We start from the raw sequence: 127,753 nt of genomic DNA on the forward strand, positions 1-127,753 counted from the left end.
CATCGCAAAAACAAACCGCAGTTACTTTCTTCAATTAAAATTTTGAAAAAGACAAAATTTCCCTCAACCTTCTATCTCTCTCACACGACCATTACACACACTATCTTCACTCTTTTAACGTAAAGACCTAGTGGGGTCAACAACTGAATGGTTTTTAGGAGAAGTGTTATATTCGACTTCAACATAAATGTCACCAATCAGCCGCTTCAGCCAAACACACTCTTGGGTAGCCATTGTCGCTGCAACATACTCTGCCTCAGTGCTGGAAAGAGCAACAGTCTGTTGCTTTTTACTACACCATTGATTGAAGGTCCCTCTCAGTAAAAGTTGAATAGGGTTGGTTCAAATAATCCTTTTCTTGTGTAGAAAACGTAGGAGCTTTAAGAAATATTTTTTCCTTTTCAATCTTTTCCTAAATATTCCTGCAATCCAAACATGCCCTTAGAGTTTGGAAATTATATTTTCTCTTTTGGTAACAGGTTATGAAAGCTTGATATAATGGTAACTTGGATTCACAAGCTTTCATGCATTCTTTTTTCATTTCTCTGATATTTGAACATTAGTCATTTTTAAAATCATGCAGGGTGATTTTTTCCACTCTTTGCCTGTTCCACACAGTGATTGCACGAGGCAGATTCTCTTTACTTGCTCCACTAGTACCCCATGATCACCATGCATGATTGCATTACCTTGTAACGTTATGAAGATTATTTCCATTTCTAACAGATTTTGATGTTTATTTAGGCCCTGTTCGTTTCAGATTGTGACAACCGATTATGGGTCCCCAACTGATTATTGGCTGAAAATTAAGGCCCTGTTCATTTAAGATTATGCTAACCAATTGTGAGTCCAAAACTAATTATTGGACTCAAATTTACGTTTAATATTGAGTCCAATAATTGGTTTTGGACTTACAATCGGTTGGCGTAATCTTAAACGAACATGGCCTAAATGTAATTTTGGGCCAATAATCAGTTGGAGGGATCACAATAGGTGGTCACAATCTATAGATGAACTGAATATTATGGAAACCTCTATAGATCAGAGGGCTAGAGTCATCCTATGAAAATGATTTTTTAGGCACAACCTATTTACGTTATGGCCCACACATGGACGGTTTGGATCATCCTATAGAGTTGTCCGAACAGTACTATTTGAAAAATAAGGGACTATTAAGGGCTTACCCCGTATAAAATTTCCCTTTTGTAACTGGTAATTTTGAATCTCTTTACTATGCGCGGTGCGCAAAATGCATCCCTTTTTATACCGAACGTGAACGTAAGAGCAGGTTCGTTTTCCTTTTCTTTCCAGGGGCTATCTATTAAAAAAAAAGGGAAAATTACCAATGGGGGACAAACATTAGGCAGAATTATCAACTGGACGCAGGCTTTTCAGAAATTACCAATGGGGGACAAAATCGGTCTTTTCAGTAAAAGCTGGACGAAAATACCCTTTGGCATATAAAACACGTTTTGACTTTGGAAGGGGGTTTTCAAGTCCCTACGATTGGGGTTATTAGGTATCAAAATGGGGTTACCAATTTCAGAACAGGGTTTTCAAGTCCCTGAAAATTGACCGAGAGTTCTGGAGTTTTGGAAGAGGGTTTTCAAGTCTTTAGGAATGGGGTTATCTAGTATAAAAAATGGGGTTACCAATTTCTGAATGGGCTTATCAAGTCCTTGAAAATTGGCCGAGGGTATTGGAGTTTTGGAATGGGGTTTTCAAATCTCTAGGATTGGGGTTATCAAGTATCAAAATGGGGTTACCAATAACCCCAATCGTAGAGACTTGAAAACCCCATTCTGAAATTGGTAACCCCATTTTGATACCTAATAACCCCAATCGTAGAGACTTGAAAACCCCCTTCTAAAGTCAAAACGTGTTTTATATGCCAAAGGGTATTTTCGTCCAGCTTTTACTGAAAAGACAGATTTTGTCCCCCATTGGTAATTTCTGAAAAGCCTGGGTCCAGCTGATAATTCTGCCTAATGTTTGTCCCCTATTGGTAATTGGTCCAAAAAAAAAAATGCTAAAATAGAAAGGACGGTTAGGTTCCTTCTAAAAGACACTTAGTGGGTCCCACTTCTACCTCATGTACGTATTAACTAATAAGATCCATTGATATGAACCGCAGCCATTGGGCCATCAAAATGCTATTGAGAACACCTTGATCGGATGATCTACGCCCTTGATCCATCACGTCTCTTTTAGAAAGGGTTATAGTCTATTAGTCTGCCACATATCCTCCTTTTAAAGCGGTGCGAATTTATCATTGCCCAAAAAAACTGTGTAACAATTCCACTTTCCTGTTTGTTTTCAAAACCTTAACAGTGGTTTGAAAAAGAAAAGATAAGTTGTGTTTGTGCAATGATAAAAAAATGGGTGACCCGCGGGTGTACCCGGCCCATACGGGTGGGGTCCGGGTCAATCAAATTGTGACTCGTAAGATTCCGGGTCATTTTTGAGGCCCGTAAGACCCGGACCTGTACGGGTTGGGTGAAACCCGGCCCGGCCCACCCGTTTGTGAGGACTAATGAGGATTGTGGTGAAGAATAGACTCCGGAACTTGAGGAATCAAATGAGGAAGTTCACAAGAAAAATTGGCGAACCGCTCACAAAGAGTCCAACCCCTTCCAAATTTGCTAATTATGTAATTCAGAAGTATTGAGCATTTTGATCTCTTAGGCTTAGTGTTTGTCGCTCATATGTGTTAGCTTTGGTTCTCCCTCTCTCGCATGTTCCGAGTGAGGTTTGGTCTTGTGCTTTTATTGTATCATCTTTCTCTTTATGTAACAAATCGGTAGGGGTCCCCGCTAAACCACTTGGAGAAGCTAAATTTGTCATGAAAAAAGATTCATTGGGGCCAAACATGCCCTTTATATTCAAAGAAAAAAAAGAGAGACAAGAGTGATTTCTTCACACAACAACAATCCATGATAAAAAGAATCTATCCCAAAGAAACAGAAAAAAGAGGATAAGAGTAATTCTTTCCTCCCAAAAAGTGGAATTACACACTTAAAAAAAGAGGATGAGAGTAATTCCTTCCTCCCAAAAAGTGGAATTACACACTTATCCTTGCTCTAGGATTAGAGTGTTTTTCAGAGATCAAAATGATATACATATAACTTGTCCAGAACAACCTATGCTGGAATATAAAAGCAAAACTCAAAGTCTTATCAATGAAAAGAAACTTCCAATATGACAACCATAAATGTGTTTAATAGAGAAGTGCCATTCACAAAATAAGGGACTGAGGATATCACTTTCCTTTAAATAAATCATAACAGCATCTTTAATATTGGTCAATGCAAATGATCAGTGGGTTTCCAAATTCAACTGGCTGTCTTACTATCCATCCGTAGAAACTCTCACTATCCTAACATATTAGTGACATAAGGAAAGAAATTCCGGCGACGATTCATACACTTCAATAGCTTGATCTTCTCCGTTTTGATATGGATGCTATAAACATCGAATTCACGGTCGTCTTCTAATGTCCAAGACAAAGTACCCCAGACAATCCATTTGCCGTCGTAGAAAAGCGGGAACCCCGCGATCAGTTCACCAATCGGCACCGTTAGTTTCATCCCCCATACGTTATTGTTGTAATCCTCAAGCACCCAGATTGATGTTATGTTCTGTGATACTTCAACAAGATTTATAAAACCTTCAGTTGATCCTAACCATAAGTTCATTGACTGGGGGTATGGCAAGTTGATCATTACTTTTTCCGGCAATTCGATTCTCCGAGCGCACTCCTTATCTACATGCAATGCAATAATGTCGCCCCGGAATGGTTAAAGTCGCTCCGGATGCAAGACAAGGTCTCACCGGAAAATTTCCAGGAATTGGTCTCTGATGAAAAGATCTTAAATTTAAATAAATCTTGACCAGGGATGGGAAATGCGGGAAATGCATTCCGAACGATACAAACCACCTTATAGTGACACATTCTAGATGGATGAAGATCAATGGCTAATCCAAACCGAGTGTCCAAGAACCACTCTAGCCTTGGTAGTGGCTGGCGGGTTCTTTTAGTGGGGTTGCACACGAAGTATCGGTGATGAGAATCAGAGTTCCTTTGTAGTGGGGAATTTCTATTGGGTTTTCGTCTCCCAAAATGTGGAGAAAAGGGAAAGGACGGCTCCTTTGTAGTGGGGAATTTCTGTTGGGTTTTTTTCGGGAGGCTCGATGAGGCTGGGGGGAGATTTTGTGATTTTTTCGGGAGACGAAAACCATCTTAGTCATCTAGTGATGTTCTACAATTTCAATGGTCACGATTACCGACGAGGGGAAGGGGAGCCAAAATTGCATGTCAGCATTGATCATGAGTCATTTTGCTTTTACTCTTTCTAATTAAGTGATATAGGGGTGTTTTCTTCAAAACCCAATTTTCTATTTTTCTTCAAGCAACCCATTTCAAGAACAGCTGCTCTTCTCTCTTCAGTTCTACCCTTTAATCTCATAGCCCTATCCCCAACTTTTTTGTAACATTTATTCCCAAATTGCCACCAATTATCCATTAAATTATCAATTCCCACTTCAATGCTATAAGTATTACCATTAATACAAATCTGAATCACAGTAAATGATAAATTTAGGAATTTCACTAATTCTTAGATGCATTTACAAGAGGTTCAATGTGTGCTTATATAGAGCACTTATATGATAAACATAGAAGGAAAATCAAGATAATTATGGAAGGGAAGGAATCCTAATCAAATCTACCTAATTAAATATACTTTCCTAATCTTTCTTGCTTGCCTCTTCTTATCCACTCGCCTAATTTATCTAGTCTCCTCATTTAGCCAACTTACCCAATCTACCTCCAAGATGATCCAACGGTGAGATCTTAACCCAATCCAACCGTTGGATCCCACATATTCTAACATGCACCCTCAAACATATATGGATTGAAAATCGATATACGTTTGATTACAATAAAATTGCCAAATATGAAAAATAGAATTCCCAAATTACAAATGTAATCAAAATCCACCAATTTGATGCACACTTCCGAAAGTTGATGGTGAAGACTGATATTGCTGCCAATGATCACCAACGATGGTTGCCGAATAAGACGCAGCTTGTTGATGTGTCGCAAAGAAGGTTTAAAAAAAAAAAAAACCAATGGATCAATAGATCACAACCTCAATGGGCTAGACAAGACTCAAGCCTCGATGGGAGAGTAAGATTGGGTCACTATGGACCGATGCCGGAATGGGCAAGAATGGGCCTCGATGGGCATGACAACATGGGTTGGTTTTAGAATACCAATCTTCATGGGAATTTCAAATTGCTCTCTCAGGCACGAACCTCGAGGAGAGAGGCCCCTCAACTGAGTAGAGCTCCTATTTCAAGCATGCACCTCGAAGAGGCACCTCAACTGAAATGGATCAAGGAATTAAAGAGAGAAAAAAATGAAAGTATAGAGATGGGCGACAAATAATAGCGGAAAAGCTAACGGCACATAAAAAAAAGGCAATGACTTTACGGATTTAAATGGTGTATGAATAGGAGGGTGCAAATATCAAAATTTAGGAGATAGATTGAAGAGATGGGGTGCATTGAAAAAAAAGAAAAAGTTAGTCGTGTCTACACTATAGGCTTCTGTGTTCCGTGGGCATCCCTCATCTTCTCTTCATAATGTTGGAATTCAAGGCTTGATATCTGGACAAAACATTGAGGACTTCATTCTCTTTCCATGAGGCAGGTCAAATGAACCTAAAGGGAGATGGCAGTGAGTGCAGTGAAGGCATGGATGAAAACCCATGGATGGAACATGGGAAAGTAGAGATGAAAATGAGGCAAACACAAAAGAAGCGAATTCTAAGAGTTGGGATTTAGATTTGCAGGGGCTGTTTTTGCGACGGATAAATTGGAGAGCTATGTTGGCCAGGCGGACGGCCGAGTTAGCCACCCGCCAGAAAACGGAACTGCAAAAGCTGTGGTCAAGGACGGGTCGGATCGTCCCGCTTTGATACCATGATAAATTTAGGAATTTCACTAATTCTTAGATGCATTTACAAGAGGATCAATGTGTGCTTATATAGAGCACTTACATGATAAACATAGAAGGGAAATCAAGATAATTATGGAAGGGAAGGAATCCTGATCAAATCTACCTAATTAAATCTACTTTCCTAATATGGAGAATCTTCTCCATATAATATGGAGAAGACTTCCCTTAAGTTGGCTTTTGTTCATGTTATGGCATCTGGTTTGCCTTTCTCGACCACACGTGGAAAAGGATGCGACTTTTTTACACCGTGCCCCTCTTGTTCTGTTGGATGCGAAAGCAAGTGCCTTGAGAATGTTTGCATATGTGTGTGTCACCCTTCGTCGACCGCAGTAGAGGAGTCCGTGATGTGGATGCATAAATTTTTGTGTTTATGGTAATTGCATGTGTAGGTGTGATTGCTAAATAAAGACTCGTTTAGTTTAAGAATAAATTACCTCTTTTAATTGAAAAAAAAAAAAAAATGTATCAGAGCCCAAGGTCTCGAGTTCAAAACCTCCCGGATAGCAAAAATCCACATGCGATGGTCGGCCCAAAGTGGGACCACATGTGCCACGTGTTTGCCAACTGGGCCACACGTGCGGAGAGTGCTAAAGTATAAAAGATAAATAACGCCTTTCTCCAATAGCTTAAGCTTTTGGAGAAGTTGGTTAGTTAACAGTAAAAAAAACCAACATTAATTGCACAACAAAACAAAAAAATTAGAACCACATAGAAAAAATCAGGATGGTTCAATAAGCAAAAACAAATGGACACAAGTGAGTACAAAGCTCCATTAGGAGAGCAATTCACCATCTAGTGACCTCTATCGTCTCGGGGAAAGCTGAGAAGCACGAGCTCCGGCCCCATTTGGATGAATGGGAGAACGGTGGTGCGAATGGCGTGGGGTTGCGTGATGATGGTGTTGGCCGGAAGTATGTGAGGAGCTGTTCTTTGAATCCTTTGGCTTTTTCTTAATGACATTGATCTTCTCTAGAGTCTCCACCACTTCTTTCATGGAGGGTCGGCTTCTTGGATTGGAGTGTAGGCATCTGAGAGTGAGCTGAGCTGCCTGTAATGCACCTTTGGACGGATACTGGTCCTCGAGCCGTGGGTCCATCACGCGAGTTAGCTTCCTCCTATCGTTTAGATACGGCATCGCCCACTCTACCAGATTGTGTTGGTCGCTCGGGCGGTTATAGTCTAGTGCTCGGAGTCCCGAGAGCATCTCTAACAATACAACACCAAATCCATACACGTCGCTCTTTACGTACAGATGACCTGCTCAGGACGACATAATTGTGAGTCTAAACTAGATTATTGGACTCAAATTTACATTTATTTTTTTGTTTTTTGGCAGGTAAGTTGGAATCAAACCTATGACCTCAAGGTTGAGATACGAAGCTTCAACCATTGAGCTACAGGCCCACTCTAGAATGGGCCCCCGAAAATGAATGCTCTCGACAGTCGAGTCGTACCCATGACCTTTAATATAGAAAATCAAATTACTCACCAATATATACCCAAATGCCTCTTCAAATTTAAACATCGCCTCAGAGATTTTACCTTTGATTTTGGTCTTGTTTTTGGATTTTGAGAATCAATTTCGAGATAAAAACTGATTATTGGAATAAAAAATGAATTAATTATTATCATTGTTGACAAAATAAAATGAAAACTAGGATGCTTTATTTGTTGACTTTCTAGAGTATGACTATTACTAAATGGAAACCCAACTGGGATTTTCAGTAAAAGTAGGACAATGTTTATAACTAGTAGGTTCAAAGGGAACCAGCCTGGTTCCCTTTTGCACGCATCTAAAATGGTTTGGGAGTAGAAACCAAACCCCAAAGAAAAAGAAGAGCAACGAAAATAAAATAACCAAAGGGACGACTAAAAAGAGTAGTTTTAATCATTTAGAGTTTAGACTTTCAACGTAAAGCAAAAAGGGTTGTGAGAATTTACTGGGTAGAAAGAACCGTATACGGGGAAATTTTCAGGCATAATACTTAATGCTTTGTTTTATGTCATTTTAACTCAAAACAAATTAGGCTTAATCAGAAACCCCACATGAGTTCTTGATGAAAAGAAAAGTTAGACCCAAAAAGGAACCAAAAGGATTAGAATAGAAAGCATATATACCAAAAGGAAGAAAAAAATAACTTAGGCCGTGGTTGGCAGCCACGAATTTTTTTTAATGGACTATTAGTTTATCTAGTGGTGGGAGAGGGTGGGAGTGTTAAAGTAAAAAAGATTAAATAACGCATTCTCCAACAACTTAAGCTTTCAGAGTAATTGGTTGTTTACAAATGGTACCAGAGCAATTGGCCCGTGTTCAAAACTCCTTGATATTAAAAATCCACATTTACTAACCAACCCAAAAGAGGGGCCACATGTGCCACGTGTAGGCCAATCTTAAAAAGAGGGGCCACATGTGAGGGGGAGTGTTAAGTATAAAAGATAAAATAATGCTATCTAGATGGTGGTGACAGGTTCATGACTTGCCTCATCCCAGCCTGCATGGAAGGATTCGGGACCTCAAGAAATAAAGCCCTGGTGAGGTTCCAAAAGCTTTTGGAGGAGATAGTAGCCGAAGATTCCTACAAAGAATAGAAATAGCTACTTGGATCGGTGGAAATGCATGGGAGAGTGGACTTTGTTGTAATGGTTTGATCTAGAAGACCGCTTCTTTTGGTTTTTATTGGCCTAGGAGCATCTTCTTGGCAACCCTTAATTGATTCTATGTAATGCGCAAGTTGGGACCTCTGGTCCCCAATGTAACTTTCATAGTATCAATGAAATTGTCAATTTTCAAAAAAAAAAAAAAAAACAAAACGCTAACTCGAACTGCTTAAGCTTCTGGAGTAGTTGGTTGTTTACACATGGAGATGGCGAGAAATGCCTGAAAAACATGGAAAAAAAAACTCTACTCAAACTAGAGTTTCATTTTTCCTAATTTGCAGCCACTTAGCACCATCTCCTCACTCCTGCTCTCTCAAATTCTCTCCTCCTCACTCTTTCCCCCCTCTCTCGCCACTTGGCAAACTAATACTCCCTGAAAAAAATATGGCCTTAGAAGCTAATAAGATGAAAATGCAGTACCTGTTGCAACATATTCTGGAGCTGCATAACCATATGTGCCGATTACTTGTGTGGAGACATGAGAATCGCCTCCCACGGGGCCATTTTTTGCTAGGCCGAAATCCGAAATTTTTGCATTATAGTGCTACACAAAACAGAAATGGAGTTGCATTAAGAAATTGAATTATGTATAAGAACTTTTTTTCTTTTGATTTACTCTAGAATAAAATTTCAGATCGTTGGTTTTTACTGAATCCAGCAGGATATTCGAGGCCTTAAAATCGCGATATATGACTTTCTTCTCCGAACTGTGTAGAAAAGCAAGCCCTCGAGCAGCACCTATAGCAATCTTAAGCCTTATGCTCCATGAAAGTGGCTGGAAAGCTGAACCTCCTACAGAAAAAAAACAAATCAACATAATTTTTAGAGAGATAATAGCTTTAATTGTAGAACAGCTTTTACTAGAGAGCGATGATCTGATCGGGAATCGATCAAAAGATAAAACTCCAAGAAAAAATAAGTTGGGGTGCCCTTATCATCGACATAATTTATGTGTAGGCATTAACATATAATAAATACCATTTTCTTATGAGTTTGTAAAAAAGGGGCCTCTTTGGAATTATAGCATTTCTAAGACTATTGTAACCATCATTTATGACTTTAAAACCACTTGCATATAAGATTGTGTCATAAATTTTAGAAGAATCCAAAGAAGTCCAAAAGTTTTATTGGCAATTTGGTGGAGCTTTTCCATATACTATTTTATAAATTTTTATTAAAATAAGATTAACTCAATAACATAATCAAACCGCATGAAGCATTGTAAAAAGAAGCTGCTCAAGTGGTCAATTTTCGGTTGGTGGTTTCCTATGTGGAAACCACCATCTCGCCCCTAAAAGCGACATGTGTTTGGACTCAGATGAGAACTCGGTCAAGGTGAAAAGGAGTTGGAGTTGTAAAAGTCAATAATTGAGGCGGTCAATTTTTTATTAACTCGGGTGAGTACAAAAGTTTACTGATTAACTCAGTAGGACAAACCTCTAGGATGAGAACTTGGCCAAGGTAAAAAATGGGTTGACTCGGATGAGAGTCGATCGACTCGGGGAGTTTTATGGGACCCATACAACTTTCATAGGGTCCCATTATTTCTACCAATGGAATGGGGGGATGGCGCACTCATGCAGAGTATTAAAACACTTGTTACCTCAACAACTTACTTCTGAAAAGGTGGTTTTCCAAGCTCCCTTTGGACATGAATTCGTAAACTAGAAGGAGCTCTTTGTTATCCAAACAGTAGCCCAACAACCTCACAAGATTGGGATGAGAAAGCCTCCCCAAGAAATTCACCTCGCTCTGCAAAACAAAACAATTACTAAGATTGTAAGATACACCTTTCTTTTGATAGATACGCCCCCATTTATTTTACAAATATTTGTTCTATAACAAGAAACAACCAATGTCAGAAGTTCAAAAAACAGAGGAATGTACCCATCAGAACAACTGAACAAGTGGAGGTGGATTTCACTTCATTTTTCTTCTTCTTCTTCTTCTTCTTCTAAGAGAGAGAGAGAGAGAGAGAGAGAGAGAGAGAGAGACCTTTCTCTATTTATGCATTCTAGTTCCAGTTCCAGTTCCAGTTCCATACAGAGAGGTACAATGAAAAGGAAGAAACCTTTCCCCATATAAGCATTCTAGCTCCATACTTCACCCCTTAAGATTGCTATTTCCACCCCAGCAAGATAATGATACCCTTGTGGGGTGCCATTACCATATTGGGAAGCAGAGAATAGTATGACAAGCAACTGTTTTAGGAATGAAAAGCCTAATATTAGCAAGTGGTGTCATGAAAATTTTGATCTCCATGCATTGACTTAAATTATCCATGATAATAATCTGAGTTCATGATACGTTGTTAAATTTTGCGTAGTGATATTCCCTTCCCCCCCCAACTGATATCGTTAGGATATATGAAGGGGCGGAGGAGCCACCGTTAACTCCAAAAGCAATAAAAGTTAACGATTTCTGTTAAAGGGGGGGAGGGGGAATCCGAATATCCATAGAGGGAGGGGAAAACATCAGTGCCCTAAATTTTCTCTCTGTTCTATCTAGGGGAATAACAGAGTACACAGATTTCTGGTGTTAATCTGAATAAGGGGAATATCTCCACCGAAACAAAATCACAATAATTCAAAGAAAATAGCAGAAATTCAACAACTGAAAATTAACAAAGCTAGTGTATCAAGAAGTACAAATAATGAAAACTATTTTTCAAAAAACCAAAAAGGGATAAAAAAAATTAAGATTTCACTTCTATCTCCCAACCCTGTTAACTAACATAAACAATTCCCAGAAAACCAGTCTCATTATTAGGAGAAAAACCCATAAAAAATCAAATACAAGTAAAAAAGATAAAATAAAATAAACCCATAATTAAAGTGGAAAAAGTGAAACAACCAATTACTCCAAAAGCTTAACCTGTTAGAGATGGTATTTTTAATCATTTTATACTTTTGCAAGGCGGATGCTCTGATAACATGTGAAACAACAAATTACTCCAAAAGCTTAAGTTGTTAAAGATAGTGCAATTCAATCATTTATACTTCAAAAGAAAAAGCAATGACAAAAAAAGACATGCCAAAAAGGGAAAAACTGTTGTTGAATTGAATTACCTGCCATTCTTTCAATCCTTGCAAGCTCTCAGGATTCAGTTTCTTCACCGCAATAACCATCCCGCTACCGCTCTTTGTGGGGTTGTGAGTTTTCTCATCAATCAACCCCTTGAACACTGTCCCAAAACCTCCTTCCCCAAGAACAAATTCGGATCGGAAACTCTTCGTCGCGTTTTTCAATTCAGCAAAGCTGAAAATTCTCAAGTTGGGTGTAGGCAGAATCTGCCCCTCAGGGTAACTCTCATCCACACCTCCTGATGATCTGCATCCGCTTCCAGATATATTACCTTCATTGCTGTTGCTCTTTGAAGTCCCTGTAATTACAAAAAAAAAAAAAATGACAATCAAAATGAAAAGAAACCATACGAGATTACGTAAATAGGAGGAGTTTTGTAAATTAAGAAGAGGAAACAAGAAAAACCCATGTGAGATTTTAAAAAAATAAAACAAAAATATTGAAAAGGAAGAACAAAAATAGTCCATTTCAGCACTCATCCATTGAGTGTTGAGTAACATCCACAACAAGCCTGAATTCTTCAAGGCCAAAATTGAAGAATTTGAATGATTTGGAATCCATTGTTTCCCCATCTATTAGTTATTGTTTCTAGGGTTAAAAGAATTTGGATCACTTGGGATCCTTTGTACTGCCCTATTAGAAATTGTACCAAAGGATAGGGTTGATTCTTTGAATTTGGCTTGTAATACCTTTTTATTTTAATACACCGGGGTCCTGCCTATCTTAGAATATGTGACATCTACCAAAAAAAAAAGTCCTTACGAGATTACACTAGAGAGACATGAGAGACAACGAAAATTAAAGAATCCCATATGAGATTATGTAAAGAAAAAGAGTTTTGGGAACCAAAAGAGGCCTAAAATAAAAAAAAAAAACCCATGTGAGATTTGAAAGGAGAGAAGATAATCATTGTTCAGGAAAAAAGAGGATATTGAAAAAGAAGAACAAGAATAACTAATACGAAATTAAAGTACAGAGAAATAAAAGAGACAACAAAATCAGATATTTCTCTAGAGTCTAGAGCAAATGGGAATTTCGTGAATCAAAAAGGGAGAAAATTCAAACAAAAAGAAGAAGAGTACTGTCAAGACAAAAGGAAGAAAAACCCATGTGGGAAATATGAAAAAATATCTGAATTTATGCAACAGAGAAAGGCTTTTTTTTCTCTTTTTTCTTTTACCTGGGCTTGAAGGTCTGATCGTGCTTGTGCTCTGAGACTCTTTAATTGAAGTTCCAAAGCAATTCCCCATTTCTCTTCTTTGCTTTTCTTTTTTCTCTCTAAGTAGTTGTTATAGCAATTTAATTACATGGTCATGCTTTTTTATAGGGAAGAAAAAAACGAGTTTTCACGAGGCAGAGAGAAGGAGGGAGCGAGAGATAACAGAGTGAAATAAGAAAAAGGAGATGGAGAAGAAAGAAAGAAATTTCTTGGATTTCTTACTTTTATGCTTATAGTTTTTGTAGTCGGCAGAGAGAGATTGGGACAGAGTCTATATGAGAAGAGAAACAAAGAACAGAAATTTCTTGAATTTCTCCCTTGACTTATCTCGTATAGTTTTGTAGTTTAGGATGCCGGAGGGGTCAGCGCGAAATTTCCCTTTCGTGGTGGACAATCTTAAGAAGATATGCTTGTCTTGGTATTAATTTGTTTTAGAGGGTTGTGAGACTGAAGGGTGCCCTTGCACGAACTAGGGGTTCAACTTGGGTCGGGCTCAACTCGAACCTGACGGGTTCAACCCGATTTTGGGTCGGGTTGGGTTAGCTTGAGGCCGTGGAAACCCGACCTCTATCCTCTAATTTTATTTGATTTACTTTGGGTTATGCTTTTTTTCTTGTTTTTTCTATTTGGCCCTAAGTGAACCTGACCTGATATCGTGTTAGATGGGTTGGATTGGGTTGAGCCAACTCACGTTCCAATTTAAGCGCCTTACCAACAAGCAAAGAAAACTTCATTCCTCTGACTCATATACCCTACTCTGCTCACAACCGGAGTAGAAGCTTCTTTGTTGGTTACATTTGTTCGTTAAAAGCGATCGGCGAAGCCTCCCTTTTACGATTCGTGCACTCTAGCACGCTATCACGCACCAGGAAGGGAGATGTTTCATACGGCCATCCTCTCGGTCGGAAGCCTCCCTTGCACTTGTGCGATGTTCTATGTGAATCCACGTTGGAAGGACATCATACCAAAGGCATACAATTAGGACCTTGATACACCTTTACATACATTCTTGGCTGGGTTACCAAAAAATTCCACTTTGATTTTTGATTTTATAAGATCTATAAGAGAAAAGTCAATCACCCACGCAATCCAATATTGATTGGTTGAGCACTCAGAGACTCTCGTGAGTCTGGATCCAAAGTCTCTTCAGTCCTTTTCCCAACCCCTAATTGGGTTGGGGTGGGGTTGAGAGATTAGAGGCCGGTTGGGTTAGGACTGACCATCCTCGACCCGACGTCCAGGTTAGGGTTGAGGGAATACTATCTTGGGTTGGGCTAGGGTTGGCCTCAACCCAATCCAACCCGACCAAGTTGCACCCCTAGCAAAAACCAATTACAAGAGCGTCCTCATTGGCCCATATAGCAAGAAAGTGCATTTATTGTTGTGGAATTGGGGCTCCAAATAGCCCTCCAGGTGACCGTTAACAATCCGAACACGAAAGTGTGTTTCCGAAGTAAATTTGCAAGAACAAATAAATAAAGTGCAAGCCAAACCACAAATAAAGCACAGAATAACATTAAGATTTTACATGGTTTACCATATGATCGATGTGTGTGACTACGTCCATAGGAGAAGACTTCAAAAAGATTTCACTATGTGGAAAATAAGAGGAGTACAAGAAGCACTCACCGGATTATAAAAGCCCAAAGCTTTCTCCGGATTAAGAATTAAACTCTACACCATCTAGGATCCAAACGCCATCGCTCCCTAGATGCCGTGCTTCTTCTTTGATAGCTTGAGGATCTCAGATTTTAGGGTTTTCAGAAGATGAGGAGGAGAAGAAGAAGAAGGAGAAAAAGAAGAAGATCAGAGAAGAAATATTTCATTCATCATTTCTTTTTCTGATGGCACTCGTATTTATAAAAGCATATCATGACGGCCTGTGATATCTGTCAGACCTTACAACCAACTTAGTATTCGACTTTTCCTTATACTTACTAAGCCATACGGTCAATTACATTGAGTATAATTCTACCCCGTATATACTAAAATTGCTGAGTGGACTGAAATGCAACAATTATCAGTTAAGACCTTCTTGTTAACAGACTAATCCTGGTTGTAATCTGCCATCCACGCTGGCTTACGCCTTACTCTGTTTTTCTTGTCTTGAATGTTTGAATTTCTATCATTGCCTACGCCTTCAAAATTTACCTTGTCCTCAAGGTTCAATTGTGGGTACTCTTTTTGAAGGTCATTTAGATCTTCCCAAGAAGTGTCTTCAGGAAGGAGTCCTGTCCACTGAATCAGCACCTGTTGGAGAAGTTCTTCTCCTCGTAGAACAGTTCGTGTTCCCAGAATGGCTAAAGGAGAGATGATAGGATGATTACTGAAACTTTTTTCAGGCAAGTCACAAACAAAATTAGGAAGAGGACCGTGAAATGGTTTCAAAAGTGATATATGGAAAACAGGGTGAATTTTGCTACCCTCTGGAAGTTTCAATTTGTATGCTACTTTCCCAACTCTTTCCTCTATCTCGTATGGACCATAAAATCGTTTGCTCAACTTCTGCGAGGATCTGGTAGCTACTGAGTGTTGGCGATAAGGTTGTAACTTCAGTAAAACCCAACTGCCTACTTCGAAATCCTTGTCAATTCTTTTCTTGTCTGCTAAAGATTTCATCCTCGACTGTGCTCGGCTCAGATTAAGTTTGAGGTTGGCTAAGATCACATCTCTCTGTTTGAGCTCAGAGTCCACTGCCTCGATTGGGGAAGATCCCGGAATATATGTTGGAATAGATGGTGGTGGACGGCCATATACAGCTTCAAAAGGAGTTAATTTAATCGCTGTGTGGAAGGATGTATTATAAGAATACTCCGCCCAAGGAAGATAGGAATGCCAAAGTTTTGGATTATCTTGGGAGAAGGCTCTGAGATATTGTTCCACACATCTATTCAGGACTTCAGATTGGCCGTCCGTTTGTGGGTGATATGCCGAGGAAAGATTCAAGGAAGTTCCACTCAATTTAAACAATGCTCCCCAGAATTTGCTGATAAAGATGGGATCCCTATCAGACACGATTGATTTTGGAAATCCATGTAATTTGACTACCATGTCTGAGAATAATTTGGCAACCTTCACTGCATTGTAAACTGTTGGTAAGGCGCCAAGGTGAGCAGACTTCGACAATCTATCAATGACAACGAAGATAGTAGTGAACCCATTTGAAGATGGTAAGCCAGTTATGAAGTCCATGGTGACATCTTCCCAAATGAACTGAGGGATAGGCAAGGGTTGCAATAATCCCATTGGAGGACTAGTGGAATATTTGGTTTGTTGACAGACAAGGCAGTTCTTTACAAATTCTTTAACATCCTTCCTGATAGTATTCCAGAAGAAACTTGCAGAAATGCGTAAGAGAGTACGAAGATTCCCGCCATGTCCGGATTGTGGAGTGTTATGAAATTCATGCATAACTCTGAATCGAAGTGGGGAGGTTGAACTGATAAATATCCTTTGCTTATGAAAAACGAGCCCATTTGTAACTGTAAATTCTGGAGTAGCGATGCCCTTTTGGATTTGGTCCTGTAGTTGAAGCAATTCAGGATCAGTAGTATTGTCCAACTGAATCTGGGAGAAGATGTCAAAAACTGGTTGTGAAATAGCCATCTGGAGTGAAGTGGAACAGGCATTTGCTGGACAGTGGGAATTCTCTTCAACTCTGGATAACGCATCTGCGACCTTGTTCTCCTTCCCGGATTTGTAAACAATTGAGTAATTATAACCCAGTAATTTACTCAAATATTGTTGTTGTGCTGGGGTTTGAATAACTTGGTTCATCAGATTTTTGAGACTTCTATGATCAGTGTATATAGTGAACGTCCGGCCAAGCAAATATTGTCTCCATTTTTTAACGGCTTCAGTGATTGCAAACAGCTCCTTCACATATGCAGATGCAACTGAAATAGTAGGGGTCATTTTCTTGCTGAAATAAGCAATGGGGTGTCTTTGCTGCATTAACACGGCACCAATTGCTATACTGGAAGCATCAGTCTCAACTACAAACTCCTGTGAGAAATCAGGTAAGGCGAGGACTGGAACCTGAGTCAGGAGAATTTTTAGTTTTTCAAAAGCTTCTTGAGCCTCTGAGGACCAGTGGAATGAATCCTTTCTTAAGAGGTTTGTGAGGGGAAATGCTACAGTGGCGTAATGCTGAACAAATCTGCGATAATACCCCGTCAAGCCAAGAAATCCCCTTAACTGTTTCAGATTGACTGGTTGTGGCCATTGTTGCATAGCTCTGATTTTTTCTGGATCAGGTTGAACTCCCTCACCCGATACGATATGTCCCAAATAATCAATTTTGAATTGACAAAACAGACATTTAGACATTTTTGCATACAGTTTGTTGGTGGATAAGCACTGAAGAACAGAAGCTAAGTGGTTGATGTGATCCTGCATACTTCGACTATAAACAAGGATATCATCAAAGAAGATGATAACAAATTGACGAAGAAATGGTTTAAAGAGCATGTTCATGGTATTTTGAAAAGTCGATGGAGCATTGGTAAGGCCAAAAGGCATTACCAAAAACTCGTAGTGCCCTTCATGAGTCCTGAATGCAGTTTTGGGACAATCCTCTGTTTTCATCCGAATTTGATGATAGCCTGATCGTAGATCCAGTTTGGAAAACACTTTGGCACCATGGAGTTCGTCCATTAACTCATCAATTGTTGGAATTGGGAACCTGTCTTTAATAGTGATTGCATTAAGGGCTCTGTAATCAACACAGAAGCGCCATGTTTGATCCTTTTTCTTGACTAAAAGAACAGGTGATGAATATGGACTATGGCTGGGAACTATAATTTCGGAATGTAACATCTCCTGGACTAATTTTTCAATTTCATTTTTTTGGAAGTGGGGATATCGGTATGGTTTAACATTGATTGGTTGGGAACCTGGGAAAAGGTGGATCTGATGATCCCATTCGCGGTGAGGAGGGAGTTCAGTTGGTGGTTCAAAGATCTCATGAAACTGAAGTAAAAGATTGGAAATGGGAACTGGTATATTGTTTTGCCTTTCCAAAGACTGAAACTCAGTAATATGGGAACTGGAAGGGTGATGAGGAAGACAAATTAGTGTGAAACAGGAAGCAATTGAATTTGTTTTGGTTAAACCTTTGAGATGGATAGCTCTGAGTGGAGAGGGATTTAACTCTGTTTCGCCTATCAACTTGACTTGTTTACCCTTCCATTGAAACTCCATTGTTGAGAGTTTATAGTTTGTAAGGATTGAACCTAATTCAGCGAGCCACTGAATACCCAAGATGATATCGGCACCTTTTATTGGTAAAAGGAAAATATCGATTGGAAACTCATGGTTTTGTAATGACAGTGTGACATTAACACATTTTTTGTTGCAAATCAGGGACTCTCCATTTCCAATGAGGACGTTGAATGATGGTGTAGGTAACACAGACCAGTTCAATTTCTGGGCGATTGTCTCCTTGACAAAATTATGGGTGGAGCCGCTATCAATCAAAACATGAACAGAGTGTTGAGCACTTACCCCGGTTAGTCGAATTGAATTTGGATTTTGGTGACCCACCAACGCATAGAAACTGATTTCATCTGAATGTACCTCCTGTGCCGCCTCAGGACTGTGAGGTTGCGCAACAGAGAAATCCTCCTCTAATATACCCTCTGTGTCATCATCCATGGCGGAGAGATGATATAATCGTCGTCGGCAATCGTGGCCTGGAATGTACTTTTCATCACAGAAGTAGCAAAGCCCTTTTTCCCTTTTGATTTTCATCTCTTCTTTAGATAATGGCCTGGTGCGAATTGGAAATTGACGAACTGGGTTTGTTGTAATTGCTTTAACAGGGGAAAGAGAAGGTGTTGGTAACAATCCTGGACCATGCGTGGGCTTAGGCCATGCTGGTTTCCAATATTTCCTCAATTCTTCATATTTTTGTTCATACAATTTTGCTAAAGAGAATGTTTGCAACAGAGAGGTAGGTTGTGCAAGGAGCAAGTCTCTTTTCAACTCCGGTTTAAGACCAGAAATAAAAAAACTAATGAGAAAAGCTTCGGAAAGGCCGCTGACCTTGTTGGATGTTGTTTCAAATCTAGTTTGGTAATCTTCAACAGAGGATATTTGATGGAGTTTGGATAACTCACCTTTGGGATCCTCATAGAGAGATGGGCCAAAACGCAATTGAACGGAATCAAGGAATCCATTCCATGAGTTTAGCAGATTATTCGCCTTAGCCCATTGGAACCAGGACAGAGCTGGACCATCCAGATGAAACGAGGTTATTGTTAAACGCTGATCTGCTGGGATGCTATAGAAATTGAAGAACTGCTCAACTTTGAACGCCCACCCAATCGGATCGGTGCCATCAAAACGCGGAACGTCCATTCTAATGAATTTACTGTAATTTTGTTGAAAAGGAATTATCCCTTCCTCAGCGGCATGTGATGAATGATCATCACTATTTGTTCTTGTTGACGATGTTGTTGGCTTGTTTTGTTGCAACTGTTTTATCATCGCCACAAGCTCCTCATGTTGCTGAGATTGGGTGAGACGGAGTTCATTGAGCTGCTGCTGATGGAGTTTGAGTTGTTCGTCTATTTTGGATTGTGCTCGCGTGTTGTCCGCCATTTGTGGAGGTGGAGAGTAATCAACGAAAGCACCAATGATAGCTTGAGGATCTCAGATTTTAGGGTTTTCAGAAGATGAGGAGGAGAAGAAGAAGAAGGAGAAAAAGAAGAAGATCAGAGAAGAAATATTTCATTCATCATTTCTTTTTCTGATGGCACTCGTATTTATAAAAGCATATCATGACGGCCTGTGATATCTGTCAGACCTTACAACCAACTTAGTATTCGACTTTTCCTTATACTTACTAAGCCATACGGTCAATTACATTGAGTATAATTCTACCCCGTATATACTAAAATTGCTGAGTGGACTGAAATGCAACAATTATCAGTTAAGACCTTCTTGTTAACAGACTAATCCTGGTTGTAATCTGCCATCCACGCTGGCTTACGCCTTACTCTGTTTTTCTTGTCTTGAATGTTTGAATTTCTATCATTCTTCCTCTTCACTAAGAGAGATGCCAAACTGCACTCTTCACAAAAGTGCCGAAAAACCAACGTTATTCTCTTGTTTTTCTCCGAGCCATAAAGACCCTACTCAACTAGCCTTTTTTTTTTATTTTTTATTGAAGTCATGCACTGCAACCTTTTTTTCCTTGCCGTTTTCCGGATTTCCTATTGAAGATGGGATAGTCGTGTGAGGCTCAACCTCTTGTGAAATTCAAGGCAATTTCAAACATTTATAAGGACACAAAAAAAAAAAATGAAAATGACATTAACAACTATAATCATATAAATGCACTTTACTTATAAGGGCTAATAGGAGCGCGCTTGTAACTGATTTTTTGCAAGGGCGCCCATTCGTCTATCATTCCTCATTTTTTAAATTGAATTTTTATACGGTGCAACCTCATATAGTCCAGTATTTTCACAAAGTAATGTACGGCTTACACCGTATGATGATCCAAGCTGTCTAATTGATGGCCATATCATAAATAGATTATGCCTCAAAAATAATTTCCTTATGGAAACCTCTATAGATAAGACTTTCACCATCAACCCATAAAAAAAAAAAAAGACTTACACCATACAAAATGGCTTTTAAATAAGAGTTTTTATATGATGGCTGACCGGGTAATTTACAAGGGCTAGGTGGTTTGCCGCGGTTTGCCACCTAGCCCTTGCTATTTTGATGGTTGGGCATCATATAAATTCTCTTTAAATAAAAAGGGATTTGTTAGGTAATTTCGCTGCTGACTTTTGCATGTGGAGGCAGCCCCACAGGTTCAATCCCAGCTTACCTACGCCAAAGAAACAGAAGAAACAGAGGACAAATTGAAGTGTCCTTCCATGTAGAAATTGAATAAGGTTGATTCACGTTTTCTTCTCTAGTGTGTGTAACAAAAGTAGGAATTTTTAGAAATGTTTTTTCTTTCCAAACTTTTCAAGAAAATTCCTACAATCCAAACCGGGCATAGGGTGTTTCCATGTGAACAGCTACAGAGGCTCACTTTTAAGCCAATCCTGTCTTATTCATTTAGTTCATATGAGGTGGATGTTCTCTCCTGCAAAAGCGAGCCGCAAAATTTCCTAGCAAATCCCTTTTTACAATGATGGGTTAAAGGAAATGAGATATTCACTCCTTTTTTTTACTCGGATGTGCCCCCTTTAGTGTAAAAGAGTAGTCATAAATACACTAGATGGGTGTGGGTGGCTGTCCAGGTTATAAAAGTGACACGGCCCCGCTTTTAATCACCTTTATTTTTCTTCGTAAAATAGGGCATTCCTAAAACTATAGGGGATGAAATGGCACCAATGTGAAGTCACTTTTTAGGGCAGTGATAAATTCACTCCCTTTAAAGGCGTAGGGATACTTTTCATTTTAGATAAACCCAAAATCACTTTGACACTGTCCTTAACAAGCGTGTAAGTGTTTTTATACCCATCATAGATAGTTTTTTCGATCGTATACTCACGGTTGACCCAACAACAAGTGACAAGCATCCATTGATACCACATCACACCATTTTCAATAAAAAGAGAAACTAGACAACGTTGGTTAGTAAGTACCTCATTCTCTTTCTTGAACCGTGCAAGGTTGCATGTAGTCCTCCTCTTGGTCTTGAGGTTGAGTTTATCGACTATCTCTTGTGCCACCACATTCTAGCAACTTCCACTATCAATGATGAGATTGCAAATCTATGCATTCGACGTACATCTTGCATGAAAAATATTATGCCGCAACCAATATTGATTTTCTTCAGTTTTGGTTGTATTTATAGCACGCCGAATAACCAATACCTCGCCAAGATCGCTCCACTTGACTTCGTCATCCTCATCAACATTGTAGCTGTCAAAGTGTGAGGTTGTTCATTTAGAACACTCGCTCGAGTCAACTCGTTAAGTTCTTAGACCAAGTTCAAGTACCTTTAATTTGGGTATCTTGTTGTTATGTCGCTGAAACCCAAGCACTTGAAGCACTTAGGTGCCCCATCGGTCTCTGGCTTGTTGGAGGGGTTAGAACTCTGACCATAATCTCTTCGGCTATCATCATGTTTGATAAAATGGGTTAACATCCTCCGAGACAAGACTATCAGCATCGTGACTCAGAGTATCAAAATGTGTTAAACATTTCGTAACTTGCTAGAGTTGCTTCCTAAAAATTCTTCTGACTTCATTAACTTGGTATTCTTATTGATGAGCCTCCATACGATCACCTCGACCACGCCCATGATTTTTAATCATGGTAGTCGGGATTCATATTCTATAAGTCTATATTTATGTTTTGGTTTAGAGAGAAGTTAGAAGCTATGCTATGCTATATAGGGAGATGATGTTTATCTATTCTATATTGTAGGAGATTGATTTTATCTTGAGTGTGTAACTAGTTTACAAAAGAAGTTAGAAAATAGTTGTTTCCCAAACACCATTTAGACAGGAGAGAATTTATTAACATAGTTTTTCATAGTCGAAACATAATTTCTTTATTGCATAACCAACCAAGCTTCCTACTTGGTTCCTACATGATAGGGGTAAGAAAACATGGGGTGACAACATATACTAAAATTGAGCGAAAAAACAGAGAGGACTACATAACACCACCACTACCACCAACAAACTCCGAAGCAGAAGATAGCAAAACCCAAAAGCCAAAGTACCAACAAACTCCAAATTAGCGGAACTGAAGAAGGAAGATAGCAAAACCCAAAACCCAAAACCCAAAACTCAAAGCACCTTCAACCAACTAGTTTACGGTTTTGCATGACTGTAATGCAAGAAGAGAAGAAAACTTGAGTCAAAACTCAAACTTGAGAATTCGAATTCATTTATAAAAATGTACGTCCCAAAATGTTCCATACATCTTTTATAATAGGAATTCTTATCCTAGAAATATTCTAAAACCAATCCACTAACATATAGGAAGATACCTGCTTTAGACTTCTATTAAAAGTAAGTTTTCCAATAAAGACCTAAACATAAGGGCTTTATTTGTTAAAAACATGAGCAATGATAGATACAAGGGAGCCCTTGCATAAAGAGCTGCAAAAGGGCCTTTCATTGGATCCACATCATTTTCAATTACATTTTAAAATCAATTGAAAAAGTAAAATCAGTTACATTTGATGACGTGGATCCTATCAAGAGCCCTTTTGCCGCTCTTTATATAAGAGCTCCCTTGTATCTATCATTCCTCTAAAAACATAAGTTGATTATAAAAGGTAATCTTTCAAATAGTAAGGTTCCCTAAGAGTTTTTTCCTGCTTTATTTTTTGGAGAAATCCTTTCTACGTCAAGAGATGGGGCTGCATCATGATTAGGGCTGCAACTCGGGTCGGGCGGGTCGGGTTTTGGAGAACCCAACCCTACCCGAGAAATATCTCGGGTCGGGTTTTTTTTTCGGAAAACCCACGATTCCCAAACCCGGCCCTACCCATGATAAATCTCGGGTCGGGTCGGGTTTTTTCACGCTGACGCAATTTTTTAAGGAAAACTCTTGTTTGGCAAGGCAACTCAACTCATAGAAGCAGAAATTACACTCACATTACACTTGAATCAAACAATGATGTAATTACACTCACATCACACTTGAATCAAACAATGTTGTAATCAAACAATGCTGTAATTACAATCAAACAATGCTGTAATTACAATCAAACAATGCTGAATCAAATACTTGAATCAACTCAACTCATAGAAGCAGAAATTACACTCACATACTATAACCGTGGGTGCGTGGATTTTCACTTTTAACTTTTAACTAACAATAGAAAAAAAAAACATACTATAACTTATGTAACTCGGGTCGGGTCGGGTTGGGCCCCTTCAAACCCAGCTCGACCCGAGTTTCATGCGGGCTTTTGGATGCTCAACCCGGCTCGACCCGAAACCCATGAAACCTGAACCCAACCCAGGCTATTTTCGGGTCGGGTCGATGCGGGTCGGGTAAAACCCGGCTCGAGTTGCAGCCCTAATCATGATATGATTTCTTGTACCTTTTTGTCTCAAATTTCACTACTTTTCTTTGCTCACCTATGAAAATCGAAGTGAGCTTCATTCCAACTATGATTTAAATTAAAATTCTCTCATAAAAAGCTACAGACAAGTGGGAACATGTGGGGAAACAGAAGTGAGTGGAATCCACATTCCCACTTTCCTAGGGGCTCCGTTTAGTTGCGCTACTTCAGTAAAAGGAAAACGCTCTTTTCTACGAAACAACAACTTTGAGTACTTTAACAGCCGATACGACATTGTAAAATAAAGGAAAGAGTGTCAATATTAAAACATGGAAGCAACTTATATAATCTCTCATCTAATTAATTATCCTTTTGGATACAGACATTTTATAGCTAAAACCTACATTTTTAAACTAAAACTTGGATCGTACATTTTCACGATTGTAAAATCCAGAATTTAGCTTATAAAAGCTAGGTTTTAGCTTGTAAAATTTAGGATTTAATCCTGGATTATAAAATCCATGTATCCAAACCTTGTATTCCCTGAAATTGCCGATGAAATTCTTCATTTTCTCTATATCCAACATATCATTATATGAGAGAGAGAGAGAGAGAGAGAGTAGGGCTGCAACTCGAGCCGGGTTTTACCCGACCCGAAAAGAGCCTGGGTTGGGTTCAGGTTTCATGGGTTTCGGATTGAGCCGGGTTGAGCATTCAAAAGCCCGCATGAATCACGGGTCGAGCCGGGTTTGAAGGGGCCCGACCCGACCCGAGTTACATAAGTTATAGTATGTACCTTTTTTTCCATCGTTAATTAAAAGTTAAAAGTGAAAACCCACGCATCCACTGTTATTGTATGTGAGTGTAATTTATGCTTCTATGAGTTGAGTTGATTCAAGTGTTTGATTCAGCATTGTTTGATTGTAATTACAACATTGTTTGATTACAGCATTGTTTGATTCAAGTGTAATGTGAGTGTAATTACATCATTGTTTGATTCAAGTGTAATGTGAGTGTAATTTCAACTTCTATGAGTTGAGTTGCCTTGCCAAACAAGAATTTTCCTTAAAAAATTGCGTCAACGTGAAAATACCCGAGCCGAGCCGAGATATTTCTCGGGTAGAGTTGGGTTCTCCAAAACCCGACCCGCCCGACCCTAGTTGCAGTCCTAAGAGAGAGAGAGAGAGAGAGAGAGAGAGAGAGAGAGAGAGAGAGAGAGAGAGAGAGAGAGAGAGTTTTGGTCATTAGAAAGGACATTTTTGTTATTTTAATCACTAATAGGTTATTTATTGGCAGAAGAATACCTTTATTGAAGCTGAATTCTATTTTGTTAGACTGTGTTCATCCATCTAAGGCTTCAATAAAGTGAGAATTTATATGATGGGTGGCCGTGAAAACACATGAAGTCGGAAAAAAGTAGGTGCCTCCCACTTTTTTCGATGATCTAAACCGTTCATCTGTTTGGGCACAACGTAAATAGGTTGTGCCCCAAAAATCATTTCCATAGGATCGGAGGGTTAGGATCATCCTATGGAAATGATTTTTGGGAAAAAACCCTATCTACGTTGTGCCCAAACAGATGAACGGTTTGGATCATTAAAAAAAAGTGGGCCGTACCTACTTTTTTCAGACTCCACGTGTTTTCACGGCCACCCATCATATAAATTCTCCAATAAAGTAGTAAATATATAGAAGACTTATAAAGTAGCAGTATTTTGGTCATTCTAGTGCTAGTGCTGGTGCTAGTGCTAGTGACCAAATTCCCCTTCCACATGGGCCAAAAACTTTGTAGACTGAAACTTTTTTTAACTTTTATTTCTGTTTAAATTTTACTTGGATTAATAAAGTAGACTCTGTATCACCTTTTGTTGATACGCGCACTATCCTCGTTAGCTTTCAAACGAGCCTCGAAACAAATATAAAAAAAGGAAAACAAAATATCAAAAGCCTTTTACTCGGTTCCTTTGACCCCGTCATTCTAAGCCAATATCAGCCGCAAGTCCCAGTAAACTACAAAATGCCCTAACTTCTAAATCACGAGCATATATTCTAGACCTGAGTGTATCTGATCCATGGAGCCCAACCAAGTTTGTCTAACAAAAAGGGAAATGATACATTTGCCCCCCTTTTTTTACAAGGGACAGCTCCTTAGTGTAAAAATGTAATCATAAACATAGTTTTAAATTTCGGTTTCTGTATGTATTTCGGCCCTCGCCGGAACCGAAATCCGGTAAACAATAAAAAATAATTCATTACAAAATTTTGGCCGAAATTACCAAAATTTTGGAAAGATACCTATTATTTAAAAAATATTTGGATTCTCGAAATTTCGGCCGGAATGACCGAAATTTCAGGCGAAATTTAAAACCATGGTCATAAATACATTAGATGGGCTGTCCCAAGTAAAAAAGGGGGCGAATATATCACTTAGGTCCACCTGATTCCGGCTGTAGGCCACGGGGATAGCAAACTAAGGACAAGCTGTTCTGACATTGATCTCACACGGGCCACCGGGGACGGCTTTGTGACAATGGGAATCATTAGAAAATTCAATCCTTCTTTAAGGGTGTTTTAGCCCAAGAGGAAAATATATTCACGTCATTTATTAGAAAAAAAAAAGAATAATTAGTCTTAGAATATGCATGGCAATTTTGTAGAAAGACATTTTGTGGCACACTTTTGCATGAGAGAACAGCCACATAGGCACACTTTTGCAAGAGATTTTGTCTTATTCATTAAATTTAACTATGGGATGTTCTCTCTTGCAAAAGTGATGTGCAAAATGACTCTAAGCGAAATTGCCTACCAAATCCCTAACAAGAATATAATGGTTGCAAGAGGCATTTTCTATGAAGTCAAGTAGACATGTCATAGGTTTAACTGTTTTAAATATACAGAATGTTATCCACACTCCTATGTGGCTGTCTCTCATGCAATAGATGTTCCGCGAAATGCCTTCTGCGATGGACCCTAGCAAATCCCTTTTATCCTTTTGGGTGCCAGAATTATTTTGGCTCTTGGGACTTTTGTGAAACAAAAAACTTCCTGGGAGATTGGTGGGGAAAAAAACTCCCTGGAAGTATCCCGGTAAAATAAAAATCCCATGTTTGGTTGAACGGACTATGGTGTGAAAAAAAAAATCCCGGTAAAATAAAAATCCCAGCTTTGTTTGGTTGCTTGAACTGTTGGGAAGAAAAAAGTTCTTCTTTTGGTTATTTTGGTTCCTTGGATTTCGTGCGGGATTATTTTGGTTCCTGGGATTTTTTTTTTCCAGCTTTGGGTTTCATGCAGGGTTATTTTGGTTTGTGGGATTCTTTTTTGCCCACTATATAACTAGCAACCAAGCGTGGGTTTCCTGCGAAAATTCCACAAAAGTCCCAAGAACCAAAAAAATTCTAACATCCAAACGGAAATGCCTTCTGCGATTAAAAGCAGATTCTGGCATCCACTTTCGTGATAAGTTATTGAGAGAATTTTGGGAACTTTAACAGCCATTAAAAGCAGATATTAAAAGTCTAAATCATTATAAAGCATCGATTCTAGTGTCATTGTTGAAAAAATAGAGTGTGGATATCAATTCCTTAATTATTATTTTTCAAATTTGGGACCCCATCATGAAAATGACACGACTAGAAAACCACATGTATCTGTACTTGCTGTGTCTTCTTTATTAATGTTTCTTCTTTCTTTTTCTTTTTAAAAAGAAAACGGTTATAAAGCTTTCTTTTTTGGGCCGCTCCGTCCATCGCACGGGCCTACATCTAGTTTATCTACTGATCTTACTTTTCCGCCAATAGAGCTAATGGGTAGAAATGTTTGAACAAAGAGATTTTCAAGCTCTTTAGCAAATTGTTGCCCTTGGATTAAGATCCAAATCAAGCTGGCATTATTTGGGGTAGGCCCAATTCAAGCTTTTATTATGGCGTGCTCATCTCATTCTTGCCTAATTAAACAAGCGAAAATCGGATTAATGAGAATCTTCTGAAGCTACTATGAGTCGCTCCGAAGAATCCGAATTTTTGAGGAACTTGCAAAACGAGCTTAGCGGGTTCGAGATTTTTAGATATTTTTACTTTTTTAAATTCTCTGCATCTAAAAAAGGGGAGAATCCCATAAGATAATGGTTGCCGAACACGCCCTTAGTGTCACTCAACATCGAGTATGAAATTATATTTTAGTTAAAAGCAAGGCGGTTAGAGAAAATGGAATTCAAACGTAAGAAATAGAAACTTATATAGTTTACACATTAGAACATAAATTACTTAGTACGAGGCCGGCCTGATTAAAAATATCGGAACTGGTATCAGTACTTAATTGTTTTTGCATTATTTTAACTTATAGAGAAATGCTTTTATCTACTCCCTTCTTTTGACTTTCAAACACTTCTTTGATTGATTTTTTATAGCTTTTTAAATTATGATGGTGTTTAATTAACAGCTAATTAGAGAAGCCAGAAATGAAGAGAGGAGTGTTTTGAATTTTAAACACTTCTTTGATTGGATGCTGATAGCTTTTTCAAATTAAGATGGTGTTGTAACAGCTAATTAGAGAAGCCAGAAATGGTCAAGAGAGGAGTGTCATTATTAAAACAATCAGAGTAGATATCATTTCCCTACCTTTTATCCTCTATTGCGTGATTATAATATGGGAGAGTGAAGGGAGAAGAAAGAATTTTGTGGCTACGAAATGATTTCTTCTAGAGAAATGGTGGAAAGGTTGCCTTGCTTCCCTTGTTGGGATTCCACACAAAAGCAAATAATCCCACATCGGATTAGTGAAATCGATGGGGATGGGTTAAAAGTGAATGGGCGCCCTCCCTCTAATTGCTAGCTTTTAGGGGTGAGTTCTACCTGGTTAAATTCCCTGCATCTTTCTCCCCCATATAAATTTTCTTTAACACAGTTGCTTCTCCTTTGAAGTGATGTGAAACAAAATATCAGCACCAATGTCGTTTCATATATGAATTTTATGCAACAAAACTCAATGTATGCACCTCTTAACATCCAATTGGTCCAAGCTAACCAATCACTGTAGTTGGCCATAGCTTAAAATCACACCCATTGGATTCGGTCAAGATGTTTTGAAGGCTAGAAAATGATATGGTAAATGTTTTTCCAAAAAATCAACGGTTAAGATCACCCCATTTTGATATTATTTGGTTATTATAGCCTCTCCTAGTAGTGTGACTAGTGTCTCATAAATCGGATCGTAAGAATTATTGGGTGAGATGTTATACACTGAGTTTCAATGTATAGTCTTTGCCTCGGTTTCAATTTCATAATAAAAGCTCAAACCCTACAGTTGACATTAAAAAGAGTGAATAGAATTTGCAAAGAACATGACCAGAGCAAATACGCGTTCTAAAAACACGGGCCACAAGTTACACGATTTAGCTTGTGGGGGAATGATGAGCCACATGGGCCTGCAAAGGAACCCGACCTGTTATTTCGGGTTCGGATTACTAGATTAAAATTTCCTCGGGTTAGAGTTTGGAAAAATCTAACTGGATTTAATTTGGGGTTGGGCTAGGGTTGATGCAGTGGTCAATTCTCCTTCAAGGACCTGTTTGGATTGCAAGAATTTTGTGGAAAAGTTTGAAAAGGAAAAACATTTCTAAAATTTCCTACTTTTTTTTACACACATCTATCTATTATAATATAGCAAGATGGGGTTTCACTGTTCACGCATGCGTGGACAGTTTTAGGACTAGGTTTCTGTTTTTTCTTTTATTAGAAGTTTGTGGTGGTTATAGCGTTTTACACTAAACCCTAAAACTTTGATTTTTTTTAATGATTCCTTAAACTTTGACTTTGTTATTAAAATTCTAGGATGAGGTGAGTGATTGAATTTGATTTTGCCTACTTTTTTTTGGTTATTGTTACTGATTATGAGATGTGCTTGTGTTTAATTTAATTTTTACTTGAGATGGCTTCTAAACCCTTACACTTTGATTTTTTTTGAATGGTTCCTTATGGTAAAGTATAAAAGATTAAATAACGCCCTCAGCCAATAGCTAAAGCTTTTGGAGTAAGTTCACATGGTATCAAAGCAAAGAGCAAAGGTCCTGGTTTTAGATCTCCTTGATATTAATACACATGTAATAGCCTACACAAAAGAGGGGCCACACGTGCCATATGTAGGCCAACCCCAAGGGGCCACACGTGAGAGAGAGTGTTAAAATATAAAAGATTAAATACAGACATCTCCAACCGCGTAAGCTTTTGGAGTAATTGGTTGTTTCACACCTTCTACTTCGATTTTGTTTATAAAATTCTGGGAGTAATTTTGATTGAAGTATCTGCCTATTCTTTCATCTAAACTTTTCTCTTTTTTAAGATATTGATTAATGTTATTTTCATTTCTCAGTTCATGAACTTTGAGAATGGAAAGGCTTCTTAATTCTTTTTTTTGAAATGGTAATTTATATATTGAAGGAAGAGAAACCGAGATGGTTCTCAATGATTACATTAAAAGATAAACCACAAAATAAAATGACTCAAGGCGGAAGATAGTCGAACCATTCCAGACTCAACCTAGGCACACCCGATCTAGCTAGAGCATCTGCTTCACCATTAGCAGATCTCCTTACATGATTAAAAGCTATAGAAGATCCGAAGGTTAAGTCTGAGATCTCATCAAAGAAGGAGAGAAACCTCCAAGGAGGGTCAACCTTTCCCGAGAGCCAATTGAAGAAAGAATTTTGTGGCTACGAAATGATTTCTTCTCAAGAAATGGTGGAAAAGTTGCCTTGCTTCCCTTGTTGGGGTTCCACGCAAAAGCAAATAATCCCACATCGGATTAGTGAAATGGATGGGGATGGGTTAAAAGTGAATGGGCACCCTCCCTCTCGTTGCTAGCTTTTAGGGGTGAGTTCTTTCTCCCCCATCTAAATTTTCTTTAAGCTTAACACAGTTGCTTCTTTGAAGTGATGCAAAACAAAATATCAGCACCAATGTCGTTTCATATATGAAGTATATGCAACAAAACTCAATGTATACACCTCTTAACATCTAATTGGTCCAAGCTAACCAATCACTGTAGTTGGCCATAGCTTAAAATCACATCCATTGGATTCGATCAAGATGTTTTGACGGGTAGAAAATGATTTGGTAAATGTTTTTCCAAAAAATCAACGGTTAAGATCACCCCATTTTGAGATTATTTGGTTATTATAGCCTCTCCTAGTAGTGTGACTAGTGTCTCATAAATTGGATCGTAAGAATTTTTGGTGAGATGGTATACACTGAGTTTCAATGTATAGTCTTTGCCTCGGCTTCAATTTCATAATAAAAGCTCAAACCCTACAGTTGACATAAAAAGAGTGATTAGAATTTGCAAAGAACATGACGAGAGCAAATACGCGTTCTAAAAACACGGGCCACATGTTACACGATTTAGCTTGTGGTGGAATGATGAGCCACATGGCCCTACAAAGGAACCGACCCGTTATTTCGGGTTCGGATTACTAGATTAAAATTTCCTCGGGTTAGAATTTGGAAAAATCTAACTGGATTTAATTTGGGGTTGGGTTAGGGTTGATGCAGGGGTCAATTCTCCTTAAGGCCATGTTTGGATGGCAAGAATTTTGTGGAAAAGTTTGAAAAGGAAAAATATTTCTAAAATTTCCTACTTTTTTTTACACACATCTATCTATTATAATATAGCAGGATGGGGGTTTCACTGTTCACGCAGACGTGGACAGCTCCCCATCTCGCAATTAGATCTACGTGGCATCCAACATTGCGTATACTTACAAACCACCCAATTATGTTTCCATATATTTGAAGAGCCTCTTTAATTGGCATGTCTCTCATACTAAGAAACCATCCCATTATGTTTCCAAAACATTCGGTATACAACATTAACCTTATAAAGGACAGCTCCTTGGTTTCAGTGTGAGTTTTCGGACTAGGTTTCTGTTTTTTCTTTTATTAGAAGTTTGTGGTGGTTATAGCCATGGTTTCAGATTTTGGACTGAAATCTGAAATTTAAATTTCGACCAAAATTTCAGATTTCGGTGGAGACCGACACCGAAACCACCGAAAACCGAAACAGTCATTTATTTCGGCCAAAATTTCAGAATTTCGGTTGACCCAAAAAATCTGTTTTCTTTAATTATTTTAATATTTCACCGGAAATTTCGGTAATTTCTGCCGAAATTTAATATTGAATAAAATATTGGTTTCGATTTTTGTACCAGATTTCGACCGAAATTTCGGTATTTCAAAATTTCAGGGTCCGAAACCGAAATTTTAAACCTTGGTTATAGCGTTTTATGCTAAACCCTAAAACTTTGATTTTTTTCAACGATTCCTTAAACTTTGACTTTGTTATTAAAATTCTGGGATGAGGTGAGCGATTGAATTTGATTTTGCCTACTTTTTTTTTTGGTTATTGGTACTGATTATGAGATGTGCTTGTGTTTAATTTAATTTTTTATTTGAGATGGCTTCTAAACCCTTAGACTTTGATTTTTTTTTTGAATGGTTCCTTATGGTAAAGTATAAAAGATTAAATAACGCCCTCACCAACAGCTAAAGCTTTTGGAGTAATTTCACATGGTATCAAAGCAAAGAGCCTGGTTTTAGAACTCCCTGATATTAATACACATGTAATAGCCTACACAAAAGAGGGGCCACACGTGCCACATGTAGGCCAACCCCGAGGGGCCACACGTGAGAGTAAGGGTGTCAATTTTGGCTCGGGCTCGGAAGCTCGCTCGAGCTCGGCTCGAATCCTTAACGAGCCAAGCCGAGCCGGCTTGCCAGGCTTGTTAAGCTTAACGAGCCGAGCCCGATTTAGGCCAGCTCGGCTCGGCTCGGCTCGGCTCGTTAAGAATTTAATATATATACACACACTAAAAGGATTATCGGGAGTGAAATGGGGAGGCAAAATATGTCACCTCATTTTTGGAACCCCATTTGTTACTTGGACCACCCCCCATAGTGGAAAAAAAGTAGTCAAATTACACTAGATAGGGCTGTCCAGGGAAGATGAGGGGTGTGAGCTTAATATAACCCAAGCTCGGTAAGGCTCGTGAGCCTGGCAGAGCCTGACAGAGCCGAGCCGAACCGAGCCTGGTTCGAGCCCGACCCGAGCTTTTGAGCTTAACGAGCCGAGCCGAGCCTGGCCAAGCTCGGCTCGTTTACACCCCTACGTGAGAGAGAGTGTTGAAATATAAAAGATTAATGCAGCCATCTCCAACCGCGTAAACTTTTGGAGTAATTGGTTGTTCCACACCTTCTACTTTAATTTTGTTTATAAAATTCTGGGAGTAATTTTGATTGAAGTATCTGCCTATTCTTTCATCTAAACCTTTCTCTTTTTTAAGATATTGCTAAATGTTATTTTCATTTCTCGGTTCTATAAACTTTGAGAATGGAAAGGCTTCTTAATTCTCTCCTCTCAATTGTCGACTTGCATGATCACATCCTAAAGTTGTTTCTATTATGCATTTACTTGGCCACATGAAGTCATTTACATTGTGGCACATCAAATGGATGGTTTGGATCATCCTATGGTGTAAGCCGTACAGTGCTTTTTGAAAAATACTGGACAATGCGGGCTTACCCGATATAAAGACTTTGATTATACATGCACGTATGTGAGAATAGAAAATTAAAAATTAATTGAATGTATGCAATAGTCTGATTAATCCTAAGATCATACTCAGGATTGAATTCAAACATATTCAAGGGTCCCACAAGGGATGTGTATGATCAAGATCACTGATCCATCTGAAGAAAACCGTTGTGATGCCCTGTTTGTAAGAAACTATGCCCAGTTTTTGTACATGTGTAAGCCATCTATCCTATTTTTCTTTTTCTTTTTTTCATCTTTAGCTGATTAGGAAATCTGAATGTACTCTCTTCATGTTTCAATATACTACCATATTTTTCAATGAACAAAATTGAAGAAATTTACCGAATATGTGTGATTTCTCCAGGAAAAAACAAATGCAACATGAATTTTCCATCAGAAATGTTTTTCTTGCAATTCAAATAGGGCCTAATTGATTTGAACTGAATATTGATTGCCCTAAGGGCCCGTCTGGATACCCCATGCATTTGTATTTTGATTTGGATTTGAGTTTTGGATACAAAACACATCAATCATTTTCATGATCATGTTTTAAGAGAGAGAGTGAGGGAGGGAGGGATGGATGTCTCGCTGCTGCCGGAGAAACGTCGAGGAGCAGCGATGGTGACGGAAGTTGCCACAAACGTTGATTTCCAAATAATGTCTCGCAGAAAAGATTTGAAAATCGGAATTTTTTGCACTGTTGTAACTGATTTGGAAATTCTAAGGATCTGATCTACTTCGAAATATCAACTAAATCCAAATCTAAATCTTGCTGGTATCCAAACGTGGCCTAAATGATTTTAACTGAATCTTGATTTCTCTATGCTTTATTATTTGACTTATTTATTTTCTTATACTCATTCCTTCCAATGAGTGTAGTTAAATTCATGCGATTTTAAAATAAAACACAAACCACTTCAACAATCCAACAATATGATTTATTTATCATTCAAGGCCACAGTGATGATTCAGAAATGCATGTGTTAATAAGCTTTCAATTTCTCAAGGTTAAACAAACCATCTTACTGCTTCACCCATCTATTTTGTTCTTTAAGCAGCTTTCAATTGGAACCAATCCAGTTCAATTTTTATTTGAAGGGACCTTTTATTTAGGGATATGATATCAACACTACCAGGTTTTGTTGTTTCCGCTAAAGCTTCTTGTTTTTTAGTAATTAAAGAGCTATCAAAATACCCCCTTTCTTAGAAATCATTGTACAAGACTCTAAGGGAGTTAGGGGTGTAAACGAGCCGAGCCGAGCCGAGCTTGGCCAGGCTCGGCTCGGCTCGTTAAGCTCAAAAGCTCGGCTCGGGCTCGAACCAGGCTCGGGCTCGGCTCGGCTCGGTCAGGCTCGGTCAGGCTCGGCCAGGCTCGCGAGCGGCTCGTGAGCCTTACCGAGCTTGGGTTATATTAAGTTCACACCCCTCATCTTCCCTGGACAGCCCTATATAGTGTAATTTCACTACTTTTTTTACACTATGGGGGGTGGTCCAAGTAACAGATGGGGTTCCTAAAATGAAGTGACATATTTTGCCTCCGCCTTTCACTCCCTGGACAACCCTTTTAGTGTGTGTATATATATATATATATATATACATATGAGGAAAGTGTTGGTGAGCTTAAGCGCCCCAATCACATGGGTCCCACATTTTCTGTGGTGATCCAAACCATTCATTTGCAAGGCCCTATCATAGATAGGGTGTGTACCTAAAATCAGCTCCATAGGATCATCCTAACCCCTCCATTTGTGGAGGACAAAAATGGGCAGATTTGTGGACAAATAATGTCTGTCCATTTTGACCTCCACAAATGGATGGGTTAGGATGATCCTATGGAGCTGATTTTTGGTACACACCCTATCTATGATAGGGCCTTGCAAATGAATGGTTTGGATCACCACAGAAATTGTGGGACCCATGTGATTGGGCGCTTAAGCTCACCAACACTTTCCTCTATATATATATATATATATTTGTAGACACCCCATTTTGACCGGACCCAAGTTCGCGGTGCTTGAGCAAAACCCCATCAAATGAAAGAATTAGGGTCCCAAATTACACCCTAAGCTAGGTTAGGGTCCTCCGTAGGTCCCCGTAAAATTTCTTCGAAATCCGAGCATCTTTGATCAGTGAACGGATCGAAGTAGTGAGCGTAGTGCAAATCTGTAAAGGGGGTGGATTATCTGCAGAGGGGGTGCGCCTTTAAGGTGCAAAATTTCGGTTTTGTCTTCTTGATAATAGGACAAAGCGGCGGGGGTGCGCTTAGCGAACCGCGCGCTTTATCCGTAATTGGAGTGCCAATATCAGCGTAGATGTTTTAATATAAGTAAAAAATCAAAAAAATAAAGGGGACTGTTCATCGTCTCGAAAAAACCCAGAGAGAGAACGAGAGCAGAGAGGTTTGGGTTTCTCTCCCGCCGATTGTTTCTCCGATCCATCTCCGGCGGGCCTCCGGCCAGGTTTTAATTTTTTCTTCTTCTTCTTCATCTTCTTCTAGCTTCCTCTATCTCCATTAAACCTATTTTCACCACCTCCAAGCTCCGGCCGAGAAAAAGAGATCTCAGATCTGAGATCTGAGATCTGGGATCTGAGATCTAAGATCAGAAATCAGAGAGAGAGAGAGAGAGAGAGAGCGAGAGATTTTGCTGTTTTTCCTCCCTCCGATCATCTTCTCCGATCGGATCTGCCGGATTCCGGTCGATTCCAGCCTTCTTCTTTTCCGATCATCCTCATCAAAGCTCTGAGCAAGCTCCGGCCGATCATCTTCTCCGGTCAGCTCTAGCCGGATTCCGGTCAATTTTCGGCCGGTCTTTCCGTATTTAGTTTTTTTTTAGAATCTGGACTCTTTGCTGTGAGAATTAATTGTTGAAACCTGTGTTCAATCCCTCTAAATTCTAGAAATCATTTTTAGAATTCATTTACCTTGATTTGATCAACCGAGTTTAGATCTGTCCATCTTCATCATTTCCATGGTCTAAAACTTTAGATCCGAATATAGAAACCTAAGATCTAACTTTCTTGTACCTTACAAGCTTAAGATCTGGAAATTTTTGTGATAGTTGGAGTTGGAGATTGAAGAAAGTAGAAGATCAAGTACATCATCTGTTTTCAAAAGGGGAAATAACCGATCAAAGGTAAAATTTTGTTTCAGTTTCAATTGATGCTTGAGATATAGGCTTTGATTTCCGTTTATGATCCAGATGTTTGATTAGTTTGTGGTGTCCTTGTGCTTGTAGAAATGTGTTATGGATTTTATTTTGTTTCATATAATTGTGCATGGAAATGATACTGACTGTAAATTTTGTGGATTTTGTTTTTTTTTTTATGGTAAGAAATAATGAAATGAGCGTAAGGTGGTCATTTTGGGGAAAATGCATGTAGATATGGATTCCAGTGCTTTTACATTTTGTTGATCATTTGTGTTTGGACTCTCCTATTGAACGGTATTGTGGAAATTATTAGGGACTATTAGGTTCATTTGGAAAAATTCTCTTAAATTTTGAAAGAGGAAATGTTTTAAGAAACTATTGGATTCTTTTAATCCCAACTATGATGATAAAATGCATTTTGGGGGGTGATATAGTCCTGTTCTCTGTTTTTGGGGCCATGTCCGTAGCTGCTGTATAACAGGGAAATACACTTAATAATTGTGATTTTTGTCTAGTATAAGGTATCAGGATTGATACTATAATCAAATTTGGATGTATTGATCATAGTAGGTTGATGTGCCTTTTCATGTGTAGATTCTGAGAGCATGAAAAAGCTTCCTGAAGTAAAATATTTGGCAATATAATCCCTTACTGTTGCTTTTTGTGACTGTTAATTCTCAGGTCATATCTGTCATTATGTATGCTATATGTATGTGATGGTAAGAGTGTATTGGTGTACATGCGTGGCTGTGAATGATTATATGTGGGGATGTGCACATTTTAATATGCGTGAGTGTGAATTACCTGGAATTGAGGCAGTCACCTTATGATTCCATTGTATGTTCATTTGAACATTTGAGCTAGGTATAAAATTGGGAAAAATAAAGGATCGCATATATATTTTAAGTTAAATAAATATTTTGAAAGGGATATTTTCAGCTGGCAATTAGTTTATTGGAAATTTAGTTTATTGTCGTTGGAATAGTGCATGATGAAGTAAGTAGTATCTTTGCAGAGCATCGCTTGGCTTATTATTTGGCTTTGTAATACACTCCATGTATTTATAGTTCATTTGACTCTGTTTGTAATAATTATCGATTAAAACTGAGCAATTATGAGACAGTGGAATTCTGTATCAGTTTAGAGGATTACTCGGTAATAACCCTTGTGCCTTTCTTTTGATATTAGCAATGCTATGGGTTTGGCTTAGTATTGGAGCTTATTCAACTCATTTTCTATAATACCCGTAGCTGATCCGAAAGAATGTTTAAGAGTTGCAAGGATGCTGAAAAATGTATTAAGAGTAATTCAATATTAAGAGCTGAATGATGTGTATAGCTGCAACTTCTCATATGTTTTTATATTCCTTAAGCAGTTGAGTGAGTCAAACTTGTCCCATTTATACACCCAAATCTATCCCATTTGGTCTCAGGTTTTTGTCCATGAAACCTGCGTCATTTAAACAAATCTGTCCCATTTGGGACATAGGTTCATGCGCACAATTCTGCCCTGTTTTGGACACAGGTTTTAACTCGTTTTCTGTACAAATTTCCACCCACAAATCTGTCCCATTTGAGCACAGATTTAACCCCATTGCTGCCCCAGTTTTCTGCACAATTTTAGCCTATAAATTCTGCCCATTTCAGCCCCTGAATCTGTCCCTTTTGTCTCGCCCAGTTAAGCACTTAAACCTTTCCCAGTTCTGCCCCTATTTGGCAGACATATTTCATCCCCTGTTTCAGCACAGTGCTGCCTTGTTTTAACACATTTCACTCTCATGTTTAAGCACAATTTTTGCCTTAAATGCTCATACATTCTACTGTCATAATCTTGAACGTGTGCGTGAATTGAAATGATCACAGATTTTTGTGTGAGTGTACATGAGCTGAAAGGATCACGGATTTTTGTGTGTACATGAGCTGAAATGATCGCAGATTTTTGTGTGAGTGTACATGAACTGAAATGATCGCAGATTTTTGTGTGAGTGTACATGAACTGAAATGAACATAGATTTGTGTGCGCAGGTTTTTGTGTGAACAAGGTTATATTTGATTTAGTTTGGAATGATTCTATAGGGTGAATGCTCGTGAATTATCAGGTTGTCGCGCTTTAAATGTCTTGATTCATTTATATCTTTATTATGTTCATATAGTGATTATGAAGAAATGTTGACATTATAACCAATCATATTTTATAGATGCATGTGCTCTTTGTGTTTACCTTCTTTGCTAATAGCAGGTAGAGGTCCTTTTATGTACTTTATAAGAAATAATATCAGCAATGTGCAGTACTTTAACCTCTCGTTTGTTCATTTTAAAAATGATATCAGTCTTGCCATGATCTTTGTTGTTATATGGATATTTGCTGTCCATTGGGGGATAATTGCTGTCCCATCGTTTCATTACTCTGCAATTGTAATAGTTGGGTTTAAAAGTGTATCCACTGTTCATCTTAGTAGTGGGGTTTAAAAGCGCATCTGCTGTCCTATAATTGCATTGCTTTGAAATTGCAATTTTAGTTGAGCTAAAAGCACATATCTGATACCATCAATCCATAACTGCTGTTCTATAGTCTCTAATGCTTTATATAATTGTTATTTTAGGTGAGTTAGAAAGCATATCTCTACTGCCCAATAATGCATAGCTGCTGTCCTACAACTTTGTGTTTTATAATCGTGATTTTAGTTAAGCTAAAATGCATATCTACTATCCATCAATGCACAATTACTGTCCTGCAAGTTTATAGTCTTTGTAATTGTAATTTAGTTAAGTTTTTAGGCTACCCAGCGGCTGGTCTGGGCTAATTAATTTTATTTTAAATAAATTGTTTAATAGGAAGGAAGAAATCAGATGACTACTCTATTCGATATTATCGACATGAGTACTGTCTGATTTCAAGGCGGTTTGTAGGAATATTATATGTGTATTGAAATCAGATGATTACTTTGGCATCATCTGATTTCGCTGAGTCCCCGTATTGGGGTTTGTGGTTGGCTTTGAAGTGTTTGAGTGTTTGATATTGTTTTTACTTCATTAGGCTACATGCTATGATTGCTATTATTACAGGTTGTGTACTCTTTAGTTGTAAGTCTTTCTTTGCTTAGTACTTGATTTGTTTATATAAGAATTGAATGGAAATTTGAGATTGCCTAGTAGCTCTTTTCTGCTCTCTTGGTGGACTTTCCAAGTCTTTTAGACACCTTTAGATAGATCCTTTCCTTCGTTTAGAGGACCATTGTGGTCTCATTAGTAAGGTCCTTCATAAGGAGACGCGCTTCGTCTCGTTAGGCAGCTCCCATCGAGGAGCAAGCCTCGTTGCTTAGAGCCCGCCTACCCTTATGGGTATTGGGTTGCACATTTGTTGCACCCTAAGGGCTAGGTAGCTGTCCGGCCCGGCTGGATGTTTTTACCTTTGCCAAATATGCACAACGTCTCTTATTCCTTTTGCTTGTAAGCCTCTCCTTATTCGATAGTCCATTCGCATAGGAGTTAACCCTGATTAGAGAGTCTTTGACTCATTCATCCTTTAGATGGTGTTATTAGAGAGTCTTTGACTCATTTATCCTTTAATTGGTGTTAGTGGAGTCTTTGACTCGTGTTTCCTTTTTTTTTAGAGAGTCTTTGACTCATCTATCCTTTAGTTAGTGTTAGTGGAGTCTTTGACTCGTATTTCCTTCTCTTTTAGAGAGTCTTTGACTCGTCTATCCTTTAGTTGGTATCAGTGGAGTCTTTGACTCGTGTTTCTTTTTCTTTTAGAGAGTCTTTGACTCGTCTATTCTTTAGTTGGTGTTATTGGAGTCTTTGACTCATGTTTCCTTTTCTTTTAGAGAGTCTTTGACTCATTCGTCCTTTGGATGATTTTGCTAGAGAGTCTTTGACTCGCTCGTCCTTTAGATAGTGTTATTAGAGAGTCTTTGACTTTGTTGTCTTTATTGATCTTGCTAGAGAGTCTTTGACTCATTTATCTTCTTTAATAATTTTTATTAGAGAGTCTTTGACTCATTCGTCCTTTTATTAGTTTTATTAGAAAGTCTTTGACTCTTTTGTCTTTCTTAGCGGTGCTATTAGAGAGTCTTTGACTCATTTGTCTTTTTTGGAATGTTATTAGAGAATCTTTGATTCGTTTACCTTTGCTTTTGATAGTGTTATTTGTTTAGGGGTTTCCCCTATTTGCCCTAGGGTTTAGCCCTAAGGTTTTGCTTTGTATATTCCCTTAGGTCTTTGACCAAAAAGGTGAAAACTCTTTAAACTTCAAAAATATTTGAAAACTTTAAAAATGTCAAAAACATCTGAAAAACCTTAAAAAGCCTAAAGTGTTGAGTGTTTTAGAATTAGTAGTTAGAGAGTTCATTTCGAACTACGTTGGCTTGATCCTCTTCCGAGGTACGTAGTGCAGCTTGGGATTTACATCCCAAGTCCAGCCAAACTTTTTTGTAAATAAATGTTTTAAACCTTCTTCAAAAACCTTTAAAATCTTGTTTTCAAAAGATCTTCCTCTAGAGTTAGGAGTTTCTCCTAGATAGAGAGTTTTAGAGTTAGGTTGTGTCTTTTGATAGGTTGTTTGTTTGCTGTGTGCTTGTTTTAGAGTTAGGGGTCTGTCCTAGAGTTATAGGAGCGCCTCCGTCCGGTCAGTCGGCGATCCACATCGCCGAGTGATGACTAGAGTAGGATACGCTAGTCCACCCTTGGTTTTCCTTAGGAAATACAGCCTAGTTACACATAGGTTGTAGGAACCACCTGCATTAGTCTAGGGCTAATCTGCATTTAGTTAGGGCATATAGGGTGTCTTAAAATCCACAATTCACTGGAAGTTAAATAATCGTACAAGAAACTTTAATAACTAGTCCGGTCTTTTAGATCGAGTCTAGGATAGAGGTCTAGGTGTCTTAGGCATCCTAGCTTAGAATAGGTGCGAAGAACTACGTTGCCTTGATTCTCGTGGAGGCGGGGATACGTAGGCTTCTTTGGATGAATACCAGACCATCCGAGGACTCGGGCTAATAATTTAGAGTCTTAGGATTTGTTGTGTAGTCATCGTATGTTTTGATGTGTTTTCTTACTTTTTGTACTGATCCTATACCTTTAGCTATAGCTTGCATGTGTTTGCGCATCAGAACTTAGACATCCATTAGGCTTGTCACTCATAACCTAGCTATGCTTAGGTGGCACATCTTTCATTTTATTTTATATGTGTTTATTATTTTTATCCTCAGGAAATGCATGCTTAGGTAGACGAGTCCTGAGGATTGTTCCCATTTCACATGATTTTTATTCAAACTTCTTTGGAGTTAATAAAAATGGCATAAGAGACCAAGTGCTTGCACTCGGACGAATTGGGGGTGCTCTCAGACCTTCCCCATTCGTAACCAGGCACGAACCCATATATATTTCTGGTTATCCATTGCACAGAGGATTTGATTTTAGGGTTCCATGGCATATCCATGGATGGCGACTCTGAGTTTATTTCAGGTATGTCTTGGTTTCGAGCCTTGGCTCCGGATCGAGACATATCTCTTTTTAGTTATATCGCCACTCGTGCTATGCTATGAGGGTGGCATCCGTTTTTAGAGTTCCTTGGTAGAGCTCTCCACACACGTGGATGATCCAGAGAGGGTGTTGGGACCCGTTCCCTCGCCGCCTATCTCGGATCGGGGTCCACAATATTAAATTCTTAACGAGCCGAGCCGAGCCTGGCCTAAATCGGGCTCGGCTCGGCTCATTAAGGATTCGAGCTGAGCTCGAGCGAGCTTCCCAGCCCGAGCCCGAGCCCGAGCCAAAATTGACACCCTTAAATGGAGTCATACCGATTGTAATTCTATTTCGTTTAAAATTCTGGTTATGTACCTATAAAAACAAAGAGATATCAAAAGGTTATAACGGTTCCCCAAAAACTCTTACAAGTCCATTAAGAAAGAAAAGACAAGCTGGACGGTGAAACTATTAGAATATATGGTCGTGCTGATATCATTTCTTTTTATTTATAATGGTATCCTTCCAAATTAACCATAATCATTTATCATTTCCCTTATAAATCGTGGAAAGAAAAACGTTCCCAAGAAAAAAATTTGTCGGAAATGATTTTCTTATAAAAGCATTTCTGATTGAATTTTTTTCCTTGGGAATTTGTTTTGTTTCCACGATTTAGAGAGAAATTAAATGATATAAAGGATTTGCTAGGGTCCATCGCAAAAGGCTTTTCGTGGAACATATGTTACTTGAGAGAGCAGCCACCTCATGAATAATGACATAATCTGTTGGAAAGTGAGCCTATGTGGCGGCTCTCTCACGCAACACACGTTCCGCGAAATCCTTTTTGCGATAGACCCTAGTAAATCCCATGATATAATTATGGTCAATTTAGAAGGATATCATCATAAATTGATGGTCGCTCTAAATAAAATTTGAATAGGGTTGGTTCGAGTTATTTTCTTAGTGTGTATAAAAGTAAGAAATTTTTAAAAGAATTCCATTTCCAAACTTTTCCCGAAATTTCTTACAATACAAACAGGGCCAAATTTTAAAAGAATTCCCTTTCCAAACTTTTCCCGAAATTTCTTGCAATAATACAAACAGGGCCTTTCTTAACCCGATGGAACTTTACCTCTCTTGTTAGGCGTGGACCTTTGTCAAATTTGTAGAAGCTCATTTGTATTGATTATTGGGAAATAATGTCAAATCTTTGGTAAGGCACACCGGGAGTAGTTTTAGATGTACCATATGAAGACTGCACGATCCCTTCTCCCTAATTTTATCTTGATTTTAAAATCTTAGGTTTATGGTTTCTTTTATATTTTTTTTGCCCACGCCAACTTGAACGGTTGAACCCAACCCGACCCGATTTAGAAACACGGGTGAGGCAGGTTGGGTTAGGGTTGTGAGATTTAGATGTGGGTTGGGTAAGGGTTGATCTTTCTCAACCTGAGGCACGGGTCAGGTTAGGGTTGAGGTGTTACCACCTCAGGTGAGACTAGGGTTGGCTCTTGGCCTCCAACCCTGTCCGAGTTGAACCCCCACACACGATGGGAAAAGAAATCCTTAGATAAATTGTTCTTAGGATAATCTGATGGGACATAAATACGGCGCGACTCCCAAATCTCGCCATGTGTCGTCCATGCACCAATGGAGCTTAATCATCATGAAGAAAGGTGCTGATGAACGGCAAGACCATATGGTTACGCCATGTGTCGTCCATCCTATTTTGATTCCACCCTTTGGTTAAAAAAAACTAGGGGTGCAACTCGTGGCCGGTTGGGTAAGGTAAAGGCCAATCCTAGCTTAACCCAAGGTGTGGCATTACCTCAACCCTAGACTGAGGTCGAGGAGGGCTTTCCCATAAATGCGCTTTGCTGAAATGAACCAATAGGAGGGCCCTTGTAGCTGATTTTCGGAAGGGCGCCTTCATTTTATCATTACTCATAAAAGAAACCATGAACCTAAGATTTTGAAAATCACGATAGGATTAGGGGGAAAGGTTCAGGTCGAGTGCCCAAGTTCTCAACCCTAATCCAACCCGAAATTAAATTGGGTTGGAATCCAACCCTAACCCAAACCAACCTGAAGGAAATGCCAACCCATCCAAGATGAAATCGTGTTCAACCCATTGGGTTCGGGTTGAGCTCAACCCAAGATGCACCCGTAGTTCAAACATTTTATGTGTTGGATCCTAGAATTTCAATCTGGAGTTGACAATTTTGAAAACTGAGCCGCAAAATCGAGTGGAAAGAGTGAGGAGCCCAATTTTACCTTCTGCAAAATTGAGCCACAAAAATGGCTTTATGCAAAATTGCCTAGCAAATCCAAGGATATTGAAATATAAGTACTTACAGATAAAATCATGCATGAAAAGGTTCTATTTATCAAGGCAGATGGCTAGTCAATGTGTTCTATGTTGTTGCGAAGAAGAGGCACAGGACCATCTTGTCCATTGTCCAGTATCATCTCGACTTTGGATGAGGATAATCAATAGCTTTGGTGTTAGCAAACATTCCCAAAGTCTATCAAGACCATAATCTTTGAATGGAGCCTTAGACACTTTGGAGAGGTTGGTAGGCCATGAGAAAATTGGTCCCCTATGCGTTGATCTGGCACCTTGGAAGGAAAGAAATAACAATATTTTCAAAGATCAAAGACAACTAGGGAGGGAAGTTTAGCTTTTGACATTAAAGCTAATATCATTGTGTGGAGCAGCATTGGTAAGGAGGCACCAAGCCAAGTAGATGGATCAAATTAAACTTTGATGGAAGTTCAAAAGGAAGCTCGGGACAAGTGAGCATTGTTGGTGTATTCAGGGATTCAAGTGCAACTATCTTCCTGTCATACCCTGGAGCAATAGGGTATTGTTGTTAAATTGCGCAGAAGCATGAGCATTATTGTGGGGATTCTGGTGGTTCACAAATCATGGGAATTGGTCAAATAATTATTGAAGGTGCCAAGGAATGCTAGAATGAAGGGCGCTGTTTTTTTTTTCTTTTTGCAAGGGCGCCCAAGGTGACTCGTCAAACGCAATATCATGGGCTAGCAACAGTGCATTGGGTCCTTGGGTGTTTGCATATATCCCTTCAAACATTAGAGATCTAGTTGCAACTATCGCCCCAAAATTTCAGCATAAGCATCGTACATCGAATGAAGAGGCTGATAAGCTTGCAAAAGAAGGTGCAGAAAGAGAAGCAACCATCATGTTCCAGGCACATAGGTCAGTAGAGAGGAGCAACTGGAGGGTAAGAGCTTTGTGACTGCATTGCTTTTGGGCTAGGGGAAGATCATCTCCAAATCACTCATGGCCTTATGGGTCGTGTAGATCATGTAGTCCAAGGATGATGCAATGGCTGTTACAACTGAAGGACGCATCCCATACCCGAAATGTAAAACAACTTTGAAGAAAAGCCATAACACAGTTCATGTAAGTACATCATAAAACGGTAGAATTCTGTAAATATTATCATGGAACCCCTTCAAGGAATACAGTAGTGTCTTCTTACAGAGAGGGCATGTGATCCTTACTATACAATAGGCCCAAGTCTCTCTCACATTCTTCCATCTCCATCAGTTTTGACAGCACCCCCACATTCAAAATCTGATCCCTCTGTAGTCTTCCCCAAACAGTAACACCAAAACAGTTCATTACATGCATAGATTAACATTACATCAAGCATCAGACCAATCAACACATGCACACATGTAGAACTGAATATCTACTTATCTTTCCTCCCTGCCTTCAAATATGAAAAGATCTTTGCCTTTTGTTGTAGTAAAAACCAATAATCAAAGTTCTTAATTTGTTTGTCACCATGATTAGACAGATGCAGAGCTAATTCTGTTGCCGGGTTCTTGAGAAAATGTGCCAGTAGCCCGCTGGGAAGGCAATGATGGTTGGGGACTGCGCTTCACACCGTCTTCAAAGGTGTATGGTTGAGACGCCAAATACTCGAGTGCAACAACAACATCACCAATAAGGGGGCGAAAATTGGGCTGCTCTTGAAGGCACATTGCCGTGATGGCAATTGCATGATAGAAACATCGGACTGGGTATCGGCCTTGCAATAATGGATCAGCTATGTGTATGAACTTTCTCCGATCCCTGAAAAAAGGACGAGACTGAAACAGAGACATATGCTACAAGTTAACATGTAGTTCGGAACTTTGGATGGCTCATGTTTTGGACTGTAATAGAATAGATAAACGCTCTTGTGGATTGTTTTTAACTTAAAAGCGTGTTTCCAGGACCACAATTTTTTTTACGAATCTTGGATATTATCTTACAAAGGTCCTTCCCTTCCAGTCTAATTGCTACTTGGAAAAATCTAGTTTAAATGATGACCTTGGAAGAATCCGGCAAGTGTGAAGGTATCAAACAACAAAACAGAAACTCAACTCAACCCAACTCAAAAACTAGTTGGGGTCGGCTAAATGAATCCTTCGGAAAATTTTCATGAAGAAGGTGAAAGAATCTACTTGGCTCAAAAATTAGTTGAGTTCGTCTACATGGATCATTTTTTTTTCCATTCTCTCCTATCCAAGGTCATGTTCTCTGTTATGTTCCTAGCCAAAACAACACAACAGAAACTGATAAAATAAATTTTTAAAACAACATGAACTGATTAGAAATTCAAAATTCCAAAGATAATGTGATTTCCAGGAATTTCCAATAACATGGGTTCTTATTTTTTTTTAAATTAATAACATGGGTTCTTATGAAAACTGCTAGCACAACCCACGAAGATCAATACAAACTTAAAATTTACTAGAAAGTTGTCATTAAGAATATTAGAGAATGTTTACAGATGACTGCAAATATCAGCACATCAAACAAAGAAATAGGCAGCACACATTTGGAAGCACACAAGAAAACACAAAATAGACCTTGTATGATGCACTTCAAATTTCATAAACAACCATATTCATCAGGATCAAGCATTTTGCAGTAGAAGTTCAGACATAAGGCTTGCAAAATTAAGATCATATGGTTCCAGCCGGATGCTCTAGTTGGCAGGTAAGTGTAGAACACAAGAAAGCCAAAGTTTATTTCCCAGATCATATGGAGATTTCTTAAGAATAAGAAAAGGGAAATGATATCAGCACAACCATTCTTTAATTATTGCACAAACGCAGCTTGTCTTTTCCTTTTTAATTGTTTTGTAAGAGCTTTTTGGGAATTGTAGTAACCCTCGACAGCTCTTAAATAATAAATGACAAGATGGATTAGTGCAACTATAAAAACATGGTTGTGCTAATATCATTTCCATAAAAAAATTATGCAAAGTGCAAAAAGTTTCAAAACCAACAAGACTATCAAAGCAGCAGTAACCTACCCAAGTGACTAGATTCTGCTCTCCTACTCGCCTGGAACTATCGATTGCCTTCCTTCCTGTGATCAGCTCCAACAGAACCACACCAAAGCTATATACATCAGACTTGAGGGTCAGCTTACCACTCATGGCGTATTCCGGGGCACAATAGCCATATGTTCCCATCACCCTTGTTGAAACATGAGTTTTATCACCAACTGGGGCGAGTTTAGCAAGTCCAAAATCAGAAAGCTTAGGGTTGAAATCATTGTCCAACAATATATTTGCAGATTTCAAGTCCCGATAAATAACAGGTGGATTCGCTTTGACATGCAAATACTCAAGTCCTCGAGCAGCACCAATAGCAATCTTTATCCGCGTGTTCCATCCAAGTGGCTCTCTGTCAGGTTGTAAATCTGAACGAAGAAAACTACAAGTGACACTTCAGTGATGAGACATTTTATACATTTATCCCTAACTCTTTTATAAGGAAACTTTCATCAATCATTGGTCATAGAAAAGAACAAAGAATGTTTCAATAGCGACTACAAATAAAAATAGAAATATATAATACAACATCTACAAATAAAAAATCACAATCCATAGGTGCATACATCTATACAAGTCTGCAAATAGTGAACTACACATAATGCCAAGGACAAGCTACAAGACTACAAGGCCAAACACCTCAATTTCTCGTTAAAGAATGATGCAAATGACTAATCATGAGGGAATAACAAGAACCCATTTAAAGATTGAAAGAATTGGAAGAGGATTACTCTATATGCCATTTCAGTTATGTTGTCTTTTGATTGTTGACTGAGAAATTTCTAAATTTCTTTCATTACGAGTGATCTAAAGTTTTGAGCAGAAAAAAATAATTTCAAACTGTGCAAAGTGCATGTACAACTCAACCGGCACCTCCTAGGCTTCCAAAGTCCAAGCAACAAACTTAAAGAGTGCCAATGACAACTTAACCATCCACAGGTAGCACACAAATCCTCCCTTGACGGCTTCTAGGAAATATGAGATCTCAAGGAGCATGGGGGGGAACAGGAATATATGTGCTGTAGGGTGTCATAAGGAGGCAAAGCGATATGAGAAGGCGCTGTCTGAGCAAAGGAGAAAGATAGGGGATTGGAGGTGTGTGCGATGCAGATATGTTATGTCAACTTCAAGAGGGCAGCCATTTGGAGATGTGGTAAGGAAATAGTGCTAAGTGCAGAAATAGATTGCAGCCCTATCGTTTAGCAAGCTCTATAGGTTGAACTGAGTGAGTTGCATCTGAATCATATAATTGAAATGAGCAGGGTCATGGGCTGGTCCTTAAGGGAAGTGAGATTTGAGAATACAAGAACTTAAAAGACCTCCAGATGCAAAATCCTCTGGGGAAAGTGAGATTTGAGAATACAAGAAGGATTATTAAGGAAATGTTCTCCTTCAAACATCCGTAAAGTACGATGGACCCTCTTCAAGCAAAACCTAGAGGCAGGGGAAGAGGCAGAAGTGGTGGGAGTAATATTCATGGGGGGTGTTCTAGCTACTTATTACATCATGAAGGTCATTAGCTGGAATGTCAGAGGTTTGGGCACTCTAGAGAAGAAGGCCCATGTAACCTAGTTGTTGATTAAATATAAGTTGGATATCCTGTGTATTCAGGAAACTAAGAGGGATTGTATGTGTAGGTGGACCTTAAGGGAGATTGGTTGCAAGGCAAGCTGGGATTTTGCCGCTCTAGATGCTCAGGGAAAGCAGGAGGGATTCTGCTCATGTGGGATAGTGCCATATTCGGGTTGATTGATTAGTTTAAGGGATGATTTTCGGTAACAGTGGTCGTCACAAGGGTATCAGATAACTCTTTGTGGACTTTCAAGGCTGTTTGTGGTCCAATATTGATGGGCCGGTAGAGCGTCTTTTTGGGAAGAGATAGATGGGATGAGTATCAGGTGGTCACATCCTTGGTGTATTGGAGGGGATTTTAATGTTACCAAATATGTTGATGAGAGAGCGGGCAGTAGCAGGAGCACGGCAAGCATGGTTGGGTTCTCGGACTTTATTAACAGATAGGAGCTCATTGATCTTCCTTTGAGTGTGGTCCAGTTTACTTGGTCAATAAATGCCAGCAAGAGCAGGGTATAACGATTCCTCTTATGTTCTCAATGGATATCTCTCCTCCCTGACTCATGTTAGAGTCCCTTACCGCATACCTTATCCGATCATTTTCCAATTTTGTTGGACCCTAGATTGGAATCGTGGTGCCATGCTCCATTCCACTTTGAACTAGCCTGGTTCGAAGTGTCTAAAATGAAAGATCGGTTGTGCAATTGATGGATGCAAAGGATTACTTCTGGTACAGTAACACGGTGATTGACCCGAAATTACAGTATGTGAAAGTCAAGTTAAATGACAACCCACGCAGCAGGGTGGAAAGGAGAGCTTGGTTGCTTGCTAAGATCCAAGAGATTAAAAAGGAGAGAATTGGTTTCTGCGGGTAGGGAGGAAGTGGAGGAGATGGGACCTCTCAAGGAGGAGTTCAAGAGTCTTGTGTTGCAAGAAGAAATATCCTGGAGGCTGAGATTGCCAGTGCAAGAAGAGGAAACCAGATTAGTGCCTTGATGGTTGATGATAGGCAAAGTGAGGAGATCACAAAAGAAATTGTGGATTTTTAATTTTTTACAAAGCTTTATACTCTTCAAACGAAGCAGGGCACCCAAGACTGGATCGAGTCAAATTTGCCCCAATTGATGAGTTAGACCATGATTATCTGGAAAGACCTTGTGAAGGAGGAGACCAGAGTTGAGCTCTTCGCCCTTAGTAGGGATCAAGCCCCGGAGCCGGAGCCAGCTAGTTTCTGCTTGGCTTTCTTTTAGTATTGCTGGGAGGTGGTGAAGTGCGACATCATTAAGTTCTTTTTTTTGGGGGAAAAGCTAAGTTTGATTAGGGATATCATGAACATTGCTTGTAATAGGCTAGTCTATATAAAGCCCCCCCATAACATGTCATTTCGAGTTTTTGATGATTTAAAAATTAATAGACATCCTCTTTTGAGAGAAAGTTAGCTCCTCTTGTATCTCATCTCCTTTCTTGTGAAATTGGACTAGCAAGCTAGTGATTCTAGCCGTCTTCCATTTCTCTCATCTCTTTTCTATTTCTTGTTGAATGCAAGAATTTCATACTCCAATCTTCCGCACTTGATCAAGCCCTTGCGTCCCCATACTCGTGGTAAGGGTCGAGCTTCAAATTTCCTACAAATTACTAAAAAAGAAGACAAAGACAAAGACGAAGAAGATTGAATCTAGGTTCAATTCGAAGGACGGAGATCGCTTTTGCCAGTCATGCTTGGCATCACCCACTAATCTGCATTCTTAAATCTTTTTAAGTGAAGTGGATCCTACCCAATCAAAGGTGATTTAGATTCAACTTTGACGATTCTTCTAAGAGCAACTGGGGATGTTAAGGAAATGGTCATGTTCGTTCTGTCTTTTGCTGTTCATTGGGGCACCATATTAGCTTGCTGAATTAGTGATCTCTCTGCTCCTGCACCATATTAAGGGTCCATCCATGTAAACAACATTGTACCATAAGACAAGTAAATGATCACACATGACTGCAAGGTGCATCATCAACAGTCCTAGCATTGGAAGGTAATCCACATCTACAGGGATGCCAATGGTGTAACAGATTTTTTGGCGTCAATGGTTGCAGCTTCTTCTTGTAGACTAGAACAGACATATCCAAACCCGCAACTTTGTCCTCCCTCTTTTTCCCTGAGACTTTCACTAAGCATCCAATATATAATTGATTGATTCCATCTTTTTTATGCGAGGCTTTACTCACCAAAAACCAAAACAACAATATACTTAGATTTCTTAATAAGGCACACCTATTTAATTGAAGTCATACTACAGTTTGAATTCCAATAATGTGGCAGGATAAAAAGCTATGGGTCTCCATAAATAGCATGTAGGGTACCACTCCCACTAAAGTAACAGAAAAGGAATTATCATACTGGTCATTGCCCCTGCTTCACGTTGACTCATATTCTGAATTGCAACTTTGAGTAGAAATTGTAAGTAATTGAACCAGTGGAAAAAGAAACTGACAAGAAAATCATCACATATATTGTACTCATAAGCATGGTTTTAAATTTCAACCGAAATCTGAAATTTTTTGATTTCGGTCAACCCTGAAACCAAAATCGTAAATACCCGAAATGTTACTTTATTCCAGCCGAAATTTCGAAATTTCGGTGAGGACCTAAACGCATTCCGAAACTGAAATTTGAAACCATGCTCATAAGACAGTAGTAACATATTCCATCATGCCTTCCAGCTCTTGATCAAAACAAGATTAATAAACGAAAAATAATCTACAAGTAATCAACAATCAAGCAAAGGAAGAACAAAAACAAGGATACGCCAATGAAAATGAGAATCAAGACTCAGAAAGAAACAGATGAGTTAGAAATTTTGTAAAATGAAAATGGAAGCAGAAACTAATTTTCTAGATGAAGGATGTACCAAACAAATGATTTTCCAAGCTGCCCATGGGCATGTACTCATAAACCAAGAGCCGTTGATCTCCATCGGCACAGTATCCGATCAAGTTGACAAGATTAGAATGGTGTAAAAGACTTAACATGAGAACCTCCACAATAAACTCCTGATTTCCTTGAAGACCATCCCGATTGAGTTGTTTGATTGCTACAATCTGCTTGTAAGAAACAATTGTTAGAACATAATTCTATATAATCAATCAAACATGGAAGGAAAGAATCCAACAATATCAACTCCTGATTTCAATGAAACCCATAAATTATGCCATCACAAAATTAAAAAAAGAAGCACCATTCCAAGAATTCCTCAAATTTTTACATCTTCTATGAAAGGAGATTCGTTTTTTTTTTTTTTTTTTTGAAAAGCAACAAATATTTTATTGTATGTAAGGAGGTTATTATTTCTTCGTAGCATGAAATTGGGAGACAGTTTTCTTCTCCACAAACACTGATCAAAAGAATAAGGGCCCCTTTTGATGCACCCAACATTGAAACTTATTTGCAAACAAGATAGAGTTTAATCTTACACTAAAATGGGAATTTAAGGCCTCTTTTGAAGCCAAGAAGTTCATCATTCCTAAAGCAAGGGCAACCATTATTTTTCAAAAAATCATATTTAACTTCAAACCCATTTCCATATAAGATTATATGCAAACGAGATTCTATTCAATATCATATTCACATATAAGATTCTATCAAAAAACCATTTGAATATTAGATTATTTGTAAATTATTTTTGCGAGCCATCCAATCCCTAAATTCCCTAACACTAGCAAACAATTCCAAGTACATTTCAACAACTCAATAAAATACACAACAAAAATATCTTCTTTTTTGTAAAAAAATTTATAACAAAAAAATCTTGCCTGGCCTGTTTCCAAGCGCCCTTTATAAACCCTTCCAAAACCGCCTTCCCCAATCATATCCGCAGCCTTAAAATTTCTCGTGGCGGTCGCAAGCTCACGAAACGTAAAGCTACAAGCAGCACTGGATTTTTTAACATCACTGGTCTTCCCGTTACTCTCAAAAGATGGCTTTCCCCTTCCACTTTCTGCAAATGCAACCAAATTTCAACAAAAAAATAACCAAAATGCATAAAAAAGCTAGAGAATCATCAAACGAAAGAGAGATATAAGGATTACGCGAAGAGGAAGCCAAACTAAAACGAGGTTTAGGTCGAATTTCTTCCTTGAGGCGAGAAGACTTGCAAAAGAAACAACTCATTTCCAGAATGAGAGAAGAAACCCTAACCCTAATACCCCATAACTACACTACAAACCCATTTCTGCTTCACAAAACCCTAACCCAGATTGCATTTTCATCTCTCACTCAACCATAAGCCCTATTTCACCGCAAAAAATGACCCAAATCAAATTCTTGCTAAAATTGACTAAAATGACAGAATTTGAATGTTCTAACCGAAAAAGCCCTAAATTGTAAAAACCCTAGTCTAACTGGAGAGCTATTCGGAGAGAAAAACGGAGAATGGTTCACCCCATAACAAAAAATAAATTAAAAATAAAGAGGGTGGGTGGAAAAAACCCAAATTCTCGACATTCAAGGAAAATTCCCTCTTTTTTTTCTTTTTTTTTTCTGATCCCCACTTTTCTACAAATATATAAGCATACCTGGCAAAACATACAAAACCATTGAAACCCACTTCCGATATCAGTGGGTGTAAAAGAAGGGAAAAAAAAAGGCCCAAGAAAGTGACCCTTCTTCCGTACATTTTTTTCTCCCCTTTGTTCTTCGTGGGTCTCTCACTGCAATGACTGTTTGCCACTCTCTCTCTCTCTCTCTCTCTCTCTCTCTTTTAAATGGCATTTATTCTTCATCCTCTGGAAGGGAGTTGGTAACCACACTCCCTTGTTTCAATAATGGCACTCCTTTTTATTACCAATTGAGATGGATGGTTTTTGTAGGGGTGCAACTTTGGTCGGGCTCGACCTTGTTCAACCCGATTTTGGCTCAAGTTGGGTTGGCATTTTCTCAGGTTGGGTTAGGGTTGATGCAATGACGCTTTGGTAACTCAACCCGACCCAAACCTGACTTCCGTTCTCTAGTTTTATCTTGATTTTCTTTGGGTTGTTGTGTTTTTCTGTTTGGTCCAAGGTGAACTTGAGTCAACCCGACCTGATTTCGGGTTAGATAGGTTGGGTTAGGGTTGATGAGATTTAGAGGCAGGTTGGGTTAGGGTTGACCATGGTCAACCTGAAGCTTAGGTTAGGTTAGGGTTGAGGGAATTCTATCTCAGGTTGGGTTAGGGTTGGCCTCAACCCGACCCAACCCGTTGCACCACTAGGTTTTGGAGAACAAAAAATGAACTTGTAGGCAACTGATATTGGAACTACAATGTTTTAATAATTGCACAAATTTGGCTTGTCTTTTATCTTTTTATTAGCTATGATAGCTTTTTAGGAACTTTAATAACCTTTTACAGCAGTTTAAATTATAAAAGACAACATGTGTTAGTGCAATTATCAAAACAGGGTAGTGCCACTATCAGCAGCCATTACTATAGCGTCCCATAATGTTTGGTAATAGGTGCCACGTGAGATGGCCCGCCATATTCATAGAGCCGATCACTGTACACGTGGCAGTAGATCCATGCCCAAATGGGTCTAATTTCCAAAATGAAGTCTCATTCACAAGATTGAGGTATGTGAAAATCAACGGCTCCGATGAGAGTATAATTTTGATGCGGAATGGAGATTTTATTCACAAGATTCCAGTGTACAAAAATTAACTCAGGTCCAATTTGGGCCGGGTCTAGGGCTGGCAATTTCACCCGAAAAAGAGGGGATCCGCCCGCCCCGCCCCGCCCTGTTTGGGGCGGGGATTCTCCGATTTGATAGGGGAAGGGGAAGGGGAATTTAAAAATTCCCCGGTGCGGGGAGGGGAAGGGAAGGGGAATGGGATGTAGTTGTCCCCTCCCCTCCCCGCTCGCCCCGTTAATCAATGCCATTTTTTTGTATATTTTTAAGTGTTTTTTTTTAGGAAAACTACTAGAAACTCTGTGGATCGGCTACAAGATTTCCCCAAACATAAACTTAGCTTGTCTTTTCCTTTTAATTAGCTTCTGAGAGCATTTTGGGAACTATAATAACCTTTTGACAGATATTGAAATAATAAAGACAAGCTGAGTATATGCCATTATCAAAAAATCGTAGTGCCAACATCGGTGGCGAAAATAAAATAATAAAATAATAAATTGCATTTTTATTTTGGTTAGGGACTTAGGGTTTCCTTAATTCCTTCCCATGAAAGAAACATTGCTCAGGTTAGGGACACAGTTCACTTTTTGCATTTTGGTGATTCCCAAGCCTTTGAACATTGCTCAGGCATCTATTTGGGTTTATAACGCCTGTTGGTGCGACTGCTGCGAGGGCACTCAAGAGTCAACTCAGTACTTTAAGGGATTTTGCTATATTGAAATATATCTCCTTCGTCTACAAGTATGTTAGATTGTAACATTTTTATATATTGAAATTGCATCAAGTTGATTAGGGACACCCATAATCAGTGTATCAATGACTAAAGAGGGGGTGATGTTGGAGTGGGGCGGGGCGGGGATTTTGTCCCCGAAGGATGCGGGGAGGGGAAGGGGATTAGATATTCCCCGCGGGGAGGGGAAGGGGATTCCCCACCATCCCCGCAGAGGGGAGGGGAAGGGGAGGGGGGAAATTCCCCGCAAAGGGGAAGGGGTAGGGGACCCAACATCCGGCCCCGACCCGCCCCGTTGCCAGCCCTAGCCGGGTCAGGTGGAGCTTTTGCTAAAAAATGAATTGAAATCAACCTGAACCCGGCCCCATTTTACGGTAAAAAGCTCAACCAAAAGTCCCAAAGATGGTCCTAAGTAGCGCCCATCCTTTAATTAAAGACATCTTAAAGGACATTTTTTATCATGTTTGATCAAGTGACTAGTGCCATGATTGTTTCCTTTATTTTTTCAAAAGATTTGCTCTTTTATAAAGAAATCCTTTAGTAAGATGGCCCATTAAAAAAAGTGTTTAATAAAGTGAAGAGTGCCATTACCAATTGGATGAGAGTGGATATCATTTTCCTTTAGTACTTACCACACCCTCTTGCATTTGGTCCCTTTCCCACCTCTCATATATGAAGGATTTCCTTCATTGAATAATAATAGATAATGTAAGAATTGTATGTGAAGCTTCATTAGAGCCCTTTACATGATTTCAGTTTGATTCCAAAATCCTTCATCCATTTCTCTCATATTTGTGATTAGTTGAATAAATCTGTTGATTGTTGCATATTTCTTTTTAATTGTCTATTTGGAAGCCATTAATCAAATAATTCACACTGTTTGATGGGAGTTGCTACGAAATTTCGTGGAAAGGCATTTCACAGGTGACCCAACCTGATGAAGAGTCTAAGTAACATTAATGCAGGATTTAAACTTTCATTCACTCCTCTTCTTGTGTTAAAGCATCTTGTAATATCACTCTCCTTTCATTTAGAACATCATCAGTTCTCACACCTCATTGTAAGTTCTATAAACTAAATAAAAAGAAAGGGTGGAAGATACCAAAACAGTAAGTTTTGAAAATATTATTCCTACAAAATGAGTTTCCTCACATCTGGCTAGTTTTTTTCTCCAGATTAAAATTTTCGCAAAGTAAAAGAAGTTGAAAAAAATTGGGACCTACCTATTACTTAAGCATTCTTAATGGGTCGAAAGGATGTGATCAAAATTTCATTGAATTTGGATTTCAGAGTGTAACTGCAGTATTCATTTTGCAGTAGAAGGTCAAAAATCCTTAAAATCTGACTTCTATATAGTATTTTCATTATTGGCACCAGTGTGGTGTAGTTATTAAATGTAAATGATGTCTTCACCACTTTTATTCTACGCGGAATTATCTTTCATATGACACCGATTTTATAAATTTTCGACATCATTTGCTGTATATTTTACTAGAGCCATAGGAGACACTCATTAGGTCCCACTTCAAATATATACTGAGTCATGGCTGATCATGTTCCAGTCATAATCATCAATCATGCAATATGTAAATATCCCTCTATTTAAGAAGAAAACTGATCAAAACCTCCATAAATCTGATTGTTTAGAGTAAAAGTAGAGGATGCTATTAGACTTAATGATAAAAGACTTGAAATTTTCATTAGAAGCACAAAGCAAAGATCACAAAAGTAAGATTTTTTTTTTCACATTTTAAATGATGGGCTATTCTGGTCACATGTTTTTGTTATTGTAATTATGTCCTAATGATTTATTTAGTGATGTCTGTGCTCCGGATTAGTGTATGTTGTCGTTGTTGTTTAGAGCTTTAGCTCTGTGTCTTCTCCTGAAAACATCCTGTCTGAATCTCTTAGTCTCACTTTGTATCTCCATGAACGGCATTGTCTCGATGCCCTCCTTTTCTATCTCCAACATTCTTTGCCTCTTCATCACCGCCATGACCGCCGCCTTGTTCTCCCTCTCTTGTCTCTCTGCCTCTTCCTGTAAATCCTTCTGTCAAATTTGGGAAGAGCTTGGGAAAATTTTGGGAAATAATGCAAATATTATTCTATTTACAACACTTACATCTAAGATATATTTTTCTAAATAAGACAACAAGAAGCATGGCAGTATGGTTCAGTGCATGTGTTTGTTGGGTTAGGATGTTAATTTAATTTTCAATATAATGTCTTTTTCAATAATTTTGAAATTTTCACTAGATTTACAGATAATACACGAGAAATTTGGGATTTTTTCAATAATTTTTCAATTATTCAGAGAAGTTTGTAATTATGCTTGAACACAAAGAACAAGACATGGTTTCCTTGACATAATTTAGGCTAAATTCTAAAAGTACTTGTCACCACACATATCTGTGAGAAAGGCGTGATTACTCCCTGTCAGAAATACATGAAGGGATGAATATTAAAAAAGAAAATTTTCAAATCTGGAAGGAACCTTATAAGAAAGCAACTTAATCATCCTACCTTCAATCATGGTTATTGGTGAAAGGTATGAGGTGTTAATGGGCTTGGCAAACAAATTTTTTGAAAAGCTAGTAGACCAAGATCTTAGGATCTGAAAAACAAAATGGTCTTTTAGGTGGCACCTCAGGAGAGCCACTAGAAACTTTGACATGGAGTTAATAACAAAAACCAGCAACAGGGCTGAAGCTAGATATGCCTAGAAGATTGGATTGGGACTTTGATGGTGGTTTCGTGGTGAAATTTCCCCTTAGCAAGGGGTTTGAACCTAATATAAAAGCCAGAATGAAGGGCGTTGTGCTTCATAATTCCAAGGGATGGAGTAACAGTGCCCGGCCAAGCCAATCTAGGCGTGGTTATTTTTATAAAAGTGTGCAAAGAGGTCATCCAGTAAATGATCTTATAAGTGGAATGACCAAAGGAAGGTCCACAGAGAGTGAATCTAGACTGAATGGTTACTATCTTTCTGTATCTTAATTTTTCTCTTTGTTTGTGTTCTTTCATTACTGAAAAAGACCTAATAGAAGTCTTCCATAAATGTAGATTCCCGCTAATGCAAAATGTGACTGGTTATATGTAATGAAATTTTCACTATTATATTGAGTCTATAGAGTTTGTTAGTCACTGGTAAAATGATCAGGATAACCTCACTTTCCAAAATTTGTTATAACATGTTTCGTTATCCTGAAAACACTTGACTGTTGAAAGTACAAATTGCAATTACTAGTTTAGGAATAATAAGAGAAGAAGAAAACACCTTCATTTTATCGACAAGAACTTCAATAATAGTAGCCATTACAACATCTTAATAAAGGTGGAATAAAAGTCGTGATGCAGCATTCTCCTTGTGAAAAACATACTAGCTAGACAACGAGGCAGCAAGTTACCAAAACCACCAAAAGTTTATGGTGAAACTAAGGTTGCCAGGGCGGGAATCGAAAGCGGGATTCGATTCGGTATTCGAAAGCGGGAATCGAAGGCTCCTGGGATGTTTGGAAGCGGGAATCGTGGGTTTGCCAGAAAGTCGACGGAGATTCGCCGGAGATTCATCGGGAATCGCCGGGGAATCGCCGGGAGTCGCTGGGGAGTTGGGATTCGCTGGGGATTCACAGGGAATCGCCTGGGAATCTGGGTTTCCATAAATTGGGAATCGAGGTTCCCAAAATTGGGAATCGGGGTTCCCAAAAGTGGGAATCTGGGTTCCGACGGAATCGATTCGGGATTCCCTAGAATCAGGGAATCGAATCGAATCACGATTCCGATTCGCGATTCAAGGAATCGCGAATCCCCACCCTCAGGTACGAATCCTGCTTCCCTGGGTGAAACTAATTGAAGCTACCATGCATTTGATAAATTTTCAAAGAAAAAGAGAGGAAATAACCATTAATATATCCCATTTAGTTCATACAGAAAATTATTCAAAGAGTACTTTGTCATTTTTCAGTAATTCATGCCAGTTTCTATAGTTTCAAGGGTATATATATATATATATATATATATATGTGTGTGTGTGTGTGTGTGTGTGTGTGTGTGTGTGTGTGTGTGTGTGTGTGTGTGTATAAAAGTATGTCCAGAAATGAGATGGGTTCTGACCTTATTCTAAGGATACTCCTGTCACTTTAGAGTGACTTATGTCTATTATGAAACTTTACAGTATCTATCATTATGTGCAGAAGTAGGATGTGTTCTACAGGTTGCACTGAAAGAAAGATCTACCGGTTGATGAAAGAAAAAGCTTAATGTAACTAAAGAAAATAGAAGGAAAGAGAAAACAAAAACAAAGATTTTGGGCCAAATATCAAGATAACAACAAAGAAATGGCCAAACCCCTTATAAAAAAAGAGAGAAAAGAGTACCTGGAGATCATGTATGAGAGTGTCAAGGGATTTGATCTTTCTATGAGGCCAACGAGGAATACCAAATTCTCTGCATTTCCTCTTAAGTACAGTAAGTCCAACCTTTAGATTTCTCGATGCTTCTGTGATTGGAAGGTCAAAGTACTTAGCAAGATCAGATAGAGCAATTCTAGCTATGTGCTCTGAGGCTGCCCTCTTCTTCGTCTTAACCAAATCTGCAATCGTTCATTGAAACTATTAGATAACTGTAAGCAAGAGACAAGAACTCTGCAAAAATATCACCAACTATGCATGAAATGGTGAGGATAATAATTAGCATTATAAATGGAATGTCTTATTTTATTTTATTTTTGAACGGTAGTGAGAATTTATTAGAAAAAAAAAAGGGCCGAAGAGTACAATGCTAGCAAGACATTCCACCTTGACTATGGAATGTCTAAAATATAATCATGGGTTTTGTTTATAATTATAAAGAAAATTGTAAAATAAAGACCTAGATGCTTATGAGTTATGACAGAAATTCAAAGAAATATAGCCTGAAATATATAAAAATAGAAAACCTGTTTATAGCTTTATTAGCTTATTTACAAGTAACAAAGTTCCAGGTTAACTGTTTTCTAGTAAAGAATGGGCATGTCTTTCTCGCAAACAGCATATATTATTGGCTTATTTTTCAAAAAGAAATGAAGTTGACCCATGGCTAGTCAGGCAAAATATTGAAATCTTGGCACTTTTAAGGTTTTAATATTTGAGCATTTACTGACTTGTTGGGTGTTTTAGAAAGTGTAGCATAACTTGGAAAATAGCAGCTTCACAACCATGTAAAAAGAAGAATTGACTTAAAGAAGAGGAGAATAATTAGTGAGAAGGGAAAGAGAAAAGTAGTGGATAAAAAACATAATAGCAAGATTATTTTTGGTGATAGTATGCAAAATGGCTTAGTGATTGCCACTTTTATCAGTATCTTGCAAGTGGTCTCCAACGTAAGGAAACCATCAGTATAGGGATCTTAAGCTGATATGATTATCGTGTCACATAGGTATTTAGTTTGTCAGGGGACGATAATATTTTCATTCTTATAGAAGCAAGGAAAATGGGTGTCTCCATCAGTCAAGTAGCGTATGACAGAAACTAATCCATTTTCAATTTTCAGAGACCACTAGGATCTCACCATTCCTTTAGGAGGGGGGATATAGGTATTCTTGAAATTTTCAAAAGATCGAGTAGAAAAAGATTCCAACCTGGTACCCTTTGGTCGGTTTGTTGACTTCCAAGTGACCCCTGTGCAGCAATAGGATGAGGAAGAGAGTAATGATCTTCATGAAATATAGGCACAGTTCTTGTTGAGTGGTAAGAATTATCTTTCTTCTCTCTGCACATTTCCACGGGAGCAAATTTTGCTACCTCATTGCTTTCTGTTCTGCACCTCAACTGGAAAACTTTTTGAAGATCATTGGCCAAAGTTGGTATTGATTTCAATTTTGGGTTTCTGAAAAATAAAATAAGTTTTTTGCAATATTAATTCAATATGGTGTTATGATAATTGATAATGTTTAAGATACTATTAGTGATTGTACTTTGCCTATGGTGTTATCATAACACTTAGTGACAAATCATAAGCATTACTCCATGAAAAATAACTGAAACAATTTTGCATTCAAAAGTTAAAGATTAATATTTTCACTTAATTTACATGTTGTCCTACTTATACAATAAAATGATGAGAACATAACGATTTTCATGCGTAAAAGCAAGTAAAATTTTAGGATGGAATCCAGAGTGTTGTTGATTTAGAGATGATATCTCCTATAAAGACCGTTTATAGACATCCATACTCAACCTCTACTAATTCCACATAAAAAAGAGTGTATGGAACCTACCAACCTGAATTGATGAGCCATATGGATAAATTACCTTCATTTACTTGGAAGGGTCAACAAAAAAAAACTATAAGAACATCCTACAGATTTTTATTCTTATCCGAGACTTGATGCTTATAATAATGAAGCAAATTGGCTGTAGATTTGAAGTGACTAGGTGATTTATATAATATAAGGGGATGTGATTCCTGTGTAGTGCTCTGTTGGTCATTGCTATAGCTATTGCATACCTTCATATCCTTTTGTTTCTCTTGTTTAATGTAAGTGCTGATAAAGAATAAAAAACTAAAATAATGTCATCTCTGAAATACACACAACTGGTTAATCATCGAGAAACAACTACAAAATAGAGCTGACTCAAATGTGGGCTTAATATCACCAGGTAGCGATGTCTACAATAAAAAAAGAAATCATATGTACTTGTTTCAAAAATATCAGTTTCCCTAAGGTTAACAAAATAGCATGCATCCATATAACGTGATGAACCTTAAAACTTAAAAGTATCAATTGGAGTCGAACCCACATATAGCATCGATGGCAGAAACTAGACGCAAGGATCATGGACATAAACAATGATAAATCTGGATGTCAGGTGGTAGATATGAAGATCTCTATCACTATGTTATACATGCCCAAGATAGCATCACCACATCAACAGACTCCATCCATCTTAATGAAGCGAAGCCTCCTCAAATAAACCAATCCCCAAAATCATGACCATCCAAATGGTGGAGAGAAATCTACATGGCTGCATAAACACTCTAATTATGGATTAAATGCCATCGGGAAAACTAATAATCAGAGACTCTAAGGATTCAATACATATAGTCTACATCTATCCCTAACACCAAACCCAGCTTCTTTTTCACTAACACAATCAAGAACTAGCCTAGTTGCAATTCAGTGGCCATGCATGAAAAACTGAGCTCACACTATATCCATGAGGCAAAAGCTAGATCCAATGAAACCAGGGAAAGAATCTACTCATACATCATGGCAATGAGTAGGCTAAAATGATTAGAAGACTAGCTAGAAGCCATACAAATCATTGCTTCTGATCAGTGTTTTTCTTTTCACTTAGCAAGAATTTATTAAAAAGAAAGCTAAGATAAAACAGAGGTGCAAGAAGTCAGAGGCCTAACAGCTTTCAATCAATGTGCAAAACCACTTACATTGACTTGGAAGTTGGAACATGGCCAAGTCAAATTGGCTCGGCAGGGCTCCTAACACTTATTTGAGACTCCCTAATTCTATATAGTCCATTCGCTAGAAAATCAGCAAGTATTTCATTGTCATAGCAAAGTGAACTCAGTAATGGATTTGAATAATAATAGAATAACGAAATTCGAAGGCATCTAATAACACGACCGAGAATACAATATTCATCTTGATCACCTCATGATGAGAACTGAACAAATCATCTCTCAAACATGAATTCAACTCTGATAGACGAAATGTTTTTACATCCTCTCTTAAACGCTATAATAAAAGTGAAACCATCGCCAACTCAACTCAACTCAACTCAACTCAACAAAGCCTTTGTCCCAAACTAGTTGGGGTCGGCTAAGTGAAACCATCGCCATTCAAAAAAAAAAAAGTTAAATCATCAAGATGATGTTGCAATTTTCCTTGTAATTATTGTGGATTAAAGTCTGATGCAACCACATCTCTTGACACGGAAAGTGTTATTCCAAAAAGCAAGCAGAAAAAGATTCTTAGGAAACTTTACTATTTGAAAGATTATCTTTTATAATTAGCTTACTTTTTTCACAAATAAAACTCTTGTTTAGAAAGTCTAGAATGTCTATTGGAAAACCTATCTTGCTATATGTTAGTGGATTAGTTTTAGAATATTGCTAGGATGAGAATTCTTATTATAAAAGATGTATGAGACATTTTGAGGGAGACATTTTTTTACAAATGAATTGGAATTCTTAAGTTTGAGTTTTGGCTCTAGTTTTCTTCTTCTCTTCTTGCATTACAGTTCTGCAAAACCATAAACTAGTTGGTTGAGGGTATTTTGGCTTCTTCCTTCTCAGCTCCACTAAAGTTTTACTGTTAATTAATCTTCAAAATTAAATCATAGGTACTGAATTTCATGCCAAATTCAAATATTTACTGCACTCCTATGCATGCTTCCTACTGTTTCATAGGTTGTGTTGGGACCCAGGTAGAACTCATCCTTAAAAGCTAGCCGTTAAGGGGAGGGTGCCCAAGCCCTTATAGGCTCATCCACACAACTTAACTTATCCGACGTGGGGTCTTTTTGCTTTTGCGTTGAACCCCCAACAATCTCCGCCTTCACATGGAAGCAACGTGGATAATCTCGCCCCTCCACACGGCGGCAACGTGAGAATCACGAGATCTTCTCCGAGGGAATTTCACTGTCCTCGAAGGTACACCAGGGTTACTGAGATTTTCCTCGAGCGATTATTTCCATCCTTGGGGTTGCCATGCCCCGGCTCTGATACCACTTGTTGAGAAAATCCGCTACCACTTGTTGAGAAAATCCACTGGGCAAATCCAACCCGATCTTACACAAATTAACATCCGATCTTACACAAATTAACAGAAGGATAAAAGTAGATACAAACCACTGATCATCTCTCAAACATGAATTCAACTCTGATTGAAAAAATGTTTTTTCGCATCCTCTTATAAATGCTATAATAGAAGTTAAACCATCTCTATTGAAAAAAAAGAAGAGTTAAACCATCAAGATGATGTTGCGATTTTCCTAATAATCATTCTGTATTAAAGTCTTGCTGTTAATTAATCTTCAAAATTAAATCATAGGTTCTGAATGTCATGCAAAATTCAAATGATCAGTGCAATGCCCTGCATGCTTCCTATTGTTTCATAGGCTGCAACATATTCAATTCATTACAAAAGAAACGAAGACAAAAAAGGGGAAATCATCACTTTCTCATTTAATTGATAAAAAATAGAAAAGGTGAAAATGCAAGAAAAGAAAAAAGCTATACCTCGAAATAGTGAGTATGGAAGGAATTGGGGCTGAAATGGTAGAAACTTCAATGTCAAATGCAAGCATGCAGAGCCATAAACCAATCATCTTCCCTTCAAAGAGCTCTCTATACTTAGGAAATTTAATAAGAGGATGGGCTACCATTTCCACATAAGAACTTGGAGAAAACATAAATTCTCTCTCCACAATTTTTTCCTTTCCATCTTCTAATCGGTAGACATGTATACTCCTGATCAGCTCTGCAGAAAGAAGAGAGAATCAGTTAAGAGTATTAAAAAAAACCCAGAAATGAAAATTTAAAATTTTGAGCAGAAAATTGATTAGAGAAAAAACCCAGATAAGAAAGATTAAAATTTCAAACAGAATGTCAATATGAAAATAAATCCAGATGGGAAAGTGAATATTTCAGCATGCAGAGGAAAAAGAAGAAAATTTTTAGGCTCTGTTTCATATCAACATTTTTTTTTTACTTTGTTACCTTCATTGAGGATGTTTTTGAAGACAGCAAGAGCAGAAAGAAGAGGGGGTTTAGAGGAATCCATGAAGAAAACATGATTCTGCCAAAGGAAGGGAAGAGAAGAAATGGGGGGAAGGTGAGAAGTAGCCCAACAGAGGTTCTTTTTATACACAACTCATATGTATATATAATTCTTTTCTTTTCTTTTGCTTTTTATTATTTGGGTTTCATGAATAAAAGTGGAAAATACCAAAAAACCCACCCACTGAGAAGAAAATTTTCTTTTGTATCATTTGGGTTTCACGATTAAAAGTGAAGGATACCAAACTTAGAGGGAAATCTCTACAATGACCCAGGCTAATTTCTGTCAAAATCATGGGAGAAATATTATATGCATTCCCTTGTTTTAATAATGACACTCCTTTCTTTGTTTACACTTTCTAATTAGGAAATTGCTAGTGTCCATCGCAAAAGGCATTTCGCGGTTGGTCTGTCGCATGTCAGACCAACTACCTCATGAATGGAGACAAAAGCTGTTATCTTATTCATGAGGTAACTGGTCTGACATGAGACAGACCAGCTGTGAAATGCCTTCTGCGATGGACCCTAGCAAATCCCTTCTAATTATTATTTGGGTAAAGGCTATTACAATTCCCCACAGGCTATCAGCAATCCTTACCTGAACAAGGGAGTGCTAATATCACTTCACTAGACTTATCTATTATTTGTCACTACTCAGTTCTTCCAAGCGTAGTTTGGACATTCTCAAAGTTGGTCTCATTCATATAATTTTCATGAACAGGGGATATCCTTGTTTATGCTTTATAAGATAAGGGTATTTTTGGTAACATATCTAATGATTAGAAAGCAGAAGTCGTTTGTGAAATTTTTGTTTTGTATAAAGAATTCCAGGTTTCTGGTTTTGTCAGGTTGCTTCTTTCGCATAAAAGCTGACCGTTGGCCAACTTTGGAGTTTTATGCCAGGAGGAATTGACAAAAATATTCTCATCCTTTATGAAAATAACAAAAATGCCATTATGAAGTAAAAGCATAATGACAAAAATACCACGAGAGTCAAAATATTCCCATATATCAGAGAATTTTTTTAATTAAAAAATTAGAAATTTCTCAATTTTTTGTTTATTTATTAAATTTTATTTTTCTATTTTTTAATATTTTTTTAGCTATTTATTTTATTTTCTACGATAATTTCTTAGTGATATAAAAAAAGGAAAATGTTATCAGCACTGCTGTATTTTGATGAGGGCACTCCTCACTTTATTAAAAGTGCGGTATGGCCCGCACCATAGGATGATCCAAACCGTCCATTAGATGGGCCACAGTCTAAATAGGGTGTGCCCCAAAAATCATTACCATAGATTGATCCTAACCTTCCGATCTCAATGTTAGAGGGTTGATCCTAACCCTCTATAGATCGAAGGATTAGGATCAACCTATGGAAACAAGTTTTGGGACACAACCTATTTAGACTGTGGCCCATCTAATGGACGGTTTGGATCATCCTATGGAGCGGGCCATACCGTACTTTTAATAAAGTGAGTGCCCTCATCAAAATACAGTAGTGCTGATAACATTTCCCTACAACAAATGCAAATAAGGTCTTGAGAATATTGGGCGTAACGATATTTGTCCAGTATAACCAAATGTTAGAGAAGTGAGGACACGAGTTATCCATGAAGAGAAATCTTTCTTGAGAACGATATTTGTCTTATAGCTGCATGTTAAAGAACTGGTTTCTGACTGACTTAGTAATTATGAACCACTATTGCTTTCGTCTTTTACCCAACCTATTCGAGAAATCATCTCTCGTTTTCTGTTTTTCTGAAAACCTAGATTCATAAACCTGACTCTATACAAAGAGGTAGTCCAAACTGAAGGGCATATTTAAATAGGGGTGTCACGTCCGAATCGAAACATTAATGAACGGGATCTAAACATATGAATAGGATCCATGGGCATATTTCAGATCATCAAATCTGTGATAAAAATTTTTTGGGTTATGTATGGCCACGCCACAGATGCCCATTGGATAGTCACGATCCGAAATGGTTTACAAAAATACCCTCCAAATTTTGTTAATGCTAACCGTTCTATGAAGGGTATTTTGGTCAAAACCTCTCTTACCACTTAATGAATCGGATGGGAATGTGATTTCACTCATTTCCGTCGTTTCATTTCATACTTTCACGAAGGAAAAGAGAGAGGGGTTTTGTTCTTTATGCATCATATTCTTTAATAATAGTTATATATTATATTTGTGTATGTAACTTTGATTAGTTTTGTTGTTTACAAGCATTATTATACACATAGATTAAACATAGATAAATTTTTAATTTAGTTGAAGAAAATGCATAGAGACACACTAATAGTGGACTGCCATTCTATCTCTTTTTTTAAAAAAATTTAATTGTTTACTTAGATTGGTGGGACATAATAGGACACTTCGATGGACAGTCTGTAATACCCGGTAAAAATAACAGTTATTATGCATAAAAATTATTCACATGTTACTATTTCCCTCATTTTTTTTCCCTAATCATTTTTATCTTCAAGGTCAAGCATCTTCAAATTCCCACTTCTCTCTGATCGTTGTCATCTTCAAGGTCAAGCATCTTCAATTTCCCACTTCTCAGGTTTGATAAGGCAGGTGATAGCTAGACTCAACTTGTATCTTTTCTCAATGAAAGTGATGTGGATATGATTATATGTTGTTTTGATATTTCTTATCTGTTTTACTGTTTGATTCAAAAAGATGAAATGTTCTTGAAAATGAAACGAAATGTTGGATTTCATATGCACGAAAAGTTTGAAAGAAAATGAGAAAAGAGAGAAATGGGAGAAGTAAATGTGTGACAGTATATCTCTCGTATGACGTGTTTGTACCTCTGAGCCGTTGACTTACCCAAAAGCGGAAGCGGGCCAAGGCCAAAGCAGTCAATACGTGGAGGAGGCTGATCGTTACAGGAAACTTCGGAAATGAAAACTGTTGGAAATTATTGGATTTTAATTGGTTTCTTTTTCCACTATCTGGTTTGATTGTTTCTACCAAAAGTACTGTTAGTATTAATTTTGACTCATTATGTTCTAGACAAAATACTGCATATTTTTATAGAACTGTCTCTTATTATTGATTTCAGCTACTTGTCGAAGCTTCTATATACCTGCTCTCCTAACCCACTTTTTCCACCATGATTTGAAAATTTGGATGTGGGAATATTTGTTAATGAGGAACCTTAGTTATGAAAAGTGTGAAAGCCACTTGAGGAAATACGGAAATAATGAACCTAGTCAATCTCATCATTTGTAAAAAGGTTTTAAATATGTCATACTTGGAATTTTTATAAATTCAGGATGTACTTTAACCTCCCGCTGCGTAATTATATGAATAAATATGTTTTGTTGCCCGTAGCGATCCATGCAGTAAAAATTCGGGTCGTTATAGTTGGTGTTAGAGTTGTATCTCCTCTAGTAGGGTGTGTTGGTCCCACACCAGAAGCGGAGAGAAAAAGTTTTAGGGCTATTTGTGTAGATCCCCACCTTCCCTGTGTAGAGGCGTCTTCTGCGAAAAAATAAAACCAGGATGGATGCAGCCTAGAACCATACAATATCAGAGCCACCAGATTTAGTCTGAGGAACCTTGTTGCACGAGTCTTGGGATGTCTTAGGAAAGGGGTTAGATAGATGAAACATAGACAATAGATCGAGCTTGAAATATATCTAATCCTCCGTGTGTTCGTCTTACATATGCAGAATGTAACCATTGCTTGTTGTTGCGATTAGGGTAGAACCATTTTCTCCTGAGAGTATGGAGAGAGGAATTTCGGGGACGAAATTCTTTTAAGGGGGGTAGAATGTAATACCCGGTAAAAATAACAGTTATTATGTATAAAAACTATTCACATGTTACTATTTCCCTCATTTTTTTTCCTGATCGTTTATATCTTCAAGGTCAAGCATTTTCAAATTCCCACTTCTCTCTGATCGTTGTCATCTTCGAGGTCAAGTATCTGCAAATTCCCACTTCTCCTTGATCGTTGTCATCTTCAAGGTCAAGCATCTTCAATTTTCCACTTCTCAGGTATGATAAGGCAGGTGATAGCTAAACTCGACTTGTATCTTTTCTCAATGAAAGCGATGGGGATATGATTATATGTTGTTTTGATATTTCTTATCTGTTTTACTGTTTGACTCAAAAAGATGAAATGTTCTTGAAAATGAAACGAAATGTTGGATTTCATATGCACGAAAAGTTTGAACGAAAATGAGAAAAGAAAGAAATGAAAGAAGCAAATGTGCGACAATATATCTCTCGTGTGACGTGTTTGTACCTCTGAGCAGTCGACTTACGCAAAAGCGGAAGCGGGCCAAGGTCAAAGCGGACAATATGTGGAGGAGGCTGATCGTTACAGGAAACTTCGGAAATGGAAACTGTTGGAAACTATTGGCTTTTAATTATTTTGTTTTTCCACTATCTGGTTTGATTGTTTCTACCAAAAATAATGTTAGTATTAGTTTTGACTCATTATGTTCTAGACAAAATACTGCATATTTTTATAGAATTGTCTCTTATTATTGATTTCAGCCACTTGTTGAAGCTTATATATACCTGCTCTCCTAACCCACTTTTCCCACCAGGATTTGAAAATTTGGATGCGGGAGTATTTGTCAATGAGGAACCTTAGTTATGAGAAGTGTGAAAGCCACTTGAGGAAATACGGAAATGATGAACCTAGTCAATCTCCTCATATGGAAAAAGGTTTTAAATATGTCATACTTGGAATTTTTGTAAATTCAGGATGTACTTTAACCTTCCGCTGCGTAATTACATGAATAAATATGTTTTGTTGCCCGTAGCGATCCATGTAGTAAAAATTCAGGTCGTTACACAGTCCGAATTAAAATGGATCATGATCATGACGTGGAAAGTAGGATTCGAAGAACAATCCGACTTCGACTTGACCGATAAGGAATTTGAATGGATCGTGACTGTGACATAGGTGGATCCGACCCGAAGTGGATCCATTGACACCCCTAGTTTTAAGGGGGCTGGGCCCAATTGAGTTGGGCCTATTAAGGAGTTTGGCCCAACTCAACAGGGGCAGCTGCCCCCTTATTACATGTAGCTCCGCCCCTTCTTTCACCTTATTTATGCACGGGCACCCTTCAATTTAGACTTTCTCCTATACAAAATATAGTTTCTTGGGTCGGGTCGGTCGGGTTTTTAATTTTTAGTTCATGATAGTGACTAATTTCAAAGATTGTCGAAAACGGTAATTTTTTCACACCAAAATTCTTTAATTTAAGTGATCAAGTGCATACATTTAGGTCCATTTGTTTTAGACCGTGACAACAGATTGTGGGCCTCAAACCGTTTGGTACTATCTAAAATGAACGGGCCTTAAGAAAAAAACTACTTTTTCACATCATTAAAATCAGTTATATCAGTGTACTCAAAATTAACTTGTCATCTTGAAAGTCGCAGCCAAGGTTTTAAATTTCGATTTCGGAATGCATTTATGTCCTCGCCGAAACCAAATTCAAAATTTCAAGCGAAATCAAACGAAACCAATAAATTGATATTTTATCTCGTCCTAAAATTTCAGCCGAAATTATCGAAATTTCCCCTCGGGAGGATATTAAATAGGGATTTTTGCTGATTAGTCCCTACATGACAAAATAATTGCTTATTAGTCCTTAAGAAAAGCATATTAGCTGAACAATCCTACTTTTAGAAAATATTTGCTAAAAGGTCCCTAAAACTCACGAACTTCAATTTTCTCCGTTTAAAATTTTAAAATGGCAAATTTACATCGTCCCATTTAATCCGTTTTAGGGTTTTTTGATTTCCCTTCCAATATTTTTGGAAAAAAACTAGGAAATAAGCAACAATATTATCTCTTCCAATATTGAAAACTTCCATAAAAATGATTTTCCATTAGAGATATTTTCTTGCAATCCAACCAAGATAGGAATTTATTAGAAAAGTTAGAAACGAAAAATATTCCTAAAATTTCTTACTTTATTTATCTATGAAGAAAAGATAACTCACCATTTTAGAGGGATTTTCAATTTATTTAATTCCTAAAATGATTTTTTGTTGAAGATTTTTTTAACGAGAATATTGCAAGAGATAATATTGTTGCTTATTTCCTAGTTTTTTTTCCAAAAATATTGGAAGGGAAATCAAAAAACGCTAAAACTAATTAAATGGGTTGGGGGTAACTTTGCCATTTTAAAATATTAGAGGAGAAAATTGAAGTTCGTGAATTTTAGGGACCTTTTACCAAATATATTCTAAAAGTAGGACGCTAATATCATTTTCTTAGGGACTAATAAGCAATTATTTTGCCATGTAGGGACTAATCAGCAAAAATCCCTATTAAATAATGTTAAAATTCCAGTTTTTTTGTAATTCCCTTAAATTTTTGGAGTTTTCGGGTTTTTACCAGATTTCGGTTTTGTTCTCCACTGAACTCAAAATTTCAGATTTCAGTCGAAATTTAAAACCTTGGTCACAGCATACCTGCGTGAGCTTTTTGTTTTTTAGTTTTTTTTCCCCTTTAACCCCGACCTGAGATTGGGCCTGGTTTTTCAACCCGAAATCTGGCCCAAGTTGATACCCTAGTGTTTAGGGAAATAATTATGGAAAAAAAACATTGATGCTAAAAAGACCATGGAAAGTATTCCAGAAGGGCTCTCCCACTGGCTGCACGTCACTCTAAAGCCCTGTTCGTTTAAGATTATGAGAAACGATTGTGAGTCCCAAACCTATTATTGGATTAAAAATTATGTCTAATTTTTCAACAATTTTTCAAAAGTGTGTCCCCCGTTCGCAATTTTTCTTTTCTTTTTCCCCTAACCCAACCTGAGATTGGAACTCTGGTCCAAGTTGAAACCCTAATGTTTAGGGAAATAATTATGGAAAAAACATTCATGCAAAAAATACCATGGAAAATATTCTAGAAGGGCAAGGGCTCCCCAGTGGCTGCACATCGCTCTAAGACCCTGTTTGTTTAAGATTATGTGAACCGATTGTGAGTCCCTAACCGATTATTGGACTCAAAATTATACATAATTTTTAATCCAGTTCGAAAGTAGTGGAAATTTGTAAAAATTACGTTAAATCATTGACAAATAAATTAAATTAATTAGAATCAACTTAAATAGGCAAAATGAGTTAAAGTGACTAAATAGGGTTTAAAATCGACAAAAACCGGTTTAATATGGAGAACATTTTTGGCCACAACCTATCTATGTTGGGTCCAACAAATGAACAGTCCAGCTCAGAGCTGGAAATTGCAATGGTCAGATGATCCTGACCGTCCAATCAAGAATATGCAGGAAATTGATCAAAGAAAAAGTCAGATGCTTCAAAGTATAGCCCAGAAAGGAGGGGGTTCACAAATTGGACCCATTGTGGATAGAAAGTGTTTACAGACCACGTTCCCCTGCTATATGTAACTAATAAAAGACCATACATTGATTTGCTAGGCAATTTCGAATTGCATAAATCATTTCCTGGCTTTCAGCTAAATGTGACTTGATACACATATACAAGTAACCCAAATTAAGATTTTTGAGACAGAACCAAAATATTTCTTCTACTTGGATTTTAATGGGTACATACAAATGGGAATTGATTTTCTCCCCCTGAAAATTTGGATACATTAATCTGTACAAACTCCCCTATTATACAACATAAATGGGTGTAGGGTGTGTCACCCTTTTCAAATAAAACTCTCTCTAGTCAGCAACAAAATGACAAGAATGATTTGTTTTTCATACCATCAGAGCTGCAATGCTAAATCCGGCTGTTTCAAATCGGCCAACATGAAACCGGCGACCCAGGTGGCTGGAATCTGACATTCAGGTCAGGCGGAACTGAATCCGGCTTTGGATGTATTGAAATCCCACGCCAAGATGGTTGCGAATGTGGTCCCGGTCCAAAGCTTGTCTGAATCTTCTGACCGGAATCCAGCTTGGAACTGCCGGAATTTATTGAATTTGAACTGTCTAATAACTTGGTACCTTCGGCTTCTAATCGGTTACCGGGCATTGAATGAATCAAGGTCTCGTTTCTCCTGGGAACCATGTTAATCATTCGCGAAGGTGTGAATGCTTCTGAACTGAAGTTCCCGACTGCCCCAGCTGGTCTGAATAGCTTCCCAACTTGCGATGAGACATTAGACTCAAACCCACTGTTAAGCCCATTAACAGTAGAGTGAATTTCAGGGTTCTGAATCTTCTGATTAAGCTGAAAGTGAGGCTTAGGTCTGATCCCACTTTCATAATTTGTTCCTCTGATGGTTTCATAGCCCTCTGTAGTATCAGTTCTGCTATCAAGTGCAGATGTGCCAATAGATGGAGGAGTCCTGAAAGAACCTTCCAAGGATGAGTTGTTTGAGGGTTCCTGGGTGATAATATATCACCTTTTGACTCTAATGCGCGAGGAATTGTAGTAGATGAAGAAATTCTGGGCTGAGAGAAGGATTGTGAAAGCGGCGGTGGAGGTGGCGGTCGTGGTGGAGAGGATGATGCCAGTGGCGGTTGTAGTCGTGGTGCTTCATTTTCTCCCACCCAACCAGGACCAAACTTCAGTCCTTTAGATAACGCTATCTCAATCTTCCCGGAGGTGATTTTCCAAGCAACTGGTCCAAGCGTTGCAGCAAATCGAACCAGGCTCCTTGCATATGAAGCCCGACCTGATTCAGACAGCAACTCATAAGCTAAATACTCATAACCGTTAAAAAGAACTAAAAATCATTAGAAGGTATCCTAGATGCTATGTAATTTTCACTCAAGTACTCACAGATATCAGTTGCTTCTCTCTATCGAAGGTGGTTAATATTGTTGGCTCACGGGCAGAGATCGGCTGATTGGGTTGCTTGTAAGTACTGCGCCGATTTTCATCAAACACTAACTGTTTTCTCCCATTGTTGGACAGACCCTTCAACACAGATCCTGCAAACAAAGAAAAATGCCAGAAAACAATTACCAATTCGGCAAACATAAGTTGAATGTCCACAAGCGAGAAAGGGAAAAGAATAACAGGGGAACAAATCAATCGAATGAAGCAAATGGAATCAGATCACAAACCTGGGAAATCATCATTTCTATCAGATTTATGCTCCGCTAACCAGCCAAAAGTCTCACCATTGTGGGTTCCGTGGGAATTCCTTGTGGGCATATCGGTAATCCCAGCGTGATCATGTGCTTTTCTTAATTGATCATGAGTTGCGTCTCCAGCAGTAGCAAGGGTGGTATCTGATGAAAAGTCAGAACCAGCGCGCTCAAGAGGAGGCCTGCCCACCGGTCGTTTGATGGAGCTCTTGTCCGGTGGCCTACCTCTCCGTACAGATTTCAATTCTAGTTCGTTATCTTCACTATCCTGCCTTAAATTTTCAAAATCCTTTCTTGCCAGCTCATGTATTGACCGTGCCTGGAAAAAGTTAAGTAAGTGTTTTAAGTGACCGTAACTTGCTTGCTAGAGGACCCACGAGTGGATATGGTCTGAAAATGGAAAAAAATGCTATTAGTCTGAAATCAATGATACCTGTCGAAAGTAGATGGTAGCTGGTGCATTATATTGCATTGCATTTGAACATATCAAGAAGACATCTTTCTGCATATTTATAAAGAGGAGTTAATTAACCAACTAATGTCAAACCATCTCATTTCCAAGATTTTATGCAAATGACAGCTTGATTCTCAACTTTCATTGCATTCCAAAAACGAAAATGATTTCATTATATTTATGCCAACATGGAAAATAGATGCTTCTAACATTCTGTATAGTTACATCAGTCAAGGAAGTCGACTAAAAGAAACAACAATTTCTGAAAAATATATATCAACTTACATGCTATGCATTTACTGCACTTAACAGGAAACAAGATTCATCCATAAGTTATCCGAGCTTAACCAAGAATCAGTCTCTAAGGGTCTGTTTGGTCGTACAATTTCTGGGCTTTACAAGGCGTTTTGACCTGTTTCAGGGTGCCACGTCATCCACTAGTGGTGTTTGGTTGCATGTTTTGATTCAAAGTACTAGAAGACTACTTGCCTTTTCTCCCCTGTCTCTCTCCCTTGTCTGCCCATGTAGCATAACTTTTGTTCCCCACCAAAGTACTTGAAAAAAAGGTGGTGTTTCACAGCATAGAGAAGATCATATCCAAAAGGTATGAGAGAAATAAAAGTGGCCATGGTGCATTTACTTTAACTTCGTCCTCCAAAGAATTCCACAAACACCTCCATAATGTCCACCTTGATGGTGCCCCAAAAGGCCAAAACATTGGGAAGACACGATCCCCCGAAGAGTAAAGCCGACAGACTCAAAGAAGAAATAGAAACAACATGCTCCCCATAACCATCAAGGAGTGATCCAGTTTCCATGCCTCCTAGAGCTCACGATACCATGAAAGTACGCAGCGTTTTTTAATCCCCTCCACGAAGGCATCTTGATCAGGAACTTTGTCTCCACTTGAACTCTTCCAGCAACAAAATCATACTGTAATCCTCCTTAATCTTGTCTCTTTCCAGAACTTCCTCTGTAGACATAGGAATATCCTGATCTCTATCATCCAAGCGACTCGAGACACTGAGTAAAAAGTCTTTCCTCAGCCCCGCCGATCCCAAATCTTCCTTCACCCATAACTTCAGCATAGATTTGATGAACCTAAGCTTCTGCTCGAAATACGGTTACACACCAATCTCTCGCTAATAATTGAGTAAAATTAGAATATTCTCTGATACACCACTGTAATTTCCATCTCGCGCAAATATCATCCAACTCCAACCAAAAATCTCTACGACGAGCCACACAGTGGGGCCATAAACAGCAGAAGAAACCCATTGGAAATCATCATTCCAATTCCTAGTAACCGAAAAGGTGCCTATAACCTCCTCTACCAAGTCAAATCTAGCTCCATCTCAAGCAACCAAGATGCATCAGTAGCCCTGATAGAATCGCGTGATGCCATTATGAAAACCAGCCCTGAAAGAATCGCAAGAAGCCATCATGAAAACCAACTCCCTAGGCACCGCTAGGGGTGTCAATGGATCTGCTTAGGATCGGCACCGGCCGCACCGCCATGGGTGTCAATGGATACACTTTCAGAACTTAGAATATGGATCCAATGGACACAGGCGAATCCAACTTGTGGGCCCAAATCCTGTCCATTGATGTTCAGATCCTTTGGATTCATTGTATCGTCTGGGTCCATTGACACCCCTAGGCACCACAACAATTAAACACTAATCTCCGTTCCTTGAATGGAAAAAAAATCGAAGGTCTATGCCGCATCACTACTACTTTGATATGGGTATTGTTTACAGAGAACCCAAGACCTCGAATGTTACAAATCATCATCTTCATGTGGAAACAGATAAAGCAAGATAAGTCCCATTCAATCCCTCACACAAGAGATCCTAGCTTGACCTTCAGCTGACCTATTCCGGTTAATAAATCAGTAGTAGTTCATGTCTAATTCTTTTTTTTTTGAAAATTGGCAAAATATATTCATACCAGCAAAATTACAATGGGGACGAGTAGTCCCACTAGTTCATGTCTAATTCTAGTCCCGTAATCTCTTGATATCTGCGAATAACACTCCATTCCCTACTATAGCACCATGGGGGGCCAGATCGTCGGTCAAAATTTAAGGTAGCGGGATGGGGTGTATCATTCTTCAAGCCAATTTCTTTTTGCAGAAATTTGGCTTACAAGGTATTAAGAAGGGAAATAAACGCCAGGTTGCCAGACATGTAATAATTAGCTATAAAAATTGTAAGTATTTGCTAGGGTCCATCGCAAAAGGCATTTCACGGCTGGTCTGTCGCATGTTAGACCAGCCACCTAATGAATAAAGACAACAGCTTTTGTCTCCATTCACGAGGTGGGTGGTCTGACATGCGACAGACCATCTGTGAAATGCTTTCTGCGATGGCCGCTAACAATTCACAAAATTGTAACGTAGTTTTCAGGGATTTCGATTTTACATTGGCCACCAAATAAGAGGCTGACGGGACAGCCAAATGGAAAGCAAAATCCCTAAACTATAATGGTTTTTGTGCAACCAAACACAAAAGTGAAGTGGTATATTCGCCCCCTTTTCTTACTTGGGACAGCCCCCACTTTACTACTCATTTACACTAGAGTGGGCTGTCATGAGTAAGCATTGGTGCCCCTTATAACGTTATATATATATATATATATATATATATTTTATTCATTTATTTTGCTCGGTAATTTGGGGTTAGACAGACCCCCACCGGCTATATTAAATAAAACAGAATTACAATCTTGGATAAGCCCAGCCGGAAAAATCTTCCGATACTATGCTTAAAAGCTCATCAGGAGACAAACAAAGAGGGATTGGGTCCCCTTTACAGATACAATTTGGTTTAGATAGGAAGTCAGCAGCTCTGTTGCCCTCTCTCCAAATGTGAGTTAGAGTCCAACGGTCGAGAGAATTGAGGATGGTTCTGAGTTTTTCAAGGGAAGGGATTTCCTCCATGGACAAGGCCACAGGCGATGAATAACCATGACTGCAAGGAGAGAGTCAGATTCGATCCATAGATTCTTAACTGGAAGTTGGCAGGCAAGATTGACTCTATGAAGAATAGCTTCAATTCATAATTCCTGAATTGGGAGAGGCTCACAGTTGACAGAGAAGAGAGAGAGAATGGTCCCCAGGTGGTCCCGGAGAAGGCCACCAACCGAGGCGGAGCCACAAGCAAGGGAGGCATCAGAATTCAACTTAACTTCAGATTCAGAGGGGGGCGCCCAATGACAGAACTTAGCTTCGCTAACCAGAGGTAGGTTGAAAAAATTTGCAATTTTGCAATTTTCTTCGGAGGCTTCATCTTCCAGGTTTAGAGACAGAATACGAGACCTCGATGTGCTGATAATTCTGCTAAGAAGGATCCGTTTGTGAGTTTTTTTTATTTTCAAAGAGTCTCGCATTTCTTTCTAGCCAGATTAGATAGATAGAAGCAGTGAGAAGAATTCTGATAAGTGCATATGTCTGCCCCTTCTTCTTAAATTTATTTCGAATCCAGCTTTCCTCATCAGAGAGCGATTTCTTTTGCTTCTTCCTAACAGAGATGCAGCGAAGAATCCAGCGCCAAATCCATGCCGAGAGGTGATGCTGAATTTTGGGGTGTGCCCTGCAAACCAAATGGAAGAAGTCCAAGGAGGTTTAGGATTAAGATTCCTGATGGAGTTCCAGGCACCCTTAAGCCTGAAAATTCCATCAGATTCTGGCTTCCATATCGGATAGGTCAAAACAGATTCAGAGAAGAGACCGGAATTAATGATCTGCTTTAGATCGAGGAGCTGGGGATGATCTTGTATCATGTCCCACCACCCTTGAGATTTAGCTTCGTCAATGGTAGCCTCCAGAGGGATGAAATTAATGATAGAGCCAATGGAAGACTAGGAGATGAGAGCACCCTTCGGATGCCATGGATCCGTACAAAATTTGAGAGGAGCCTGGGATCCAACAATGTAGCATATGTGCTTGGAAGCAAAGTCTCGAGCTTTCAATATACTCCTAGCTGCCCAAGAAGGAGAAGCATGCATAGGGAGGCTCCAGAAACTTCTGCCTCTGATGTATTTTCGATCAAACCATACAACCCAGGGAGAATCTTTCATGGATAAGATATGCCACAGTTGTTTAATCTGGGAAGCTAAGTTCAAATCAGCCAATTTTCTAATCTTGGGGCTGCAAATTGTGTTCCAAGATACTGGATGGTAAGTTTTCTCTAGCTTGGAACCAGACCAAATATAGTCTTTGAGGATTTTTTCTATTTTGTTGAGAGTTTCTTTGAGAATATGAAATGCTGCAGACCAGTAGACTTGATAAGTGGAGAGGACTGACTTGACCACTGGGTTCAACCCGAGTGGTCATGTTAGGATTTCCAACCCGACCCAACTCGATTTGCAAATTCCTCAACCCGACCCAACCCAATTTCCAATTCGGGTCGGGTTGGGTCGGGTTGTCCCGATTTGTATGGAACCAATTGTTGACCACCTCAACTCAAGCCGGTTGTTTTGGATTTAGAGTTCCAATAGTGAGTCACCAATAATCAGTTTTTAACTCACAATCGGTTCTCAAAATCCTAACCAAACAGGGAGTAACAATTAACAAAGGGAAATGTTATCCGCGCTACTATATTTTGATGATCACACTCCTCACTTTATTAAAGTACGATATGGCCTGCACCATAGGATTATCCAAACCGTCCATTGTGGATTGTGGAGACTATTTCAATGTTGAAAAAGAAAAACACATATACAGAACTTCTTCAGATGGAACCCAAATTCGGGTTTCGGGTCGGGTCGGGTTACTCGACAGCCCAACCCGACCCGACCCGATTTCGAATGTGGGTTGATTTTTCCCAACCCGATTTGCGAAAAAGCTTAACCCGACCCAACCCAACCCAAATTCGGGTTGAACCCGACCCGCATGGGAACATCCAAGTAACAATTATGGTTTTAAATTATATATAGTGCTAATGTCCTCATTACCATATTTTATAATGGCACTACTCACCGTATTTTGATGATCGCACTCCTCACTTTATTAAAATGTACGGTATGGCCCGTACCATAGGAGGATCCAAACCGTCCATTAGATGGGCCACCGCCTACATAGGTTGTGCCCCAAAAATAATTTTCATAGGTTGATCCGAACCCTCCGATCTATAAAGGGTTATAGATTGATCCAAACCGTCCATGTGATGGAACACAACATCAATCGGTTGTGCCCATAAAATCATTTCCATAGGTTGATCCTAGCCCTCCAATTGATAGAGGTTTCCATAAATGTTGTTCCTCTTCAGATTTCCTGAATCCGTCAATATTTTTCAAGTGTCCTGCATGCGTAATATTAAGTAGTTCTTTCGTCATTGTCATGTCTTTACCTCTTCTTGGTAGTTTTTTCCGTAATTGTCATAGACAGGTATCCTGTGTCGGTACTTTTTGTATGTAGATTATGATTTTACGCTCAAATAATTTCTCATAGAGATAGACGTTAGATATCAGCAAAGGGGTTAATGGTAAAAGGGTAATGTGATGTGTAAATCTCCGATAAAAAGAAAAGAAATCCCTTTTTTCTCTAGCTATATCGTAGTAGATGATAGAAAGGATGTCGGAGATTTATAAGTCAGCGGAAATATGTCGGAGATCTACTCAAGCGGTTCGGGATGGCCGAGTGTAATCCAATTGCCACTCTGATGGAGATTAATGTAAAGCTTCCAGTAGAGGAAGGAGAAGAACCTGAAAGTCAGAGTATGTATTGCCAGCTAGTGGGCAATCTTATTTATCTAACTCTCACTAGACTCAATATAGCACAATCAGTCAGTATCGCAAGTCGATTCATGCAGAAGCCGAGGAAACGACATCTTGATACAGTTTGTCGAATACTATGGTATGTAAAAGGCACGATGGATTTTGGTATTTTCTATGAAAAAGGTGGTGAATGTGAAGTTGTGGAATTTTGTGATGCGTATTACTACAAGAAGTTTGTGAAGTTTCCAAAAGAACTTGGCGTGACAAGTAGAGAGTCAGCGCTGAGGGGGAGTGCTGAGAGTCATCCCCGACTCCAAACACTTGTGCCGAAGGGGACGGGCAGTGCGGTGTGGTGCGGGCCCGGTGCAGGCCCACATGAGTTGATGCATATCCTAATTAAACTAGGAATTTTATTCGATTAGGAGTTTTGTTTAATAGTTGGTATTTGGTATTTGAGCCCTAGTCAAACTATGATGTGGTAGGTTAATTTGTCCAGTTAGCAAACTCTAATTGGTTAGAAGTTGTTAAAAGAGTTTTAGTTGGGTTTGGGTTCTACTGAAAGTTAAACTGGATGTATTTTGGGGTTAGTTTCTAGAAGGTGTTGGAGTTTCACTTTTAGAAAAGGAGTTCAGATAACGTTAGAAGGAACTTAGAGTTTGAGTTAGTTTCTACTTGTTTTTGTTAATAAATTGTGGTATCAAAATTTTATTACTTTGATCCTTGATTTTCTACATAAAAACGATTATAATTACTATTATACCCTTAAGATTATACCAATCAAGCAACATATATATATATATATATTTGTTGACTTTTCATATGGGACACATAACACAAAAAAGGCACCGATTTGATCATAGCCGTCCAAAATTGTAAAAAACAAATTGGTGGATAGTCCATATTTGTTTAGAAAAATACTAGTGATTATATGGTTATTATGGGTAAAGACTTTACGGCCATGATTGAGTTTGTGCTACCTGTAATGAATCTAAGCCGTTAAGTGAATCATAATCACTTGATTTTTTGTTGTTGTCTAAAGTAATTAGGGTTAAGGTACGAAGGGTAGTTTGGTCAAAATAATATTATGCAACAAGTAATTCGGCCCAGGAATAGAACCTAAAATAGAAAGTGTGGCACAATTGTAATTAAAGAGAAACACACCGCCTCAAATAAATGACGTGAGCAAACACAAGACGCAGTTCTTCGGATTTTCTCTTCCTATAAAAACCTTCACTCACTTCTCAAATTTCTACTCATAATCACAATCTCGTTGGACCATAATCGTTCCTAATTTGGTTTCTGCAAGTTGATTTTGAAACCCATCTCTGAGATTGTTCTCTTTCTTTTCTTGGTTTTTTCTCAGAGGGGTCCTTCTGGTACTTGTTTTGGAGACCTGTTTCAAAAAACAAAAACAGCTTTCTTTTTATTGAGTTCTAAAATATGGAAGAGTGTAGTCTATATGATTATGAAATGGTTCCTAGTAATCCATGGACATCCCAAAATAGGCGACGTCGTCAAGGTATACTAAACTTTCTCTCTGGGATTTATTTTAATTTCTTTGTTTTGTTCACTTGTAGAGTACATCCCAAAGTAGTTGAGGAATTTCATTTAATTTTATTTGTACGTTTTTCTTATACAGTGATGTGTGTTTTTCTTATAGGGTTTGCATGGATTCTAGAAACGTCTCTCTCTCTCTCTCTGTTTTTTTTTATCATTATGTTTTGAATTGAAAAGTTGTGTTGTTGCTTGATAGATAATTTTGGTGTTGATGTTAGTAGGGAAATAGAAGTGGGTTTGTGATTGGATTGAGGTTTTTTTATTTGGGCCATTAAAAAAATAGATATGTTATCTGTTGAGGAATTACTTATTGTATATGGGTTTTTAGGATTGATGATGAATTATTCATTGGTTTTAATTTTCATATATATTTTTTAATTTATACCAATGTTTAAGCTTGAGTCGACCTTCTTCTGCCTTGGGTGAGTTCTTGAGCACCTTATAGTTCTTAGATATTGATCTTTAGTATTGTTTCAACTTTCTGCCTATAGGATTTGGGATGTGAGGTTAGGGTTGTCTATTATATCTTCTGTAATTTAATTTTGAACTGCAGAGCTCTATTTTTATGTTAGTACTATCTCTTGTTTATGGAATTGGCTTATTAGATGTTGAGGATTTATTGGTAGACTGAAGTACTTACATTATGTGGTGTAAAATTTGGCTGTTTGTTTCACTTCGCACTAAACAGAATGGGCTTTTGTAGCAGTGCAGTTTTGTTTTGTAGGTTTGTCTTTCTTTCTTTTTTTCTTATTACAAAGAGTTCTTATTTCGTTTTGTGCTTTCAGGATCCTGGCGACCCACAGTACCTTCATGGGAGAAGAAATTCTGCTTTTCTACATGCGCAATTTCATGGAAACAACTCTGTGACACTAAGAAGCTGATGTCCTTTTACAAAAACATTGCTCAGTGGGATGATTCATCTGGCGAAGAGGCATTTCAGAATGCGAAAGCCCGGTTTTGGGCAGAGACAAATGGCTTCCCCTTTGATATCCCTCTGCCCGATCCAGATATTTATACTGATGAAATTGACTGGAATTCTGACATTGATCCCGAGCTGCCATTGGATTTGGATAAAAAACCTCCAGCTCCTATTGATGAAGAGAAGGATGAGAAACTTGGTTGGGATTCTTTCAACTACCCAATCCCATGCACTGGATGGGGTGATGATGAAGACCCAGTTAATGAGCCCTCTAACTGCCCAATCCCATTCATTGGATGGGGTGATGATGAAGACCCAGTTGATAATTCTCCTGCCGAGCCCGCTAACTGCCCAATCCCATGCACTGGATGGGTTGATGCTGAAGACCCAGTTCATGATTCTCCACCCAAGCCCACTTGGGGAAATTTTGATCAAAATGTTTATAATAACAATGAGAGAAGAGATGTGGAGCAGAATTCATGGGAAAACGATGGAGTTAAAGGTCAAGGAAATTGTGATGGAAATGCTGATAGTGATACACGGGATTGGTGTGGTTGTGAAAGTAGAGCTAGGGAGAATAATTCATGGGAAAATAATGGGGGTAATTCATGCGGTTGGGGACATTGTGATAGTGATATTAACAAGCTGCCTTATTTGGAATCCCGAAAAAATAATGTGATTTTGGAAACAAATAATGGGAACTGTTGGAGGAGAGAAGGTGGCGCTCGAAATTCTTTAGGGTATAAAACTTCAAGGTTTCAAGGTGACAAGCATCAGTTGAATAATGGTTGGAGGAATTACAGAGGATGGAAAGGAGAGAATTTCCTTGTGGGCTCGATGCGTTCTTCTGGACCTAGGAATCATCATCTCTCTACCAAATCAAAACATTCTTGGTGGGTGAAGAAGCCAATTTTTTATGCATTCTTTGCATTCCTTTATTATTTTTTCGTTTTTCTTTTGGTTGCTTTAGATGGCATTTTACAAGCTGTATGTTGAAGTGTTGGATGGTTGATGTATCTTCAAATACTTTATTTTTTCGGCATTTAATGATAGAAACCTGTGATTTATACATTTCAAATAATTCAGACTGTTTGATGGGATTTGCTACGGAATTTCGTGGAAAGGCATTTCGCAGGTGACTTTTGCATTAGAGAACAGCCACCTCAGATGAATTAAATGAATAACAAAACCTGCTGAAATGTGAGCCTGTGTGGCACGAAATGCCTTTCCACGAAATTCCCTAGCAAATTCCCTGTTTGATATGTGCAATTATATATGGTCATTTCATCTCTGTGATAGACCCAACCTGATGAAGAGTCTAAGTAACATTAATGCAGGATTTAAATTTTCATGCACTCCTCTGCTTGTGTTAAAGCATCTTGTAATATCACTCTCCTTTCATTTAGAACATCATCAGTTCTCACACCTCATTGTAAGTTCTATAAACTAAATAAAAAGAAAGGGTGGAAGATACCCAAATAGTAAGTTTTGAAAATTTTATTTCTACAAAATGAGTTTCCTCACATCTGGCTAGTTTTTTTCTCCAGATTAAAATTTTCACAAAGTAAAAAAATTTAAAAAAATTGGGACCTACCTATTACTTAAGCATTCTTAATGGGTCGAAAGGATGTGATCAAAATTTCATTGAATTTGGATTTCAGAGTGTAACTGCAGTATTCATTTTGCAGTAGAAGGTCAAAAATCCTTAAAATCTGACTTCTATATAGTATTTTCATTATTGGCACCGGGGTGTGGTGTAGTTATTAAATGTAAATGATGTCTTCACCACTTTTATTCTACGCAGAATTATCTTTCATATGACACCGATTTTATAAATTTTCGACATCATTTGCTGTATATTTTACTAGAGCCATAGGAGACACGCATTAGGTCCCACTTCAAATATATACTGAGTCATGGCTGATCATGTTCCAGTCATAATCATCAATCATGCAATATGTAAATATCCCTCTATTTAAGAAGAAAACTGATCAAAACCTCCATAAATCTGATTGTTTAGAGTAAAAGTAGAGGATGCTATTAGACTTAATGATAAAAGACTTGAAATTTTCATTAGAAGCACAAAGCAAGGATCACAAAGGTAAGATTATTTTTTTTTCACATTTTAAATGATGGGCTATTCTGGTCACATGTTTTTGTTATCGTAATTATGTCCTAATGATTTATTTAGTGATGTCTGTGCTCCGGATTAGTGTATGTTGTCGTTGTTGTTTAGAGCTTTAGCTCTGTGTCTTCTCCTGAAAACATCCTGTCTGAATCTCTTAGTCTCACCTTGTATCTCCATGAACGGCATTGTCTCGATGCCCTCCTTTTCTCTCTCCAACATTCTTTGCCTCTTCATCACCGCCATGGCCGCCGCCTTGTTCTCCCTCTCTTGTCTCTCTGCCTCTTCCTGTAAATCCTTCTGTCAAATTTGTGAAGAGCTTGGGAAAATTTTGGGAAATAATGCAAATATTATTCTATTTACAACACTTACATCTAAGATATATTTTTCTAAATAAGGCAACAAGAAGCATGGCAGTATGGTTAAGTGCATGTGTTTGATGGGTTAGGATGTTAATTTAATTTTCAATATAATGTCTTTTTCAATAATTTTGAAATTTTCACTAGATTTACAGATAATACACGAGAAATTTGGGATTTTTTCAATAATTTTTCAATTATTCAGAGAATTTTGTAATTATGCTTGAACACAAAGAACAAGACATGGTTTCCTTGACATAATTTAGGCTAAATTCTAAAAGTACTTGTCACCACACATATCTGCGAGAAAGGCGTGATTACTCCTTGTCAGAAATACATGGAGAGATGAATATTAAAAAAGAAAATTTTCAAATGTGGAAGGAACCTTAAAAGAAAGCAACTTAATCATCCTACCTTCAATCATGGTTATTGGTGAAAGGTATGAGGTGTTAAGGGGCTTGGCAAACAAATTTTTTGAAAAGCTAGTAGGCCAAGATCTTAGGATCTGAATAACAAAATGGTCTTTTAGGTGGCACCTCAGGAGAGCCACTAGAAAATTGACATGGTGTTAATAACAAAAACCAGCAACAGGGCTGAAGCTAGATATGCCTAGAAGATTGGATTGGGACTTTGATGGTGGTTTCGTGGTGAAATTTCCCCTTAGCAAGGGGTTTGAACCTAATATAAAAGCCGGAATGAAGGATGCTGTGCTTCATAATTCCAAGGGATGGAGTAACAGTGGCCGGCTAAGCCAATCTAGGCATGGTTATTTTTATAAAAGTGTGTAAAGAGATCATCCAGTAAATGATCTTATAAGTGGAATGACCAAAGGAAGGTCCACAGAGAGTGAATCTAGACTGATTGGTTACTATCCTTCTGTATCTTAATTTTTCTCTTTGTGTGTGTTCTTTCATTACTGAAAAAGACCTAATAGAAGTCTTCCATAAATGTAGATTCCCACTAATGCAAAATGTGACCGGTTATAGTGTAATGAAATTTTCACTATATTGAGTCTAGCGTTTGTTGGTCACTGGTAAAATGATCAGGATAACCTCACTTTCCAAAATTTGTTATAACATGTTTCGTTATCCTGAAAACACTTGACTGTTAAAAGTACAAATTGCAATTACTAGTTTAGGAATAATAAGGGAAGAAGAAAACACCTTCATTTTATCGACAAGAACTTCAATAATAGTAGCCATTACAACATCTTAATAAAGGTGGAATAAAAGTCGTGATGCGGCATTTTCCTTGTGAAAAACAGACTAGCTAGACGACGAGGCAGCAAGTTACCAAAACCACGAAAAGTTTATGGTGAAACTAATTGAAGCTACCATGCATTTGATAAATTTTCAAAGAAAAAGAGAGGAAATAACCATTAATATATCTCATTTAGTTCACAAAGAAACATTATTCAAAGAGTACTTTGTCATTTTTCAGTAATTCATGCCAGTTTCTATAGTTTCAAGGGTATATATATATATATATATATATATATATATATATATATATATATATATATATATAAGTGTGTGTGTGTGTGTATAAAATTATGTCCAGAAGTGAGAGGGGTTCTGACCTTATTCTAAGGATACTCCTGTCACTTTAGAGTGACTTATGTCTATTATGAAACTTTACAGTATCTATCATTATGTGCAGAAGTAGGATGTGTTCTACAGGTTGCACTGAAAGAAAGATCTACCGGTTGATGAAAGAAAAAGCTTAATGTAACTAAAGAAAATAGAAGGAAAGAGAAAAGAAAACGAAGATTTTGGGCCAAATATCAAGATAACAACAAAGAAATGGCCAAACCCCTTATAAAAAGAGAGAGAAAAGAGTACCTGGAGATCATGTATGAGAGTGTCAAGGGATTTGATCTTTCTATGAGGCCAACGAGGAATACCAAATTCTCTGCATTTCCTCTTAAGTACAGTAAGTCCAACCTTAAGATTTCTCGATGCTTCTGTGATTGGAAGGTCAAAGTACTTAGCAAGATCAGATAGAGCAATGCTAGCTATGTGCTCTGCGGCTGCCCTCTTCTTCTTCTTAACCAAATCTGCAATCGTTCATTGAAACTATTAGATAACTGTAAGCAAGAGACAAGAACTCTGCAAAAATATCACCAACTATGCATGAAATGGTCAGGATAATAATTAGCATTATAAATGGAATGTCTAATTTTATTTTATTTTTCAACGGTAGTGAGAATTTATTAGAAAAAAAAAAGGGCCGAAGAGTACAATGCTAGCAAGACATTCCACCCTGACTATGGAATGTCTAAAATATAATCATGGGTTTTGTTTATAATTATAAAGAAAATTGTAAAATAAAGACCTGGATGCTTATGAGTTATGACAGAAATTCAAAGAAATATAGCCTGCAATATAAAAATATAAAACCTGTTTATAGCTTTATTAGCTTATTTACAAGTAACAAAGTTCCAGGTTAACTGTTTTCTAGTAAAGAATGGGGCATGTCTTCTCGCAAACAGCATATATTATTGGCTTATTTTTCAAAAAGAAATGAAGTTAACCCATGGCTAGTCAGGCAAAATATTGAAATCTTGGCACTTTTAAGGTTTTAATATTTGAACATTTACTGACTTGTTGGGTGTTTTAGAAAGTGTAGCATAACTCGGAAAATAGCAGCTTCCCAACCATGTAAAAAGAAGAATTGACTTAAATGAGAGGAGAATAATTAGTGAGAAAGGAAAGAGAAAAGTAGTGGATAAAGAACATAATAACAAGATACATATAGTAAATATTTTTGGTGATAGTATGCAAAATGGCATAGTGATTGTCACTTTTATCAGTATCTTGCAAGTAGTCTCCGATGTAAGGAAACCATCAGTATAGGAATCTTAAGCTGATATGATTATCGTGTCACATAGGTATTTAGTTTGTCAGGGGACGATAATATTTTCATTCTTATAGAAGCAAGGAAAACGGGTATCTCCATCAGTCAAGTAGCGTATGACAGAAACTAATCCATTTTCAATTTTGAGAGACCACTAGGATCTCACCATTCCTTTAGGAGGGGGCTATAGGTATTCTTGAAATTTTCAAAAGATCGAGTAGAAAAAGATTCCAACCTGGTACCCTTTGGTCGATTTGTTGACTTCCAAGTGACCCCTGTGCAGCAATAGGATGAGGATGAGAGTAATGATCTTCGTGAAATATAGGCACAGTTCTTGTTGAGTGGTAAGAATTATCTTTGTTCTCTCTGCACATTTCCACGGGAGCAAATTTTGCTACCTCATTGCTTTTTGTTCTGCACCTCAACTGGAAAACTTTTTGAAGATCATTGGCCAAAGTCGGTATTGATTTCAATTTTGGGTTTCTGAAAAATAAAATAAGTTTTTTGCAATATTAATTCAATATGGTGTTATGATAATTGATAATGTTTAAGATACTATTAGTGATTGTACTTTGCCTATGGTGTTATCATAACACTATTAGTGACAAATCGTAAGCATTACTCCATGAAAAATAACTGAAATAATTGTGCATTCAAAAGTTAAAGATTAATATTTTCACTTAATTTACATGTTGTCCTACTTCTACAATAAAATGATGAGAACATAACGATTTTCATGTGTAAAAGCAAGTAATATTTTAGGATGGAATCCAGAGTGTTGTTGATTTAGAGATGATATCTCCTATAAAGACCATTTATAGACATCCATACTCAACCTCTACTAATTCCACATAAAAAAGCTACCAACCTGGATTGATGAGCCATATGGATAAATTACCTTCATTTTCTTGGAAGGGTCAACAAAAAAAAACTATAAGAACATCCTACAGATTTTTATTCTTATCCGAGAGTTGATGCTTATAATAATGAAGCAAATTGGCTGTAGATTTGAAGTGAATAGGTGATTTATATAATATAAGGGGATGTGATTCCTGTGTAGTGCTCTGTTGGTCATTGCTATAGCTATTGCATACCTTCGTATCCTTTTGTTTCTCTTGTTTAATGTAAGTGCTGATAAAGAATAAAAAACTAAAATAATGTCATCTCCGAAATACACACAACTAGTTAATCATGGAGAAACAACTACAAAATAGAGCTGACTCAAATGTGGGCTTAATATCACCAGGTAGCGATGTCTACAATAAAAAAAGAAATCATATGTACTTGTTTAAAAAATATCAGTTTCCCTAAGGTTAACAAAATTGCATGCATCCATATGACGTGATAAACCTTAAAACTTCAAAGTATCAATTGGGGTCGAACCCACATATAGGATCGATGGCAGAAACTGGACGCAAGGATCATGGACATAAACAATGATAAATCTTGATGTCAGGTGGTAGATATGAAGATCTCTATCACTATGTTATTCATGCCCAAGATAGCATCACCACATCAACAGACTCCATCCATCTTAATGAAGCGAAGCCTCCTCAAATAAACCAATCCCCAAAATCATGACCATCCAAATGGTGGAGAGAAATCTACATGGCTGCATAAACACTCTAATTATGGATTAAATGCCTTCGGGAAAACTAATAATCAGAGACTCTAAGGATTCAATACATATAGTCTACATCTATCCCTAACACCAAACCCAGCTTCTTTTTCACTAACACAATCAAGAACTAGCCTAGTTGCAATTCAGTGGCCATGCATGAAAAACTGAGCTCACATTATATCCATGAGGCAAAAGCTAGATCCAATGAAACCAGGGAAAGAATCTACTCATACATCATGGCAATGAGTAGGCTGAAATGATTAGAAGACTAGCTAGAAGCCATACAAATCATTGCTTCTGATCAGTGTTTTTCTTTTCACTAAGCAAGAATTTATTACAAAGAAGGCTGAGATAAAACAGAGGTGCAAGAAGTCAGAGGCCTAACAGCTTTCAATCAATGTGCAAAACCACTTACATTGACTTGGAAGTTGGAACATGGCCAAGTCAAATTGGCTCGGCAGGGCTCCTAACACTTATTTGAGACTCCCTAATTCTATGTAGTCCCTTGGCTAGAAAATCAGCAAGTATTTCATTGTCATAGCAAAGTGAACTCAGTAATGGATTTGAATAATAATAGAATAACGAAATTCGAAGGCATCTAATAACATGACCGAGAATACAATATTCATCTTGACCACCTCATGATGAGAACTGAACAAATCATCTCTCAAACATGAATTCAACTCTGATAGACGAAATGTTTTTACATCCTCTTTTAAACGCTATAATAGAAGTGAAACCATCGCCAACTCAACTCAACTCAACTCAACAAACCCTTTGTCCCAAACTAGTTGGGGTCAGCTAAGTGAAACCATCGCCATTCAAAAAAAAAAAAAAAGTTAATTCATTAAGATGATGTTGCGATTTTCCTTGTAATTATTGTGGATTAAAGTCTGATGCAACCACATCTCTTGACACCGAAAGTCTTATTCCAAAAAGAAAGCAGAAAATGATTCTTAGGAAACTTTACTAGTTGAAAGATTATCTTTGATAATTAGCTTAATTTTTTCGCAAATAAAACTCTTGTTTATAAAGTCTAGAATGTCTATTAGAAAACCTACTAGAGTCTAAAGCAGGTATCTTTCTATATGTCAGTGCATTAGTTTTAGAATATTGCGAGGATGAGAATTCTTATTATAAAAGATGTATGAGACATTTTGAGGGGGGGGACTTTTTTTTATAAATGAATTGGAATTCTCTAGTTTGAGTTTTGGCTCAAGTTTTCTTCTTCTCTTCATACATTACAGTTTTGCAAAACCATAAACTAGTTGGTTGAGGGTATTTTAGGTTCTTCCTTCTTCCGCTCCACTAAAGTTTTACTGTTACCTAATCTTCAAAATTAAATCATAGGTACTGAATTTCATGCCAAATTCAAATATTTACTGCAATCCTATGCATGCTTCCTACTGTTTCATAGGTTGTGTTGGGACCCGGGTAGAACTCACCCTTAAAAGCTAGCTGTTAAGGGGAGGGTGTCCAAGCCCTTCTAAGCTCATCCACACAACTTAACTTATCCGACGTGGGGTCTTTTTGCTTTTGCGTTGAACCCCCAACAATCTCCCCCTTCACATGGAAGCAAGATGGATAATCTCGCCACGCCACACGACAGCAACGTGAGAATCTCGAGATCTTCTCCGAGGGAATTTCACTGTCCTCGAAGGTACACCAGGGTTACCGAGATTTTCCTCGAGCGATTATTTCCATCCTTGGGGTTGCCATGCCCCGGCTCTGATACCACTTGTTGAGAAAATCTGCTGGGCAAATTCAATCCAATCTTACACAAATTAACAGAAGGATAAAAGTAGATACAAACCACTAATCATCTCTCAAACATGAATTCAACTCTGATTGAAAAAATGTTTTTTCACATCCTCTTATAAATGCTATAATAGAAGTTAAACCATCTCCATTTAAAAAAAAGAAGTTAAACCATCAAGATGATGTTGAGATTTTCCTAATAATCATTCTGTATTAAAGTCTTGCTGTTAATTAATCTTCAAAATTAAATCATAGGTTCTGAATGTCATGCAAAATTCAAGTGATGACTGCAATGCCCTGCATGCTTCCTATTGTTTCATAGGTTGCAACATATTCAATTCATTACAAAAGAAAATGAAGACAAAAAAGGGGAAATCATCACTTTCTCATTTAATTGATAAAAAATAGAAAAGGTGAAAATGCAAGAAAAGAAAAAAGCAATACCTCGAAATAGTGAGTATGGAAGGAATTGGGGCTGAAATGGTAGAAACTTCAATGTCAAATGCAAGCATGCAGAGCCATAAACCAATCATCTTCCCTTCAAAGAGCTCTCTATACTTAGGAAATTTAATAAGAGGATGGGCTACCATTTCCACATAAGAACTTGGAGAAAACATAAATTCTCTCTCCACAATTTTTTCCTTTCCATCTTCTAATCGGTAGACATGTATACTCCTGATCAGCTCTGCAGAAAGAAGAGAGAATCAGTTAAGAGTATTAAAAAAAACCCAGAAATGAAAATTTAAAATTTTGAGCAGAAAATTGATTAGAGAAAAAACCCAGATAAGAAAGATTAAAATTTCAAACAGAATGTCAATATGAAAATAAATGCAGATGGGAAAGTGAATATTTCTGCATGCAGAGGAGAAAGAAGAAAAGTTTTAGGCTCTGTTTCATATCAACATATTTTTTTTACTTTGTTACCTTCATTGAGGATGTTTTTGAAGACAGCAAGAGCAGTGAGAAGAGGGGGTTTAGAGGAATCCATGAAGAAAACATGATTCTGTCAAAGGAAGTGAAGAGAAGAAATGGGGGGAAGGTGAGAAGTAGCCCATCAGAGGTTCTTTTTATACACAATTCATATGTATATATAATTCTTTTCTTTTCTTTTCTTTTGCTTTTTATTATTTGGGTTGCATGATTAAAAAAAGAAAAATACCAAAAAAACCCACCCACTGAGAGGAAAATTTTCTCTTGTATCATTTGGGTTTCATGATTAAAAGTGAAGAATACCAAACAAACCACCCACTTAGATGAAAATCTCTACAATGACCCAGGCTAATTTCTGTCAAAATCATGGGAGAAATATTATATGCATTCCCTTGTTTTAATAATGACCCTCCTTTCTTTATTTACACTTTCTAATTAGGGAATTGCTAGCGTCCATCACAAAAGGCATTTCGCGGTTGGTCTGAATGGAGACAAAAGCTGTTATCTTATTCATGAGTTAACTGGTGTGACATGAGACAGATCAGCTGTGAAATGCCTTCTGCGATGGACCCTAGCAAATCCCTTCTAATTATTATTTGGGTAAAGGCTATTACAATTCCCCACAGGCTATCAGCAATCCTTACCTGAACAAGGGTATCTATTATTTGTCACTACTCAGTTCTTCCAAAGGGTAGTTTGGACATTCTCAAAATTGGTCTCATTCATATAATTTTCATGAATAGGGGATATCCTTGTTTTATGCTTTGTAAGAGAAGGGTATTTTTGGAAACATATCTAATGATTAGAAAGCAGAGGTCGTTTGTGAAATTTTTGTTTTGTATAAAGAATTCCAGGTTTCTGGTTTTGTCAGGTTGATTCTTTCGCATAAAAGCTGACCACCCCGTTGGCCAACTTTGGAGTTTTACGCCAGGAGGAATTGACAAAAATATTCTCATCCTTTATGAAAATAACAAAATTACCATAGATTGATCCTAACCCGAGGGTTCATCCTAACCCTCTATAGATCGGAGGATTAGGATCAACCTATGGAAATAAGTTTTGGGACACAACCTATTTAGACTGTGGCCCATCTAATGGACGGTTTGGATCATCCTATGGAGCGGGCCATACCCCACTTTTAATAAAGTGAGGAGTGCCCTCATCAAAATACAGTAGCGCTGATAACATTTCCCAAAAAAAAATGCAAATAATATCTTGAAAATATTGGGCGTAACGATATTTGTCCAGTATAACCAAATGTTAGAGAAGTGAGGACACGAGTTATCCATGAAGAGAAATCTTCTGAAAGTTTCTTGAGAACGGTATTTGTTTTATAGCTGCATGTTAAAGAACTGGTTTTTGACTGACTTAGTAATTATAACATTATTGCTTTCGTCTTTTACCCAACCTATTTGAGAAATCATCTCTCGTTTTCTGTCTTTCTGAAAACCCAGATTCATAAACCTGACTCTGTACAAAGAGGTAGTCTAAACTGGAGGGCATATTTATGTAGAGGTGTCAATGAATCCAGACGGTCCGATGGATCGTCCGAATCCAAACGTTGATGAACGGGATCTAAACATATGAATAGGATCCATGGGCATATTTCAGATCATCAAATCTGTGATCTGGAAAATTTTGGATTATGTATGGGCACGCCACATATGCACATTGGATTGTCACGATCTGACTTGGTTTACAAAAATACCCTTCAAATTTTGTTAATGCTAACCGTTCTATGAAGGGTATTTTGGTCAAAACCTCTCTTATCACTTAATGAATAGGATGGGAATGAGATTTCAATCTCATACTTTCACGAAGGAAAAGAGAGAGGGGTTTTGTTCTTTATGCATCATATTCTTTGATAATAGTTATACATTATATTTGTGTATGTAACTTTGATTAGTTTTATTGTTTATAAGCATTATTATACACCTAGATTAAACACAGATAAATTTTTAATTTAGTTGAAGAAAATGCATAGAGACACACTAATAGTGGAGTGGCATTCTATCCCTTTTTTAAAAAAAATTAATTGTTTACTTCGCTTAGTGGGACATAATAGGACACTCTGATGGACGGTCCGAATTAAAATGGATCGTAATCATGACGTGGAAAGTAGGATTCGAAGAACAATCCGACTCCGACCTGACCGATAAGGAATTTGAATGAATCGTGACTGTGACATAGGTGGATCCGACCCGAAGTGGATCCGTTGACACCCCTAGTTTTTAGGGGGCTGGGCCCAATTGAGTTGGGCCTATTAAGGAGTTTGGCCCAACTCAACAGGGGCAACTGCCCCCTTATTACATGTAGCTCCGCCCCTGCTTTCACCTTATTTATGTAAGGGCGCCCTTCAATTTAGACTTTCTCCTATACAAAATATAGTCTCTTGGGTCGGGTCGGTCGGGTTTTTAATTTTTAGTTCATGATACAGACTAATTTCAAAGATTGTTGAAAACGGTAATTTTTTCACACCAAAAATCTTTGAATTTAAGTAATCAAGTGCATACATTCAGGCCCATTTGTTTTAGACCGTGACAACAGATTGTGGGCCTCAAACCGTTTGGCACTATCTAAAATGAACGGGCCTTAAGAAGAAAACTACTTTTTCACATCATTAAAATCAGTTATATCAGTATACTCAAAATTAACTTGTCATCTTGAAAGTCGCAGCCAAGGTTTTAAATTTCGATTTCGGAATGCATTTCTGTCCTCGCCGAAACTGAATTCGAAATTTCAGGCGAAATCAAACGAAACCAATAAATTGATATTTTATCTCGTCCTAAAATTTCCCCTCAGGAGGATATTAAATAGGGATTTTTGCTTATTAGTCCCTACATGGCAAAAGAATTGCTTATTAGTCCTTAAGAAAAACATATTAGCTGAGCAGTCCTACTTTTAGAAAATATTTGCTAAAAGGTCCCTAAAACTCACGAACTTCAATTTTCTCCGTTTAAGGTAAGGTAAACCAACCCTATTCAATTTTCTTACACATAAAAAAGATAAGGTAAACCAACCCTATTCAATTTTTCAGTTAGGGACCTTCGGTTTATGATGTTATCCCTCTAAATTAATCAGTACATAATTCCTCAATGAAAAAAACTTCCATAAAAATGATTTTCCATTAGAGATATTTTCTTGCAATCCAACCAAGATAGGAATTTATTAGAAAAGTTAGAAACGAAAATATTCCTAAAATTTCTTACTTTATTTATCTACGAAGAAAAGATAACTCACCATTTTAGAGGGATTTTCAATTTATTTAATTCCTAAAATGATTTTTTGTTGAAGATTTTTTTAACGAGAATATTGCAAGAGATAATATTGTTGCTTATTTCCTAGTTTTTTTTCCAAAAATATTGGAAGGGAAATCGAAAAACGCTAAAACTAATTAAATGGGTTGGGGGTAACTTTGCCATTTTAAAATATTAGAGGAGAAAATTGAAGTTCGTGAATTTTAGGGACCTTTTACCAAATATATTCTAAAAGTAGGATGCTAATATCCTTTTCTTAGGGACTAATAAGCAATTATTTTGCCATGTAGGGACTAATCAGCAAAAATCCCTATTAAATAATGTTAAAATTCCAGTTTTTTTGTAATTCCCTTCAATTTTTGGAAAATTTCAGTCGAAATTTTGTAAGTTTTTGGGTTTTACCAGATTTCGGTTTTGTTCTCCACTGAACTCAAAATTTCAGATTTCAGTCGAAATTTAAAACCTTGGTCACAGCATACCTGTGTGAGCTTTTTGTTTTTTAGTTTTTTTTCCCCCTTTAACCCCGACCTGAGATTGGGCCTGGTTTTTCAACCCGAAATCTGGCCCAAGTTGATACCCTAGTGTTTAGGGTAATAATTATGGAAAAAAAACATTGATGCTAAAAAGACCATGGAAAGTATTCCGGAAGGGCTCTCCCACTGGCTGCACGTCACTCTAAAGCCCTGTTCGTTTAAGATTATGAGAAACGATTGTGAGTCCCAAACCTATTATTGGATTAAAAATTATGTCTAATTTTTCAACAATTTTTCAAAAGTGTGTCCCCCGTTCGCAATTTTTCCTTTCTTTTTCCCCTAACCCAACCTGAGATTGGAACTATGGCCCAAGTTGAAACCCTAATGTTTAGGGAAATAATTATGGAAAAAACATTCATGCAAAAAATACCATGGAAAATATTCTAGAAGGGCAAGGGCTCCCCAGTGGCTGCACATCGCTCTAAGACCCTGTTTGTTTAAGATTATGTGAACCGATTGTGAGTCCCTAACCGATTATTGGACTCAAAATTATACATAATTTTTAATCCAGTTCGAAAGTAGTGGAAATTTGTAAATATTAGGTTAAATCATTGACAAATAAATTAAATTAATGAGAATCAACTTAAATAGGCAAAATGAGTTAAATTGACTAAATAGGGTTTAAAATCGACAAAAACCGGTTCAATATGGAGAACATTTTTGGCCACAGCCTATCTATGTTGGGTCCAACAAATGAACAGTCCAGCTCAGAGCTGGAAATTGCAATGGTCAGATGATCCTGACCGTCCAATCAAGAATACGCAGGAAATTGATCAAAGAAAAAGTCAGATGCTTCAAAGTATAGCCCAGAAAGGAGGGGGTTCACAAATTGGACCCATTGTGGAGAGAAAGTGTTTAAAGACCACGTTCCCCTGCTATATGTAACTAATAAAAGACCATACATTGATTTGCTAGGCAATTTCGAATTGCATAAATCATTTCCTGGCTTTCAGCTAAATGTGACTTGATACACATAGACAACTAACCCAAATTAAGTTTTTAGAGACTGAACCAAAATATTTCTTCTACTTGGATTTTAATGGGTACATACAAATGGGAATTGATTTTCTCCCCCTGTACAAACTCCCCTATTATACAACATAAATGGGTGTAGGGTGTGTCACCCTTTTCAAATAAAACTCTCTCTAGTCAGCAACAAAATGACAAGAATGATTTGTTTTTCATACCATCAGAGCTGCAATGCTAAATCCGGCTGTTTCGAATCGGCCAACATGCCGGAAACCGGCGACCCAGGTGGCTGGAATCTGACATTCAGGTCAGGCGGAACTGAATCCGGCTTTGGATGTATTGAAATCCCACGCCAAGATGGTTGCGAATGTGGTCCCGGTCCAAAGCTTGTCTGAATCTTCTGACCGGAATCCAGCTTGGAACTGCCGGAATTTATTGAATTTGAACTGTCTAATAACTTGGTACCTTCGGCTTCTAATCGGTTACCGGGCATTGAATGAATCAAGGTCTCGTTTCTCCTGGGAACCATGTTAATCATTCGCGAAGGTGTGAATGCTTCTGAACTGAAGTTCCCAACTGCCCCAGCTGGTCTGAATAGCTTCCCAACTTGCGATGAGACATTAGACTCGAACCCACTGTTAAGCCCATTAACAGTAGATTGAATTTCAGGGTTCTGAATCTTCTGATTAAGCTGAAGGTGAGGCTTAGGTCTGATCCCACTTTCATAATTTGTTCCCCTGATGGTTTCATAGCCCTCTGTAGTATCAGTTCTGCTAGCAAATGCAGATGTGCCAATAGATGGAGGAGTCCTGAAAGAACCTTCCAAGGATGAGTTGTTTGAGGGTTCCTGGGTCTCTGATAATATATCACCTTTTGACTCTAATGCGCGAGGAATTGTAGTAGATGAAGAAATTCTGGGCTGAGAGAAGGATTGTGAAAGCGGCGGTGGAGGTGGCGGTCGTGGTGGAGAGGATGATGCCAGTGGCGGTTGTAGTCGTGGTGCTTCATTTTCTCCCACCCAACCAGGACCAAACTTCAGTCCTTTAGATAACGCTATCTCAATCTTCCCGGAGGCGATTTTCCAAGCAACTGGTCCAAGCGTTGCAGCAAATCGAACCAGGCTCCTTGCATATGAAGCCCGACCTGATTCAGACAGCAACTCATAAGCTAAATACTCATAACCGTTAAAAAGAACTAAAAATCATTAGAAGGTATCCTAGATGCTATGTAATTTTCACTCAAGTACTCACAGATATCAGTTGCTTCTCTCTATCGAAGGTGGTTAATATTGTTGGCTCACGGGCAGAGATCGGCTGATTGGGTTGCTTGTAAGTACTGCGCCGATTTTCATCAAACACTAACTGTTTTCTCCCAATGTTGGACAGACCCTTCAACACAGATCCTGCAAACAAAGAAAAATGCCAGAAAACAATTACCAATTTGGCAAACATAAGTTGAATGTCGACAAGCGAGAAAGGGAAAAGAATAACAGGGGAACAAATCAATCGAATGAAGCAAATGGAATCAGATCACAAACCTGGGAAATCATCATTTCTATCAGATTTATGCTCCGCTAACCAGCCAAAAGTCTCACCATTGTGGGTTCCGTGGGAATTCCTTGTGGGCATATCGGTAATCCCAGCGTGATCATGTGCTTTTCTTAATTGATCATGAGTTGGGTCTCCAGCAGTAGCAAGGGTGGTATCTGATGAAAAGTCAGAACCAGAGCGCTCAAGAGGAGGCCTGCCCACCGGTCGTTTGATGGAGCTCTTGCCCGGTGGCCTACCTCTCCGTACAGATTTCAATTCTAGTTCGTTATCTTCACTATCCTGCCTTAAATTTTCAAAATCCTTTCTTGCCAGCTCATGTATTGACCGTGCCTGGAAAAAGTTAAATAAGTGTTTTAAGTGACCGTAACTTGCTTGCTAGAGGACCCACGAGTGGATATGGTCTGAAAATGGAAAAAAATGCTATTAGTCTGAAATCAATGATACCTGTCGAAAGTAGATGGTAACTGGTGCATTATATTGCATTGCATTTGAACATATCAAGAAGACATCTTTCTGCATATTTATAAAGAGGAGTTAATTAATCAACTAATGTCAAACCATCTCATTTCCAAGATTTTATGCAAATGACAGCTTGATTCTCAACTTTCATTGCATTCCAAAAACGAAAATGATTTCATTATATTTATGCCAACATGGAAAATAGATGCTTCTAACATTCTGTATAGTTACATCACTCAAGGAAGTCGACTAAAAGAAACAACAATTTCTGAAAAATATATATCAACTTACATGCTATGCATTTACTGCATTTAACAGGAAACAAGATTCATCCATAAGTTATCCGAGCTTAACCAAGAATCAGTCTCTAAGGGTCTGTTTGGTCGTACGATTTCTGGGCTTTACAAGGCGTTTTGACCTGTTTCAGGGTGCCACGTCATCCACTAGTGGTGTTTGGTTGCATGTTTTGATTCAAAGTACTAGAAGACTACTTGCCTTTTCTCCCCTGTCTCTCTCCCTTGTCTGCCCATGTAGCATAACTTTTGTTCCCCACCAAAGTACTTGAAAAAAAGGTGGTGTTTCACAGCATAGAGAAGATCATATCCAAAAGGTATGAGAGAAATAAAAGTGGCCATGGTGCATTTACTTTAACTTCGTCCTCCAAAGAATTCCACAAACACCTCCATAATGTCCACCTTGATGGTGCCCCAAAAGGCCAAAACATTGGGAAGACACGATCCCCCGAAGAGTACAGCCGACAGACTCAAAGAAGAAATAGAAACAACATGCTCCCCATAACCATCAAGGAGTGATCCAGTTTCCATGCCTCCTAGAGCTCACGATACCATGAAAGTATGCAGCATTTTTTAATCCCCTCCACGAAGGCATCTTGATCAGGAACTTTGTCTCCACTTGAACTCTTCCAGCAACAAAATCATACTGTAATCCTCCTTAATCTTGTCTCTTTCCAGAACTTCCTCTGTAGACATAGGATGATCCTGATCTCTATCATCCAAGCGACTCGAGACACTGAGTAAAAAGTCTTTCCTCAGCCCCACCGATCCCAAATCTTCCTTCACCCATAACTTCAGCATAGATTTGATGAACCTAAGCTTCTGCTCGGCGGTTACACACCAATCTCTCGCTAATAATTGAGTAAAATTAGAATATTCTCTGATACACCACTGTAATTTCCATCTCGCGCAAATATCATCCAACTCCAACCAAAAATCTCTACGACGAGCCACACAGTGGGGCCATAAACAGCAGAAGAAACCCATTGGAAATCATCATTCCAATTCCTAGTAACCGAAAAGGTGCCTATAACCTCCTCTACCAAGTCAAATCTAGCTCCATCCCAAGCAACCGAGATGCATCAGTAGCCCTGATAGAATCGCGTGATGCCATTATGAAAACCAGCCCTGAAAGAATCGCAAGAAGCCATCATGAAAACCAACTCCCTAGGCACCGCTAGGGGTGTCAATGGATCTGCTTAGGATCGGCACCGGCCGCACCGCCATGGGTGTCAACGGATACACTTTCGGAACTTAGAATATGGATCCAATGGACACAGGCGAATCCAACTTGTGGGCCCAAATCCTGTCCATTGATGTTCAGATCCTTTGGATTCATTGTATCGTCTGGGTCCATTGACACCCCTAGGCACCACAACAATTAAACACTAATCTCCGTTCCTTGAATGGAAAAAAAATTGAAGGTCTATGCCGCATCACTACTACTTTGATATGGGTATTGTTTACAGAGAACCCAAGACCTCGAATGTTACAAATCATCATCTTCATGTGGAAACAGATAAAGCAAGATAAGTCCCATTCAATCCCTCACACAAGAGATCCTAGCTTGACCTTCAGCTGACCTATTCCGGTTAATAGATCAGTAGTAGTTCATGTCTAATTCTTTTTTTTTGAAAATTGGCAAAATATATTCATACCAGCAAAATTACAATGGGGACCAGTAGTCCCACTAGTTCATGTCTAATTCTAGTCCCGTAATCTCTTGATATCTGCGAATAACACTCCATTCCCTACTATAGCACCATGGGGGGCCAGATCTTTTGTTTCATAGTTCCACTTCCATGGAGAAAAACTCATCTTAGGAAGGTTAAAGAAACATGGCAGCGTAGAATAAAAAATTATTGTTCCAACATCAATTTTCTCAAAACCTGTTATTAATTCGAGTAGCATAATGACACTCCACTAGAAACAAATAAAACTCATGCTCAGGGACAAGGTTCCTATCAATTCCCAAAAAATAATAATAATTTGTGCAGGAAGAACCTGTTTTTACTTATACTTCAATACAGTTATTTATTAATCCATAACCAAACCAAAAATATTACCCAATGACAAACTACAAAATATGAGATTCACAAGCCAAATGACTGCAGTGGTATAAGCATTGACGAACCTCAAATTGCTCCAAGTTGGCATAGGATCCACCAGTTAGCTTCTTCCTCACTGTGCTAAAATCCATTGGATGCTCAATGACTTCATAGTAATCTGGGAGCTGTACAACAAACAGGCGAAATTCAGCTTCTGATGAAAAATGCACTTCTCCATTTGCAGTTGCAATCATATTTCAAAACTTTCATATAAAATTAAAAAGAAAAGAAGAAGAAGAAGAAGAAGAAGAAATGCATGAATGTTAGAAATGAATGTGTAACTTAAAAAACAAACCTCTTTCGAATCTACTGGCTCGGTGAACACACCATAAGTATCTTTCCTATGATACATTAAAAACTCACATCAAACCCAAGACCCCAATTACATTTAGGAATGGAAAAATCAAAAGAATATGTAATGTAATAAACTGCCAAAGAATCTAAAACCCATACTTTTGAAGCCTGTCAAGGATAAATACAAGCAAATTTTTGTCAGGTAAAGGAGTCGTAAGGCCAGAATTTGACGGAATCCCTGCTAACAAATAAAAGAAAAAATCAAATAAATAGGTACATAAATGTCCTTAAAGAATTTCGTAAGGCTTTTGTAGCTGAATTGTGCCTTTCTGTCTGCAAAAATTTAAAAATTTAGTTCTCGAAAATCAGTAATAACTAAATTCAGATAAAGAGTTCAAATATGAAAACTCTTAAATTCAAAGCAATGTATACAAAAAATACAGTAAGTAACAACTTATAGACAGTAAGTAACAAATTATAGCAAGAATTAACAGCAAGCAGAAAAATTAAACTAAAAGGCGAGCAAAATATTAATTGAACTTTCCAGATAAAATAATCAAACTGTCAAGAAATTACGAGTTAATCGGGGGTGTGGATTTGGACTAGGGTTAGGGTTAGGGTTAGGGTTAGGGTTAGGGTTCCTAAAATTATGATTAGGGTTAGGATTTTGTTTCTGCTGATGCTTTGGGTTGTGTTTTTGTTGTTGTTGTCGGAGACTACGCTTTTGGAGATCTAAAAGAGAGGATCTTCCTTTCTTCTTCCTCTTCTTCTCCACTATCCTACCCATATCCTCTCTCTCTCTCAATTTTTTCGGTATTTTTTTTGGGCAGTGATATTTCCCCCCTCCCCCCTCTGATGGCTATTTCCCCCCTTTAACAGAAATCGTTAACTTTTATGCTTTTGGAGTTAACGGTTGCTTCTCCACCCCTTCGTAAAAGTTAACGAAAACTGTTAAAGTGGGGAAAATAGCCAGGGGGGGGGATATCACTGCCTTTTTTTTTCGTTTATTTTTTGCGGGGTTGGATCGCAAGTGATAAAGGCAAGTTTGAGTGCGAGAGGCATGTGAGAGTCCCTTGTTTTTTCGGATGTGAATTGGCATTTACCGAGACGACACAGTTGCGTCAGGTAACTCGGGCTCAGTTTAGATCAGTGGTATAACTAGGGTGGCAAAATTGGCCGAACCGAACCGGAACCAGCCGAAACCGAACCGGAACCGAGCCGAAACCGAACCGAAAATTCAGTTTCGGAAACCAAACCGATTCAAATTTCGGTTTGGTTTGGTTTGGGTATCAAACCGAACCGAAACCGAATATTTGCAATTATTATGAGTAAAGGGTGGCAAAATTGGTGGAACCGAACCGAAACCGAACCGAAAATTCAGTTTTGGTTCGGTTTTGGTTTGGTAAAACCAAACCGATTCAAATTTCGGTTTGGTTCAGTTTGGGGGTCAAACCGAACCGAAACCGAACCATTGCCACCCCTAGGTATAAGTAGTATTTTCCTAGAATTTACCTCGTGGAGTATAAATATTGGTTGCCAACCTCTAACTCGTAAGTCGTAACTCGTTAGCACGGTTTTAAATTTCGGTTTCGGTACCGGTTTCGGACCCCACCAAGATCGAAATTTCGCTAGAAATCTGACGACTAGTTATCGGAATCATATTTTATTAGTTATCAAAATCCCTGAAATTTCTGTCAAATTTTCAGGATAATTATAAAATAGTTAAAAATTTGAAAAAGTAGGTAGAAATCCCTAAAATTTCTCCTGAAATTTTAAATTTCGTACGAAATAATAACACGTTTCGGGTATGTACTATTTCGTCGGTCAAAATTTAAAACCATGCTTAAGGTAGCGGGATGGGGTGTACCATTCTTCAAGCCAATTTCTTTTTGCAGAAATTTGGCTTACAAGGTATTAAGAAGGGAAATAAACGCCAGGTTGCCAGACATGTAATAATTAGCTATAAAAATTGTAAGGATTTGCTAGGGTCCATCGCAAAAGGCATTTCACGGCTGGTCTGTCGCATGTTAGACCAGCCACCTAATGAATAAAGACAACAGCTTTTGTCTCCATTCACGAGGTGGGTGGTCTGACATGCGACAGACCATCTGTGAAATGCCTTCTGCGATGGCCGCTAACAATTCACAAAATTGTAACGTAGTTTTCAGGGATTTCGATTTTACATTGGCCACCAAATAGGAGGCTGACGGGACAGCCCCCACTTTACTACTCATTTACACTAGAGTGGGCTGTCATGAGTAAGCATTGGTGCCCCTTATATATATATATATATATATGGGGAAAGTGATTGTGAGCGGCCCCTCATATAAGCTTATATGAGGTGACCGTTAAAAACATGGTGGGCACACATTTTTGGGGTGATCCGAACCGGTCATTTGATAGGCCCTGACGTAGATAAGGGGTGCCCAAAAAATCAGGTCCATAGGATTATCCCAACCCTTCGTACTTGTGAAGGTGAAAGAGGGGAAAATGGACGGGTAAGTGGGCAAATTTATACCCACCCATTTCCCCCTCTTTCACCTCCATAGTTAGTAGGGTTGGGATGATCCTATGGAGCTGACTTTTTGGGCACCCCCTATCTACGTCAGGGCCTATCAAATGACAGGCTCGGATCACCCCAAAAATGTGGGCCCACCATGTTTTTATCAGTCACCTCATATAAGCTTATATGAGGGGCCGCTCACAATCACTTTCCCCTATATATATATATATATATATATATATATATATATATATATATATATATATATATATATATATATATATATATATATTGCTCGGTAATTTGGGGTTAGACAGACCCCCACCGGCTATATTAAATAAAACAGAATTACAATCTTGGATAAGCCCAGCCAGAAAAATCTTCCGATACTATGCTTAAAAGCTCATCAGGAGCCAAACAAAGAGGGATTGGGTCCCCTTTACAGATACAATTTGGTTTAGATAGGAAGTCAGCAGCTCTGTTGCCCTCTCTCCAAATGTGAGTTAGAGTCCAGCGGTCGAGAGAATTGAGGATGGTTCTGAGTTTTTCAAGGGAAGGGATTTTCCTCCATGGACAAGACCACATGCGATGAATAACCATGACTGCAAGGAGAGAGTCAGATTCGATCCATAGATTCTTAATTGGAAGTTGGCAGGCAAGATTGACTCCATGAAGAATAGCTTCAATTTATAATTCCTGAATTGGGAGAGGCTAACAGTTGACAGAGAAGAGAGAGAGAGTGGTCCCCAGGTGGTCCCGGAGAAGGCCACCAACCGAGGCGGAGCCACAAGCAAGGGAGGCATCAGAATTCAACTTAACTTCAGATTCAGAGGGGGGCGCCCAATGACAGAACTTAGCTTCCAATGTTTTGCTAACCAGAGGGAGGTTGAAAAAATTCGCAATTTTGCAATTTTCTTCGGAGGCTTCATCTTCCAGGTTTAGAGACAGAATGCGAGACCTCGATGTACTGATAATTCTGCTAAGAAGGATCCGTTTGTGAGTTTTTTTTGTTTTCAAAGAGTCTCGCATTTCTTTCTAGCCAGATTAGATAGATAGAAGCAGTGAGAAGAATTCTGATAAGTGCATATGTATGCCCCTTCTTCTTAAATTTATTTCGAATCCAGCTTTCCTCATCAGAGAGCAATTTCTTTTGCTTCTTTCTAACAGAGATGCAGCGAAGAATCCAGCGCCGAATCCATGCCGAGTAAGAACAGTTGAAGAAGAGGTGGTTGGTACTTTCTGGAGCAGAGTTGCAGAGGAGGCATGAATGGTCATGGTTGGGACCAAGGAAATGGAGTTTATCTCTCGTGCATAGTTTATCTTGCATTGCCTGCTAAGAGGTGATGCTGAATTTCGGGGTGTGCCCTGCAAACCAAATGGAAGAAGTCCAAGGAGGTTTAGGATTAAGAGTCTTGATGGAGTTCCAGGCACCCTTATGCCTGAAAATTCCATCAGATTCTGGCTTCCATATCGGATAGGTCAAAACAGATTCAGAGAAGAGACCGGAATTAATTATCTGCTTTAGATCGAGGAGCTGGGGATGATCTTGTATCATGTCCCACCACCCTTGAGATTTAGCTTCGTCAATGGTAGCCTTCAGAGGGATGAAATTAATGATAGAGCCAATGGAAGACTAGGAGACGAGAGCACCCTTCGGATGCCATGGATCCGTCCAAAATTTGAGAGGAGCCTGGGATCCAACAATGTAGCATATGTGCTTGGAAGCAAAGTCTCGAGCTTTCAATATACTCCTAGCTGCCCAAGAAGGAGAAGCAGGCATAGGGAGGCTCCAGAAACTTCTGCCTCTGATGTATTTCCGATCAAACCATACAACCCAGGGAGAATCTTTCATGGATAAGATATGCCACAGTTGTTTAATCTGGGAAGCTAAGTTCAAATCAGCCAATTTTCTAATCTTGGGGCTGCAAATTGTGTTCCAAGATACTGGATGGTAAGTTTTCTCTAGCTTGGAACCAGACCAAATATAGTCTCTGAGGATTTTTTCTATTTTGTTGAGAGTTTCTTTGGGAATATGAAATGCTGCAGACCAGTAGACTTGATAAGTGGAGAGGACTGACTTGACCACTGGGTTCAACCCGAGTGGTCAGGTCAAGATTTCCAACCCGACCCAACTCGATTTGCAATTTCCTCAACCCGACCCAACCCAATTTCCAATTCGGGTCGGGTTGACCCGATTTGTATGGAACCAATTGTTGACCACCTCAACTCAAGCCGGTTGTTTTGGATTTTGAGAACCAATAGTGAGTCACCAATAATCAGTTTTTAACTCACAATCGGTTCTCAAAATCCTAACCAAACAGGTAGTAACAATTAACAAAGGGAAATGTTATCCGCGCTACTATATTTTGATGATCACACTCCTCACTTTATTAAAGTAGGATATGGCCTGCACCATAGGATTATCCAAACCGTCCATTGTGGACTGTGGAGACTATTTCAATGTTGAAAAAGAAAAACACATATACAGAACTTCTTCAGATGGAACCCAAATTCGGGTTTCGGGTCGGGTCGGGTCGGGTTGCTCGACAGCCCAACCCGACCCAATTTCGAATGTGGGTTGATTATTCCCAACCCGATTTGCGAAAAAGCTTAACCCGACCCAACCCAACCCAAATTCAGGTTGAACCCGTCAGGTTCGGGTTGAACCCGACCCGCATGGGAACATCCAAGTAACAATTATGGTTTTAAATTACATATAGTGCTAATGTCCTCACTACCATATTTTATAATGGCACTACTCACCGTATTTTGATGATCGCACTCCTCCCTTTATTAAAATGTACGGTATGGCCCGTACCATAGGAGGATCCAAACCGTCCATTAGATGGGCCACCGCCTACATAGGTTGTGCCCCAAAAATAATTTTCATAGGTTGATCCGAACCCTCCGATCTATAAAGGGTTATAGGTTGATCCAAACCGTCCATGTGATGGAACACAACATCAATCGGTTGTGCCCATAAAATCATTTCCATAGGTTGATCCTAGCCCTCCAATTGATAGAGGTTTCCATAAATGTTATTCCTCTTCAGGTGTCCTGAATCCGTCAATATTTTTCAAGTGTCCTGCATGCGTAATATTAAGTAGTTCTTTCGTCATTGTCATGTCTTTACCTCTTCTTGGTAGTTTTTTTCCGTAATTGTCATAGACAGGTATCCTGTGTCGGTACTTTTTTTATGTAGATTATGATTTTGCTCAAATAATTTCTCATAGAGATAGACATTAGATATCAGCAAAGGGGTTAATGGTAAAAGAGTAATGTGATGTGTAAATCTCCAATAAAAAGAAAAGATATCCCTTTTTCCTCTAGCTATATCGTAGTAGATGATAGAAAGGATGTCAGTCTCCTTACTTATTTTATCTATTAATTTATTTAGGAGGAATGCTAAATTGAATGGCATCTTTGCAAATATCAGTCACAAAGACAAAAAAAAATCATGAATATACATTTGTAGGGGGTCTGCCAAACCCCATCTTGCCTAAAAACACAGAGAATCAGCTGTAAGAGCGCCCTCATTGGATTCACATCGTCTAAGTGCATTTATAATAGCACCGAAAAAATGTAAAAGTAAGACATAATTTATAAACTTTGATAACGCGGGTCTAATGGGGGTGCCTTGCAGCTGACTTTTGCAAGGGTACGCTTCATCTTAGCATTCTTCTTGTTTTGGGAGAGTGCTAAACTTAAAGCTGTCAGCCCAGTTTTTATAAGGGTGTACTTGGTGGTAGTTTTTGCAAGGCCGCCCTTCCGATTAGCATTTCTCTTTTATTTTATGAAAAAATGCCTCATCTTTGACAAAATGACAAGCATACTTCTATCTTTGGTACACTTTGCAATACTAAGATGTTGTTTCCGTTGACCTAGACGTATGTGTGGTCTTTTATCGTTATCATGGATTTATTATGGTTCATTTTTATTCGACTTTCACAAAATTGAAAATAGAATCAACATCCTATTCCAATTCTACCATTTGGTCCAAAAATGAGAGGAATCAAGAGGGACGGAAAATTATGGAATGGTGGAACACAAAATTATGGAAAATTATGATTTGGAGGAGATCATAAGAATTCGAGTCAATCATGGAACACGCTTTCAGATGAAGGAGCTAGGATAGCTCAGTCACTTTCTTGGTCTTGAGATAGATCGAACAGAGAAAGGGATATTTATAAGTCAACAGAAATATGTCGGAGATCTACTCAAGCGGTTCGGGATGGCCGAGTGCAATCCAATTACCACTCTGATGGAGATTAATGTAAAGCTTCAAGTAGAGGAAGGCGAAGAACCTGAAGTCTGAGTATGTATCGCCAGCTAGCAGGCAATCTTATTTATCTAACTCTAACTAGACTCGATATAGCACAATCAGTCAGTATCGCAAGTCGATTCACGCAGAAGCCGAGGAAACCACATCTTGATGCTATTCGTCGAATACTGAGGTATGTAAAAGGCACGATGGATTTTGGTATTTTCTATGAAAAAGGTGGTGAATGTGAAGTTGTGGGATATTGTGATGCGTATTACTACAAGAAGTTTGTGAACTTTCGAAAAGAACTTGGCGTGACAAGTAGAGAGTCAGCGCTGAGGGGGAGTGTTGAGAGTCATCGCCGACTCCAAACACTTGTGCCGAAGGGGACGGGCAGTGCGGTGCGGTGCGGGCCCGGTGCAGGCCCACATGAGTTGATGCATATCCTAATTAAACTAGGAATTTTATTCGATTAGGAGTTTTGTTTAATAGTTGGTATTTGGTATTTGAGTCCTAGTCAAACTATGATGTGGTAGGTTAATTTGTCCAGTTAGCAAACTCTAATTGGTTAGCAGTTGTTAAGAGTTTTAGTTGGGTTTGGGTTCTACTGAAAGTTAAACTGGACGCATTTTGGGGTTAGTTTCTAGAAGGTGTTGTAGTTTCCTATTTAGAAAAGGAGTTTAGATAACGTTAGAAGGAACTTAGAGTTTGAGTTAGTTTCTACTTGTTTTTGTTTATAAATAGTGGTGAATAAAACATGAACGGCAGAGAAGAGAAAGACGTCAGTTGTTAAGATTATACCAATCAAGCAACATATATATATGAGGAATAAGATTGTGCGCTCGACCGCACCAAGCTTAGGTGCGGTCGAGGGCCCAAAACTCATGCGGGCCCACATTGTTAGGATGATCCAAAGCATTTATTTGCAAGACCCTTACATAGATAGGGTGTGTACAAAAAATCAGCTCCATAGGATCATCATAACCCATCCAAAAGTGGAGGGCAAAATGGACAGACACCATTTGCCAATAATTTGCCCATTTTTGCCCTCCACTTTTAGATGGGTTAGGATGATCCAATGGAGCTGATTTTTTGAACACACCCTATCTATGATGAGGCCTTGCAAATGAATGGTTTTGATCACCACAAAAAATGTGGGACCCATGTGTTTGGGCCCTCGACCGCATATTACCTTATATGCAGTCGACCGCACACTCCTTTTCCTATATATATATTTGTTGACTTTTCATATGGGACACATAACACAAAAAAGGCACCAATTTGATCATAGCCGTCCAAAATTGTAAAAAACAAATTGGTGGATAGTCCATATTTGTTTAGAAAAATACTAGTGATTATATGGTTATTATGGGTATATGTTTTGTGGAAAGACTTTACGGCCATGATTGAGTTTGTGCTACCTGTAATGAATCTAAGCCGTTAAGTGAATCATAATCACTTGATTTTTTGTTGTTGTCTAAAGTAATTAGGGTTAAGGTACGAAGGGTAGTTTGGTCAAAATAATATTATGCAACAAGTAATTCGGCCCAGGAATAGAACCTAAAATAGAAAGTGTGGCACAATTGTAATTAAAGAGAAACACACCGCCTCAAATAAATGACGTGAGCAAACACAAGACGCAGTTCTTCGGATTTTCTCTTCCTATAAAAACCTTCACTCACTTCTCAAATTTCTACTCATAATCACAATCTCGTTGGACCATAATCGTTCCTAATTTGGTTTCTGCAAGTTGATTTTGAAACCCATCTCTGAGATTGTTCTCTTTCTTTTCTTGGTTTTTTCTCAGAGGGGTCCTTCTGGTACTTGTTTTGGAGACCTGTTTCAAAAAACAAAAACAGCTTTCTTTTTATTGAGTTCTAAAATATGGAAGAGTGTAGTCTATATGATTATGAAATGGTTCCTAGTAATCCATGGACATCCCAAAATAGGCGACGTCGTCAAGGTATACTAAACTTTCTCTCTCTGGGATTTATTTTAATTTCTTTGTTTTGTTCACTTGTAGAGTACATCCCAAAGTAGTTGAGGAATTTCATTTAATTTTATTTGTACGTTTTTCTTATACAGTGATGTGTGTTTTTCTTATAGGGTTTGCATGGATTCTAGAAACGTCTCTCTCTCTCTCTGTTTTTTTTTATCATTATGTTTTGAATTGAAAAGTTGTGTTGTTGCTTGATAGATAATTTTGGTGTTGATGTTGGTAGGGAAATAGAAGTGGGTTTGTGATTGGATTGAGGTTTTTTTATTTGGGCCATTAAAAAAATAGATATGTTATCTGTTGAGGAATTACTTATTGTATATGGGTTTTTAGGATTGATGATGAATTATTCATTGGTTTTAATTTTCATATATATTTTTTAATTTATACCAATGTTTAAGCTTGAGTCGACCTTCTTCTGCCTTGGGTGAGTTCTTGAGCACCTTATAGTTCTTAGATATTGATCTTTAGTATTGTTTCAACTTTCTGCCTATAGGATTTGGGATGTGAGGTTAGGGTTGTCTATTATATCTTCTGTAATTTAATTTTGAACTGCAGAGCTCTATTTTTATGTTAGTACTATCTCTTGTTTATGGAATTGGCTTATTAGATGTTGAGGATTTATTGGTAGACTGAAGTACTTATATTATATTTCTTGAATTGTGGTGGTGTAAAATTTGGCTGTTTGTTTCACTTCGCACTAAACAGAATGGGCTTTTGTAGCAGTGCAGTTTTGTTTTGTAGGTCTGTCTTTCTTTCTTTTTTTCTTATTACAAAGAGTTCTTATTTCGTTTTGTGCTTTCAGGATCCTGGCGACCCACAGTACCTTCATGGGAGAAGAAATTCTGCTTTTCTACATGCGCAATTTCATGGAAACAACTCTGTGACACTAAGAAGCTGATGTCCTTCTACAAAAACATTGCTCAGTGGGATGATTCATCTGGCGAAGAGGCATTTCAGAATGCGAAAGCCCGGTTTTGGGCAGAGACTAATGGCTTCCCCTTTGATATCCCTCTGCCCGATCCAGATATTTATACTGATGAAATTGACTGGAATTCTGACATTGATCCCGAGCTGCCATTGGATTTGGATAAAAAACCTCCAGCTCCTATTGATGAAGAGAAGGATGAGAAACTTGGTTGGGATTCTTTCAACAACCCAATCCCATGCACTGGATGGGGTGATGATGAAGACCCAGTTAATGAGCCCTCTAACTGCCCAATCCCATTCATTGGATGGGGTGATGATGAAGACCCAGTTGATAATTCTCCGGCCGAGCCCGCTAACTGCCCAATCCCATGCACTGGATGGGTTGATGCTGAAGACCCAGTTCATGATTCTCCACCCGAGCCCACTTGGGGAAATTTTGATCAAAATGTTGATAATAACAATGAGAGAAGAGATGTGGAGCAGAATTCATGGGAAAACGATGGAGTTAAAGGTCAAGGAAATTGTGATGGAAATGCTGATAGTGATACACGGGATTGGTGTGGTTGTGAAAGTAGAGCTAGGGAGAATAATTCATGGGAAAATAATGGGGGTAATTCATGCGGTTGGGGACATTGTGATAGTGATATTAACAAGCTGCCTTATTTGGAATCCCGAAAAAATAATGTGATTTTGGAAACAAATAATGGGAACTGTTGGAGGAGAGAAGGTGGCGCTCGAAATTCTTTAGGGTATAAAACTTCAATGTTTCAAGGTGACAAGCATCAGTTGAATAATGGTTGGAGGAATTACAGAGGATGGAAAGGAGAGAATTTCCTTGTGGGCTCGATGCGTTCTTCTGGACCTAGGAATCATCATCTCTCTACCAAATCAAAACATTCTTGGTGGGTGAAGAAGCCAATTTTTTATGCATTCTTTGCATTCCTTTATTATTTTTTCGTTTTTCTTTTGGTTGCTTTAGATGGCATTTTACAAGCTGTATGTTGAAGTGTTGGATGGTTGATGTATCTTCAAATACTTTATTTTTTCGGCATTTAATGATAGAAACCTGTGATTTATACATTTCAAATAATTCAGACTGTTTGATGGGATTTGCTACGGAATTTCGTGGAAAGGCATTTCGCTGGTGACTTTTGCATTAGAGAACAGCCACCTCAGATGAATTAAATGAATAACAAAACCTGCTGAAATGTGAGCCTGTGTGGCACGAAATGCCTTTCCACGAAATTCCCTAGCAAATTCCCTGTTTGATATGTGCAATTATATATGGTCATTTCATCTCTGTGATAGACCCAACCTGATGAAGAGTCTAAGTAACATTAATGCAGGATTTAAATTTTCATGCACTCCTCTGCTTGTGTTAAAGCATCTTGTAATATCACTCTCCTTTCATTTAGAACATCATCAGTTCTCACACCTCATTGTAAGTTCTATAAACTAAATAAAAAGAAAGGGTGGAAGATACCCAAATAGTAAGTTTTGAAAATTTTATATCTACAAAATGAGTTTCCTCACATCTGGCTAGTTTTTTTCTCCAGATTTAAATTTTCACAAAGTAAAAAAATTTAAAAAAATTGGGACCTACCTATTACTTAAGCATTCTTAATGGGTCGAAAGGATGTGATCAAAATTTCATTGAATTTGGATTTCAGAGTGTAACTGCAGTATTCATTTTGCAGTAGAAGGTCAAAAAGCCTTAAAATCTGACTTCTATATAGTATTTTCATTATTGGCACCGGGGTGTGGTGTAGTTATTAAATGTAAATGATGTCTTCACCACTTTTATTCTACGCAGAATTATCTTTCATATGACACCGATTTTATAAATTTTCGACATCATTTGCTGTATATTTTACTAGAGCCATAGGAGACACGCATTAGGTCCCACTTCAAATATATACTGAGTCATGGCTGATCATGTTCCAGTCATAATCATCAATCATGCAATATGTAAATATCCCTCTATTTAAGAAGAAAACTGATCAAAACCTCCATAAATCTGATTGTTTAGAGTAAAAGTAGAGGATGCTATTAGACTTAATGATAAAAGACTTGAAATTTTCATTAGAAGCAGAAAGCAAGGATCACAAAGGTAAGATTATTTTTTTTTCACATTTTAAATGATGGGCTATTCTGGTCACATGTTTTTGTTATCGTAATTATGTCCTAATGATTTATTTAGTGATGTCTGTGCTCCGGATTAGTGTATGTTGTCGTTGTTGTTTAGAGCTTTAGCTCTGTGTCTTCTCCTGAAAACATCCTGTCTGAATCTCTTAGTCTCACCTTGTATCTCCATGAACGGCATTGTCTCGATGCCCTCCTTTTCTCTCTCCAACATTCTTTGCCTCTTCATCACCGCCATGGCCGCCGCCTTGTTCTCCCTCTCTTGTCTCTCTGCCTCTTCCTGTAAATCCTTCTGTCAAATTTGTGAAGAGCTTGGGAAAATTTTGGGAAATAATGCAAATATTATTCTATTTACAACACTTACATCTAAGATATATTTTTCTAAATAAGGCAACAAGAAGCATGGCAGTATGGTTAAGTGCATGTGTTTGATGGGTTAGGATGTTAATTTAATTTTCAATATAATGTCTTTTTCAATAATTTTGAAATTTTCACTAGATTTACAGATAATACACGAGAAATTTGGGATTTTTTCAATAATTTTTCAATTATTCAGAGAATTTTGTAATTATGCTTGAACACAAAGAACAAGACATGGTTTCCTTGACATAATTTAGGCTAAATTCTAAAAGTACTTGTCACCACACATATCTGCGAGAAAGGCGTGATTACTCCTTGTCAGAAATACATGGAGGGATGAATATTAAAAAAGAAAATTTTCAAATGTGGAAGGAACCTTAAAAGAAAGCAACTTAATCATCCTACCTTCAATCATGGTTATTGGTGAAAGGTATGAGGTGTTAAGGGGCTTGGCAAACAAATTTTTTGAAAAGCTAGTAGGCCAAGATCTTAGGATCTGAATAACAAAATGGTCTTTTAGGTGGCACCTCAGGAGAGCCACTAGAAAATTGACATGGTGTTAATAACAAAAACCAGCAACAGGGCTGAAGCTAGATATGCCTAGAAGATTGGATTGGGACTTTGATGGTGGTTTCGTGGTGAAATTTCCCCTTAGCAAGGGGTTTGAACCTAATATAAAAGCCGGAATGAAGGATGCTGTGCTTCATAATTCCAAGGGATGGAGTAACAGTGGCCGGCTAAGCCAATCTAGGCATGGTTATTTTTATAAAAGTGTGTAAAGAGATCATCCAGTAAATGATCTTATAAGTGGAATGACCAAAGGTCGGTCCACAGAGAGTGAATCTAGACTGATTGGTTACTATCCTTCTGTATACTAATTTTTCTCTTTGTGTGTGTTCTTTCATTACTGAAAAAGACCTAATAGAAGTCTTCCATAAATGTAGATTCCCACTAATGCAACATGTGACCGGTTATAGTGTAATGAAATTTTCACTATATTGAGTCTATAGCGTTTGTTGGTCACTGGTAAAATGATCAGGATAACCTCACTTTCCAAAATTTGTTATAACACGTTTCGTTATCCTGAAAACACTTGACTGTTAAAAGTACAAATTGCAATTACTAGTTTAGGAATAATAAGGGAAGAAGAAAACACCTTCATTTTATCGACAAGAACTTCAATAATAGTAGCCATTACAACATCTTAATAAAGGTGGAATAAAAGTCGTGATGCGGCATTTTCCTTGTGAAAAACAGACTAGCTAGACGACGAGGCAGCAAGTTACCAAAACCACCAAAAGTTTATGGTGAAACTAATTGAAGCTACCATGCATTTGATAAATTTTTAAAGAAAAAGGGAGGAAATAACCATTAATATATCCCATTTAGTTCACAAAGAAACATTATTCAAAGAGTACTTTGTCATTTTTCAGTAATTCATGCCAGTTTCTATAGTTTCAAGGGTATATATATATATATATATAAGTGTGTGTGTGTGTGTATAAAATTATGTCCAGAAGTGAGAGGGGTTCTGACCTTATTCTAAGGATACTCCTGTCACTTTAGAGTGACTTATGTCTATTATGAAACTTTACAGTATCTATCATTATGTGCAGAAGTAGGATGTGTTCTACAGGTTGCACTGAAAGAAAGATCTACCGGTTGATGAAAGAAAAAGCTTAATGTAACTAAAGAAAATAGAAGGAAAGAGAAAAGAAAACAAAGATTTTGGGCCAAATATCAAGATAACAACAAAGAAATGGCCAAACCCCTTATAAAAAAAGAGAGAAAAGAGTACCTGGAGATCATGTATGAGAGTGTCAAGGGATTTGATCTTTCTATGAGGCCAACGAGGAATACCAAATTCTCTGCATTTCCTCTCAAGTACAGTAAGTCCAACCTTAAGATTTCTCGATGCTTCTGTGATTGGAAGGTCAAAGTACTTAGCAAGATCAGATAGAGCAATGCTAGCTATGTGCTCTGCGGCTGCCCTCTTCTTCTTCTTAACCAAATCTGCAATCGTTCATTGAAACTATTAGATAACTGTAAGCAAGAGACAAGAACTCTGCAAAAATATCACCAACTATGCATGAAATGGTCAGGATAATAATTAGCATTATAAATGGAATGTCTAATTTTATTTTATTTTTCAACGGTAGAGAGAATTTATTAGAAAAAAAAAGGGCCGAAGAGTACAATGCTAGCAAGACATTCCACCCTGACTATGGAATGTCTAAAATATAATCATGGGTTTTGTTTATAATTATAAAGAAAATTGTAAAATAAAGACCTGGATGCTTGTGAGTTATGACAGAAATTCAAAGAAATATAGCCTGAAATATAAAAATATAAAACCTGTTTATAGCTTTATTAGCTTATTTACAAGTAACAAAGTTCCAGGTTAACTGTTTTCTAGTAAAGAATGGGGCATGTCTTTCTCGCAAACAGCATATATTATTGGCTTATTTTTCAAAAAGAAATGAAGTTAACCCATGGCTAGTCAGGCAAAATATTGAAATCTTGGCACTTTTAAGGTTTTAATATTTGAACATTTACTGACTTGTTGGGTGTTTTAGAAAGTGTAGCATAACTCGGAAAATAGCAGCTTCCCAACCATGTAAAAAGAAGAATTGACTTAAAGGAGAGGAGAATAATTAGTGAGAAAGGAAAGAGAAAAGTAGTGGATAAAGAACATAATAACAAGATACATATAGTAAATATTTTTGGTGATAGTATGCAAAATGGCATAGTGATTGTCACTTTTATCAGTATCTTGCAAGTAGTCTCCGATGTAAGGAAACCATCAGTATAGGAATCTTAAGCTGATACGATTATCGTGTCACATAGGTATTTAGTTTGTCAGGGGACGATAATATTTTCATTCTTATAGAAGCAAGGAAAACGGGTATCTCCATCAGTCAAGTAGCGTATGACAGAAACTAATCCATTTTCAATTTTGAGAGACCACTAGGATCTCACCATTCCTTTAGGAGGGGGCTATAGGTATTCTTGAAATTTTCAAAAGATCGAGTAGAAAAAGATTCCAACCTGGTACCCTTTGGTCGATTTGTTGACTTCCAAGTGACCCCTGTGCAGCAATAGGATGAGGAAGAGAGTAATGATCTTCATGAAATATAGGCACAGTTCTTGTTGAGTGGTAAGATTTATCTTTGTTCTCTCTGCACATTTCCACTGGAGCAAATTTTGCTACCTCATTGCTTTTTGTTCTGCACCTCAACTGGAAAACTTTTTGAAGATCATTGGCCAAAGTCGGTATTGATTTCAATTTTGGGTTTCTGAAAAATAAAATAAGTTTTTTGCAATATTAATTCAATATGGTGTTATGATAATTGATAATGTTTAAGATACTATTAGTGATTGTACTTTGCCTATGGTGTTATCATAACACTATTAGTGACAAATCATAAGCATTACTCCATGAAAAAAAACTGAAACAATTGTGCATTCAAAAGTTAAAGATTAATATTTTCACTTAATTTACATGTTGTCCTACTTCTACAATAAAATGATGAGAACATAACGATTTTCATGTGTAAAAGCAAGTAATATTTTAGGATGGAATCCAGAGTGTTGTTGATTTAGAGATGATATCTCCTATAAAGACCATTTATAGACATCCATACTCAACCTCTACTAATTCCACATAAAAAAGCTACCAACCTGAATTGATGAGCCATATGGATAAATTACCTTCATTTTCTTGGAAGGGTCAACAAAAAAAAACTATAAGAACATCCTACAGATTTTTATTCTTATCCGAGACTTGATGCTTATAATAATGAAGCAAATTGGCCGTAGATTTGAAGTGACTAGGTGATTTATTTAATATAAGGGGATGTGATTCCTGTGTAGTGCTCTGTTGGTCATTGCTATAGCTATTGCATACCTTCGTATCCTTTTGTTTCTCTTGTTTAATGTAAGTGCTGATAAAGAATAAAAAACTAAAATAATGTCATCTCCGAAATACACACAACTAGTTAATCATGGAGAAACAACTACAAAATAGAGCTGACTCAAATGTGGGCTTAATATCACCAGGTAGCGATGTCTACAATAAAAAAAGAAATCATATGTACTTGTTTAAAAAATATCAGTTTCCCTAAGGTTAACAAAATAGCATGCATCCATATAACGTGATAAACCTTAAAACTTCAAAGTATCAATTGGGGTCGAACCCACATATAGGATCGATGGCAGAAACTGGACGCAAGGATCATGGACATAAACAATGATAAATCTTGATGTCAGGTGGTAGATATGAAGATCTCTATCACTATGTTATTCATGCCCAAGATAGCATCACCACATCAACAGACTCCATCCATCTTAATGAAGCGAAGCCTCCTCAAATAAACCAATCCCCAAAATCAAGACCATCCAAATGGTGGAGAGAAATCTACATGGCTGCATAAACACTCTAATTATGGATTAAATGCCTTCGGGAAAAGTAATAATCAGAGACTGTAAGGATTCAATACATAAAGTCTACATCTATCCCTAACACCAAACCCAGCTTCGTTTTTACTAACACAATCAAGAACTAGCCTAGTTGCAATTCAGTGGCCATGCATGAAAAACTGAGCTCACATTATATCCATGAGGCAAAAGCTAGATCCAATGAAACCAGGAAAAGAATCTACTCATACATCATGGCACTGAGTAGGCTGAAATGATTAGAAGACTAGCTAGAAGCCATACAAATCATTGCTTCTGATCAGTGTTTTTCTTTTCACTAAGCAAGAATTTATTACAAAGAAGGCTGAGATAAAACAGAGGTGCCAGAAGTCAGAGGCCTAACAGCTTTCAATCAATGTGCAAAAACACTAATATTGACTTGGAAGTTGGAACATGGACAAGTCAAATTGGCTCGGCAGGGCTCCTAACACTTATTTGAGACTCCCTAATTCTATGTAGTCCCTTGGCTAGAAAATCAGCAAGTATTTCATTGTCATAGCAAAGTGAACTCAGTAATGGATTTGAATAATAATAGAATAACGAAATTCGAGGGCATCTAATAACATGACCGAGAATACAATATTCATCTTGACCACCTCATGATGAGAACTGAACAAATCATCTCTCAAACATGAATTCAACTCTGATAGACGAAATGTTTTTACATCCTCTTTTAAACGCTATAATAGAAGTGAAACCATCGCCAACTCAACTCAACTCAACTCAACAAAGCCTTTGTCCCAAACTAGTTGGGGTCAGCTAAGTGAAACCATCGCCATTCAAAAAAAAAAAGAAGTTAATTCATTAAGATGATGTTGCGATTTTCCTTGTAATTATTGTGGATTAAAGTCTGATGCAACCACATCTCTTGACACCGAAAGTCTTATTCCAAAAAGAAAGCAGAAAATGATTCTTAGGAAACTTTACTAGTTGAAAGATTATCTTTGATAATTAGCTTAATTTTTTCGCAAATAAAACTCTTGTTTATAAAGTCTAGAATGTCTATTAGAAAACCTACTAGAGTCTAAAGCAGGTATCTTTCTATATGTCAGTGCATTAGTTTTAGAATATTGCGAGGATGAGAATTCTTATTATAAAAGATGTCTGAGACATTTTGAGGGGGGGGGGGGACTTGTTTTTATAAATGAATTGGAATTCTCTAGTTTGAGTTTTCGCTCAAGTTTTCTTCTTCTCTTCATACATTACAGTTTTGCAAAACGATAAACTAGTTGGTTGAGGGTATTTTAGGTTCTTCCTTCTTCCGCTCCACTAAAGTTTTACTGTTACCTAATCTTCAAAATTAAATCATAGGTACTGAATTTCATGCCAAATTCAAATATTTACTGCAATCCTATGCATGCTTCCTACTGTTTCATAGGTTGTGTTGGGACCCGGGTAGAACTCACCCTTAAAAGCTAGCTATTAAGGGGAGGGTGTCCAAGCCCTTATAAGCTCATCCACACAACTTAACTTATCCGACGTGGGGTCTTTTTGCTTTTGCGTTGAACCCCCAACAATCTCCCCCTTCACATGGAAGCAAGATGGATAATCTCGCCACGCCACACGACAGCAACGTGAGAATCTCGAGATCTTCTCCGAGGGAATTTTACTGTCCTCGAAGGTACACCAGGGTTACCGAGATTTTCCTCGAGCGATTATTTCCATCCTTGGGCTTGCCATGCCCCGGCTCTGATACCACTTGTTGAGAAAATCTGCTGGGCAAATCCAATCCAATCTTACAGAAATTAACAGAAGGATAAAAGTAGATACAAACCACTAATCATCTCTCAAACATGAATTCAACTCTGATTGAAAAAATGTTTTTTCACATCCTCTTATAAATGCTATAATAGAAGTTAAACCATCTCCATTTAAAAAAAAGAAGTTAAACCATCAAGATGATGTTGAGATTTTCCTAATAATCATTCTGTATTAAAGTCTTGCTGTTAATTAATCTTCAAAATTAAATCATAGGTTCTGAATGTCATGCAAAATTCAAGTGATGACTGCAATGCCCTGCATGCTTCCTATTGTTTCATAGGTTGCAACATATTCAATTCATTACAAAAGAAAATGAAGACAAAAAAGGGGAAATCATCACTTTCTCATTTAATTGATAAAAAATAGAAAAGGTGAAAATGCAAGAAAAGAAAAAAGCAATACCTCGAAATAGTGAGTATGGAAGGAATTGGGGCTGAAATGGTAGAAACTTCAATGTCAAATGCAAGCATGCAGAGCCATAAACCAATCATCTTCCCTTCAAAGAGCTCTCTATACTTAGGAAATTTAATAAGAGGATGGGCTACCATTTCCACATAAGAACTTGGAGAAAACATAAATTCTCTCTCCACAATTTTTTCCTTTCCATCTTCTAATCGGTAGACATGTATACTCCTGATCAGCTCTGCAGAAAGAAGAGAGAATCAGTTAAGAGTATTAAAAAAAACCCAGAAATGAAAATTTAAAATTTTGAGCAGAAAATTGATTAGAGAAAAAACCCAGATAAGAAAGATTAAAATTTCAAACAGAATGTCAATATGAAAATAAATGCAGATGGGAAAGTGAATATTTCAGCATGCAGAGGAGAAAGAAGAAAAGTTTTAGGCTCTGTTTCATATCAACAAATTTTTTTTACTTTGTTACCTTCATTGAGGATGTTTTTGAAGACAGCAAGAGAAGAGAGAAGAGGGGGTTTAGAGGAATCCATGAAGAAAACATGATTCTGTCAAAGGAAGGGAAGAGAAGAAATGGGGGGAAGGTGAGAAGTAGCCCAACAGAGGTTCTTTTTATACACAATTCATATGTATATATAATTCTGTTCTTTTCTTTTCTTTTGCTTTTTATTATTTGGGTTTCATGATTAAAAGTGAAAAATACCAAAAAAACCCACCCACTGAGAGGAAAATTTTCTTTTGTATCATTTGGGTTTCATGATTAATAGTGAAGAATACCAAACAAACCACCCACTTAGATGAAAATCTCTACAATGACCCAGGCTAATTTCTGTCAAAATCATGGGAGAAATATTATATGCATTCCCTTGTTTTAATATTGACACTCCTTTCTTTATTCACACTTTCTAATTAGGGAATTGCTAGCGTCCATCACAAAAGGCATTTTGCAGTTGGTCTGTCGCATGTCAGACCAGCTACCTCATGAATGGAGACAAAAGCTGTTATCTTATTCATGAGGTAACTGGTGAGACAGACCAGCTGTGAAATGCCTTCTGCGATGGACCCTAGCAAATCCCTTCTAATTATCATTTGGGTAAAGGCTATTACAATTCCCCACAGGCTATCAGCAATCCTTACCTGAACAAGGGAGTGCAAATATCATTTCAATAGACTTATCTATTATTTGTCACTACTCAGTTCTTCCAAAGGGTAGTTTGGACATTCTCAAAATTGGTCTCATTCATATAATTTTCATGAATAGGGGATATCCTTGTTTTATGCTTTGTAAGAGAAGGGTATTTTTGAAAACATATCTAATGATTAGAAAGCAGAGGTCGTTTGTGAAATTTTTGTTTCGTATAAAGAATTCCAGGTTTCTGGTTTTGTCAGGTTGATTCTTTCGCATAAAAGCTGACCACCCCGTTGGCCAACTTTGGAGTTTTACGCCAGGAGGAATTGACAAAAATATTCTCATCCTTTATGAAAATAACAAAATTACCATAGATTGATCCTAACCCTCTGATCTGAATGTTAGAGGGTTGATCCTAACCCTCTATAGATCGGAGGATTAGGATCAACCTATGGAAATAAGTTTTCGGACACAACCTATTTAGACTGTGGCCCATCTAATGGACGGTTTGGATCATCCTATGGAGCGGGCCATACCCCACTTTTAATAAAGTGAGGAGTGCCCTCATCAAAATACAGTAGTGCTGATAACATATCCCCAAAACAAATGCAAATAATATCTTGAAAATATTGGGCGTAACGATATTTGTCCAGTATAACCAAATGTTAGAGAAGTGAGGACACGAGTTATCCATGAAGAGAAATCTTCTGAAAGTTTCTTGAGAATGGTATTTGATTTATAGCTGCATGTTAAAGAACTGGTTTTTGAGTGACTTAGTAATTATAACATTATTGCTTTCGTCTTTTACCCAACCTATTTGAGAAATCATCTCTCGTTTTCTGTCTTTCTGAAAACCCAGATTCATAAACCTGACTCTGTACAAAGAGGTAGTCTAAACTGGAGGGCATATTTATGTAGGGGTGTCAATGAATCCAGACGGTCTGATGGATCATCCGAATCCAAATGTTGATGAACGGGATCTAAACATATGAATAGGATCCATGGGCTTATTTCAGATCATCAAATCTGTGATCTGGAAAATTTTGGATTATGTATGGGCACGCCACATATGCACATTGGATAGTCACGATCTGACTTGGTTTACAAAAATACCCTTCAAATTTTGTTAATGCTAACCGTTCTATGAAGGGTATTTTGGTCAAAACCTCTCTTATCACTTAATGAATCGGATGGGAATTCGATTTCAATCTCATACTTTCACGAAGGAAAAGAGAGAGGGGTTTTGTTCTTTATGCATCATATTCTTTGATAATAGTTATACATTATATTTGTGTATGTAACTTTGATTAGTTTTATTGTTTATAAGCATTATTATACACCTAGATTAAACACAGATAAATTTTTAATTTAGTTGAAGAAAATGCATAGAGACACACTAATAGTGGAGTGCCATTCTATCCCTTTTTTAAAAAAAATTAATTGTTTACTTCGCTTAGTGGGACATAATAGGACACTTTGATGGACGGTCCGAATTAAAATGGATCGTGATCATGACGTGGAAAGTAGGATTCGAAGAACAATCCGACTCCGACCTGACCAATAAGGAATTTGAATGAATCGTGACTGTGACATAGGTGGATCCGACCCGAAGTGGATCCGTTGACACCCCTAGTTTTAAGGGGGCTGGGCCCAATTGAGTTGGGCCTATTAAGGAGTTTGGCCCAACTCAACAGGGGCAACTGCCCCCTTATTACATGTAGCTCCGCCCCTGCTTTCACCTTATTTATGTAAGGGCGCCCTTCAATTTAGACTTTCTCCTATACAAAATATAGTCTCTTGGGTCGGGTCGGTCGGGTTTTTAATTTTTAGTTCATGATACTGACTAATTTCAAAGATTGTTGAAAACGGTAATTTTTTCACACCAAAAATCTTTGAATTTAAGTGATCAAGTGCATACATTCAGGCCCATTTGTTTTAGACCGTGACAACAGATTGTGGGCCTCAAACCGTTTGGCACTATCTAAAATGAACGGGCCTTAAGAAGAAAACTACTTTTTCACATCATTAAAATCAGTTATATCCGTATACTCAAAATTAACTTGTCATCTTGAAAGTCGCAGCCAAGGTTTTAAATTTCGATTTCGGAATGCATTTCTGTCCTCGCCGAAACTGAATTCGAAATTTCAGGCGAAATCAAACGAAACCAATAAATTGATATTTTATCTCGTCCTAAAATTTCCCCTCAGGAGGATATTAAATAGGGATTTTTGCTTATTAGTCCCTACATGGCAAAAGAATTGCTTATTAGTCCTTAAGAAAAACATATTAGCTGAACAGTCCTACTTTTAGAAAATATTTGCTAAAAGGTCCCTAAAACTCACGAACTTCAATTTTCTCCGTTTAAAATTTTAAAATGGCAAATTTACATCAACCCATTTAATCCGTTTTAGGGTTTTTTGATTTCCCTTCCAATATTTTTGAAAAAAAACTAGGAAACAAGCAACAATATTATCTCCTCCAATATTGACTTTCCCTTTGCCATTCTCCTTTCTTTTTCTCCTAAGACTAAAAGGCAAACCCTAGTTCTTATTCCCAAAACAAAAGTTCGGAAAGAAAAAAAAATCTAAAATTTCTTGATTCTTACACATAAAAAAGATAAGGTAAACCAACCCTATTCAATTTTTCAGTTAGGGACCTTCGGTTTATGATGTTATCCCTCTAAATTAATCAGGACATAATTACTCAATGAAAAAAACTTCCATAAAAATGATTTTCCATTAGAGATATTTTCTTGCAATCCAACCAAGATAGGAATTTATTAGAAAAGTTAGAAACGAAAAATATTCCTAAAATTTCTTACTTTATTTATCTATGAAGAAAAGATAACTCACCATTTTAGAGGGATTTTCAATTTATTTAATTCCTAAAATGATTTTTTGTTGAAGATTTTTTTAACGAGAATATTGCAAGAGATAATATTGTTGCTTATTTCCTAGTTTTTTTTCCAAAAATATTGGAAGGGAAATCAAAAAATGCTAAAACTAATTAAATGGGTTGGGGGTAACTTTGCCATTTTAAAATATTAGAGGAGAAAATTGAAGTTCGTGAATTTTAGGGACCTTTTACCAAATATATTCTAAAAGTAGGACGCTAATATCCTTTTCTTAGGGACTAATAAGCAATTATTTTGCCATGTAGGGACTAATCAGCAAAAATCCCTATTAAATAAGGTTAAAATTCCAGTTTTTTTGTAATTTCCTTAAATTTCCAAAATTTCGGTCGAAGTTCTGTAAGTTTTCGGGTTTGTTCTCCACTGAACCCAAAATTTCATATTTCGGTCGAAATTTAAAACCTTGGTCGCAGCAGATCTGGGTGAGCTTTTTATTTTTTAGTTTTTTTTTTCCCCTTTTAACCCCGACCTGAGATTGGGCCTGGTTTTTCAACCCGAAATCTGGCCCAAGTTGATACCTAGTGTTTAGGGAAATAATTATGGAAAAAAAAAACATTGGTGCTAAAAATATCATGGAAAGTATTCTAGAATGGCTCCCCCATTGCTGCACGTCACTCTAAGGCCCTGTTCGTTTAAGAATATGAGAAACGATTGTGAGTACCAAACCTACTATTAGATAAAAAAATTATACATGGAAAGTATTCTAGAAGGGCTCTCCCACTGGCTGCACGTCACTCTAAAGCCCTGTTCGTTTAAGATTATGAGAAACAATTGTGAGTCCCAAACCTATTATTGGATTAAAAATTATGTCTAATTTTTCAACAATTTTTCAAAAGTGTGTCCCCCGTTCGCAATTTTTCCTTTCTTTTTCCCCTAACCCAACTTGAGATTGGAACTCTGGCCCAAGTTGAAACCCTAATGTTTAGGGAAATAATTATGGAAAAAACATTCATGCAAAAAATACCATGGAAAATATTCTAGAAGGGCAAGGGCTCCCCAGTGGCTGCACATCGCTCTAAGACCCTGTTTGTTTAAGATTATGTGAACCGATTGTGAGTCCCTAACCGATTATTGGACTCAAAATTATACATAATTTTTAATCCAGTTCGAAAGTAGTGGAAATTTGTAAATATTAGGTTAAATCATTGACAAATAAATTAAATTAATGAGAATCAACTTAAATAGGCAAAATGAGTTAAATTGACTAAATAGGGTTTAAAATCGACAAAAACCGGTTCAATATGGAGAACATTTTTGGCCACAGCCTATCTATGTTGGGTCCAACAAATGAACAGTCCAGCTCAGAGCTGGAAATTGCAATGGTCAGATGATCCTGACCGTCCAATCAAGAATACGCAGGAAATTGATCAAAGAAAAAGTCAGATGCTTCAAAGTATAGCCCAGAAAGGAAGGGGTTCACAAATTGGACCCATTGTGGATAGAAAGTGTTTATAGACCACGTTCCCCTGCTATATGTAACTAATAAAAGACCATACATTGATTTGCTAGGCAATTTCGAATTGCATAAATCATTTCCTGGCTTTCAGCTAAATGTGACTTGATACACATATACATTAATCTGTACAAACTCCCCTATTATACAACATAAATGGGTGTAGGGTGTGTCACCCTTTTCAAATAAAACTCTCTCTAGTCAGCAACAAAATGACAAGAATGATTTGTTTTTCATACCATCAGAGCTGCAATGATAAATCCGGCTGTTTCAAATCCGTCAACATGCCGGAAACCGGTGACCCAGGTGGCTGGAATCTAACATTCAGGTCAGGCGGAACTGAATCCGGCTTTGGATGTATTGAAATCCCACGCCAAGATGGTTGCGAATGTGGTCCCGGTCCAAAGCTTGTCTGAATCTTCTGACCGGAATCCAGCTTGGAACTGCCGGAATTTATTGAATTTGAACTGTCTAATAACTTGGTACCTTCGGCTTCTAATCGGTTACCGGGCATTGAATGAATCAAGGTCTCGTTTCTCCTGGGAACCATGTTAATCATTAGCGAAGGTGTGAATGCTTCTGAACTGAAGTTCCCAACTGCCCCAGCTGGTCTGAATAGCTTCCCAACTTGCGATGAGACATTAGACTCAAACCCACTGTTAAGCTCCAAATGACAAGCTCATTTGGGCAAAAACATCGTCAGGTAATTTCAGCTCTAAATCGGCTTGGGAAGTATGTAGAAGGAGTGGCCCTAAAGTGAGTTGGGCGCAAGGTATTTGGGATTCCATCCCACCTAAGATGGGTTGTTTCTCTTGGAAACTTTTCCTCAATGCCATTCCAGTGGACAGCAGAATCAAAGATCTCAAAATCCAGATGGCATCCAAATGTGAATGTTGTAAGCACAGTAAAGAAGAATCAGTTGATCATCTGTTAGGTAACAGTGGCCTAGCAAGGGGAATCTGGGAGTTCTTCGCAGACCTCTGGGCCATGAAACTTCTTCCATTGCAACCAGTAAGGAGCAGGATGCTTGCTTGGATATCATATGGCAGGAAAAGGAGCACCCAAGCTGGATTTCTCCTTGGCATGTCAGCTTTGATTATCCCTTGGGAAATCTGGAAGGAACGTTGTAATAGAAGAATGGAAGGTAAAGAGAGAAGTACAAATTGGGTGATTCAGCAAATATTAAATAAGTTAAAAACTGTGAGCTCTAGCCAAAAATTCACCAAAGAAAACAATATGGTGGAGTGTTTAGCTTTGGAGCAAATCCAGATTGATCCGCAGAGGCAAAAGATCAGCAGGGATAATTGGATTTGGTGGGAACGTCCG

General features: G+C 38.0%; 9 protein-coding genes across 12 annotated transcripts; 2 read left to right on the forward strand and 7 right to left on the reverse strand.

Moving 5' to 3' along the window:
* Positions 1–6,679: 6,679 nt before the first annotated feature.
* LOC143886675 (putative serine/threonine-protein kinase PIX13) lies at positions 6,680–13,375 on the reverse strand. The gene is made up of 6 exons (XM_077390737.1): positions 12,945–13,375; positions 11,749–12,062; positions 10,297–10,432; positions 9,330–9,472; positions 9,101–9,224; positions 6,680–7,279 (listed from the first exon to the last, which is right to left on the reverse strand). Exons 1-6 carry the CDS (start codon positions 13,012–13,014, stop codon positions 6,825–6,827), a joined length of 1,242 nt encoding a protein of 413 aa, XP_077246852.1. The 5' UTR covers positions 13,015–13,375; the 3' UTR covers positions 6,680–6,824.
* A 32,220-nt stretch (positions 13,376–45,595) lies between these two features.
* Positions 45,596–53,849, reverse strand: LOC143886676 (putative serine/threonine-protein kinase PBL21). Of its 4 annotated transcripts, none has more exons than XM_077390740.1 (5): positions 53,677–53,849; positions 52,915–53,099; positions 52,014–52,203; positions 47,518–47,909; positions 45,596–46,303 (listed from the first exon to the last, which is right to left on the reverse strand). In XM_077390740.1, the coding sequence occupies exons 1-5, from the start codon at positions 53,696–53,698 to the stop codon at positions 46,001–46,003; spliced, it is 1,092 nt and encodes a 363-aa protein (XP_077246855.1). In that variant the 5' UTR covers positions 53,699–53,849; the 3' UTR covers positions 45,596–46,000. The 4 variants fall into 4 exon arrangements, with proteins under 4 accessions (XP_077246855.1, XP_077246856.1, XP_077246854.1 ...); XM_077390741.1 differs by having other exon boundaries at positions 53,776–53,817; XM_077390739.1 differs by lacking the exon at positions 53,677–53,849 and adding an exon at positions 53,191–53,660.
* Positions 53,850–57,169: 3,320 nt separating this feature from the next.
* Positions 57,170–65,352, reverse strand: LOC143886275 (protein RKD5-like). The gene is made up of 5 exons (XM_077390208.1): positions 65,213–65,352; positions 64,733–64,973; positions 61,110–61,357; positions 59,869–60,083; positions 57,170–57,530 (listed from the first exon to the last, which is right to left on the reverse strand). The coding sequence occupies exons 1-5, from the start codon at positions 65,274–65,276 to the stop codon at positions 57,327–57,329; spliced, it is 972 nt and encodes a 323-aa protein (XP_077246323.1). The 5' UTR covers positions 65,277–65,352; the 3' UTR covers positions 57,170–57,326.
* A 7,412-nt stretch (positions 65,353–72,764) lies between these two features.
* Positions 72,765–75,874, reverse strand: LOC143886053 (uncharacterized). Its single transcript, XM_077390040.1, has 6 exons — positions 75,721–75,874; positions 75,461–75,609; positions 74,766–74,834; positions 74,309–74,696; positions 74,022–74,173; positions 72,765–73,914 (listed from the first exon to the last, which is right to left on the reverse strand). The coding sequence occupies exons 1-6, from the start codon at positions 75,872–75,874 to the stop codon at positions 73,825–73,827; spliced, it is 1,002 nt and encodes a 333-aa protein (XP_077246155.1). The 3' UTR covers positions 72,765–73,824.
* A 5,721-nt stretch (positions 75,875–81,595) lies between these two features.
* On the reverse strand, positions 81,596–92,753 carry LOC143886678 (protein RKD5-like). Its single transcript, XM_077390744.1, has 6 exons — positions 92,624–92,753; positions 92,144–92,384; positions 88,556–88,803; positions 87,306–87,520; positions 85,273–85,393; positions 81,596–81,897 (listed from the first exon to the last, which is right to left on the reverse strand). The coding sequence occupies exons 1-6, from the start codon at positions 92,685–92,687 to the stop codon at positions 81,764–81,766; spliced, it is 1,023 nt and encodes a 340-aa protein (XP_077246859.1). The 5' UTR covers positions 92,688–92,753; the 3' UTR covers positions 81,596–81,763.
* On the forward strand, positions 81,700–84,051 carry LOC143886677 (uncharacterized). Its single transcript, XM_077390743.1, has 2 exons — positions 81,700–82,023; positions 82,847–84,051. Exons 1-2 carry the CDS (start codon positions 81,945–81,947, stop codon positions 83,974–83,976), a joined length of 1,209 nt encoding a protein of 402 aa, XP_077246858.1. The 5' UTR covers positions 81,700–81,944; the 3' UTR covers positions 83,977–84,051.
* Positions 92,754–97,327: 4,574 nt separating the features above from the next.
* Positions 97,328–102,949, reverse strand: LOC143886054 (uncharacterized). Its single transcript, XM_077390041.1, has 8 exons — positions 102,669–102,949; positions 102,252–102,330; positions 102,094–102,139; positions 101,825–101,923; positions 99,383–99,451; positions 98,926–99,268; positions 98,635–98,790; positions 97,328–98,531 (listed from the first exon to the last, which is right to left on the reverse strand). Exons 1-8 carry the CDS (start codon positions 102,877–102,879, stop codon positions 97,609–97,611), a joined length of 1,926 nt encoding a protein of 641 aa, XP_077246156.1. The 5' UTR covers positions 102,880–102,949; the 3' UTR covers positions 97,328–97,608.
* Positions 102,950–110,492: 7,543 nt separating this feature from the next.
* LOC143886276 (uncharacterized) lies at positions 110,493–112,862 on the forward strand. Its single transcript, XM_077390209.1, has 2 exons — positions 110,493–110,819; positions 111,658–112,862. The coding sequence occupies exons 1-2, from the start codon at positions 110,741–110,743 to the stop codon at positions 112,785–112,787; spliced, it is 1,209 nt and encodes a 402-aa protein (XP_077246324.1). The 5' UTR covers positions 110,493–110,740; the 3' UTR covers positions 112,788–112,862.
* A 917-nt stretch (positions 112,863–113,779) lies between these two features.
* On the reverse strand, positions 113,780–121,542 carry LOC143886277 (protein RKD5-like). The gene is made up of 5 exons (XM_077390210.1): positions 121,404–121,542; positions 120,924–121,164; positions 117,333–117,580; positions 116,083–116,297; positions 113,780–114,204 (listed from the first exon to the last, which is right to left on the reverse strand). Exons 1-5 carry the CDS (start codon positions 121,465–121,467, stop codon positions 114,001–114,003), a joined length of 972 nt encoding a protein of 323 aa, XP_077246325.1. The 5' UTR covers positions 121,468–121,542; the 3' UTR covers positions 113,780–114,000.
* Positions 121,543–127,753: the final 6,211 nt, after the last annotated feature.

Source organism: Tasmannia lanceolata, unplaced genomic scaffold, assembly GCF_043159265.1.
Source record: "Tasmannia lanceolata isolate RefF3 unplaced genomic scaffold, GAP_Taslan_0.1 ptg000011l, whole genome shotgun sequence".
Classification (NCBI taxonomy): Eukaryota; Viridiplantae; Streptophyta; class Magnoliopsida; order Canellales; family Winteraceae; genus Tasmannia; species Tasmannia lanceolata.

Coding starts and splice junctions, on each gene's coding strand:
- LOC143886277 (XM_077390210.1), bottom strand. CDS start 121,467: ATGGATTCCTCTAAACCCCCTCTTCTCTCTTCTCTTGCTGTCTTCAAA. Junction 117,581..120,923: donor TCCATACTCACTATTTCGAG/GTATTGCTTTTT, acceptor TTTATTTTTCAG/AAACCCAAAATTGAAATCAA. Junction 116,298..117,332: donor AATCGACCAAAGGGTACCAG/GTTGGAATCTTT, acceptor GAACGATTGCAG/ATTTGGTTAAGAAGAAGAAG.
- LOC143886053 (XM_077390040.1), bottom strand. CDS start 75,874: ATGCTGAAGTTATGGGTGAAGGAAGATTTGGGATCGGCGGGGCTGAGG. Junction 74,697..74,765: donor CTACCATCTACTTTCGACAG/GTATCATTGATT, acceptor TGGGTCCTCTAG/CAAGCAAGTTACGGTCACTT. Junction 74,174..74,308: donor TAGAAATGATGATTTCCCAG/GTTTGTGATCTG, acceptor CTTTGTTTGCAG/GATCTGTGTTGAAGGGTCTG.
- LOC143886675 (XM_077390737.1), bottom strand. CDS start 13,014: ATGGGGAATTGCTTTGGAACTTCAATTAAAGAGTCTCAGAGCACAAGC. Junction 12,063..12,944: donor GATCAGACCTTCAAGCCCAG/GTAAAAGAAAAA, acceptor TTGTAATTACAG/GGACTTCAAAGAGCAACAGC. Junction 9,473..10,296: donor GGAAAACCACCTTTTCAGAA/GTAAGTTGTTGA, acceptor TTTTTTCTGTAG/GAGGTTCAGCTTTCCAGCCA.
- LOC143886276 (XM_077390209.1), top strand. CDS start 110,741: ATGGAAGAGTGTAGTCTATATGATTATGAAATGGTTCCTAGTAATCCA. Junction 110,820..111,657: donor AAATAGGCGACGTCGTCAAG/GTATACTAAACT, acceptor TTGTGCTTTCAG/GATCCTGGCGACCCACAGTA.
- LOC143886678 (XM_077390744.1), bottom strand. CDS start 92,687: ATGGATTCCTCTAAACCCCCTCTTCTCACTGCTCTTGCTGTCTTCAAA. Junction 92,385..92,623: donor CAAAAACATCCTCAATGAAG/GTAACAAAGTAA, acceptor TTCTTTCTGCAG/AGCTGATCAGGAGTATACAT. Junction 85,394..87,305: donor CTCTCATACATGATCTCCAG/GTACTCTTTTCT, acceptor AAGGATTTACAG/GAAGAGGCAGAGAGACAAGA.
- LOC143886054 (XM_077390041.1), bottom strand. CDS start 102,879: ATGGGTAGGATAGTGGAGAAGAAGAGGAAGAAGAAAGGAAGATCCTCT. Junction 102,140..102,251: donor ATCCTTGACAGGCTTCAAAA/GTATGGGTTTTA, acceptor AATGTATCATAG/GAAAGATACTTATGGTGTGT. Junction 98,532..98,634: donor GAAGCAACTGATATCTGTGA/GTACTTGAGTGA, acceptor TGTCTGAATCAG/GTCGGGCTTCATATGCAAGG.
- LOC143886676 (XM_077390739.1), bottom strand. CDS start 53,272: ATGAGTTGTTTCTTTTGCAAGTCTTCTCGCCTCAAGGAAGAAATTCGA. Junction 53,100..53,190: donor TAGTTTGGCTTCCTCTTCGC/GTAATCCTTATA, acceptor TTGCATTTGCAG/AAAGTGGAAGGGGAAAGCCA. Junction 52,204..52,914: donor GGCGCTTGGAAACAGGCCAG/GCAAGATTTTTT, acceptor TCTTACAAGCAG/ATTGTAGCAATCAAACAACT.
- LOC143886275 (XM_077390208.1), bottom strand. CDS start 65,276: ATGGATTCCTCTAAACCCCCTCTTCTTTCTGCTCTTGCTGTCTTCAAA. Junction 61,358..64,732: donor TCCATACTCACTATTTCGAG/GTATAGCTTTTT, acceptor TTTATTTTTCAG/AAACCCAAAATTGAAATCAA. Junction 60,084..61,109: donor AACCGACCAAAGGGTACCAG/GTTGGAATCTTT, acceptor GAACGATTGCAG/ATTTGGTTAAGACGAAGAAG.
- LOC143886677 (XM_077390743.1), top strand. CDS start 81,945: ATGGAAGAGTGTAGTCTATATGATTATGAAATGGTTCCTAGTAATCCA. Junction 82,024..82,846: donor AAATAGGCGACGTCGTCAAG/GTATACTAAACT, acceptor TTGTGCTTTCAG/GATCCTGGCGACCCACAGTA.